Genomic DNA, 144179 nt, shown 5'->3' with positions numbered 1-144179 from the left:
TACTGGGGGCCCACAAAGTTATGGGTTTTCCCACCTCAAAAAAGTGCCATGGTTGTTACCAACATTACAGGTCTGTGCACGGACACTGTCCGCCTAGTGAAGATATACAATTGACTCTCCATGTACTAATTTCGCTCCTAAAAATCGTATAATAACAGCGGATCAGCTCTCATCATACAACTTAAGTGTGCAAAACTTGTCTGACAAAGCCGTTCTCTACTGCTTTCAAACATAAATAGAATAGCGACCATCGAGCTATTGTATTTGGTTTGAAGCCTCGATAGCAATATAATGATTCACACCCACACGATCTTAAACGTTTCTCAATGAATACCATTAAATGGAAAAAATTCAGAGATTATCTTCTCACTATTTTCGCTGCAGATGTTGTAGATAGTTTAAACGCTATGACGGCAATGGGATACGCCGACAAGAAGAACTTCTGTTTTTTGGTGATCTTCGGACCTTCCGGGAAGCACTATGAAGAGACAAAATGGCTTGCGGAGATGTTTATAACATAGTTAAAGTAGATGGTCAAGACTGGATTCCATAATTAAAAACATATTCCCCAAAGATATAACGGATCTAGATTCATCTGAACAAATGCGTCATGATAATGAAAAGTATGAAGGACCTCAGACATTGAACCCTTTTCACTCCTGGATAAGAAATGCCCCGGTATTGACCTGATTGAGAACACAGTCATCGGTAATTTTTTTCCACACATTCTTTTAAGTTTGATGAATAAGTATTTACTAGAAGGAATATTTCCTCGTCAATGGAAAATAGCTCTACTAAAGATACTGCACAAACCTATTTCGCTTTTAGCAAACGCTATAAATCTTCTGACCAACTCACCCTGTTTGACACTTTATTGTGGGAAAGTGCTCTCAGGAGCTATTATTATTATTTGTTTTTTTTAGGAGCATTAGCAACTAAGGCCATATTGCTCGGGGGTTATGCGGTGGTCACGGGCTCGAACCCCGGTCTAATCAAAAAGCGTGTGCTACGCACTGCTGCTCCTGCCCACCCGGCTACGGAGGTGCCGCTCTCAGGAGCTTGAGATCCGCATATCTACAGTGGTGGCAAAACATCTTACGTACTAGGATCAGTGTTGGGACCTCTCCTATAGAACGCTGTGCGGGAACACAAGGAGAATATACAGCCTATCTTGGATGACTTTTAAGAACCATTTTAGTCACAACAGACCGCCCAGAATCCGACTAAATAATACTCAAATACCATATGTATCCGGGAATCACCTTAGATGATAAACTCAGTTTTCTGCCTCAAGGGAAGAGTGGGGATTATCAAAGAAAACCTTTACTCTATTTTTGCCTATTATATCATGCGCAGCAAGTGTTTGGTACCAAAAAGTGAAACAGAAGCTTATTTCCACACAAAGATCAGTTATTTTGACGATCAATAATATGCCAAGGACTGTTTCAAACAACGCATTCCAGATACTTGGTGGTACGATTCCTGTATTGCTTTTCTCCCAAAAAAAGGGCAGTATAAGACAATGCTTGGAATTACGACCGACCCAGCCAGCGACTTTACTGTTGTCTGGCGAAAAAGATGGGATGAGAGCGAATTTGGGCTTGTAACAAGAAAGTATATTGCACAAGTGGAATTCTCAACAACCTTTGGAGTTATTTCGTGGTTTAGACCTTCTATGACAACTTCTTATCTGCTAACAGGACATGGGTCCCTCCGGGCTAAGTTATTTGAGTGTGGCCTGATCCGTACTGCACATAGTACTCTCAACTTATTGGAGACCATAATAACTTTACTGCTCTGCAAACCTTCTCAAGATCAGTTTTCATATTGAGGACTCAACTAAGATCTTCTGGGAATTGACTTCACAAATGACCAAAAAACAGAAGATTCAAGCCAATTGTTATATATTGTTTTGAGCACATTTTAAAAAAAAAGTATTGTATATATCTGTTTAATATAATAATTAGTGTGTGTAAGTGAGGATAATTTGTATAAGTTCTCCACTAGTAATTCATTTGTTGACACCCACTGCATTCGCCACAAATACATAACGTAAACCTGGGCAACAGCTGTCTTATATTGGCGATGGTAAAATACCTCGCACATGTTTTTAGGCTAGATTTGTTGAGGTTCTACGCCAAAATAGATGAACTAGGTGGGCTTTTGCCTAGGAGCCACAAGTACGAAATGCACCAGGAGGTCTCATATATGTGTAACGAGAATGTATATATATAATAATTGTGTGTGTGTGTACAAAAAAATGGAATGCCCAGCATAAAAACAGCGTGGCCAGGGTTAAGACGCATTGTAGCACCTCTGAGGAGAGAGAGAAAGAAATTGGGTAAGTTAGGGCGATCTTATGAAATGCGGTTACCCCCAGAGGGTCATTGATAAATAGAATAGAGGCGTGGAGCCTAATCATGGAATACTCCGTTCCAGTCGCCACAGTTTATATTCCCTACTATCCGGGCTTGTCAGATCGAATTTCAAGAATGCTAAGTGACTTTCAGGCACGCTGTGTGCAGCTTCCGGGTCGGAGGTTGCACACAGTGGTGTCATAGGTCAAAGACCCCATTCCTGGGGACGTATATGAGATCAAATGCCCGGACTGTGGGGAATGTTATGTGGGGGAGCACATGCGAGCTATACAGACCGCAGAGTTCAATAAGTCCGCCATTGCTGAGAGAAACATCATCAGGTCTCCCCGGTGAATGCTGTCATCCTTGACCGGGCGCATAGGTTCTGGGACCGTAAGTGGCTGGAGAGTTTGTGGATAGGCTCGTCTGAGAACAATAGTATGAATAGGGACAGGGGTATTCGATTTCACCCCCTACTAGAAGCTGTGGTCCTGGATCGTATGGAAGAAATATTGAGCATGCTCCTGGTTAATTATGTGTTGCTGAGAAAGGAGGCGGAAGCTTCAGTCAATGTTTTATCGCTTTTATCTTTGTAAATTAGTCTTTTGCATATATCATTTGGTACATTTTAGTTTTCAGTATTAAACGGTTAGTGTATTTATTTTAAATTCTGAAAATCTTCACAGAAACATGGCTACACGATGGGATTCTGAAGTGGCCGATACTGTCCTCAGAAGAGACAGGGAATCTATTGCCGCGATTATGATCTCAAACCAATTTGCAATAACCTTTTGTCAGCTGAAGGTTCATAACAAAACTGTATTCATTGCAGTTATCTACCTTCCGCCCCAGTCGATCATCTTCTTTTGGAGACTTCAACACTCTCCACTATATGACATGTATGAACTGAGCCTCAAACAGAATAGCGATGCTGGATCTCATTTTTGCATCCAAGAAGATCCTTATTTTAGAAGCAATTTCATTTCTGCCTCAAATAAACATATCACAGCAGACTGGCAATTATTAGGGCGTGAACTTGATTGGTTCTCCTTCCCACGGATTAATGATCTTGACGCAGTCACCGATCACCTTATTAGCACAATCTCCTCTATCATTCAAGAGGTCATACCTCTCAGTAAAAATTAAATGAATTGGATCACGACAGACAAACTAAAGAACAGTGCAGAAAACACTTTAGGGCGACACATGATGAAGCATATATGTCACTGTTCAAGGAACATAAAGATGATCAGAAATCAGTACGCTCGTTATATTCAATCCATTCTGGAACACCAGGATTCTTGATTCCGATGGAAAGCCTATAACCTGTGACAAAACTAAAGATCTTCTTCTTTTCGGAGAAAACTGCCCTAGCTAAGATTCCACTTATCTTGTGGAAGAAATGCTTTCCACAACTTAAATATTGCATATAGTCAATATTTCCTTTAAGACTGGTATTTATCCCCCCCCCACTTCAAAACAGTTATTCCTATCCCAAAGAAAAGACCAATCCACTCACTATCTGCCAGCAGGTTCTAGACACCGTCCCGCACAATCAACTCTTGCTAAAAAACTAAGCCGCTTACGGAATACTTGACCCTTTACTATCCTGGTTGATGAGTTATATTTCATATCGAAAACATAGGATGATCAACGATCTACCGCAATTTGTTGAGAGAGAGGTGGTATTAAGATCCTAATGTTTGCCGATGATGTGAAACTATATTCACGTATCAGCAGTCAACTCTTTTGCTGAATGGGTTGGAGGTTAATCCTAGGAAATGCCGATTTCCAAAAGTTAAAGATCTGGGAGTTACTTTTACCGCTGCATGTGGGTTTGATAAACATGTTAGAAATATATTAAACCAAGCTAAAAAACAAATTGCCTTCATTAAACGGCAGACGTATAGATTTCAAGACAACTGTACTCTACTTCTCCTATATGGAACCCATACACGCATACTTGATACAGCAAATAGAATCGCTCCATGCCATATTGACCTTCACGGTCCAGTGGTGGCTACTAGACAGAAGACCGCATTAACATTAGAGATATCGAGGCACTCATGAACAAGAAACAGTTTCACAGAACTATTTGGAGTAGGTTGAATGATTGACTCGTGTGCGCGATGATGTCACCTGCTCTCTGCGAGTTTTCATGACGCTGGATTTTTTCCGTTTGAATGATCTTTCATAGTATATCTGTAGCCATTAAAGCCTATATCGACAAAACAATCAAGATCGGGAAGGCACCGTTTAAGGCAAGGCATGATGAATTTCCTCAACTTAATCCAATTGAATGGCTAGACTACATCACAAAAAGAGAGCTTATCCAGGCCATCAATGATATCCCACCAAGGTCTTGCACTGGATATGATGAGGTCCCACAATTCAGGCCAATAATGAAAGCCTCACGTCTCACCATACCTTGAAACGCAGGTCCACCAACACCATTCTGGGGGCTCTACAAGATAGGGCTGAGGTGGCAATTGTTTTTCTGGATATCGAGTCTGCATTCGACAGCATAGACATCCAGCCCCTCCTGAAACTTTGTGAGGATGGATACAAGATAAAAGGCAATATACTGGAATTCTTGAAGTCGCTACTTACGACCAGGGTCCTTCACGTGACTGTGAATAAAAAATATTTCACAAGGAAAGTTTGTGTAGGTGTCCCAGGGCTCCTCTTTACGGCTGCCATCCACCCATTCCTGTGTCAGCAAACAGAATTTATCAGTTATGCAGACGACTTGAAGCTCCTCTATCGGATCAACGGGACCGCCCGACCTGATTCTGAAACCATTATCAACAGCCTCAAGAATCTGATTATATATTTGGCACAGTTCTCTCTTAAGATAAATCCAAAAAAATCTGCACAAATGGTATTTTCCCTGAAATGGAACCCCCAGTCATCAAGCACAAAGATCTCGGCGTTATATTCGACCCTAAACTCAGTTTCAAAAACAATGTTCCAGAGCAACCGCTCCAATACCATATACCGGTTTCTGCAGCTAGCCATCACCTACGGGTTAGAAATCTGGGCGTCGGCAACGAAGACCACGCTAAAAAACCATTGCATTTGATGAGTACTGGCTTCTTCGGTGGATCCTCTTCAAGCATAAACTGCCACCACTCATACATACTTCAGATTTCACCCTCTGCTTGCTTGTGTCAATTAAAATGATAGCGGGTGAAGTCAATGCGCCAAATTTTTGGCAGATGTGCAATTGGAGGATCCCCTCCCCCCCTGTCTGTGGCGTGGACTACAAAAAGTTCACAGAGGATGCATCATCAGGGACCAGCTTTCGTCTTCAACCTAGTGACTGTCATCGCTTTTCACATGTAATTTTTCTTTTATTAGTTATTTTATGTTAAACCCCTAGTATTGTCGCTGTGGTGGGTATTATTGCATCAGGCAATCACTGCCTGCAATAAAGATATTCAATTTAATAGTACAAAATGTATTATTCTACACTTTAACTGGACGCATGCCTGTTGTGCATATTATATGTTAAAAATAAATAAATACGGAGAAGAGCACCTTTCTGGTGTGTGTGCTCAGAACTAAATTTAAAGGAAATCGCCACTAACCTAGAAATATTCCCGTAATTCACCGAAGAAAAGCCTGGTAACATTAATCCGACCACTGCAGATTTCTCTAGGCCTTACCAAATGATTCTGCCATGACTTTTATCCAGAAAATCAATTCCTGCCTACTCAAAAACGTCGATCTTATATAGCAAATAGCTCTATCACATTTTTCCCAGGACCTATCTCTGTGGATAACAAAAACGAATTCTCACTTGAAGCAGAAACCTAGATCTCGTAGTGGACATGTTCTTTATTATGACGACCCATGCCACATGTTCGTGAGGAATTATTAATTCCACGCAACCCAATTATGGATCGGTCAAATAGGACTTTTAGTTGAGCCAATAGGATCAAAAGAAACTTAGATTCATTTCCAAATTGAAGCAGCTACTTTGTGTTTTAAGATTTCTTGCGACTGCACAAATCATTTTTACCTCTAGGGTTGTGCCAGCGTAAATGTTTTTGAAAATCTGAAAACTAGCTTCATAAAAATTTTACGAATTGAAGCGGACGGTAAGCATTTCGCTTTTCTGTTTATAAAATTCGAGTCTACAGGAAAGAATAAATTTTTGGGGTGAAGATCGTGTAAAGGGCCGCAGTTTTATCACTTGTTTCCTCGAGATTCGCCGATAGCTAGAATATAAAGTTGCGAGTTTTGTTTTTAGTCGCTTCCACTCTTAGCATAAAATAAGATATTAAGTGAAAAGGAATCTGCTTGCATCTTATGCGGCAAGAGCCTAAACTCCTTTTATTTCATTTGAATCGCTGTAAAGCGTATGCTTATCCGTGCAAGTGAAAGTGCAGCAGTCAAGAGAATTAACGTTTTACGTTTCTTGGAAGTGCGAAGTTTTGAGAAAAGTCGTTGTGCATTTTGATAGATTTGAGCAACGTGTATTTCCCAGCTCTATAAAATGGAAGTCGGCTATTGATCTCCATTCGCTTTACGATGATCTATTTATCTCTTCCCGGGTCATATCGATCCCTCCAGTAGAATTATCTATCAAAACTTGAGAGGTTGTTACTTAAGGCCGAAAATGCGCCTGAGCTCTGCCATTGAGAATGTGCAAGGATTTCGAATATTGATGCCTATCGTTTTCCCTTTTTATTTATTTATTTTTATTGACGTCTGAATTATTCATCCGGGGAATGCCTTTTTATGCATTCCGTCTCGGAGTGCTGTTCTGCTACAAAAAATGGCGGTTTACTTTCTAAGTGCTAACCTTTTGGCATCGTTCAGAGGTAAGGTGGAGGCACATATCTTTACATCTGCAGCCCAACCAAAATACTGTAGGAGAGCTCTCTTTCGATACTTTATTACCCAAGTTATTACTGACTTACGGATTTAACCGCTCATCCTACAATACATAAAAGCAGTTCTTTCGGATTACATCACACCTTCAAGTCCTGGGAAATCGCATCGAAAATTAATACTTCGGTGCTCCTGAAGGCTGCAACTAAAGGAACAGTCACTTACCTATTTCCGTACGCTGAACTGGGTCAGCATAGAGCAGTTGAATGAAAACGATGAGGTAAAGTAAGTTTTCGCTTTCTTCTTTACAGGGTGATTATTATTAGCGAATTCCACTGCCTGATCTCACTTTGCTGTCTTTGTATACTGTTTATAAAAAAATATTGGAACATCGCAAAGTTAAAGCAGCCTGCTATTAAATCTAAATGCGTGGAAATAAGTTTACCTATTAGCAGAACTGCAGTATGGAAAAACCAGCTGCAATCAGCTTGGTCAGCGTGATATATCGCAGCCTGCCTTTGAGGAGGTCTGGGTTTGATTCCACCCTGTGGGATTCTTTACTCCTCTTCATTCGGTAATGGAGGGAGCATGTTTTTTTCGATCGCGCAACTTCAAGCGTGGCTGGATTACTGTTTTATTTTTATTGACAAAAAAGGTTCATGAAAGTCCGATGTGGACAAACAAATCCCATTTCGCAATGTTCAGCGATGACGTATGTCTATGGAAGAAACCACATGGAACTTACCCTTTGCTGTGGATAGTGTTTTCAGGTTGCGTGGAGTAGGAAAAGTCGTTCATTGTTTACATGTGCTAAGATGGTAGAATTCGAACTGAGCAAACACCATATGAAAAGTATATCAGTTTCGAATCTTTTTAATAAAGCTTATTTTTGCGGAACTAAAATAATTCCAAAATTTGCTAAATAGTTTTTGAGCGTGCGTCATAGGTCACCTTACGAATGAAATAAATAAAAAAAGAGAATGCAAGCAACCTCGAAAAAGTATGACTTCTAGAGGGACATGCAAACTTATCACGGGTAGTAATATCCAACAATAACGATTCCTTTAACAAAGATAAAAGGATTTCGATAGTCTTTCCTTCATTAATGGAAATATCTTCCTGACAACATCTCATTAATACTCCATTTTCCCAAATGCACTGAAGCTACTGCCCAAATGTTTGATTCCTGTCTTTATGGTAGGAGGCTTTTTTCACACCTTGCAGGGGCGATGTAAGCATGGTTCCACTTGATGAAACCCAGCTGCAATATTTCTATAGAACGCATGCAACTTAAAGTTATAATATACCGACTCCGATAGCTTGGCACTAAATCCAATGACAGCATTCACACGAAGCTCATGATGTTAGTCAATTAGGTTCAAACTTAAAAGACTTTACAATGTTGAGTGGCAAAAGTTCGTTCCTAAGCGGTAGCTGGAAGTCTCACATTTCATCAGTAAAAACCACCGCACTTTGGTCCTGCCAGTTTGCCTACCTCTCCGTTTTAAAAAGCACAACATTTGCGACATTAGTCATGCCAGCGCAGAAATCTGACTACAACGATTAGGTTGATTCTTCAGAATTATGCGCGGATTGTGGAAAGGACAGTATTTCATACTCAGTTCTTTATTTTGTGATTAAGAAAACTTAGCCGGCCACTGAAATAATAGCACACGCGCTCTTTCTTTCTATATGCAAGTACACGCCCGCATTTTAGTTTCACTTGGAGCTCGCTCTAATATTTCATTTCCTGGTGCCAACACACCGCAGAAGTGCTATACGTTTCCCGCCGTTTATTTGCATTTTCATTTACGTTTCTTTAACGAGCTGCACATAATCTACCCATACTGTTTGGATAGGAGCACTGAAAAAGACGAGCATATATTTATTTGAAGGACGGTGTACAAAAATTATCCCAACAATCTTGTCAACTCCGGAAGGCTTTCTGTGTGATTAGCTGTTTCAATAACACTCGTAAACTGCCTTTTTTTGTATTTGTGCAGTACGGAGATAGAATTTCTACTTCTTTTGACTGGGGCACTAATTATAGATGATGTTTTCTCGGAAAAGTCTATGGCAAATGGAGGTTAGCTTTATAGTGGAAAAGAAGGTCGTATGACAACTCAAGGCGTAGTTATGTGATTACATATTCTAGACTTACGATTTTTTTACTGGGCAGACTTCGGTATTCAGTCAAAACAACAGTGTTCTTTTTTTGTGTGCACCCTATATACAAATGGATTTATAGCTAAACGAATCTTTGGAGCGATTAAGAGGTCAGCAGTAATCTCTGAAATGAAACAATGTAATGCAGAATGCACAGGAGTTCTTGTCTATTTCAGTTCGGCTGCAATAAAACTGCCGAAGCCCCCCACATATATAAGTAATTGGGTTCATATTTTGCAGCACTACCTCACCGGTAGTTTTTATTTATTTATAAAACCAGGCGGTCCCAGCCAATTCCGCTACCCAAGCACGACTCACAGAACTTGTCCGTTTAGATGTAAGGTCCTGAGAAGATACGAAGTCAAATATTTAGGCCACATTCTCTTGGACAGCCAAGACTGTAATACAACCAGTCACTAATCACCAATTCAGTTTAAAGCTACGTGATCCTTAAATGATTAGTTGCAAACTGTTCAAGTCGGAGTATAAACACATATTTTACTCGTCCGGGGAGGGATTTATGAGTTTTTCTCATATTGCGGCAGAATTAGTCTGTATCAGGCAAGGGTTGCTTGGTTCTTTCGCCAAACAAAACAAACTTGCTCAATAAAGTTCACATCGTCTTGCATTCTCAAGAAAACATAATTCTGTTATCTTATTTGAATCCTGCAGCAGCTGCGGAACAAACACTTAGTTTGCTTTCTGCCTGGATATGTGACACCGAGTCTTTTATTTCATTGAGAAATGTCTTACAGAAGCAACATCAGGAAAAGGCATGAATAATTCAGCAGGTGCACTGAGAGGTTCTTCTTCTGTAGCTGGAATTGGTTTTCATAAGCGTTCACATATCAACCATCACCTTTTATCGCATTCGAATGTTTCTAAACCGCTCAGTGGCACGGCACACACACTGACGCGCTTTTATGTGATATCGGAGCACGGAAATTATTTTGTTTTGAGATGCAATCGTCCTACTCAGATGTAGAGATGACTTATGGCAGCACATCTGTTGAGATCCTGCAACGATTTGCATATTAACTCCACTCTTTAACATCGATAAAACCAAGAGGTCGGAGAAAGAGATGTTTCTCAAGTCTTTTTAAACGTCACTTACAACCAAATGATGCTTTTAATATTTGCGGAAAGCGTCTAAACAACATCGTATCCGCATAAATTTTTAGAACTTATTCACCGAAAAACTACATTTTATCCCTTGTTTCCCGGCTCTTATAATTGCGCTCGAGAAAGAATGTTTAAGAATTCTTTACTGTATATTGGGAATGTTCATAGCACACGTGACAACCACGTTTGTTTATAATCAATTGGCATGAAATATATTAACGTATCTCCACCCAAGCTACATAATCAAATTGTGGGAAATTTTCGAGTCCCATATGAAATCCTCATCAGGCCCAAACAGGATGTGTGTTGTCAGTTTGTTAAATTTTCTAACTCAAAGGGAAAAAAAATGATTATATAGTTAAGAGCTTATATTAGCTGTATCGGTAAACCAATTATTAATTTATTTAACGCAACGCTAAACTATATGTGAGTATTTTCATCACCAACTGATTCATTACATTAAAAGGATATTTAACTTCTATACTTAGTTATCTTTCAATGTTACTTGACATCAATCATGCTGTCTCTGATTTCAAACTGCAACAGCTGAATTATTCGGGAATAAGAAGACAGTAAAAAAATTTGTCAATCCTAAAAGTTAATTTTCTTTGCCTTCATCGCTAGAATCTGTTTGTTATGTACACATTCAGCTGCTCGCCCACTGTACAAAGCAAGCGCATTTTCGTCAAGTAAATCTTTATATACGTTTTGGTTAAAGTTGTTATGCGAAATGTTATCTTTACTTTCCCCGTTTTTTTTTAATTCATTTGAGTGTTTTAAACATAATTATTAAGTGATCTTTAACATACCAAGCGAGAAATACAACTGGAAATTTAAGTAAACTTATGTTGCACCAGCCAAAAAAAAAAAAAAATTCTATCTTAGAATCACCAAGAAAGAGAATGATGATATCCAGCTCAGGGTGTGCCAAGCCCCTACTCACAAAGTATGCATTTCTATAGAATGAAACCAAACGTGCTAAATTGGTTAAGCGTTACCGTTGCTTAATCAACGAAGGTAGGACTATATCCCAACATTTTGTTTTGCATTCTTTCACAAAAAGAGTGAAAATCGTAAAGTTTAATGTACATACACACGAAGCACGGCAACTTGGGACTTGAGTGGATTTCGGGTGGTCATATAGAAATAACTTTATAATAATCATGGTACAGTGCAGTGCTTGATAGCATGAACCAGAGCTATAATGCTCAATACTATACATCCTACACTGAGAGAAAATAACATACTAGTTAAACCGTGTCATTTTTGTCAGTCTGTAAACGATTTCAAAACTTGATTCTACTGTTGACTAACTAAGCTAAGCAAATTTCTTAGTAATATCTGAGGTTGTTTGTTTTCTTTTAAGGACAGATGTTGGGGGGTAAAACAAATGAAGATCCACTGGCCAACCCAGAGAACTAAATTTTTTTTCGCTTCTTCAGTCAGGTATCCAGACCATTGCCTTATACGATCTGCTCTGGCAGCCTGTCTGCACAATTACCGCCATGTGTTTTTCATTCTTCTCTGGGGTTACTGCTACCCGTATACAGTACTTTGCACGAAACCCCAACCCTACTCAAAATCTCTCTAGACAACATGTCCAGTTGCCGCTTGCAGTATACAAAAGACACGTAAGCTCTCTTTATTGAATTTTGGATGGAATATTCCCATCAATCCTTTGTATCATTCAGCTGGATGAGAGCGACGCGTGGAAGATAGTCGTGGCTATATTATAGGAAATTATTTTCACATCACTCTTAAACTTTGCATAAGTAATAGTGTGCCGACTGAAAGAAAATTTCTGATAAAAAAAAGATTATAGTATCGTCTTAAGAAAATAACTAAACATATTAAACTACCTTGCGTCGACAGAAGCTGCCAATGGTGGAGACCAACGAAGTTATCCGGTGATAAATCGAGTATATTGCGCTTGCTCTAGGAAAGCGAGCAGTGAATCACTCAACTAATCCGGAATGCGAAAGTTAAATCGCGCTATTTATAAGCAAGAGGGATAATCAATCGCGTTCGTGTTTCAGAAAAGTGTCATTAATTTTATAAAACGCCTAAAGTTCATCAAGTGGCCAGCAAGGCTCATTCCAAAATAGTTTTCGGACCGCGGGTGCGCGAGAGTTTACGCCTTAGCTATCTAGCATTTCATTACTACTAAACAACATTCTCCTCGAGTTTCGTGTGGAGGGGAAAGATGGCCGGATTTTGGAAGCCGATTTAAATACACACTCTTTCGCAAATAACATTCCCATGTTGAGTTGAGCTATGTATAGATTTTTACGTTTTTTTTATTTCTAGTGCAGACAGTCCACTCGTTTGGTTATTAGACCTTCTCGGAACCACAAGCAAAGAAAGGAATCCAGGTGTAATGTGATCCGCCGCACTGCAGTCAAGCACTTAACGAATACGATATAATGACGAGGAAGAGTAATTCTATTACACTGCTTCTATTTTAGACAGAGAAACTCTACCGGATTTCGATAACTGACATTATTTCATTAAAACTACGCAGTAACATTACTTGTTTTATGAAATATTAACAGCTGCGACGCTTAAGTAAGTTCCTGAAGCCTTTAATTATGCTGGACAACCAGAGAAGTGATTGATAAAAACTCGTGACAGACGTCTGCAGAATATCACATCAACCTTGACCATCTGTGTGATTCTTTAGTGACACGCGCTGTCGGCAGGGATGTGAGAAATTCCAGGCGTTCTAGCACTATCAGAAATACCATTTATTACTTCTTTATTATAATGGCTTAATAGCGAAACAGTCCATCAGAAGGCTTGTTAATTGTGTTTTTTTCTCTGTCTTTATCAGTGGCTAGAATGAGCTGTCGAATACTTTGGTCATAGAGCGGGGATGGGGAACCGATGACGGGCGAGCAGCCACCGAGTGAATAGTTTAATTTTTTTTAAGAACAGCAGGATAGTTACATGCTATTAAACTGCTGGTTGCTCTTTTGGAAGCCATATGCAACTTCTATAAATTTCTTTATGATTTAAGGATGTGGCTATTTAATAACAATACGGGATTGGAGGACAGCATATTACGTACGATAAAAACTCAGTCCACAACTATGTTTAATCAAATTTACGTGCACGTGGAGCAATCCACCCTGCAGCCATCAGGAGGATCTATTAGTGATTTTAAACATATGCGGAGTGGACATAACTATAGGCCTCCGATCCCATTCCTAGAGGTAAAATGAAGCGGTACCCAAAATTCCGCTTATTATTGCCCTCCCCCCATTGAATTTGAAGTGAAATAGGATGAATGTTCTCTACACTACCAATAATGTGACAGTTGGCAGTTTTTTAAATCTCGTATATATAATATACACTGCACTGCCACGTTATTAGGTACAACCCGTAGCAAGAATGGGGGAAAAGGAGTGGTCTAACGGACTGGACAAAGCATCTCTGAAACGGCAGTTCTCCTGAACTTTTCATGCGTGTATCGAGAAGACATTGGACAGTAAATGGATGTTGACTGGTGGCTGCACGAGATTGGAAATTATAGAAGCCAATTCGGAAGAACAGTGAGTGGAGAGACTCTGTTAGAGATGAATCATTAATTAACCTAACTGCCCTCTTCTGAATGGAATCAAGAAACCTGAGAGAGGTTTTGGGGGCACCACCCCAGATGTGGGAAGAAAAGTAACGCCCAGAGCGAAAGAGAAAACCAAGTTTTTTAGATGCAGAGGAAGCAATATTTGTAATGTGCCAAGACAGATTAGAAGTCAGGGTAATCCCCAAAAGAGAGATATCATTTTGCCTAGAAATCGGAGTGTCACTAAAGATAAACATAGGAGCAGAAAAATCCTTTTTGCGAGATATAAGACGGGTTGAAATCAACTAAGTTGTCTTTGCCTCACTGGAGATCGGTATTTAAGGAATTGGTAGCAGATTGAGCAGGACAAGGTTTCTCAAAATGGAATTTTCAGACAATGAAGAAAGTCATGAATATACATGGGGGAAACCGGCATTAGTGGAGACGTTAGAAGATAGAGAGCCATCTACCATAACCCTCAGTGAGCGATCAGAGAGAAAACTGGATAACCAATTACTAAAAACAGTTGGCAAACCATAAGATGGAAGCTTGTTTTGAAGACCTTTAAGCCAAACACAATCGAAAGCCTTTCAGATGTCAAGAGCAACTACTCGTGTTTCACCGAACCTTTCTATTGAATTAGTCCATAAATGGGTAACATAAGCCAGCATATCACCAGTGGATCGACACTGACGGAATCCGTAGTGGCGATCGTTGATCAGACGGAAGGTTTCTAGGTAGTTTAAGAGTAGAAGTAATTGGCCACCCTTTTTAGGAACAGGCTGGATATGAGCAAATTTCCAAGCAGAAGGAAAAACACCATCGGGATCTGGAGCTTTCTTAGCATCAAGATTCGTGACATCCTTTTGACGGAAGACCACAGGAAGCATTGAATGGAGCGTGTTGGGAAGTGTTTTACCAAGATCATTAATACATGATTTGGAAGAAAAATGGGATGCTAGCAGGTCAGCTTTATCCTTTGCTGAAGTGACAACAGAACCATCTCATTTGGACAGAGATGGGCAAAAGTTGCGAGCTTTGGTGTAGGCAGAAAATGAAACGGAACAGCCTTAGCACATTTATTGGAAAACCAAGGTTTAGATAAAAGGACGAGATTTTAAAGTGTAGTGTGGGATAAAGGATTCCATTCCTCCAACACGATCTGAGCAAACGTTGACATCAGAAGTTTTGAAACAGTAATCCGACCAAAGAAAAGAAGTCTCGCAGGTCATCCCATTTTGCATTCTTGTAATGCCAAACAACACGAGGTTGGGAATAGCCAATCACCAAGTTGTGATCTGAAGTGCCTAAATGACCTCTCACGTCGACCGTGTAGTTAGAAGGGTTGTTTGTGAGAAAAAGATCAAGCGTATTGGCTGTATGATTAGGATTGTCCACTATTCTTGTAGGTAAATGAACAATCTGTGCTAGGTCATTAGTAATTGCAAAAGCCTCAGCATCTCGACCTGCTGGGTCGGTGTGACTATTAAAATCACCAAGGAAAATTACCGGACTGGAGAAAGTCAAGGAGCTCCAAGTGATTAGTGGAGTTGGGAGAACGGTAGAGAGATTTTAAGCCAGAGAAGATCCCAAATTGCCAAGTCTCTGATAGGAATGTCAGAACGGACATATGCACAAGTACCACCTTCGAGGAGAAAGGAATCATATAGCGAATAATTTGGGCATCCGAGATGAGCAGTAGTTGAATCAACCGATAACTGAGATTCTGTCAGAAAAAGTACATGGGGTTTGGCAGACTGCAAGTGGAAATGGACATCGTTGAGATTAGAATTGAGACCACGTATATTTGTGAAATGAATTAGGAAGTGCTTGTGAGGTTTAGATCTTTTCGCAGATAAGCTTGCTCTATTAGTTTGACAATTCATGGTGTATTCAACAGTAAGAAAAAGTGGGTGGGACATGCTGTATGAAGTAATGAAATTTTTGGATATGGCGTACACATGCTAAGAATATACCCAGATCCTTGACATAACGTGGCTTCGACAATGCTCCCCGCATACACACTATTCGGACTCCCTCCAGTTACTATCTGATCCGGAAACCTCCTAGAGAGTTACCAATAGGTTCGGTCCAGTGTATTAACTAGCAGCTGGCCTGCGAACACCGTTTTAGAGCTGTACCCTCGAAATGTAAGGAATATTGGATCTCACCACGATGTTCATCAACCACCTAGTACTGCCTGGTAATATAGAGGAGCGGCGTTCCTCCATGGTGTGTGGGCGCCACACCTCGATCACGTCCAAGCAGAGGATTTGGCTGTCACAGACCGACCGAACTTCGCCCCACTTGACTTGAGTGTCACCCGAATATCACTTCCATCAACATTTAGGACTCTCAGATAGCAAGCCCAGCTTGGCATACCTAAGAGAATATCTGTGGGTGCCTCTAGAGGCTAAATAATTGAAAGAAATATTGTGTGTAATTAATATATTCGGGATCTACGTCAGTTAGCAGTGGAGTTGAATGTAATTAACGGTAAAACAGATTCCTTAAAGTAATGTTTTGTCTCCCCACCTATAAAATTAGAACATACTGTATTTCCAAATATGGATACCAGTTTTCACTTCGTGCTAGCAATATAGAAAAGTGCTACCCAAACTTGATTTATCTATTGGGCCCTGCAGGAGATCGTTGCACTGAATGATCGGCGTCATATATATTAATACAGAAACGAAGAATTAATTTTACTTACCTCTCTGTTAGTGAGTAGCAGAGCGAAAAACATTGAAATACCTTTAATAGAAACTGCAATATTTCTCTGCTGAATAGCGGAATGTTTAGAATTAAGAAGGCAACACGGAGCTGCACCTGCTGTTACAGCCTTATTGTCTTGGGATTAACTCGGGCAGAATGCTCATTGACGCATCTGGTTCGATGAGGTGTACTAAGTGGAGTGACATTTCGTGTTTAGCCAAATCGGATCTCTCGACATCATCCATCGCAACGATAAGAGATCTTTCTCTTAAAATAATGACCAAATTAAGAAATTAGCACCATCAAAAGGAAAATTTAGATTTTCTCTAAGGTAGCTAAGACCATTTAGTTATTGAATCTTGACGATAAACTGACGCTATGAGGCATAAATTTGGAATTGATGAAACCGAGAAACATTTCCATTATTTCATTTTGGTGTTCTGAGAATATTTGCTTAGTTTTGTAAGCTCGCGTACACGAATTGAAAATAATTTAATTATAAATTAAGGGAGAGAAAGCTCTTAATCCTTTTAAGGCTGATGCTAGCAAATGGAAGGAAACATCCTTTTTTGGAGCGCGTTGAGCCACCATTCATAATTAATCAGCTAAACGTAAGTTTATTTTCACCCATTCTGATGATCGTGTTTATGCACATTCTGTTACACAAAGGAAAGAATGCAACAGCTTCTCATTTAATGAAATCCCCATGCGCTTAGTTTATTTAGAATAACCTTTCATGAATGCCGAGGGACATATTTGCTGGTAAACTTTGAACGCCATCAACATGATTTTAATTAATTTTCCAGTTACCTTGTTGTTGATATCAAAATCAAGCCGGTTGAAAGAATGGAGTGAACAACATTAAGAGTATTTATGTAAATGAGGGATGGACTTAAACGATACCGAGAAAAGTGTGGCAAATCTAAGATTGCCAAGCCTTTTACGTACTGGGGAATCACTTTGCCTAAGGAACAGACAATTATTTCATTTGATTAGCGTTTTTGGTAAAAAAACAGATAAATCGGCAATGATTCTGAGTGCCAGTAAAGAAAGATCCATTTAAAGATTAAAGAGTCCAAGCGGAAAGCAAATCTGATATAATAAAGGGCAGACACGATCACAATAATCCTTTATGCTCCAGCAGGTATATAAGAGAACTCGGAATATTACGTATTACCAGTTTTAAATTTTTCTTTCAGATGATGAACCTAATTGATTATTTTTTTACACACTGTCCTCGAAAAGGCTATCACAAATTAAATTCTCTACTTCCGGGGGGAAAATTTAATGTGGCGTACTTAATGGAATAAATTTTACTAATTATTCCTACATCAGAAGTAGTCTTTCTTTAATATTTGCTTTACTTAATGAAAAAGATAATTGCTCCATTCTTTGTGATGGTTTATTTTGTATTTCACAACAGAACGAATCCCGAGATATTTAGGCAGTTGGCAAGCGTCTATCTGCACATACCGTATGAATGAGGGAACGTAGGCTTTCTTGATATTGTAAAAGTGCTCATTTTCACGCATACTTAAGATAAACTGTCCACAAATGCTCTGCATCCTGTTGATAAGAGAGCGATAAATACAATCTGAAGTTGCGTCTGCCTCCACAAACTGGCTATCTGTTCGTGTAGTAACTGAATGGTTCAGTTGGTCACGGTACTCAAGACTAGGAAGCATCTGTATTCGACAGACAGACAACAAGCGTTTGCGAATTTATCGTTGGTAGATAAAATCAATGTTTCATTCTCACTCATTTCCCAAAATGGAACAATAATGAGAGACATCTCGCAACTTAACTGTAAACGTCTTCTTTAAGCCAATAAGATTTTATACTCAAAATGATGGTATGCAATGAATGAAATAGTCTGAGACGAAAAATTTGTAATTGTTTAAGTAATACGACAACAGATACTTTTAATTTACCTAACCTATTTTTTGTTGTTGTCATTTTTATACATTAACATGTAATCAGTAGATACTTTAAGATTTCTGTTACCTGTAAATAATACAGCAATCCGAAAAAAACTTGTCCACTGTGTGTATATATTCGTACAGTTGCAGTGTTTAAAGCGGAACTTTCGGTTGAATTCAAAATCTGCGTGGTCGCCAGTTAGCCAACTCTGTTGATGGAATATCCTGAAATCGGTATTGTGGCCAAAGAAGAGCAATCTACAATCCGTCCTATTTATTCTATATTTAAAACAAATTCCTTTTATACAGCCATAATGTATCAGGGCATTCCAACCGTACAGAGGGCTGCATGAATTGAAGAATAATGGGAAGAGATAAAGCACTTTTCCGAACCCAAATGATGCGCACGAGGTGTGAATGACCTTACTTCCTTCCACTCGGTTATCAGAGCAGCTAAATTTGCCGAAGTGCCGTAAGACATAGGTACGCTGCACAGCGAGGAGATTGATAAACAACCTTTTTAGTCGGTATTGAATATATCGGCAGAAGCATATCTTTCACTGCTGGAGGGCCTGCACAAGCTGCAGCCGTAAAACGCATTTTCTAGATCTACGAGTGCATATTCAATTTTATAACATGCTGGAAACGCTCCAGTTTTACAAAATATGCGTTATTATTTTGAAATCACCTCGGATTATCGAGACTCGAAGAATAGTTCGTTTATAAATTTGTGATTCTCATTAATTAACACAGCTTTACGTAGACTTCCGTTGAGGCATGCAGCGGCTCCTTTTTATAGTAAGATAGTACTCGAACATGCACCTTTTACAATTTGAGAAGAGTCCTGAATTAAACTATTTTAAGATCATTTCTTGTGAGTCACGTGAATCAATCGTAGCTGTCGTCTATACCGACCAGAGGAACACAGTTAATCCTGATAGCATTCGATTTATTAGATAAATTTAACAATATGAATCACGAGCAGAGGGCACGAATTGAACTCGTCATGAAGGCTATCTCCAACGATATTCGTTGACGTTCTGCCAAGCATATTTATGGCGGCTAGACGACAGTTACGTCGTCTGGCTTGGTGTAACAAAATATCTCTCTATAGGAATATTTTTTCACACTCCTGACGTGCACCCATTGGACAAGTCATGTTATTCGGGAGAGGCTGATAAGGTAATCTTGCTATTTGAAATCAATACATAATTAAAAAAACTGCCTAAGTGATTATTTTGAAAATAGTTTGATGTTTGTATTTAACTCATACCCATCTGAAAATATGGCATTGTGCACTGCACGTGACTAATAAAGAAATATTCACGAAACAAAAGTCTAGCACAACCTTTTACAAAACGAGAGTATCCAGATAAAAAGAACCTGTTTTCGGTAAATTTCGCTTTTATTTTTCCCACTGTTCATTTCATAATAGTCGTCACTGTGAAAATGGCACAGACACCTTTATGGATGAATCACAACAGGAAAGATTAAGGAACATCAAAGTTAAACCGAAGGAGCCCACAGTGTGTTTACAACTCTGTGGAATCACTTCGAAAACACACGTCCAGGGCAATCCGTATCAAGTGCATACAAGATGAACATTATCTATCCAGAAATACTGTCTGTGGGGGGTACTGAGGACCAATTGTTTATGTTCCCTTATTTATCAACAGTGGGAATTAAATATCGGTCTGTTTCGTCTTAAATTGATGCTGGCAGTAGTCGATTTGACCCAGGAGCAGCGCTGTTTACTAATGAGTCAAGATCCAGTCTTCAATCGGATTCCACCGCAAAAAGCAACACAATTGGAGGTGGTGTGTGGGCCGGAATCATTATCAATGGTCGCACAGCTCTCAGTATGTTCGAGCTAGGAACGCTCACATAATAAGGCATGTTTCCATGGATTGTTGAAGCGCCATTTTGGCCGCTTATCTGCATAAAGTAGTAACTTCAGAATGAATTTTTTGCTGTCTTTATGCATTATTAAGACATTAAACTTTTGAGCACTAGTGTCGAACCAATATCTTTCTATTTCAGAAGACTTAGGAGAAGTCCGGTTGGCCTGCCTCCCTAAAATCCATTCCTTCTCGATGGTAAGCCCAAACAAATGGTCCTCAGTCCCCCTCTTATGGCAGAGGGTGCTAAGAATCTCTGGGTACGACCAGGCTGCCACAACGTAAGATCACTTATAAGTTTACCAAGTGGAGTTGGTTTTCTGGTCCATAAAGATATAAAAAACAACATTTTGGAATTCAAGACTACTAAGAGGTTTATAAGCTAAAGGTTGGAAAGAGACAAAACAGCGCAGAAAGGAGAACTAGGAGATTTTGGAATTGGTGAAACATCAGTAATGAACACTTTTTTCAAAAAAAAAAAGCCCAAATGGATTAACAACTAATGAAATAGACTTCATCCTCACTAACAGAAGATATATCGTGAATGATGTTACCGATCACAGAATGGTAAGATGCACGAAAAAACTGACTCGAGTAAATAATACAAAGGTCTTTGAGATAACAGAAGAGTAGAAAAAGCAGTATGCACTGGAACTTAAGAGCAAGTTTGAGCTTCTGCTGATGGCTCAGGAATAAGATATTGATGACGAATATTACAACTTTCTGAAAGTGATAAATCGGAGAGGACACAAGGATTTAAATCAGCAGCCATGAGTAATTATACTGAAAATGTAGAATAGCGATGGTGTACTTATAAATAGCAGAAGACTACTATAAAGAGTTATACAATGAGCGAGGGAATGATGGATCGCAAATTAGTAACACATACAACATACCTGACGAAGTTAGTGTAGAGTTGGGAGGAAGAGACATATCCGAAAAGGCGTGACGCCTAAGGAGTGGAATAATGCAATCATAGTTTTGCTGCATAAGAAAAGAGATAAATCAGACATTATAGACTAATTAGCTTGCCATCTACAAGTTGTTCACAAGGGTCATTATGAATGACATTTGACTCCATACAGCAATGTTTCTGGCACTGGAAAGACAAAGACAGTAGCAAATTTAAAATTGAGAATACTTAAACGATTTATAGATGACATTATGGTCATAAGCCACGATCCCAAATGATTAGAGGAAAATCTTAATCAGTTATGCAGAGTTAGTGAGGATTTTTGGACTAAAAATGACTAAAACAAAAGTAATAAAGTCATATTCTTATCTGGGACAATGATAAATGGTTGGATAGCATTCAAGAAATATAGTCACATACTGAGGAGCAATATCCCAATGTATACTCTCCACCATGACTTATGGAAGAGAAGCTGAGAACTACACAGCGAAGAATGGAACGAATTATATTGGGAATAAGACTGTTAGATAAGAAGAGAAACACATGTATTAGGCAGCAAACTCAAGTAAAGGACATTCTTATCAAAACTAAAATGCTCTTGGGCAGGATACATAGCTCGAAGAAAACCTGGAAGACAACAACGGAGAGGCCTTCATCCTGCAGTGGATTGAAAATGGCATTCAATGTCCATGTTTCAAAACCTGGCTTTTTTCCTCCTTCCAAATTACACCTCACCCGGATGCAGCCGTTCCTGAAGAAAACTACGATAAATTATTAGCGGGTCCCGACTAACTCAGCTAAGTTGTGAAAAAAGGTCCATAAAAATTCCTCCCGTCATCAACGCGACTCGAACGCAGGGCAAGCCAGGGAGGATACAATGAGCAAAAACTTTTCGTTTTCTTGAACATTATATTAAGCTTACCATCTCAATTTTATGTTATATTTCTAGTCCAAGTTAAATATACCTTTCGACTATGATTTTATTAAATGCAATATTGTCACTTACCCAAAGTATGGGCACATCAGTCGCTATGAAGTTCCAACAACATTCCGAATTCATTTAATCACGGATCTTAAAATATTAATTAGAGAAAAATCTAGAAATGCCATTGGTCACAAAAAAGGTTCTCAGAGGAGTCGCAGATCTCAACTAATGGCATCAATGAGAGATATTAAAGTTCAGGTACCTGCCCTCCTACGACTGCTTGAATACCACTACTCTATAGGCGGGGATGCATTGCACTTCCTCTCATTACTCAAGCAAATATCTACAGGGGGAGTCCTCTCTGGTCTCCCCTTTCATAAGCCAAAGACCAGATGTAATTGTATTACGGGGATGATTTAAAAATATTGACCACAATCCAAGACCCCTCTAGGATCACAGTGCCCTCCCTTAACATTAACCCAGCGAAGTCTAAGTACATGCTCTTCTCCCTGAAGAAAGAAACAACAATTATCTCGCCCAACATCAGTGGAGTTTCCATCCCGATTTGGGTGTTGTCTTTGACACAAACTCAGATTCAACAAAATATGTCAGGACCATTATATACTCCCCAAATGGATAATCTACAAGCACAGGTTACCACCCCATATTCATACAATTGAAATAGCCCAGGCCCTGGGAATCCCCGAGGATTAGTAGTAGTAGTGGCATGTGATGCAAGAAAGCAAATGTATGAGCTTATGCAGCATCAGCCAAAAAAAAAAAAAATCACACCATTCCCTCCAAATGCCTGTCCAGTTCCTCCTTAAATTTATTCACCCTATCAACTTCCACAACGACAGATGGAAGTTTGTTCCAGCAATTAACCACCCGCTGGCTAAAGGCAAATTTCCGCACATCTAATCTACATCTGTCTGGGATTCCACATCCCAGGCATCGATGCCGTCAACCGACGATATAGACGTGAGATACTCGGCCCAACGCACTCCATAGGGCGCGACCTGTCAGCGCCACCATCTTTTGACAAAGCATTGCAACTGCCCCGGTTGGAGACACCTGTGAATATAACGGGAAACGAGCCTGACAGTGCTCTTGCTGCAATACTTAAAACCAGTTACAATCAAGATTCTCTCTCTAAATCATATTTTCATGTACTCGAGCCGCCTTTGACATACCTAAACTTCTACGTTTCAAAAGCCAAGCAAAAATTAGAATTCGTTCAGAGGTAACAGTCCAGAAACCGAACGTTAAATGGAGTTTGTCTATTTTCACTGTCTGGGATGATAAAAAAAGGGCAATACAGGGCCATCTAAATGAAGTTTTTAATAGCGAGAATCGTGTTTATTTGTAATTATCCTCGGCTATATCACTTGCAGAATCTGGTAATTTTGCCAATGCTTTGATACACACTAGCTAGCTTTTTTTTTTAACTGGACTTCCATGAACGGAAGAAAAGTATCCTTCCCGTCGTTCACTCTTAAAATCAGTGATCTCAGAATGAATATTATGTGTTGAACAGTGAAACTGCTCCCTTACATAATGTAACATACGCGAACTACTCCAACCGCCACTCTCTCGACAGGTGGCCTAGGTGTTAGACGTCTGTGATTCAGCTCCTGCTTTATAGTGATTTTAAGTAATTTTTAAAGGGCATCTTTATAAAATCTGTGTATTGACATGTTCATTAGGTGAATTTTATGAAGTCTTCATCAAGATAAGTACTATTTATTTAAGCTTAAATTTTTAGTGTGCAACGTTATTGACTTTTGGCCTGAAGTTCTTATCGTGACCTTGGCAGTGTTCCTGCAGCTCTCTAGCAATTTTTCAGTTAGTCACTCCCACGTTCGACCTGCTTATTTGTTACATTCTGTTTGCTGATATTTAAAGTCATTCTCAACTCTTCAACATGCCACCTAAGGAAGCGGTTTCATGCAATGTATGTCAAAAAACAGTACGGAATTGGGTTATCTGCAAGGGAATTTGAGTACGGTTTTTTGTGATGCGTGTTCATTAATAAAGAACTTTTCTAAATACAGTAACTTAAAAAACAATTTCAGATGCCCTTCATGCAAAAGTGCTAACAAGGGAAGTGCAAACTTACAGTCTCCTAGTCAGCATAAGCTGAATTCCCAGGATACCCCAACAGATGCTGATCTCCTTAGCAACGCTAACCATCCCTCGTCTCCCCCCCCGTCAATATAGTACAATCTCCTAAGCCCATACAAGGAAGTCAACTAAAGTGCCTCCGCCCAAACGGATGACGCTTCCTCTCTGTCCCCCTGCCTTCAACAGCGCCAAACAATGATCGCTCATCTGCTTCCCTGGAACAAATGCTGAGAAAATGAAGGTATTAAACAGCATCTTTTTCGAATAGAAGATCAGCAATGTAAATTCTACCACTTGCTTCTCGAACTAAAGCCATCAGGTGCCTCACCCTTCTGCTGAAGGATTTGTTCCAGAAAAAAAATAGATGCGCGATCCCAAAAATCAAGCTCTTTCTGTCCGAGAACACAATCGTGCTGACACAGGCAGACAACCGATGGCGCAGTAGTGCGTAGCACACGCTTCTTGATTAGACCGGGGTTCGAGCCCGTCACCACCAAATACGGAGAATGCGTTAAGGTCAGGGAATGAACACCGCATATCCCGGAGCAATATGGCCTTAGTTGCTAATACTCCTAAAAAAAAAAAAAAAAAAAAAAAAAAACCAAATAACAACAACAGACAACCGATATCCACCACTATTAGTAATCAATAAAAACCGAGCAATTTGTATGTGCACTGTCAAAATGATCGCTGTGAGCATTATCCTGAAGTGCCTTCCCTACAAACTCCCCGCAGAAACAACAGATATGCAGTCTTGCATTAAAATTAGAAACAGAAATAGTTCGACGCTTAGAAGTAGTAACATTTTTGTTAGCAGGCTAGACCCGCTACTATTAGAGCGTTCAAAATAAGAACGAAACATCCCACATATTCATCATTTAGAATTGAGACCTACAACAATATCCAAATGGTCTACTCGTCATGCCATTTTATGGAGTTATTGGAGGATCGGTCAACAACTCTAGTGAAAAGTGACCAACTAATTTTCTGCATAGCTAGAGAATAATATTCATAATCGATCTAACACAAATGTAAGAAGCATAAAAAATAAAAATGACTGCGCTTATTTTATTAACGGTTGAAGAATCGCATGATATCATATGTTTAGTTGAAACGTGGATGCAGGAATCTTTACAAGATGTTTTCCTACTGCCGAAGAATCTCAGCTACACGGCATTCATGACATCAAGAATTAATCGTAGAGGTGGTGGGACAGCAATAATTTTACAATCCAATATTAAAGTTTTGAACACATTCAACTTTGAAGGAATTTCCCTGCTTCAAAATTTATAATATTTATATTCCGCCTGGACCTACTGATGACATCATTAATGAAGTAATAACCTGGATCACTACTGTTCTTAAGCCTCAAACTAACATCATTATAATGGGCTACTTTAACCTTCCCCTGCCCAAATATAATTTTCAAATGAAGCTGTTGTTTGACTCATTTTTAGTTCTAGGAGCTAAAAAAAAAAAATCGACGTCCCTGTTACAAGAGATAATCAAGCGCTTGATCTTGTATACTCTAACTTAGCAGCGGGAATTCTCGCCCCCTCTGGAAATCATTAAAAGAATATCATCAATTAAATTCCTTCAGAAAGAAAAGTTTTTGCAGCTCTTAAAATACTACCCATACTCTTAAAAATATTCAGGACACCACCTTTCTTATAAAATGGCTACATCAACTGAAAGCAGAGTCGACATCCAAACTTGTTACAATATCTTCTCACCTGAGACCATACCACAGACAGTGGAAGAAATACGGTACTTCATCGGCACACATAAAATATAAAAAGTGCAGAGCTTTGTTTTGACTCAAAAAAATTATGTTAGGTCCACGCTAAAGCACAAAAACAACAGCTTTCTGATAGCATGAACTAGTTTTTGAATGGATAAGACGCAATATGGAAACAGGCAGATCTGACATTTTTCACTGAAGGTATACAAAACAGATTTATAGCATTTAATTCTTATGGACAAGCAGACAAAGTGCAACATGATGTGTCTCCGGATCAAGCCCTGCTAATTAACTAACTTGTGAACAAGAATATTCAGCGTGCAGTTAACCAAATACGTCCTGACGGCATCCCTGGTTTAATTATTAGATTGTTCAGCGTATACATTATTGATTCGTTAGTGCATATCATTTCCAGGGGCATCTCCCAGCATCACGCCGATTCCAAAAAAACCTTGCAGAAATAACCCTCCCGGCCATCGACCAATTGCTGTTTCGTCAATAATTACTAAAATCATGCTCCCATATCTTCAAAATGCATTTTGGTGCTAGAGGGCGCTCCACAACAACAAGCATAGATGACACCATTGTACGCATCCAAACAAGGCACAATGCAATGTACTTTATTTTGACATCAAAGGTGCTTTCAACAACATTGATCTCAAAAACTAAAAAATCATTTTCTCGTTGACACAATGATTATCTTCAACAGCCTACTCCTCTTTTCCACTAGTACTGACAATATTCTAGTCAACCTCAACCGGCGGCATTCCCCAAGGAATGCCGCCGGTTGATCTCAATCTGACTATAAATGCAAGCAAATATGCTCAAATTACTTATTCCCTTCAGAAACAACCCAACCACATAGAAATAAAAATTGCAGATGTCCCAATCCCAAATGTTTATGCTCACAAAGACCTTGGAGTTGTTTTTGATAAAAATCTCTTCTTTAATGCCCACTATTTATATGTTTCTCAAAAAATTCAATCAAACAAGAAACAGCAGCGATTGAAGACAGAAAAACAGTCATTAAGCATATTCAAAGATGCATCTTTCTCATTCTGTCCTGGTGCTCCTCAAGTAACCGTCAAGAAATTCCTTGCCCTAGAATATTGGGTTCTTAGATGGCTCAGTAGTAAGCTTCGTTTTCCCCATACAATATCCAGGCAAAAGCTTTATGAAAACCTAAAAATAAAGCAGCCTCTGCAGCAGATGATTAACGAGTCTGGAGTCATGCTTCTTGCAAAGTTGATCACCTCTGCATGTGATTCACCAAACTTAGCCAATATAATAGTTGCCCCCAACAGGGAAAATTCAAGAAACCAGCGATTCAAATCCAACCCAGTAATTGCAACTGAAAGCCAAATGTCCTGTTCTGCAATTTTTTTTTTTAAATTCACGACTAAAATTCCTAGTCATTGTTTAAAATCTGCTTTGTACATATACTCGATTATTTTATGTAATTTCCTTTGTATTTTTACCTGCCCCTAGCCATGTGCTGTGATGGGCTTGCTGTATTTGCAATAAATGAATATTTATATATTTAACGGGATTTATGTTTTTATAATTTTTAGTTCTTCAGAAATGTAGATTAGTACAAGATTAATAGAATAGAATCGAGTGCAGCACGCCACACTTAAATTGCGAGTTAAGATGGCTGATCCCCATGCTGTGTAATCGCTATTTTGTAATCCACTTTAATTCAGATTTTAAATAATAAATCTGGATACAGTTCTGTCTATATTAGGTATGACCGCGTAGTTAAGAAGAGTTTATTTACAGCCAGCCATTTAATTATTACGTGGATTCGAACCGTGGTCAACTCAAATGTACGCACAACAGTACAGCTAATGAAACAGAATTTGAATTTTTCGTAATTTATTTTAATTAAAGAAAGTCTAAAGAGCACATCAGTCACTGCAGATATTCAATATCATTCATCTGAGATTGGCGGTTGAAATCTAAGTGGTACACTTGCAGCGTGAAAACAAAATTTAATGGGACGAGAAACACATGATTCTTTCATATGAACTGCATATTGACAGAGAGCTTATGAGAAGTGGAATCTGGATATAGTGTCTACTAATGGAATCCTGAACAGGTAATATGTCTAATCTTGATTTTAAGCATTCATACTTCGCGTAATAGTTGAAAGGAACGGTTGGTTTATAGCGATTCAGTGCAGCGGAACATAGCAATATTCTGCTTAAGACAATACGGCACTTAAGCTCTGAACAAGGTCAAGCGGTGACAAAGTTAGGGATTAAAACCTCCCCCATTTCCACCTGCATATTTCATAGGCTAGTCATCGAACGATAGAAGTGCCCATTCTTGTTGTACTAAAGACTACCTTCCTCGAAATTACTGAAATTCCAGCCCCCATTTGCATTTCAGAATGACAGATTTCAGCGCATCAGCCGTGCCGCTTACTTGCTGTATATGTCTGACCAATGATGACTTCATAATTAAATGCGTTACTTGTCACAAAAACTATTGCAATAAGCCTGATTGTACTTCTGTAGATATTAAGAAATTAAACAAAACTAGAAAACGCAAGTTTGAATGTAACGCCTGTAGGCAACAAACAGGGAAAAATAATGAAGAATTACCCAATGAAGTCATTTGTGAAGATTCTTGCACAGAACAGATTAATGACCTTGAACAAGCAACAAGAGAAATCCTCTCGCAGACTGACCTTGGAAATGGCATCTTGGGCCATCCTGAAGGATCAATTTTTGAAACCTTGGGATGCGATATTTGCCTGGAAGACTGCGAGCACTCTGAAGGGGGTTTCGCTAGAAAGAGGAGCAATCATAGCCCGGATGAAAGGCAGGAAGAGAACCGTAAAGAATATGTCTCGCGTACGGAATTAAAGGATATCCTTGCAGACTGCATCAGCCCCTTTTCGATGCAGGCTGTGGAATACGCTGAAAACCTCGCGAGCAATTTCATCCCTGTACATAAAATGCTACAGGAACTGCAGGAAGAGAATTTTCTTCTCAAAGAACAAAACAGTAAAATATTGCACACCCTTAAACGACTGGAGGAAAAGCTAGGATGCTTTGAATCCGTCCTCGTTGCACAAGGTGGCTCAACGGCTCCCGTAACCGACGAAACTTGCTATGCGAGGCAGAGCTACCCAAAGAAAAGTAGAAGTGATATGCATGGATTGTACAGGAGGACAGAAAGCATTGAAAATCACAAACAGAAGACAAGAAAAGAATTGAATTCGGAGGAAAACATATCAGAAAGAATTGCAAAACTACAAGACAGCCAAATAATATGTGAATCTCAAGCCCAGCCGCGAACTGTCTGTTTGCAGCAGGACCTCGCAAGCAATAGCACCAAACCCAGTGAAACTTTAGGGGCAGCACAAGGAAATGGCTCCACACATTCCACTAGGAAAAGTCGAAACCAAAATAAAGAAGCCTCAGAAATATTAGGACAACAGGAATCAACTGAAATGATTGGAGCAGGCATGTATTCCAAGAGTACGAACTCCAGAGTTACATCTTCCCCCTCAAATCATGTTCCTGCAAACCCACTCACTTATGCGCACATCACTATGCTACCTAAAAAGCATAACACTTTTGAGGGTAGAAAAACCCGCCCATCCCAAAATTTCATGCCTACTCTCGCCGAGGACAGCCGACGACGTAATCCAGTTCACAGAGAAAGTATTAACGTGTCTTCCTGTAACACACCTGAAACAAACAAACGGTTTTCTGAAATGTACAACATTACTTCCGTTGCAACCAGAGAGCAAATTTTTGTATCAAGGCTGGGACCCACAACACAGCCCAGAAACATTAAAGCCATGTGTGAGGGCGAACATGGGATAACTGTGGAAGTAAAGCAGGTGAAAACACGACACCCAGCTTACTCCTCCTTTATAATCTCTTGTCCACCAGATAAAGCAACTCGCCTACAAGACGTAAGCGCCTGGCCAGTAGGTACCTTAGTCAAGCCCTACAGAGACAGATGGGCCAGACCACTGGTTAAAAATGATGCAAGGAATCGGGCTCAATAGCAATCAAGAAAACTACCCCCAGCTGGGAATGCAGAACATCACATCCACCTGTTTGTACAAAACGTGAGGAGCATCTCAAATAAGCTCCACACCCTACAAACGATGATGATGTACGAGGACCTGGATTTCATTTGGGAAATGGAAAACAGTTAGATCGGCTAACTGCGGCAGCAAACTGCAAATGTGTGGGAACCGGAAGAACAGATAGGCGAGGAGGGGGAGTTATAATTTGCTATCAAAATAAATACCAGCCTATAAGAGAACGAAAAACCAATTCAAATAATTTTGAAGGGATTTGCGTTACCTTTTCAAAAGAGCACGGGAAAATACAGTTATGCATCATATACCTCCCACCTGAGCACTCAAAGGAGACAAGAAACGAACTCTATGCTTGGCTTGCTGCAAATCTAAAGCCATCAGTCGACACAATAATAGCGGGAGATTTTAATTTGCCTTTTCCGAAACACAGGGAGGCCAAGAAAGAGCTGGATGCTACATTGGGTGCATTGCACTTAACGCAGCTTCCGACACCAGTGACAAGGGGAATGCAGCAACTTGACCTGTTGTATCATAGTTCCTTAGACATAAGGCTAGCGCAAAACTGCATAAAATTTAAGTCGGACCACAATCCCATTGAAATAGAAGCAGCACTGAAGATACACAAATACATGCTGGGTAACCACACGAACTGGGAAAAGCAAAGTAAGTATCTTTTCTCCGTGAAGTATATTAAATCAGAGGTCATTCTCAGTCACCTGACTAGTTACAACTGGAATGACCTGCAAGAAAAGCCAGTAGACGAAGCTTTAGAAATGATCACTAAAAAGCTATACCAAACAGCATTGGAAGGAGCAGCAAAAGAAATCAAAATATCTGAGAGAACAAAAGAATGGTTTAACCCACAACTGAAAGCAAGTTTCCTCAGGAAGCAAAAACTGTATAGAAAATGGCAAAGAACGGGTCATCCTGCCGATCACATTCGTTATAAGAAAGAAAGAGCACATTTCATCAAAGCAAAAAGACAGGCACACTGCAGTGTTGTTCATAATAAACTAAAAATAGCAAAAAGAATTACTAGCAATAGAAAATGACTGAATGCATTTTCAAGGAATGGGCTAATAACACTTTTAGTAACCTGCATGGACTGAATCAAATTGAGAACACTGATAATGGTAACAAAATTTTTGAATTCCTGAAAGATTTAAACAAGCGAAACCATTCGGCAATAGAGGAACCAACAAGACCTCCTTTGAGTGAAATACAAATCACCAAAGAGAGCGTAATGAAAGCAATCAACGATCTGCCCAATAAGGCCACTGTTGGACCAGACAAATTTCCAATGTTCATCCTTAAGATAAGTAGCCCATTTATAATAGATCTATTACTGCACATCTATCAGGAAATCATCAGGTCAGGAGCTTTCCCGCAAGCCTGGAAAAATTACATTGTAACCCCAATACCAAAGATTAAACACCCAAAATTGGCTAAGGATTACAGACCAATTTCTGTCAGCTGCACCCTACAGAAGGTATTCGAAAAAGCACTGCTTCCCACCATCAATCAACACTGCTTCAGTCATAGACCACCGCATTTGCACTCAGTTATTTCGGGTAGATCAACAATAACAAACTTACTGGAAACCCTTTTTCGCGTGCAGAGAGCACTAAATGAGAAGGAGCAAATTGATATTATTTTTTTGGATATCTCCGCAGCCTACGACAACGTCTCAATTCCAGCGCTCATTGCGATTTTAAAGAATTATTTTAATGTAAGAGGAAATTTGTTAACTATAATAACCAGCCTGCTAGAACATAGAAAACTTATTGTTAAGCACCAAAAGCTATAATCTTGCTTTACCATCTCGCGAGGAGTGCCACAAGGGGGAGTTCTTTCGGCTACTCTCTTCGCGGCCGCCCTGGAGCCGTTTCTTGCACGGTACTACAATTTTATAACATATGCTGACGATGTAAAATTCTTCATCACTTCCAAAGACCATGAATCAGCAGAAGGTATTTGTCAGATGGCAAATAGCACAATCAGAGAATTTGAGAGCTACCTGGATTGCATCGGGCTCCGTATTAATGCGCAGAAGTCTGCCCAAATGACCATAACTTGCAAGCAGAATAAAAATGACATTTCGATCTCTGTGAACGGGTCTAATGTGGTAAAAGTGCACTCTCACCTGGACCTGGGTCTTAAGTGGGATGACAGACTCACCTTTGCTCAACACTTCGCCCATATGAAGACAAAAATATTCGCCGCTTTATGGGCTACTAGACAGGAACTGGTAGGAATTAGGGATCCTCAGCTAGCGACCAAGTACATTTTAATGTGTGTCCTGCCAATTGCAATGTATGCCTCGCAAATCTGGTCTTCAGCTCCAGATTCACATTACAAGTCCGTCCTTGGGATCGAGTACTGGTTCTTGCGATGGCTTAACAGAATTGCTGGTCACCCTTTTACTATCTCAAGGGCCATTCTCTACTCAAACCTTAACATCACACCCTGGATGCAGCGGACAATTAACAGGAACATACACACTCTCGCACAAATGCTCACAGGCAGAGTGGATGCTCCAGTCCTGGATAATATTCTAGTCAAACCGCGTGCCACTGCTAGACGTTGCGGGGAAGTAAATAATCCACTGCGTCCAGTCCTGAACAATCTTAGTAGCCTGCAAAGATTCTTCCCATCAAATGCAGCGAAAATATTTAACTCACTACACATAGATGCCGAAAAACTGTGTGAGGATGCAACATACCGGAAAGAGATCTTCCAGGATTCGTATAGACTTACCAAAATATGAATCGGCTGCAAAGTACCAAAGAATTTAGAGTAAAAGAGAAACTTTCTGCTTTCAGAGCAATAATAATTTGTTGACTGTAAAAATATACCTTCTGTAACAGTTATGTAAATATGTAATTTATAGATGGAATTATTAGTGAATTGTAAATATATCAGTTGTATAATGTATGTACAGAATCATCAATGTGTAAATACTATATATATTAAACATAAAATGTGTATATAATATTTCGGGACGAGACTACGTGTTCAGTATATGTAACCCACTGCACGTAGTATCTCGTACCCTGATATGTACTTAGCACCCTCCTGGCACTTTGCCGTCCCGGGGTGGTTTCCTTATGGAAATAAACGGATAATAATAATAATAATAATAATAATATCATTCGCATTGAGTAGGTTCCTTTTTTTTTCGCTGTTATTATTAAGCAATGAAATAGTAAACACATTTTTTTACTAGATTTGATTTTCCATATTCAATATCCTGCCATAACTAACGCTGTGACTAGATTCAGTGCACATGCATTGAAGTGAATTCCACAAACTTAAATATTTGGGAGAAGGCAGAAATACAGATTTCTGTAAATATACCATTTGCCTGCCTGGATAGAGTATTGACAATACGCTTTGATTTAGTCCATATAGACTGTAAGATGTAGGTCTTATACAAATTAAAATATTTGTTTTGCTAAAATAAATCAAGAATTAGCATTAATGCCGTATATTTAGTTTTATTGTAAATAAGGTTAAAGTTTGAAGAAACACCGGATGGAAAAGTTATAGTCGTACATGTAAATGGAAACAAGTAATATAGAGAGCAAACAGAGACAGCGGTCAGCACTAGGGAAGGGATGATATTTTGGCAAGTTGGCTATATTTAGCAGTGAAGGTGACCGGCAAACATGAAAGGGCCATAGTGCCGTGTGAAAAAAAAGGGGGGATTGGTTAGAGTCCTTGGGGGAGTAATAGAACAAGTTGTTGTTGTTTGGTTTTTAGGAGCATTAGCAATTAAGGCCATATTGTTCCGGGATATGTGGTGATCATTCCCTGACCTTTCCGCATCCTCCGTATTTGGTGGTGACGGGCTCGAACCTCGGTCTAAGAGGGGAAAGTCGTGATTTTGCGGGTTGAAGTGGAAGAAGTAGATATTTTTGGTGGTCGGCGTCCTTAGCAATGAAATCGCAAGATGTTCCTCCGAAGTTTTATCGTGTAAGAGACTACACTTGTGTCTGGCCAGTTGGGCAGATATGCAAGCCAAGAAGAGCAAGAAAATTGGAAGTAGCGGCCAATTCGGAACGTAAGTCTGTTCCTGTTTTTTTTTTTTTTTTAACTCCGAACTCTGTAATAAATTGATTGATAGTTCTTTCTAACGATGAGCTAATTTGTTATGAAATAATGTAAGGGTGGTACTGTACGGATATGTTAACCTATAGCATTAATTTAGGCCAGGTGCCAACACAACATAACATATCAGGTGAGGTGTAAACAGAAGGAAATTTTATTAAGAGGGACGACTAAGGGATTTACAGTGAACATTACTGAGGTAACAGGATACCTGTTGTAATACATTTCATGTAAAGGTTAGAAACGAAACTTGGTAATGTAAGAGAATGATTGGGTAATCATCGAGGATTCATATTAAGTAAAATACAACTGATGTTAATAATTTGTAAATTGAGAGGTAGTGAATTGTACTGTAGTATGGTGGGATAGTGACTTCAGTAGGGAAGTCGAAACAACAACAAGTAATAACCCCCCCCCCCAAAGACGATGTTGTTGTTTTCATTAATAATGCAGTACACTACTGACTTTGGACATATAAAGAACTCTTCCAGAGTGCACACGATATTATTAAAATGATACATCATTCGGCATACGTTTCCTGTTCCCTAATGCGGTCGCCTATCTTTTAATTACCTCTTAGATTTGAGCTGAGAAATCGAAATAGATTTCTCAAGAGGAAACGTGTTTCATTTATGACGTAGTAGAGTAACACATCCTGTAAACATAGCAGTTTCATCTCGTGAGTTCAGTAGATTTTTTTAATCCTACGCGTTTTCATTCCCCAACTCATTCATTTTAATGAATTTGAAACTGCATGCGACATCCCGCAGGGATCATAATAATTGTAAAACCTCTCATATACGAAACCGAGAGCTGTAATATTGAAACCACCCGCACCAGCGAAGAATCTTATAGACCGGCGTTTTGATGAAACAAACAACAAAAAAATTATCATCAAACAGAACATCGTGGCAGTAGAGCTGGATTTACATTGGTTCAGTAATTTCACTTATGCGGTAGTTTTGAATAACTAAAGTGCATGAGCACGCTTCAATACCCAATAAACTAGCAATTTTAGCTCAACTTGCGTACAGCTAAGGTTATTTTTCTTCTAAGTATTTAAGGAATCGTATTAGTAAACATTTCCATAGTTAAAACTTAAACTTGCCATTTATGGATGGAAAATATATGGATTAGCGAAAATAATAATAAAATTCTTTAATAAATTAACTGGTATACATTTTTGATTCCCTACACAGATAACCAGAGGAATCTTACAAATGCAAAATTCAGCTACAAATTAACCATTAAAGACAAAATGTTTGAACAAGGAATTAATCTTAATATAAAATGACATCGGCATACTAGGACCGACACTATATTAGTGTTCGTGTCTAACAGCACCAGGGTTTTCCCCCATCTCCGCGTGGTATACAGAACTCTGTAAAAGTCAGAGAATTAAAAGTGTAGTGTATCTTGTTCTTCTGGCCATTTAGCCGCTAGACCCCTGCTGAGGCCCAACGTTGTCCACACTATGCCTTGTGGAGGCAGACCAGGTACACCAGTATTTTTAGATAAGTACTCTGGCAGGTCTTGCCACCTAATTTTTCTGAGATTTCAGTGGCAAGGACCTTAAAAATATATATATAATAATAATTTAATAGTATTTGGAAGCAGTCGCTGAAAGGTTAGGCCGAACAGGATTTTCGTACGCAGTTTGAACTTTGACATTGTATGGGGGTTCGCTGGTGTTTAGGCAGAGTAGGGGCGAAAGTCAGAAATATGGAGCCAATAGGGAAGGCGACCCCAAGTCAAAGTTTTAAATTTAGACTGTGTTGGGTTACGCTGTGAAAATGAACAGAGTAGGGGAAGGAAACAGGAAGTCCATGTTATAGCGCTCAGGTGTGGGAGCGGGATTTTTGTGCATGAGGAACTTAAAATAGAAGACCAGTACCAAGTGACTATGGGCGGCCATTAGGGTCTCTTCGCCACCAGGGAGCGGCTGTGCAGGTGCCCCTCCCTGGCGGCGAAGAGACCTGCCATACAGGTCTGTTTTGCAGAGGTTCTGCACAAAGTCAGTTTATCAGGTGGAGATAGACGGAAGTCCACGTTATAGGTCCAAGTCGAGACTGTCTATTGAAACTCTGGTGCCTTGAGCACAAAGAGGGGTTACTGCGAAGGTGTCTTCCTGGCAAACGCCAATCAACCTTTCATGTGATCATGCTTAGATGAAGGAACGCTTTTATTTTGCGGGCATGCAGTGTAGATCTGGTGCGACCACCCTACCGAAGTACGTTTCGAGGTATTTCCTGAGAGTTCGGCATACTGGGCTTGAATTTGTTGTTTAAAAGTGAGGTACCCGCGATGACTCACTGGTTATATTTCTATCTGTACATATTGAGTGGAAGGGGATTAAGTTCAAATTGTCATCAGGTTTTCCACACTGGTTAAAAACTAAAACGTCCCTCTCGCAAACCATTAAACCTATGTGGTGTGGTGTGGTGGAACCAATATTTCAAGGTACTGTCTAAAGCATGATGGTCCAATGTTATGACCGTTCATTGCTAGAGCACATGCTACACAAATATCTAGATATTGTCTTCGTGATACGAGCCACCAAAAAAAGGGGTGCGCCAGATATGAAGTAGATTCCCTAAAACCAACAAATGCACGATACCATTTGTAATGGTGTGATATTGATACGCTTATCTAGCATGCAGAGGGCCTGACATCAATATTACAAACAACTGTTCTGTCTCCAATTGATCGCATTTGGAACTTGCCTTTGTTGCTCAGATTTAGGGTTGACAAGAAAAGAGACACATCCTGCAGGATGGCATGTAATGTTGTTCGTATTCTGAGAGTGAATGAGTTTATTTTGACTTGCAAAATTTAATAGGATCCTTTTTTAAATTTTTGTTCTGTTTCAATATTTGCCATCCATAATAGGTCTATTTAGTGTGCTGAATTATGACCACTCCATCGGTAAATTGACTATGCTATGCTACAGCAGTGGTAATTTGCATCTGGTCGTGCAAGTCAAAGTGATAAAGTAGCAGTTATGAGATGTAGTAAAGATATCACGGAGTTTCAAAAGGGCATGACTGTGGGAGATGATGCGACGGGTGTGTCCACATTGGAAATAACGTCTTATCGGTTCTCACGGCGTACAAAGAATGGTGTCGAACGGGTTAAACTACCTCCCGCTGACAGAACTGAAGAGGATTACGCAACGTGTATGTTCGTATAAGGGAATAGTGTAGTACGTTATATGGTCTCAATGGTAGATCACTACTGCTATGTTGAAAACTGAGTATCAATTAATCAAAAGAAAATATGACGTAGCCCAGTGGTCAGGAGTGAGAGTGCATAGCACGCGTTCCTTGAGTGGGCCGGGGTTCAAGCCCGACTACTAAATATTTGCATTGACAATTTATTGTAAACTCTACTGACTTGGTTGTCGTGCCGGAGTATAAACAGAAAATTTATTTATTTGTTATATACCCGTTTAATAGCTAAAAGGAATTTGATGCATAGAAAAACAGTGCAAACAGCTGGTAATGAGAATATATGGGGTATTGTTTATAAGTTGTGTTTACACAAATTAAGGTCATCCGGGAATGTGATAAGTTCTATGCATTGTGGGGACTCTGAAACTGTACATTGGCTCGGCCTATTATGTTATACTTGATCACCTTGTCAATGGATCTCATCGAAGGGAAGTTATTAAACGTTTCTTCAAACTGTTTCCAATAAATGCCTGCTTGAAGGAATTTTTCCTTCGCCGTGGAAGGATGCTCTACCTAAGATCATTTTGAAGTCAGCTGAAAAACCTAAAACTGAGCCCTCTTCTTATCTTCCAGGTTTGGATAAAGTCTATGAACGCATGCTTTAAAATCTTTGGTTAGAGATTCAAATGCAATATGTTCTTGGCATTTTCGTCGATATCTCTTGGGGGAGTGTGTTATTATTGATCATTCGCCTCGCAAAATGCTCTCATCGGGCGTCATAGTGAATTATTTTCAGAGAGATCTTTTACAGTTAAGTCTAGTTGGAATTCGAGGATGCCCCACTAATGTGGAAATTGGTATTAGACGAAATGTAATGAAGTCATATTGATATGATTGCATATGCAGATGACCTGGTAAGAAAATTAAATATCTTGGTGTCTTCATTGACACCCATATCAATTTTCTATCTGAAAAGGTTACAAAATTTGTTAACATGATAGCAAGAATTACTAGGAACGACACTATTTCTTCTTTATGACTGCGTTTTTCTTCCTATATCTCAGCTTGGATAGACTGTGTTAATTTAAAAAAAAAACTGTATTCCATTCAGAGGATGATGCTCTTGAAGATGACTCTAGTTTGTAGAGCTGTCTCCACTGCTGCACTACAGATTGTCACAAGGAAAAGGCTGATTTACAGAATAATGACTTTCAACTCTTTATTATTCGTAATCTTGAGAATGAAGCGAAGCGAATCTTAATGACTCTTTGGAATAATAAATGGGCTAACTCAAATAACTCGTAGGTTCTTTCCCTCTGTTGTTGATGTTCCATCAGGAAAATGGTTTGCGCATAATCTACAAACTATGTTTTTATTAACCGGTCGTGGCTCATTTTTAGGAAAGCTAAATCAGCCAGCTGGGTGTTTCGGAAAAGTCGCAGTGGCACTGCACAGCTCTGGAGACATACTATATATTATTGCCATGAGTACTTGGATCTCAGAAATGAATCTTTATTTGCTAGTCAAAATCTTGCTCACCTGACTGAGAAAGATTTTCATGATAGACTTCATAAGATCAGTGGCTCCTTGCGCCTCAATTTATATTTCTGAATATCATATGAAGGTGTACAATACATATATGTATATAGCGGAGTTTCCAGTTTCTTGCTAGGGGACGCTTTCAAATAAAAATAAAAGCGACAGTTGACATCATCTCAAATGACAATCCGCTGATCATCGTCGATGTCAATAAGCCTATACAGTTTAGGTGACGGTGGTTTAATATGGGGCACGTTTTTCTGACAAAAACTAGAACCCCTGGTGCATAGACCAATGTTTCACTGGTGAGATCTATTGGCAGCTCTTACGAGACTATGTGCACGTGTGGTTCGAGAAACAGCGAACATATCATCCATCTTGATTGGCTTCCAAATTCGCTTAGCTTCAATTCAATTGAACACTTGTCTGTGGGAAGCCTTACAGGCAGCATGGAAAGTGATCCCCGTGCAGATGCTCACGGCTTCAGACATCTAGTGAAGTCAACGCCTAGGCGAATAGCGGTGGTCCAACACGGTATTAGGTAGGTAGTCATAATTCAGTGATCACTCAGTGTATATTGGGTAGCTTCTCACTAGAAGACAGTCCGTCTTCTTTGAACTTTCTCCTGAAAAAGTTGTAGAACCCTCAAAACTTTGCGCAAAATATGCTGCCACATTCTCTCTTTACGCTGTTATTAACACCCGAGAGAGAGATTTTAGTATTCTGCCTTGCAGTTTCTATTTCTTTTCCTCTCTTATCCTAAATTGCACCGTTTGAGAAAGGTTGTAACAATCCTCAAAATCTGCACATCCGTGATTGCTGTATCTAGGCGTGTATGAAGTTAAACTGATGCACTTCCCACTAATGCTGCTTAGTTACATACAACCATCGTGAGAATTGTTCTGAGCCGAATATCCCCGCACAACCGTAAACGAAGCTGACTGCTCTCGAAGACTCCATTAGTTTGACACAACCGTGTCTGCATGGAATAACTTCCACAAATGTACAGGCTTTAAATGTCACTTAATGAGACAAGATGGACACCACGAATGCCAAGAATGCAGCGAGGTGAACTGGACCCGACTAGTTACACAGATCGTATCGTTTTGCTACACTTGAAGGGATCATTTACCGGAATTAAATTACACGTGAGGTGATTATTTCTGCATTAGCCAATTAGAACATGGCATTTTCCAAGCTCAAAAGAATGAAGCTTCGTGCAAATGCTAACAAGCAATTTAATTTACTTCACGATCAGTGTCTGCTTTAGTACTTATTTTCAGACGGGCATTGATTGTACGTGCATGCAGATTTCACCCAGAGAGAGAGAGAGGGAAAAAACTGCTTCTCAAAAATTCGTCGATTTCCAGATTACCACAATATCTTCTCTATACTTCTGTCGTGCCATCACGTAGTAGGGCGCTAACCTGGATACCCTTTATTCGCCCTTCTTGGGCGAATAAAGGGTATCAGAAATTTAAGTACATGTTAGCTAGTGAAGAAAGCATTTTTAATGCCTACTATTTTGTATTAAAATTGTTATGTACCAAACACTTTTTTAACATTTTACACGACAACTTACAACAGTCACCGAGTAATAAAGGATTAGTCAAGCGCACTTTTTGGAAAAACTACTGTCACTGCCATTCTAAAATGAACCCAGTTACTGTACATTCATTCGCAGAAAGGTGAAAAATCGAGCAATAAACGGCATAATTATTAAGTGAGTAATTCACAGATGTCTGGGTCACACACTGATTAAATTTTATTGAACTGTTTTCTGAAAGTAAAATAAATAATTGTGCGGTGTACCCTTTAAACCCTTTCGCGTGCGACGTTTGGGAACTACTAGAGCAGGATTTCAGAAATGAGGAAAATTTGATTTATTCTCTGAGTGCCTTGTGGAATCCTGTAAAACTCTGAAATCACTGCTCGGTACGAGGCGGATGTTATTGTTGCCGATCTTAATTTCCTTTCTTTTTCCATCTCTTCAGTAAATGCAATTCAACTAAATAGCTAGGGAATATGACTTGTATCTAGGATACTTAGGTGTTTATTAAGCTCCAAAGCAATTAACGCTATGAGGTATCAGTATAGGTGACTTTAATTGCGTGTAACCCCCGCCTGAGGCTGACTACTCAGCTACGTTTAGGGAAAAGTTCATAAAGAGAGTGGACAGTAAAGCCCAGTTTAATGGGTACTCGAAATGGCATCTTGGTGCATTAGGCTAAAACAAAATCACAATGTTCTAACACCAAAACGTGTTGATGACCACACTAATTGCTTCGATAAACAAGAATACTCTTCCTAATTTGTAGTTCATGAAGAGCCAAATAAAGGAGTGATTTGAAAATTATGCGCTTTCAGTCTCCATCTTTGAGGACGTTTGTATTACGCCATTACTAACTCTAGGTTTATGATTCATAGTTGGTGGGAACTCAGTGTAGTTTATCAGTAGTAAAAAAAAAAAAAAAAACCACTAATTATGGTAATAGGCTCCAGGACTACTCTGCAATGGAGTTACCATCTCGAAATTACTGTATGTAGAGCCAATACATTTCGTACTGCAGCATTCTTGTCATGCACAGAGTATTTGTAATTATAGAAGTAGAACCTGTTTTGGCATACGAAGAGAAAGTAGAGCAATGTTGTTAAAATAAATGAATATTTCTGTTTATACTCTGGGAGGACCACACGAGAAACAACACTGTATTTAGCAGTCATAGAAATGCACCTTGGCTCCTGCTGGCTAATTGGATATGATATGGAAGTACGACAAACGTGTTGTTGCTTTTATAATTTTATTTACTGTGGTGAGATTTTCTAGCTTTTCTGAAGCCTCTGTTATGCTATTAATGAAATTCAAGTAAAATTGTCCACTACGGATAGTATTTATATAGCTGCATTAAACGGATTTTTTAAATCCGTGTGGTTGATTAAAAGCTTACGAAATGATCGGTATATGTAGATTTTTTATGGATACGGTACTTCACTCTAATATATGGCCCTAGTCACGTATATATAAATAGGGCTATATATTAAGACACACAAATTAAGTAGTTTATTACTATACCAACAAGAAGAGAAGGGTGAATTGAAAATAAACGTGTTGTCGAGAGAATACGTTGCTAAAACAATTTAGAAGTTCAATATATAAACATTAACGGCATCCACGGATAAATGTAAAACCTGCTTCAATTATTATGAACAATAAATAAAACAGACCGGACAATGCTTGTCGTGAATCAATCCATCAACGTAACTGAGAAATTAAAATATAATTGCTGAAAGGCGCTCAACAAATGCCAAACCGCTATTAGACAAAGTTAAGTATTATGCCAGAATCAGCATTGATAATAACGGTTGTAATGCCTCGCAGCCACTGATACTTTTCTTCATTTATTGCCAAAAGTGATAAAATCACAAATACAGTATATGCATGAAATTAATGTGAGCCAAATCCTTTCCATACACATCAGCGCGCTAACTACATTGATTCAGAAAAGCTCATGCATTATTTCAGACAACACAACCTCCCCATTTCCTGCTGAGTTTTTTCGTGTCATTATCGCAGTTATAATTATTATGCTAATCACACAGTTTATAAAAAGCATATTGCTTTAGTAGCTCTGCCGGAAAAATGGGTTGACATCGTAATCTCTTCTGAGGAAGCTGAGAATGATTTGTGCGATGCATATTGAAATAAAAACTGCAGGCTGATTACGAAGTACGTGAAAAATCAAACATTAGACAATCACCGACTTTTTGTGTATAGCGTGTGAGTTGCATCGAATCAAACATAACTGCTTATCGCTCAGTGGCACGTGATCTCTTTATTAATTGTCAATTATTTCGGGTAACTGGTGGCTGTAAAATTTTATTACGCATCTGTGATTCTGCTACATTTTAAAGTCGAAAACATTGAATTTATAATTTATAAGGATAGAATTTTTTGACGCGTCAGCATAGGTGCTTATTCTCTTCTCCATGGCTGTCAGTCCGCTCATATGCATGTAATAACTATATTCTCACTGAATGAATTGTCAAGAAATTTTACATTTGGCCTTTTTAGAACGATTTTCGAGCTTTTCCAATTTTAAAAATTGGACCAGTTGAAATCCAGCAATTATTATTATTTTTTCCCCATATATCATGGGTTTTCCATACACCGTATATTGTAGCAGAATCACTAGATGGCCGTTTACCGAGCCAACTGAAACCAAGCACTTTAGACCCATCTCTTTTTCCTCTTGTTTGTTTAAAAAACAGTACTGAAAACACTTACCATGCACATTCTCCCTCACAGGCCTCATTAAATTCATTATGCTTTGCACAACAGATCAACAGTTAGTAACCTGATTATGGCTACCAATGCCATCCTTGGATCGTTTGAGGAGAAAGAAGGTGTCTACAGTTAAATTCCCTACCAGCCAAATGATATGGGGGGTGCATTTCGTATCACCTGCAGTTTATAAAACGTTCTGTAAATGCCAATAGATACCTGGCTATACTGGAAGGCAAACTGCTGCAAACCATTAGAGACCATTTCAATCTGCCAAGTAACTGCATCTTTCAGGACGACTCTACTCCTTGTCATCGGGCGAAAAGTATAAGTAGGCAGTTCTGTAATTACTTTAGCTTCATTTCTGAATTAAAGGTTCGACAGTAATGTGTTTACATTTGTTACAGTTGAAAAAATGGTTGGAAGAACGGTCCATTATAGCTGTTAGCTGGCAGGACAAGCCCGGACCTGCATCCTATAGAGAATTGCTGGTATCGTGTGGAATCTGCAGTTGCCAGAAAGAAACCAAAGATCCTTCGTGAACTTCTTAATTGGTGTTTGAACCCATGAACTCTCAGTTGATTATTCTCAGAAATTGATCTTGTCAATGCCTCGACGGTGTTACCAACAGCAAACTCAAAATGGGAAGCATTCAAGGAACTAATCTTGGAGGCTACCAGGCTTTACATACCAACTAAGAAATATTGTTCAAGGTTTAGGCCTAAATAGTTGTCAGATGAACTAATGAGACATGTGGCAGAGAAGAAAAATGCATGGGATACATACAAATTAATGGGTGACATGGAAGCCTATGATAGATATAAGTTGGTCTGTAACCAAGTCACAAAGGAGATTAGGCAGGCAAAGGCAGACTATGAAAAATCCTTGGCAAAGGATGCAAAGAAAAACAGAAAAGAGTTCTTTACATACTTGAACTCGAAAAGGAAAGGGATGAATCAGATTGGTCCACTGGATATTGATGGTTCAACAGTTGAGGATCCTGCTCAGGTGGCTAACAATCTAAACGAGTATTTTGCATCTACATTCACGCATGAGGAGTTATTCAGGAAGGAGAATGATGTAGGTAAAGTAAACATTGGCAGTGAGCTGGATGATTTTGTAATAACTGAGAGGAAAGTGGAGGAGAGATTGTTGGGGATAAACATAAAAAAGGCACCTGGGGTGGATGGGATCTATCCAGTTATATTAAAGGAGGCAGCAAAGGAAGTAAGCAAACCCTTAGCCATAATTATGAGAGCTTCCTTGGACTCAGGGGAGGTACCTATGGACTGGAGATGTGCAAATGTGACCCCAATTCACAAAGGAGGTTCAAAGGCTGACACAAGTAATTATAGACCTGTTAGTTTAACTTCTGTTCCAGGTAAATTAATGGAGGCACTGGTTAAAGAAGCACTGCAGGATCATCTAGACAAGAATTCAGTTATAGCTCAGACGCAGCATGGTTTTGTTAAGGGCAGGTCTTGCCTGACCAATTTGATTGGATACTATGATGTAGTCACAAAAGAACTGGATGCAGGGAATAACTTTGATATTATATATTTGGATCTTAGAAAGGCTTTTGATACTGTTGCACATGGAAGACTGCTGCACAAATTGGAGCAGTGTGGCATTGGAGGCAAATTGCTGCTATGGATAAGGGGATGGTTGAGTGGCAGAAGACAGAGAGTGGTAATCAATGGACACTGCTCAACGTGGACTAATGTTATTAGTGGAGTTCCTCAAGGTTCAGTGTTGGGTCCGTTGTTGTTTTCGGTGTTTATGAATGATATTGATGATGGGATATCAAGTTTAATGTCCAAGTTTGCAGATGATACAAAGGTTGGCAGGGTCGTTAAGGGCAATACTGACGCTATGCTGCTGCAACAGGATCTGGACAGGTTGAACAGATGGGCTGAGAGGTGGCAAATGAGGTTTAACATCAACAAATGTAAAGTGCTGCATATGGGAAACAGTAACCCCAGAGCAACGTATCAACTCTGCGGTACTACACTGACAGTGGTGGAGAATGAAAAGGACCTGGGGGTAATTGTGCAGGCAGATATGAAGTTCTCTGAGCAGTGCAGACGAGCTGCAAGAGTAGCTCATGGTGTCTTGTCAATGATATACAGGAATTTTTCTAGCAGGGATAAGGAGGTGATTATTCCCTTGTATAAGGCAATGGTAAGGCCACATCTTGAGTACTGTATACAGGTCTGGAGGCCTCATTTCAAGAAGGATGTAGAGCTGCTGGAACGGGTACAGAGAAGGGCAACAAGATTAGTAAATGGAACAAAGGGTTGCTCTTACGAAGAAAGGCTTAAGTTTTGCAAATTACAGAGTCTGGAGACTAGGCACCGGCGAGGTGATCTGATAGAGGTGTATAAGGCTTTGAATGGTTTGAGCATGCTCAATGCCAATGGGATTCTTCATCTTTCTCAGAATAATCACCTCAGAGGGCATAAATTCAAATTGAGGAAGGACGGATGTCGGATAGATGTGCGGAAATTTGCCTTTGGCCAGCGGGTGGTTGGTTGGTGGAACCGACTTCCATCACTGGTTGTTGAAGTTGATAGCCTAAACAAATTTAAAGCTCAACTGGACAGGTATTTCGAACGAACGGAGGGGTGAAATGGGAGTGGGTTTTTTTTTTTTTTTGTTTTTTTTTGGCTGATGATGAATAAGCTTGCTTTCTTGCATCATATGCCTCTGCTAATGCTAATGCTAATAACTATTAAGAAATATCTTTTGTTTATATTTCTATTTGTGATGCTAGTCATTAATGTAACATACCATCGTGAAAAAGGGTTAGATATGTGAAATTCCTAGGTGATGCACTTTCTTTGAACACTAGTGTATATTTGTTGCTGTGCGTTGAATGAGAAATATGGCGGATGCGCGTGAAACTCATTGGTTTATTATTACTTTTAACGCACTGCGTACATTTAATTAACTTGTTCGTTTTTTCTCCTCTCTAATAGCATGTCTTTTGTTTTAGTTTCACTTCAGTTCTTTTTCCATTGCAATATTGGATGCGACTTTGTAAATATATGAAGCTAATATTAAAGCAATAATTATCGAGAGGCAAAATCAGATGATATCCATTGAAGTTCTAATAATATCGCTATCAATATTCAAACTAATGCTACAGTCAGTTGCCCACTATATTATTATTGGCTTTAGACCTAACAAAATTAATGGCCAGAATATACGGAAAAATGTTGCAGGTTCTGCCGCCATTCAATATACTTTATTTCTTAGTTTCTCTACTTATAATAAATAATATTAAAAAAACAATTTAATTATAATATAAAAGCAATGCCAATCACTTAATTGAGTTTACTGTATTTTCTTTTCCAGATTTCGACTCTGGCCATGACGTGTCTCGAGCAAAATTTATACGAGGACCACCAAGATCACAAAGCACACTACTCGCTGATAATGGGCCGGTGCTCCGACCAAGAGGTCACAGAGCATTCCTATTCAAACAGATGAGGTGCTAGCCACTGAGAAGCAGCGTCCCTCTCATCGACCATGAACAACAGCAGCAGTGTTCTGGTGGTGGAAGGCGGCGAGATGGTTTCGTGTCCTGACTGGATTAACGCCGAAAAGCTGCGTGACGTGAAGGTTGTCGCTACCATCGTTACTTTGGGCGTGATTAATGCCGTTGTCGTAGCTGGGAACCTGTTGGTCATATTAGCCGTGTTTGCTTCGGCTAAGCTTCGCACGGTAACAAATTTCTTGATAGTGTCGCTCGCCGTCAGTGACCTTCTAGTCGGGATCACCGTGCTGCCGTATTCAATTTCTCTGGAGGTTCTGGAGGTGTGGATCTTTGGAGAGATTTGGTGCCAGATGTGGTTAGCAGTGGATGTGTGTCTCTGTACTGCGTCAATCTTAAACTTGTGTGCAATCAGCATCGATCGCTATTTAGCTATCACGCGCCCAGTCCATTACCGCAGCGTGATGTCCCCTCTCCGGGTGAAACTACTAATAGCTTCGGTCTGGGTCCTGTCGTTCGTCATTTGTTTTCCGCCATTAGTAGGCTGGAATGATCAGATGTTGGACAGTGATGTTGCTGCTTATGATAACGACAGTTTGTATGACTACGATAACGAGTCTGCGCTTTTAAACGAGAGCAACTTCAACACTTCTCACGCTGGTGTGGAGACTGTGGCTCGTTTTGTGAACAGAACTAAACACAACGCAACGTTTCCCTCCCGCTGCTCAATAGCTCAGTGTACCTTAATCAACAACCGAGGTTATGTTGTGTACTCGGCCCTAGGGTCTTTCTACATCCCGATGCTAATCATGTTATTCTTTTACTGGAGGATCTACGTAGCAGCTATTAGAACTAGCCGCGCCATCAAACGCGGGTTCAGAACCACGAAGTCTAGACGGGTAAAAACGGACACTGAGAATCTGACACTAAGAATACATCGTGGCAACCCCTCACCCGACCCAAACTGTCATCAGCACTCATCAGCAGAGTATCGTAGACCCGGTGATATTATTATTCCAAGAAGAACGCTCAGTGTGGCCAGCGGAAAAAGCCAAGACGAAGTACACACCAGCATCGCTCGCAAATCCAACGGGAAACAGTATTACGTCAAAATGCATTATCGAAAGACCGAGAACGGAGAAACATCGGAAAGTTTATGTGCGGCAAGACAATCATCCGATAATCTGCCTTCTGGTGGAAGCGATAAAGAGCACCGATCAGGGAGAAATATTTTTAATCGTCTGAGCAAACGTAACGCTAGGTGGCACGCAAAGCGTTTCCGTACAGAAGCGAAAGCCACAAAAACTGTTGGAATCATTGTGGGAGGATTCATCTTGTGTTGGCTACCATTCTTCACTGTTTATTTAATTCGAGCTTTCTGCGAAGAATGCTTCTCTTCTATTTTGTTCTCCGTCTTCTTCTGGCTGGGATACTGCAATTCAGCTATCAACCCTCTTATATATGGTCTGGTTAGCAAAGACTTTCGGTTCGCTTTTAAGAAAATCTTGTGTCGCTGTAAACTGAAAGACGACGGTATTTCTTCTTTGATCAGACAAATCCACCTGCCCACGTTTTTCGAAGAAATGCCAGATGATAACTTGGACTCTCAGTAAGCTTGCTGTTGTGATGTAACGATGTATGTTGTGCCCAGTACTCTGTATATTGTAATCATGGGTGTCTGATGAAATGCGCCTATTCATTTTGCCTCACGTAGACATCTTATAGTTGTCTTTGCATTATTTAATTCATTCTTTCTCATCGCTGTACAAATGTACTTAAGAAGGAATACAGGTTAGTTTGGGAATGTAAGATAGCTGGCGATATAGACGAGTATTTATAAAGATCAGGATATATTTTGATATAGTAAATGAGCATACCTCGTGACAACCCTGCATCCTACTCCAAATGCATTTACCCTGCACGAGAAAAGCTAGAAAATGGTGTAAATAAAGGAGTTCGTCCTTATTCATATATGTATGTTTCGTTGTTGTTAGCTGAAATGAAATATTAATGTTTGCCATGTAGTTTGTATGCAGTCTGCAATCTGTGCCTTTGTGGTCTTTGTTGGAGTTGTTTATACAGTATGAGATAATGAGCATGAAAATATATGAACGTTATTTTGGTGTCTATAGAATAGAAGTGTAAATTTTAATTCTGTCAGTATCTCGTGAAATCGATGTTTTGAGCATTTATTTTGGCTACCAATTACAGCTAAATATTTAGAACTTAATAGTTACGATGGACTCGCAGTATTTTGGTATAATCTTTGAAAGCCATTAAAATCGCTCAATACATCAATCATTGTCTCCCGTTATCCAATCATGAGCTGACTTGGTGCTTTTAAATACTATTCGAATAAAAATAGAACATATTTTATATAATCAGATAAAAAAAAAAAAAGTTCAGAACTTGCAGTAAGTGGTGATTATAAATTGACCCATGTCATTTAATAAAATATGCATTACGAGATTACAATGGGGAAATCAAAGTGCCAAATTGCTTATCGTATTGCAAGGATAAATAAATAACATCGAAATGTGTAATACTGATAATAGAAAGGAACACATTAAAATCTTGTAAGAATTCTAATAATGTTTTGAAAGACACGAGCTTTAAACGTTTAGAACCAGACTGAAAAAGAATAAAATACACACACACACACACCCACTAATGGCATGAATAGAAATTCATTTGGTTTCTCAAAGGATTAGTGGAACCATCTGCGTCTTTAGGCATTCAGTTATAGATCATACAAGTACGTTAAGGAACTAATGTTCCAGCTCTAAATTATTAGATATCTTTCTCATTTATGAATATATTTCGAATGTGGTAAATTAAGAGCGATCTGTTTTTATCTCTTCACAATAATCTATAATAGTCCAGTAATATTTAGCGATTTTATAATTTGTTGATAAAAAACAGCGTCTAGCATCTTTTACGAATTACTTCGGATGGATTCACAAACAAATGTTGTTCTAATCTACAGAATTCAAGCCACATTTCGGTCACCCGAATTCGATTTCTACATTGAGTGGACTTGAGCAAGCCCTCTCAATTTATAAACCATTGTACCACGAAGAAAACGGTATAGAATACAGAACAAACAGGGGCGTTCTAGTTTCGGTAATTCACTAATGCGAAATTTTTTTTATATGTAGTCCAAGGGCTGTGCTGTTAGAGATGAAACAACAATAAAATACTAATAACTTTAATTATACGAAGGTTATCCTAAACGTAATACACAGCACAGAGCTCTCGTTTTTTTAATGAGCTTATAATAACATTTGCAGGCATGCTGCGCATTCGAATCCACAAGCTTCCAGGAAAAATGCATGTCTAGGTGTTAATTTTAGCATGGTTGAATTGTATGGGTTAACAATGAAGGTGTAAACTTCTTTTGACAGTAGATGGCTGTCCTACAGGATTAAAAAACAAAACAAAGAAGTTATATTTATTAGGGATCCCAGAATTCTAGTTTATTAGTGGGCTGGAGAGCAAGCCGAAACGATGTGCTAGTAAAGTCAGAAGGTGAAGTTGCTTTCTCCTCATCTCCCTCAAAATCTGTTCTTTTTCTTTCAGTATTTTTTTTCTACAGCGGATACTGTAAACAGAATAATTATTGCCAGTCGAAGTTTATACAGCACAGCAATCTGCTTGGCTACACCACTGAGGCCTTGAGAAGTTGGTTTAAATGGTTGCAACAGAACACCGAAGTACTTAATTCAATACGTAAGTATCTGGAATAGTTTTCAGTGCGTAGTGGAGAAGATAAAGGTCCAGTACAACGAGTAAGTAAACTACCATGAGGATGTGAGCATTCTTTCTGAGATTGTATTCCTGTAATTGATGATTTTGTGAGGAGACAGAATTTCATTTTGCAATAACGAAATCACCCACATGTTAGTGTAAGGTGAATTCACATAGAATAGATGCTAATCATTTAAAAGTTACGAAGGTCATTACTTTCGAAGGATGGCTGTGGCCGCCAACCTTTTCTGATCTCTGGCAGTATATGGTTTGTACAAAATGTGATGAATGAATATCAATGTGTACTTACGTTACACCTCGATTTCCAAAACATAATCCACTCTAGACATTACATTGCTTCAAAATGGCTTCCTTGTTTCTGACTGATTGGCTTTAATCGATGTATTCGACTGTCATTTCTTGGCTTTCAGGTGCGAGTTTTCTAGGGTCAGTCATTTTTTTGACAGAGTTCATGTAAGACAGTCTTTGCTGGAATGAGTAGCTCTGACCAGATAATTTTTTTAATGCGAAAATAACTTCCAACAAGAACTGGCTTTAAATTACCTTAAGTTCATCGAAGAGATCCTGACGCAATTTCGCCAATGCATTTATACAAACTTGAATAATTCCATTTCCAGATTTTAGAAATATTAATGTTCGCATTTCATTTGAATTAAACAATGAGAGCGAACTTTTGACTCTCGTGGGCCACGATATATCACCTTAGAGATAAGAACTAATCATATTGCATTGCATGAACTTCATTCTGGGCACTTATTATTAATATCAGTTTATTTCAAAGACATGTCCCTTTACAGCTAGAGGCCACGTGTTACATGGTAATATTGAATAAATATTGCCATACTATTTACGAGCAGCTTCCAGTATAAATTTCTTTTTAAGTTAGCTGCCTGCAGGATATGGACATACAACAGGTACTTTCTTGATAACTTATAGAGCATAAACGCACTTTTCTGATGTACACAGCAGTTCAGAAGCTGCATGCAGACTAATGTCTCAATTAGACGAACTACGCTACCAAACGCGCCAGTTGTTCATCTTCCTTCACCTCCATAATCTTTGCTCATCACAATGGTTCACGAACAAGCTTTAATAACAACGAACAGTTCCTCGCGGATTTATTATCGTTCGCTAATTCTTGTTGCTCATCTGCTGGCTGAAACCAACTGAGAACACGCCCACAGTACATATAGTGGCGATGTACGCAATTCCACCATAAAAGCGATCAGCATCCGAAGCAATAATGAACTTATTCTGGGATCGATAGGGAATACTCTTCATTAACTAATCATCACGAACCGAATCCAATATATAGAGTCATGACTGAAACACGTTGATTGTTCTGTTGCACTGATTTGCCTTGCCTTGTGAGAATTTTAAACTAATGGTTTGGTGCTGCGAAATAACAGTTTGTGATCCATTTTTAAAGTTAAAATGCAACAGAAAGGATGCATTTATTGCCATTGTTAAATGTTCTTAAAATAGTCAATCGTATGTTGATAAATATTGCGAACTGCGCACATAGATGAGGTTGTTAAATCTATCTGACCACTTATCGTAAATTAATTTTTACACCATCGAATGTAGCTAATTTTTTTAAATGTTAAAAATTTAATCATTCCACAGGGTTAGTAGTTTACCTTGTTAATGCCCTTCCTCGGCATATTCGCAGAATTATACAGGGCGATCCAAAAATACTAGTCAATATTTCACAATGTTTGTAGGAAATTTTCGAATATAGGACAGAGTTATACGACCTGGAACTTTCGTGACGTCATATCCGTTATCGGAAGCGTTTCTACAAATCGCCGCATTACTCACATTATAGATAATGTCAAAAACATCCCATCATTACAGAAAATATCTTCGCTCATGTAAATATGCTCTTTGTTTAGGTGAACGCCAATGAAATGCTACAGCCCACCCCACAAAATATTTCCAACTGTTACTATACTTTTGATAATTCAACCCAAACTCCGGGAATAGGGTTTCCATAGGGAGAATCACATGATGAACCCCGTTCGATATGGCATTCGGAATCAACCGTACTGACTGTTGTGAACGCTGACCCTTCCATTAATACTCGTTAGATGGCATGCACTCAAGTATTTTAAAGATGAGTCAGGCAGACCTTGTAGCTTTAGTCGGTGGTTCCTGCACTTGTGTTGATATGTAGACGTTTTCTGCAATGTGCGGCGGACAAAGTCAACTTTCATTCGCCAATGCTTAACGGGCATAACTGCAACTCTTGGCTATTAGTGAATCAACTCAATGTTAAAAAAAAAACCTGCGTTTCATCGTTGACATTTCGACTACTTATCATACGATACGAATAGCCTGAGCAGTCGCTCGAGATCTTGGCTGCAAAGTTAACCGATCTAAATCCGGACGATGTTTTTCTATGGTGGCATACTTCACGACTTCCTGTGCAGCGCTCAATACACACTAAGTCGTGAATGTAAAATAGCATTCATGAGCATCTTTTGCAGTGCGCTAAGCATGTGTCTAGGTCAGGGGCCACCAATTTTTTATTTTGGCATAAAATTCATAAAAGGTCAAGTAAATGTTGTGATACATTTTTATTTCTTCTCATTACAGAGAATTCAATATAACCTTATGATCTCTTTTTCATATAATATTATACACGCAGTTAAGGAACTTATAAAATTGCAAAACTAAAATCATTACTTTAAGTACAAAGTATGTTATATTTGCCAATTCATGACGCGAAATGGCATAGGCTGATTGCAGCCACTTTAATTCTATGAATGGCATTGCACTCCAAACAAGATGACGTAGATATGTCCACACATCATCGTAGTCGATTTTCTCGACTGCTTATCTTCACGTTACATTGACCATTACGTACCTGGGCGGAAATGATGTCACGGAAGTTCGAGATTGTATAGCTTGTTAACGGTGCATTAAATCTGAAATGGTTCTGGACTGTTGTTTGTATTGTCGCGCAGAAAATCTTCATGAAATACTGACCTCCATTTTCAAATCGCTCTGTAGAGCTACTTTCATTTAATTGTTAAGTGTTGATAGCAAGACGAATCGGTTTGAAAGAACGACTGTTTTTAACTTGCTAGTTTCACTGTTTATTATATACAACTTTGTTTGTTAGAATTGGCCCATCGCACTGTCTTAGAATGTAAATTTAATGTTGTCTTAGACAGTGAGTTATTCAAATATTTTTATATCTAAAATGTGTTCCAATGAATGGATATGTATACAAAGAAAGGATGTTGCACAATCATTCAACAGGGTGTTGTTAGCTCTCAATCTACAAGAACTGTATTCCTTCATCATTCGACTCAGTCATCGGTGGTTTTGTTTTTGACGTTCTCATAATGACGTTGGAAATTTATTTATAATGACAAATAAATAAAATGTTACAAACCTGTGTTTTTTTTAAAGGAATTCCTTTACTGTTTATTACTGTTGTTTTTACTTCGATTTACCTCGAGATGAATCGAAATATAAGACCCTGCTGTGGTGATTTGCAAATTAGTAGTCTCTTTAGGAATAAGATCGAATATGAACTGCTCATTCGAACTTACATCTCGAACCCCTGTCTCTTTCCAGAAAGAACTTCAAAAGGGTATGTATGCAGCTATGCGATTTAATCTTGGGTTCCTAAAACCAAATAATTCTTTGCAATTTGTACTCCTGTGTGAAAGTTATGACATAATATTTTCTCGAGTGAAGTATAGAGTCTATACTGCTATTTGAAACGATTCTGCATTCGGAATTATTTCAAATTTTGTCCTGATAGGCATTGGGAACTTCGCTTGTCTATTAGAACTAACCCAACATCCCAGAATATTTAACATTTTGATTAATGTAAAAAAATTGACTTAAATTATTTCATTTATATGCTCCCTTAAATGAAAGATTTTTTTTCCAAGTCAAAATTTTAGTTAATATTATGCTATACTTAAGGTTATCGACCATCACTGCCAGACTCCACCATCATTAAAGTAATCTAATTTAAATCCTTTCAAACTGGGCCCTGCCCCTTTCAGCATCATCTGTGAACATATTTCTGCACACAATTAAAACACTTTTTATTCAAAAGACAAAATTTAGCATTCAAGAAAATGCAAAGAGCGGATATTTTTGACAGGAAGGCGATTCGATACTAAATATCACAAAAGCAGGTAATAGCAGGGGAGACTGTAAGAAGAAGATTACTTGCTTTATGTAGTCTCGTATAATTTTTTTATAATCAATATATTTTAATTACATGTACGAGACTCTCCTCCCTTCGGAATGTTTATTATTTTATATTTGATGACTGTCAAACTTGGCATATTAGATTAGCTTGCTAGTTTTAATAAGAAAATTGATTTATTGCTGGCCAACGCTATTCTCAAGTTTTTTTAGTGTGCGCAAATTTGTCCTTCCATGACCTATATTCACAATAAATTCCTTCATCTACACCTGTATATCGTTTCACTAAAGGTGTTCAATTATGTCCCCCCCACAGATTCTAAGTATCATCAATTTGGCCTCAGTAGCCCTTGTGTCGTTAAGCCCAATACCAACAATCTAAGTATCTTCCATTGTATCACAGCAAACCATCGTTCTTAGAATTCGATTCTCACACGATCAATAGCGTCTGCTCTCAAAGTATTCCTATAAGAGATGTGACAGTAAAGTAAGAGATTTATTTTAAGAAAAAAATTATTCGAAGTCCTTTTAGTAATTCAAGCAATGGAAGTACTGAAAGGTTCAGGTTTTTAGTCTTCAACTGAGTCAAAATGGTATCTATTCAAAGGTCTCATCGAATTAATTTTAGATGTGTGGAAGTATGAAAGAGTCAGATGGGAAAAATTAGGAGAATACGGTGGTGTTCCAACGATATTATTTCATTTGCTAAAAATTTCCTTACCAAAAGAGCTGTGGAAAGATGCAGCATCATGATATAAAATTCGCTCGTCCAATCAAACATTCTTCATGATTTTTTTTTTTTTCTTCCTGTTCCACAAAAACCGAATCCAAACGACTCATATTACATATTTTGGCTGACTGCTGAAGTTAAATCTCACCTGGTTACTTTATCGTGGTATCTCGTATATTCGTATCAAGAGGGAGAGTTTCGTCGTGGATTATACAGTTCATTCCAGACACATGAGCATACAATATTTTTGATCAACGTCAATATATTAATTTCAACGACTTCACAGGCTTTCTGATAGAAGTGTGCGGGCAATTGTGTTGAAACTTTAAGCAGTTCAAACAAACAAAAATCAGAAAATACAAGATTGGAGCTGTACAACAGATGGGATATAAAATTTGAACTCCAGGATACATTCCGATGGTTTATTTCGGATTTCATCCAACCCGCTGCATTGGTCCGTTTGAATAAGTTCATCCGCTACACTTGAGCAGTCATTTTTGAATGGCTCATGCCAGATTATATATCTTTTCAATGATAAACCGTGCAATTTGAAAAAAAAGGGTCATTTTGCATTTTCAAAAATGGCTGTCAAGCATTAGCAATTTATAAATAATCATCTTAGCGATAAGAAAGGCGAACATGGTCTGCGAAGCCTCTTGGAGATACGGGTACTTTATGTCTGGTTGAAAGTGTGGATTACCTTTTGTTTTTGGTTTCTAGGTGTTTCTTTTTGCAACTGGATATTGTCCTTCATTGGCTACACTTCCCTCCCCCTCTATTTGTACCGAAGTAGTTACAGCAGTATAACCTGATTTATGACTGTGAAGAGTCTGCTCATTTGGCGGTCTTGCGTGACTGTTCCTAAAATAAGGTGGCTTCGTGAATAGCTTGGCTAGTTTTTGCGGCAAGGTAACCAAGTTCATGAGGTGAAAGAACGTTTGGTGAATCAAAATAAGTATTTCGGAGTGATGTTAGACTCCAAATTAATTATTTAATTAATAAAATTAAGAATTTCAGTGCTTCCACATTTAGAATATCAAGAGCTGAATGGGGATTAAGAAGGAATACTTTAAGGCAATATTTTTGCCAATTGTTACTGCTGCTGCCTCTATCTGGGTGACTTGTGTCACCCAGATAGAGGCAGCAGAAGTAACCAAATCATCATATTCTCTACAAAGAACTATGTTATTAGCAGTAGAAAGTGTGTGTAGAACAACTTCACCCCATGCTCTTCAGGTTTTAGCTGGACATATGCCATTAGATCTGTACGTACATTACAGAGTTTTTTGTTATTTTATAAGAAAAGGTATTCATTTTACTTTTTTCGATTTAACCATAGATGTCAACGTTGATATTAAAAAAGAAAAGAAACGCATATTGGAAAAGTTATTGGATGTTTGGCAAGCTAAATGGAATCAAAGTACAACAGGTATCGTTACTAAACTATATATACCTGATGCCAGGTTTCTGTTTAATAATAAGAAGAATAAATGGCTTTCTTTGAATACGCAATTGTCTTATTTGCTTACAGGGCATGGTGAATTGAATTACATTATTTTTGGTTAAAAGCAGATTCCTATTGCACGTGTAAAGCAGAGGAAACCTGGCATCATGTTTTATATGGCTGCCCACTATATGATGGGTGTAGACAGCAGTCGATGTCTGTGCTAACAGATTTACGTAATGGCAGTGAAGTTATTTATTTGTCTAATTATTTGGCTCTGGAAGAATTTGCTAAAGCTGTTTTTGTCAAGAAGAGAAGGCCATCTCTTTGGTTGGTAGTTGATTGATGATCTGAAATTACTTGTACTTTTTTTATTGTTTTGTTCAACTTGCATGAGTGCAGAAAAGAAAAGGGGGGAAAAGGTTTTTTATTTATTTATTGCGGGCAGTGGATAAGATAGCCGGTGCGGGATTTGTTTGGCACTCCTGCAAGACGGATGATAGTTTTTTTTTTTTTTTTTTTACTCAGGCGTGGGGAGGGTTACCTCCCTTGTCTGGATGCGGGATTATAGTGCATGATTGCACTGATAGAACTAATGGACCCAGGCTTGGCTTTACGTATTAGGGATGGGCACCGGGTAGCATTTGCCCATCGGGTGGCTGCTCCCTGGTGGCAGAGTCGCTTGACATAACAACACACTACACCTACATATTGCGATTTCTTCTTTCCCCGCAGAGTAAACAAGCGGAGATAGACGAAAGTCTGGGAGCCACCCAACGACACGACACGAATATACATACGAGTCCATGAGGTGTCTTTGTATTGTGTTTGTGAAATGAAAAGAACTCAACCTTCGCCCGAGGCTGATCACTATGCGGGAGAAAAAAAAAAGAAGAGTCCATCAGAAGGTGGCTTCAAACATGAGAAAAGGCAACCATTTTTCAATATGTATTGTTCGTGTGACTGCTTAATCGTACTTATGCTGTTAGCGATAGTCCGAAAATAAAGCAGATTAATCGAGATTTCATGACCTCTCGATGCCCTGTCTAATAATTATCCTCAAATTGTTTGTTGTATTAGTAAAAAGGAAAAGAATGGATAATAACTCTTTATTGCATTTCGAATTATCAGAAACTTTGGTAAGCATTAAAAAGAAGTAGTTTTTCATCCAGAAAAAAACAAACTGTCCTTCAAGAACACTGATGCTTCATGGGAAATTGCCTCATCACTAGCATTTACTGTGTACATATATGAACGTATTTGAACACATCAATTGTGTTCAAACTTTAGCTGTGCATGTGGCAAATGCGCTTATTTTTCTTGTTAGTACGTCTCAATCCAACCTATTTCCATAATTCTCTGGCTGCTCGTTCGTGCCGTGTTATCAATAAACTCCTCTTTTCAGACTGCTGCAGTAAATTGTTATCATATTTCCTCAGAGAAGCCGCTTTCATAGATCAGACGCTGACATTATCACAGCTGGAAATGCAGATATTTCCATCTTCCGGTCCCTGTGGTGTTGCCTGCACGAGATTCTGGTCAAATTATGGACAAAAATGCATTTAATCAATCTTCATGAAAGTCTTTTTTTTGGTGGAACATCTCGCAATTATCATCCCCAACAAATATTCTTAAGGTGTGGCTGGTCCTGTCAATTTTCCTAGTTGTCGCGTTTAATTTCTCTTAAGTTAATGAAATATTTTGCTTGCAAAAACAAAAATGACAAAAACCAGCTATTCTGCTAATATACACGACTCACAGAATGGCAGGGTTAACAGGAAACATGCCGCTCTGACTGAGGCAATTATGAAATCATTATCACTGAAGGGAGGGTACGGTTTAGCAAATTGCAAATTTTGGAGCCTCTCCAGTGAGTCACCACACGCTTTTTACTTATTTCAAGCAAGATTATTAAACAACTTTGTCAAAATAAGCTAGCCGATGTAGGAACCAAAGACGATTCAAAGGGATGGATGGTAGCGCAATAAGTAACGTTTTTAACTCCATAAAATCAGGTAACTAAATTACAAAAACTACGTTAATGATTGTCGATATATCTCTTATATATATATATATATATATATATATATATATGTTACTTTTATGAATACATGAACTTTAAAAGCTCTAAAAACTAAGGTATTGAAAAACCGAGAAAGGTTTAACAAAATATTTATAAAAGCAATTTTGGTGGCCCTTGAAATAACATTTACATACATATTTGTAAGTATTTAAGTTCAAACAAAATAGTATCAACAGCTAACCGGAAAGGAAACAAAAATCACGAAGAAATTCGCAGAAAACGAAATATACTTATTTGCGCAATAATGTGATAAAGTGCGACCGGGAAAGATGATTAATTCTGACACATCAGTTTGATAATACTGAAGGGGGTGAGGAGAAGTAGGTCATTTATTCTAACATGTTTCTAATCAACTGAGTCACCGCATCCGTGGATAACACAGACAAACAATTGCCTCTATAATATGGCCCACATCCAACAAATCTCTGTTCCGCGAACTTCTTGCTCAACACAGACTAACAAAGTCTTCTTTTCACACTTCCAACCACTTGGATCCTTTAAACAAAGTTGACGTAAGGACCCTCCGTTTATTTATTTCTCGTCTCACGAGGACACCCGAGGCCACTTCTAAAATAAACACAACTCCATTCTTTGATACTTGGGAGCAGACAGATTTAGAAACGTGTGATGTAAAAGCAATTCCCAGAAATAATGTTGTCATTTTATCGCACGTGACAGTATACACGTGACGAGCTGCATTTGTCATATATGCGCATGTACACAAAAGTACAGATTCTCCTGGTAGTATATTTCGTTTGCGCATGCATTAAGCGGTGCGTATATCGTGTGCAATTATTCACTCAAACCAGCCATGGGTCACACAATGGAGCAGAGAAAATTACACTGTTGCGAAAAATAAACGTCAGCAGCCTCTTTCTAAAGTTCACCAAAGACTGACGCATTCGAAAGTAAAGGGATCACGCTCATGACCTCTTTGTCAGTGAAGAAAGGGGAGTGCTACTAAAAGTCTACTAACCTTAACCAAATCCGCATCCATTTTACGGATTTTCATTCATTGAGACGTTCAATTGTCAAGATTAGAGAAAATGCTCTCCAAACAAAGACGGACTCACTGCTAAACCCCTTTCAGCCTGATGAGATTAATTCAGCTGGCAAACCGGGTTATGGTTACAGTTGTGATTCTGCCTTTTCCTTGTAAAGTTTCTTATAGACATTGTTAAGGTAATGGTGTAGCTATTCTCCATAAAGCTTTGATTACTAAAGGTACTCTAGGATCAATGAAGAAACGTAGAATAATAATGCAGTAGGAGAAATATACATTTATTGTTACCAGAGTAATTTGTCTGGGTGTTCAGTGTATTTCACCAAAATATTGTCTTTAAAAATACCTGCGCAGAAAACGACTGGCATCTTTTAAAATAGTAATAATGTGAAAATAGTTTAGAGGAGAAATTATTCTAAATCTGCATTTTGAAATGAAGATCATACACCGATGAATCCACCACACTTTAACTCGGAGTTTCTATAAAAGCATACACTTCACTTATATTCAAACATAAGTTTCTTAATGAAAAGTTATCTCTTTCAGGTTTCATATTTAGGATTCTGCAGCAGTAAAGAATGGTTTTGGATGTCACTGAAATCAAAACTGATATCCTGCTTCTTTTGGGATGAGGCTCTTACGCGACAGCGATCTGATTACAATGGAAAAGAACTGCCTATAGATCTTTTTCCCTATGTGGAGCAAAGACTCCACACTATTTGGTTATGTTTTCCCAGTTAGCCGAATGATCAGGCACTGGGATACAGACGTAACGCGCTTGAATAATGGTTAAGTCCACATGACTACTAAATACGGCGACGCTCTTGTATTCTATCTATCTCGTGAATTCCTTTGACCTTATGTAGTCGTTCCAGAGTATAAACAGAAAAATTATTTATTCAGTATTATTATTTTACGTATCCGGGACTAGCACATTAGGTCAGAGGACTTCACAAGATTGCGAGGATGCAGTATTACACGTGTTCGTTTGAACGCGCGTACTACTGCTGCGTTTGAGCGTTAGACAACGGTGGCCATTCGAATGAGACAAAATATTAGGAATCGATGCAAATTATCAACAAGAAAACGAAGTGGTTTATGGGAGAACTTCTTACAAAGTTCATACAACAAATTTCATGGTGTGTTCAAAATTTTACTAGCAAAATTTCGGGACGTTGTCCGGACAACTTAGGTCGCATTAATTCCTTTGGAGTTTAAATAAAATAAGAGATAGAGAAACACACAAAGGGGCACGCGGGAACGGGAAACAGCTTAACCTATGGATACGAAATTTACTTGATAGATCCCTAAGAATATTCAGAATAATTCTAGAAATTGTGGACTGGATCAGAAGGCTGTTCCAAATTTCTAGGTTTCTATAGGTGAACGGAAAGGGGAAACCAAGATAAAAAGAAAAACTTATCAAGACCTACAACAGCAGATAAAGTTTCAGAGTTAACTGTTAGTTCTTCAATAATGCGTGAACACACTTCCTTTCACAGTAGGCGATTAACATTTAGCTGATCGTGATGTTCTGTAGCTGAGAGGCAGGCCTGAGGAAATCTTTGTTCACGCACTTTTCGCTCTGAGTTGCCTTTGCTGGCTCGCGATAAAACATCAATGATCACTAAATATGTTGGTAGCCCGGCGGTAGATAGGGTACGTTGATGAACGCTTTGAATAAATTCCCTTTACAGAAAAAAAAAAAAAAAAAAAACTTAACACCATTAAACGGGCAAAATAATTAAATTTTTTTTTTTTTGCATTTAACATGTTTAAAGGCATCACTTTCCGTATTGATCCAGTAATAGGATTATCAAATAAAACAATTCAGCAAAAGCGTGTTTACGCAAACATCATCATTACGTGATGAGTAGCCGAGATTATTTGTGATGGCGGGAGGGGGGGGGTCCTAGGAGGTGGATTACCGTCTTTCTGAAGTTACCTCCTAAGAGTTTTCAAAAAGCATTTTCTCATGAGTAAATCAGAGTTTTTTCAGTCCTAAAATGATTTTAAAAGTGGTCTGATTTTGAAAGGATCTAGAAAAAGTGTCATCTTTCGATGAGACACTTGTTCATCAAAAAATATATATATATTTATATACACCATGGCAATGGTCTGTCTTTTCGGTGAAGCATCGTGACGAATGGTCGCACATCTTTGAAGGAAGCACCCTAATTTATAAATCGAATAGGAAGAGAAGATCCTACCGAAGTTCCACAGGGGGCGAATTTATTTAAATTGACAATTTGCACCTCCACATTGGGTTCAGTTGGTTCTCTATTCTCCAGACAAAGGTGGCAAGCCAGTTTTGTGGCCTGGATCCAATTGATCATGTCTACGATCATACAGAAAGGCTAACTGGGCACGCCGATCTCCTCCACGTTCTCTTATAGTGTGATTTAGTTAATCAAAAACCTTTTTATTTGGTATTATTAATTTATTATCACAAAGTTCTTATCGTCAATTTTGAAAACGGTACGAGAGTTGATTGTTGTGAAAGTGGTTTGCCGATTAAGAGTTATCATACGGTATGGAAAGTCAAATTATAACAGCCCATTCGTTTTGATTGGGGAGGATGAGCGAGTTTTCTCAGTGTTCGACATTGCTTTTTTTTTTTTTTTTTTTTTTTAACGCAATAAGTTCATAAGTTAAACCGCCATAATGAAATTTGATCAAAATAAAAATAAAGTTTCTACATTTTTCCAATAAAATGCTTTGAACGAGACAAGGTTGTTAATAAATGGAACCAAACTACTATTCAACATAAAAGTACAATATATTTAAACACTTTTCACGGCGCATAATCATATTTAAGTTGCATCCTAAGCCGTGTTCAGTTCCTGTTAAATGTCTTCGGCGGATTGAAACCCTGACCTTGAAAATGTTTCTTTGATTTCCAGAACCGATCGTAGTGGAGGGAGGGAGGAATCCAAACTATAGGATATGTGGTCAATATTTAGATTCTCATGAAAATCCAGGTTTTCCGGTGGTCCTGGGTTTCATGGGACCATCAATGGAGCAGTAAGACACTAATTGAAAGTAGACTTACTTGTTTCTGACGAATTTCTTCGGTTTAACAAATGAGTTAGTTAACAAAGCGAAAGTTACTATCGGCAGTGGTACAAGAAATTTAATTGTACACTGTGAAAAGTGCCTAAATAAATTGGACGATTAAGAGGGAAAGTAATAGATGGATCTATCCATCCGGCAGTTTTCGTTGGGGTTATCTTCGTACTGGAGGGGATTCACGCGAGCATCAAAACCAGTTTCGATGCTAGCGTGCCCATTGAAGGCGCTGTCGCCGGTTAACCGTGGTTAGCATGGGCACTCGGAGCGGCCTGCGGCTACGCAGACCCAGTTTCAGCAGGGTTAAACACATTATTTCCATCACCAGCATTCCAATTACCGGCGAGTTGCACCACAGTCGCCCTTCTGTTGCCACGCACCATCCGAGCATCGATTCGTGGGTTTCCCCTCCTCGAACCACTTTCAGTAGGTACTAACCACGGCTGACTGTGAGCATCCCACCAGCCGTCTGGTCATTAGAATTTGGCCTTTGTCAAACTCGCTTAAGTCCCATCTAAAGAACAAGAGTAACATTGATTAACGGAGCTCAGTATCAGGTGTTTTAATACCGTGTCCCGACCCGCTGAGCATAATGTTTTGGCTCATCGGTATATATAAGATCAGGTAAATACATTTATAATTTGACACGCACGAAGTATCAAGTTGATTGTCCGCATTAATATTTCTTGATAGCAAAGATACAATTGTTAGCATGCACAGGGTTAAACAAACTATCATAATTTTACATGGGGATATCATCGGGACGTGTCCTCATCAATTTCTCGAAGTGGATATCGAATTAGTAGGAGAGGATAGTCAAGTTTCTGACCGTTACCTTCTAATAAAAATAAGTGTATATTTACCCAAATTTTGGAAATGCAGTGAAGTGTCTTGCAAGAGCAGGCAATGAACACGATGGTGTTCACTCTCTGCTTTAATGCCAAGAGTTATATTCGATAGAACTGGAATGCTACCTTTTTTAATGACTGCATCAATTCATTATATTTAATTATAGAAATGGACAATAGTATGTGTGTTTACTTCGAGTTAATCAGCAAAGTAACGCCTTAAAACCGTTCGACTTCTGTACCTGATTTCTTTAAGAGTGATCGCAGAAAAAAAAATTCTCGTTCTTCAAATCTTTTTTTTTTTTTTTTTTTGCGATGCTCCAAAACTTTCAGCAGAACAAAAAAATAATAATAATCTTTATTCATTCGGTAATTACAAATTTGTTGAAATTTTTTTATCAAAAAAAAAAAAATTTGTCAGTTGAATGAGCTTTTTCTAACATTTCAATTTGTTTGTTTAACAATAATACCAAAAAAATTAAATGCAAATTTTGCTGTCTTTGAAACGAAAGAATTCAAGTGTACATACCGAAGATGACGTCCTACCATGGGGAGATGTTTATTAAATTTCGAATTAATTACCTCGCTATTTTCATTTTATTTCAAATAAAACCAAAAAGCCATTTTAAAATGGGTAGATATCGATAAAAGAGTTTATTTTAGGTTGACACCTTTTTTATTTTCCAAACTGTTTTGGAAACAGCTGCCTACTTATGATCCACTCATCACGTGGAAACAGCACCTAGTGCTTGCTCCGTTGCTCATTCCCTTTCAGTTCATCCATGTTCTCCTCCTTCCGCATTGGAGATTACTGACAGTTGCTTGCGTTCTTTCATTCTTCTGCCCTGTTAATGCCACAGTCTCAGATATCATCAGTAATCGAAGACTGGTCCATCTTTATCTCTGATTTCTTATTATCTCTCATCCGAGTCCATTAATGTTTTCTTTTATTAAATGACGTAACGATGACTTCGACTTATTCCCCTTCCCCATTTAGATCAATGAATTTACTAGGGCATTAATAACAGCAGCTTAGCATACCCTTTTGGAAAAGATTGTTTATTTATTTGCTGATGATTTCCTTTTGCAACTAACCTAGAATAGCAAAAGGACGCAAATGTTTTTTCTCTATGACCACATATATCAGTTTGGAAATTTTGTGCCTTAACCAGAATTAAATAAATAATTTTTAATCAAATTGTACAGGTCTGGCTATTGGCATATGCCTCAAATAAAAGCAATGTACTTCTCCACTGCAGCAGTGCTTTCCATTCACAGTAATCCAATGCCAAGAAAAGAAACCCAATTTGCCTCATATGTACAGAACGAGGCTATGCCCGGACTAGAAAATGTCTTTAATTATCAAATTAGGTAATTGAATGAGGTGCGTCGTCAATTCAATAAGTTCATTAATGTCAACCGAATAAAATGGCTGTAGGAAGACCTGCGACCATTGTTCATCCCAGTTAAACATTCTAAGGTCGCTGCTCAACCAGTTGTTTTCAGTGGAGGTTGCAAAATTTTCTAAAGGGGAAGCTAAAGCGATGTTTCTGGAAATCATTGTGCATGATCATCAGGTAGCACTACATAAAAATTCGCATGTTTTTATCAGGGTGGGGCTATAGCCCCGTTTACTCTTATCTGGGACCGTCACTGCCTCCTCTGATTCATCCCAAAAACAGCGAAGCCATTTACCGATTTTCGAACCATGAGCTTAGAGTGGAACACAAAGTTCACGGCTTTGAAAAAGAAAAAAAATTGCCACCCTACACTTTCTTGCAAAAATTTTTAGCTGCTATATAGACAGTTCTTTCTGAGTCAGTGAAAATTCAACTCAACCGCTGAGAGGAACCGGTTGTTCATCTCACGAAGTTTTGCAGGTGATAACGAAACTGAATTGGAAGGTCCGATGAGCTTTACTTTGCCAAAGGAGGGATTTAAATTTTCATCCCAGCACAATTGGTACGTGCTCTAAAAATTTAAAATCTTTAAAATTTATTAAATGAAATTCTTCAGAAGGGAATGGAAGTTAACCTTCTCTCTCCTATAACCTCTCTACTGTGCACGCTAATTAAGTAACAGCATCACAAAACAACAACGTAACCGTGGGCGGTGGAGGGGGCAAATTGAGATCACGGAAACTTCTGATTAGCACTTATCAATAGGTGAGATATTTTTCGAAACATCTCTTGCCGTTGTAATAATGTGTCATTAAATTAAAATGTGCTCTTTTCTGAAGAAGCGCGTCTTTTATGTCTCCCTGAGAGACAGTTCAGTTATCGCAAGACTCAACTAATAATTACATCAGCGGATACTAAGACTACTATTAAGAGAATACTTTTCCTTTCAGCGAGTTAGGATTAATCGGGTTATTTGTTCAAATTCTTCACCCCGTTCTTTCTAAGAAAACGGTTCTTAGAAATTACTTATTCAAACGTAGTACTTAAGAAACTATCCTTTGATTTCTATAGTTTGACAGAGTGCTGCGAAGAAAACTTTCTGATTATGCACATTTTGGGCACCGTTATAGACTGTCTGAAGTAGTGTGTTTCAAGGGCTGTTTGAGACAAGAAATTCTCAGTAAAAAGCAATTCATGCAAGTGTCACTAATGATTTTATATGATTAATTAATATTGAATGATAATGAGAGGGAGATTTCAATTGAAATGGCGGCGCTGAACGGTGTGGCTGCTGAGGTATTTTCGTACGCGGTCCTTGCTGACGACGTACGTTACAGACAAAGCTTCTCGTCTTTCTGGAGCATCAGCTTTTTCTTCTTTAACATCTTCCTAGAAGAGTACTGTTAAACTTGCCATAGTCTGCAACAGATGTTTCTGACACCGAAATTATAAATTTCTCCATCGTGCCAACACCATCAAGGAAAACATTTTATTAAAGATTTTCTTCCTACTTAGCTGTGCGGTTTGTCAAACTTGCTCCATATCACACACTTCTAAAATTAATGATCTTCGTATTTCTGTAAGTAACAGCTGCTGGTTTATTGCAAAATGGAGAAAAAAAAATCTAACCACAAAATATCATTTGATAACACATTGTCACCTGCTCTTGACTGCATCATTACACTCTCCCAGGAAAATATCGATCTTGTTTGAATTTTTATCGAATACACCTTTCATTATATTGGGGTCCTTAACGATCTTCATTACAATCTCAGAAGACAAAAAGGTAAATTCGAACATCGATAACGATCTAAACCAAAATTATTAAATAAGTTCAGCTTAGAAAGTCTACCGCTGAAGGAGCTTCAGCGACCACAAAATTGGGGGATACAACAGCGAAAGCACAGTGAGAAAAAAAAAAAAAAATCAATGCTCGTTAAGAAGTAAAAAAGGATTAATGTAATGAAACGATTGTTTGTATCTAGAAATAAACACGGGGGGGGGTTGGACTAATGAGTTTGAATATGGCTGGAATCGGCAAAAAATATTCAATTAGATTCTCTCGGAAATTAGCTACCACACGAAGAAAAATTCATTTATTTCAGGCTGGAATCTCGGTCTCTTATGCCGAACGCAAGCCTAGTTCCTGAACCCCCCTCCCCTTTCCATTTATTATATTAAAAGTACTATTATATTCTTGAACAAAATGATTTTTTTGTTCGACGTAGCGATAGTTATCATAAAATGTGAAATAACAAAGCAAACATAAAATTTTCATTTTTTAAATGTGTATGAAAAATGTAGCACACAGAAGAAACAAGTTAAAGTATTCGATGGGCTGCGAGGGCTTCATTTTCTGTAATGCCCGTAGCCTTCTTAATATGCTAAGCCTGACAAACGGAGAGATAGACTGAACCTAACAAATCATCGGTGCCGAATGAAGTCCCACCCCTCTCTCATAAAGGAAACTGATTCTATCAAGCCATTTTTCTTCTATTGATGGACTACAAATCAAAAATTAGCGTTATTAGGGGATGTGGGGATGTGGTCACAAATGCAAATTGTCATTTTAGCAGCACCGAAGGTTGTCGCTCATATCCGAATTATTATTGTGTTGGGTCTGGACAAATCTCTCCCAGGAGAAAAACCCCATCAGTTAAAACACGATAAAAGCACCCATTTTTTCTCTTTTAAGACTTTTAATTTAAATTAGATGTGTATTGTGTCTACTGTACATAACTATACATATTTCGGTGTATAGTACTTCATGCGTAATTAATCTTAAATTGTCACTAACCACTTGAAGTCTGTTTTGCCATTGGTCGACTTGACTCTTTGAAACGTAATGTTCGACGTCTACAGAAAGGATTATTGCCAAAGGACCTAACATCCCTCGAGAATTGGACAGTATCAGTGGCGAATGGAAAACTACAAAGGCTCTAGAATTTCCTCATTTATGACAATCGATCTGAGTCGACAGAGAGAATTATGTTTGCACTTGAACCAAGCACTTGAACATTTAGCCGGCAGTAACACATGGTTTATGGATGGGACTTTTGCCTTTGGGACAGCTCCAAGACTGTTCCAGCAATTATACATCATCCGAGCTCCTCTTGGACTATCTGCTGTAACGTGTGTATGCCTTCCTGTCTGCAAAGTCTCAATCAAGCCTGTGAAGGACTTCTCCGAAAAATCTTGGATAAATGTGATCATCTGGGATTCAATCCAGATCCCACCATTGTGATGACCGGTTTTGAACGTCAAATGATCAATGATATTTCTGCAGTCCTGGGACCACATGTGTCATCCCGTGGCTGTTTCTACCACTGAACTACATGAAGAAAGGTGCAAAGTTTTGGAATGAATGCTGCATACAGGAGTGATAATCGAGTGAAACATTTTTGTGGAATGTTGTATGGACTGGCTTTTCTATCTATAGACGAAGTGGCCAATGGGATGGATTGTCTGATGGAGAATATACCTGCTGTTGAAGGACAGGAAGGCTTGATAGACCATTTCAGTAGCACCTATGTGTTCAGCACCTGTCGTCGCATCCAGCCAATCGGAACACTTCCTCTCGTACGCATGAGAATGATTCCTCCCCTGTTTCCACCACGTTATGGGATGTTCATCAGACAACCATCGATGAGGAGTATCGCACCAACAACCTACGCGAGATTTGGAATCTTGTTTTCCATGGCTTGTGGGGCATGACCACCTGGAAGGCCATTGAAAGTATTAGAGAGAATCAGGCTCTTGTATCAACAGCCCTGATTAAGGATTCTCGTGGTGAGCCTCGAAGAAAACGAGTCAAACGTGTCACAAAGGAATATCAACAGCGTTTGAAGAACCTATGTCTGGACTATGTGGATGAGAGGAATTTCTGAATGCCTTGGTCACAGCATCAGGTGGAAGTAAAATTAACTTTACCTTATTATAATATGAAACCTATTAATTAACCTAAATGGACCTTAACGCTTAATGAGATTTTCAATATTGTGCTTTGTTTGATTTTTCATGGATACGGTTTGATATTCCTTTTAGTACGTTCATTTTTATGATTGTGTAAATAATTTTGTCCTCCTGTAAAATGCAAAACAGTGATAAGGTAATTCTCCTTTGTTAATTCCGAACGTCGTTGATTCTCACGGTTTTTACGACTCTAATCTATCGCAAATGGAAAAATAGATGGGCATTAGTTTTCTCTTCCAAAAATGTAAATTTTCACCAGGGATGTTTTCGATTGTGGGTGGCACCGCTTTCTTTTCTCTTCATCGGATAAGCAGGTAAACTGTTTTAACATTTGTTAAAAGATGTTCGTTAGGAAGTCACTGCCATCCGTTTTTTAAAGATGTGCGTGATCACGAGGATCGAAGTGAGAGTAACAGACTATCAGCAATAAAGTGTATTTTTGCCGATGACGCACAATTTACTGAATTATGCAAAGGAAGGAAATTTGTGCAAATGCAACACGCAATTGGATTCATTAGTCAGCGAGATTTCGAAGCAAAATCTGTCCCTCAGGATTGGGAAGCGAGCCGACATTTTTATGTCCACAGTGCAGGTATGGACAATGCACACAGAAGACTCAGAATTCTAAATAAGACAACGCCACAAGTTAATGTCAATTGGTGAAGTTGAAAAGTTTTAGCCCTTCTGAACGTTAATGTTTCTCTTTAATGATGTTCACGCTGCGCATCTCTGACGTGATTCAGTCTCATCGATGTAATACACCTCTGCGCACTTCGCCAGTTGCAGGTCATTAATTTCTATTTTTAACATTGTTAATCGTCTTTATTTTTCTGAAATCCATTTTCACTCCTTCCCACCATACATCCTCCCGTACCCTTTCTTTTAGATGTTTTGCCTCATCGTCATATTCGACGTCAATATTATCTTTGAATTTTCTTTCCTCCCCGGTTGAATTCTGTGCCTCCCGCACTCTGTTCAGTTCGATAGGCGGCTGTTATTTTAGACAATGGCGGAGTGAAGTAATAACCTTTGACTTTTGTAATGTTATTCTATTCCTCATCATTTCACAGAATGGCCACATCGAAACAAAAGAAGGCGTAATGTCTGCTATCGGTGGGGATTAGCGCAGAAAAAGGAAATAAAAACGACTGCGAGGCGAAGTCTACGGTAATGTGGTGGAAAGTGAGAAGCTTTTGAATCATCTAAGAAATACAGATAAAGAATTATCTAAATTAATAAATTGATTTTCTTTTTCTCCCCATGGTGCGTTGGTTTGTCGCACTCACTTAAACCTTTGTTCCCTACCACGATTAACAATTGAAGTATATCTGATCTTTTTTATAGAAACTTGGTGTTTCATTTGGTGTTTCTGACCACGGTCTTGGGAGCATGTACTGCCCCTGGGTTTATCGGACAGAAAGCATGAAAAGCAGTACTGGCCAACATGCAACAGAACAGAACAGTGGTAGTGTTCTTAGCAAAACGATCTGCAACAATTGGGTCTACGGTGGATCCAATCGTATTTTCATCATACAAGAAGAAAATACAACAATTTGTCTTTTGGCTACAACGATGAAAACAATTGAGTCGATTTTTATTGTCCAGTACTGTACGCATTTTCTTAGATGACTTGTAAGCACATGATTTACAAAATGAAATCTCTTTTCATCTGAATGGCTACATTAAAAAGCAGAATATGATCCTCAAGAAATATTGTAATGGAGAATCGCACACAGGTGGCCCATAGTACCATTTTTGACGATACGGCAACTACTGATCGTTATATGCATCTCGCTGAACGACTGCGAGGCTGAATTTATCCCATTCCTTGAAGGGGTACGATGTCAATTTCGTGGAAGAAGTTTTTTTACCAGAAATGGGTCTCGGACGCACAAGAAAATGTAGTGCTGGATGTCCTCAGCGAGCGATTTCAAGACAGTTTTGTCTAACCGAGTTATTGCATGTTTTCAAGTATGTATAAAGAACACCGTACCGCAGAGATCTGGTCCCACATGACTGCTACTACATAGGGACGGGAGGAGAGAGTACGCGCTGTTGTACTCTCCCGAGACATCTGAGATCAGAGATAGCAAGAACATTGGTGTTTCCGATCTCAGAACGAATTTCGCTAAAATGTTAGTATTATTATGAAATCAATTTATTTCTTCCAAAATTTACTCCCTGTAGGGTAGAAGATGGAATTGGCTACACGATACATCTGACCAGTTTACAGTAACATAATTTAACATGAAAAAGTAAGACTACTATTTTGGCTAATTAATATTAATTACAGAAAGTTGTACCCTTACTTTTCTTCAGTAGAAAAGGAAGCTTCACAGTTGCTAGAACGATATCGCAGTTCTTTGGTTTCCTCTGATGGTTTTCAGTGATGAATTCATGACCAGTGAAGATACAATTTTCTCTGATTTTTTGTTTATATGGTTTATCTTCATTTAGTTTCTCAGAGTCATTTCGACGCTCATTAAAGCAGCATTTTATGGTGTTTCCTGGGAACATTCCATATTGGGTGACATATCGAATTGAATAGATAATAGCGAGGAAAGGAACACGCTTTACATATGGTAGATAAGGATTAGAATCACACATCCTGAAGAGAGACACACAAGAGAGGGTACAGATTATCTTATTGAATTCGTTGGTACTGGAAAGACTGGACAAGTTCCCTTTCACTTGAAATGGGCTAAACGACAAGAAAAACATCAGTCATCATCACACGTTAATGACTGATGATTTTTTCCCCTTCAACGAACACAAACCTACACGCTACTAACTTCATCTACGTTATACCCTGTTGAAGTGTTTGCATAAATAGAGGACTGATGGGCTGTTTACTATATGAACTGCGAAGGTCGTTCACTGGCTGGAAATGCTTTCAACAAATAACTCGTAATGTGGATTCATTTTGTTGCTCTCGCGAGACTTACAGGTTAGAGAGAGAGAGACTGCCGCCTCTTAGCTGCTCTCAGAAACTATATCGGCGTGATATTTCTTAGGGCAATTAAAAATCTTAACATAATCTAAGACTGCATTGTCAATTATAAACTAGACCTGGCATTGCAATTAGTTGGTTAATTAGATTAAGTAAAATTAGGTTATAAAATGATAGTCAGTTGAAAGAAGTTTTATTTTTATTAGTGTTTTTGAATAAATATAAAGCGTCCTTATTTAGCTATTGCATCGGTAAACAGCCAAGGCAAGTTGATTTTCAGCCTTTTAATGTTAAGGTACCAATTAAAAAAAAAGAAAAGAAAAAAGGAAGTTATTGTAACAACACACTAATAAATCATATCAGTGTTTTTATGTCTTTTATAACTACTTTTAATTTTTTTTTTTTTTCTTATGGGTTTGCGTACTATCCGGCACAATTAGGTCTACCACAAGTTGAGTACATGTGCATAGACAAAGTGTTTGATTAAAAACATGCTCGATTAATGAACAACTTGAATTACACATTAAACAAGGTGTCGTGGCTCTACTTATGCCGAAGTGCTTTGAATATCTTACTTCCCTGCGAGCGGCTTATTTCGATGCTGACCAGTCGGAATGTACGCATATACGAGGCAAAAGTTGTAGGGAACGGCATTCGCACTGAGAAGATGTCCACTTACCATCAATTGAATCCCTAGCCTCCAAACTGTCTAGCAAATCTCTGACCTTACCTTTCAGGAGAACTGTTTTTTAAAAGTGGCGACAGTTGCTTGGATCTGAATTTTGAAGTTAAGTGACAAGTTGAGAGGAGTTTGCATGTAAAAGACGTGTTGCGAATTGGATTGGTTGTTTGGAGGCATTTTGGGATCTCTCACAGTCGTTAGGATACTGTAGCGAACCTGGATCCTGTTCTATTGCATCATGGTTTTGGCTTTAGCTTTAGAAACTTGCTTAGACTAACTAAATGAAGTATCATACAACTTGGGAAAGTAAACAGTTGGTCTGAACAAATCTGAAGCAGCTTCTAAATGACAAATAATCTCATCTCTGAGATTGTGTTACATTAGTCTCTCATCCTAAACGATGGTTCATTTTGTTGTTTAAGTGACCTTAACGACTGATTGTGGCCCATTGTGCTACCTACTGACTTATTCCAGATGGTGGTCCATTGTTAATGGATCAATCACCAAAACTTGGTGATTGATCACAGGTTAATTCGATAGTTGAATCCAGATGATGGCTCATTGTGCTGCCTCAATGACTGATCATGGACGGTAGCTTACTGTTACCTTGGTGGCTGGCTCACTGTGCTGCCTCGATGACTTACCTAGGTGGAGGCTTTGTGTTGCTTTGGTAAGTGACCTATACGATAATGGCGAGGAAACCATTATCGTACAGGATAGCACCACCTAACCACAATAAATGTAATATAATTATCGTGCGATGTATTTTCATCCAAGGCGAAATAATGATTATTTTATAATACATTTCTGGACAAAATTAACAGAACAAAATGTTTATCGTGATTATTTTATTGTTAACAGTTTCGCCGAAGGAGAATATTTGAAATAACAGGCATTCTGGAATGTGAATTCCGAGTATCCAATACAAATCGATCTAGCACCTTATAGAGACGCAAATTATTTATGTATATAAAACCACGGGTTGTGACCACATCACTCTATTCCCGTTTTTTGGCCTGCTAAGTGGGACAACCACATCTCTAGTACTGAGGATGGCAAGTCATCATCGTTTAGATGATTCTTTGAGATGAGGGGGGGGGTCGTTGGACGACTCGAAGCCGGGCAGTCGCAGGAAAGAGGTGGCACGTTGGCTTAATGTGGCACGCAGTGTCGTCTCGGCACTGTGATAGCAGCTTCAGGAGAAAGGAACCATTACAAGAAGAGCTACACGATCCACACACTTTAAATCTCTGGCTTGACAGGGTACTGTCACTCGATACAGAGAACACCGCGAAGATGGGAGAAATCCCAGGAGCCGCTAGACCCTCAACATACCCAATACAAAAAAATCCCATCAACCCCAAATCACAGCAGAGCTAGTTAAAACTGGTGCCATGAACGTGTGACTTGGAGCCCTAACATATGGGGTGAGTTCTGTTCTCTGATGAGTCCCGTTTTGCCAACAAACAGACCAAGTTCACCTGGAGACAATGAAGAATGCAGTACCATCCCTGCAACATCAGAGGTACCGAGAACATATTCTCGAACCCTATGTGCGCCATTTTAGGGATGTGATTAACCCAGATTTTATTTTCTTAGGACAGCGCCACTGCACATAGAGCTCCAGTGAAGATATCCAACGACTACGGTGGCCAGCACGATTACCAGACTTAAATCTAATCTAAAATGTGTCGGAGAACGCCGGCAGCGAACCTCTCGGTCACTTGGTAAGCTAAGGTTTACGCTTGTGGAGGAATGGAATTTGTTGCCACAGAATCTTATAGACACCCTTATATCGAGCATGTTGACGACTTTCAGGCCTGTTTAACCATTGGAGGGGAATCATACGCTGTACAGATGTCATGTGACCATATATTACAGCATTTTGTATCCACTTCTGTACGGCAGAATAAAGATGAAATGATATTTTCTACGTATTTGGTTTATATATAAATAAAAACCAAATCTGTCAGAAATTTTCTCCAAAAATAACGATGTTTTAAATGCTATATAGATTAATTTACTATTATTAGCTTGAAATTCTTCCGCTTTCACAGCAATAACGCCTTTCAGTTACAAACTGAGCAAGGTACAAATCCATCAGCCTATATCATTTGTGTCACAACTCGCGCAGCTCCAGAGGTCAAAGCAGACACGAAATTCTTCTTAGAATTTCTTAAATGACTTTTATTGGCGCACTGATAAACACTTTGCGTCATGTTGGCGTCTCCTTCATTCTGTATTTACATAAGGAAAATGCTTTCGAATTATGGGTAATTGCACACCGGATATCTGCGAAGTGCAGATATTTAATCTGCCATGAGAGTGGCTGTATAAATATTTATCCGCAATCAGTTTCCACGAAGGAATGCTAACGGTCAATGATAATAAAAGAAAAGCACACATGCTGAAAACTGCCTGCCGTTTCTACTATTTGACTTCCAAACCGTGAATTAAAGCATCTAATCATATCACCTGCTTATATTCACCTTAAATTAATCCAATACCTAGCAATGAGAGCAATCTAGAAATTAAACAACATTAGATAGACGATTTGTTCAAATGTTATGATTGCTGGACTGTTTCGGGTGAGTAAATATGTTTGTAATTTGCATGTATTCTGTGGTCACTTTGCCTGTTTTACTGGATGAAAATACGAGTTTTAGAAATGAAAAGCTTCATCTCCTTCCGATGAACTCATCGACGCTTTTCAAGCGTCGGTGAGTTCATCGGAAGGAGATGAAGCTTTTCGTTCATTCCTGTTTTTGGAAACCAGGAATTTCTAAAGGATTAAATCATCCTAATCTAACAAATAGAATCATATCCAGACCTTCCCCATCTGGAAGAAACTGGTGTAACCACTACATTGATAAGAATTGTTATGCCAGCGAAAATACTTAAGAGAAAAATCAGACCATAACTGTTAATGGTCTTAATGGACATGGACGCTCGAAAAATGCACAAAATATGAATCTGAAGTTAAATTTGCCGCCAAGATAATTATTTATATAAATGGGGAAAAATGTTTTCATACGTGTCCATCTTATTTCAAACAACATGCATTTTAAGGGTCCTTCTCTACTTAATAATATATTTTCCGTTTAAAGCAATACAAAAATCAAAAATTAGTTTATTTCGAGCTGTTTATAAAAGCAAGTCGTTCGCTCAACCGAAAAAAAAAAAAAAAATGATTCTTATTATAAAGAGAAACAGGTGCTAAAACCCACCATTAGTTTATGTGAATTAAAGACTGGAAATCTGCCCTAAAAGGAAATGCGCAGAAACAGACTAAACACCCATAATTGTGAGCGTTAATACCATTTCCATATCCATGATTACAATTAGATGTGGAAATAGTCACCGCTATATACTATTCACTAAATTCTATTGCGTTCATCACGTGTTATTTTTGACCACGATTCTTCAAGAAGGTTTCAGTTCATATTCTTCAACACATCAAACAAACTATTTCGGCAGATCATTTTCATGCAGGGAGGAGAATTTCTCCTCAATTGGCACTGCTATTTTGATACATGTTTTCCACATAAATAACCCGGACTTCTGGTTGAGGTGGTTATTATCTGGCACAATTTATTATGGAGACATTGAAATTCTGTCCGTCTTCAAGGATAGAGGTCCACAAGAGCACTGTTAGCTGTTTTAAGAGGAAATTCTAAAGCGCAGAAATGTTCTATCAATTGTCAAATCATTTCTGTGCTTTTTTTTTCATGGTCTGAATATTGTCCATTTCCTGTGCGATGTGTAATAATCCCAGATAATACTCTTAAATTACAAGTCAAGGAACGAATACAGACATCCTGTAAAACAAAGAAAAACAAATTTTAGGGTGCTACCTCTTCAAGGAGGCATCGGCCCTGTAAAAATTCCCAAACTATTCTCATTTCTGTCATACCTTTGGATGCCCCCCACATGAGCGAACAAGGCACAGATTTATTTACTCCGATGACAATAAGCAATTCAAATTTAATTTAATTTTTTCAGTTGATAGATCAAAGTAAAACACAGCATAATTATTTATAACCGAAAGTTTTAAATTAAATAGCTGAACACGGATTCAATAGAGAGAGAGAGATAATAAAATAATTAACCAGTTATATTAGGAAAGGGGTAACCACATCGAAAAAAGTAAGGAGCAGTATTTATTGTCTTGCTTTGAAATTTTAGTAAGTAAAGGTTATGCTGCTTATTTGCATTTTGGCCTGTCGATTGGCTTCTGTCAAAATGAAAGTCATGTTAAGTATTTTCCGTTTGTTTGAGTTGCTTACTAGTCATCGGGTTAACCACATTTAGAAGCAAAGCAAACAAAACAAAAAAAATGGGTGAATGGCTGGCTGCCTTCCTAATTCACACATTGAGGAGTTTATCTGGTATTGCACTATGAAGATGCAGCAGTTCTCGATCTATAGGATTGTGCAATAATTTTAAAAAGGATAAGACAGCAGTTGTTTCGAAAAATACTTTTAGCTTCATATCGCAGTGCATAATGGTAAAACGGCGTTGCCACGTAAACAGCAAAGGGCTGTACTGTTTCGGTGTTTAAACTTAGTAATTTGCAGTAGTTATGTTTGTAATTAGCAATTACCATCTTAATATTTTGGAAACTTTGTTTGGGAATTTAAAATTTAAACGCTCTGAGCTTAGTTTAAAGACGCAAACTTATCAACTGGAATGGCGTTCTCGTCTGGTTTGGAAAACTGCAAACAATTTTCCTTCACCAAACATTATTATGTAGAAATGCGGATTTCCTGCAATTATTTAAATGTGGTTGTTACAAAAGCTCCCAGAGCATTTGAGCAGTTACACGTAAAAATTTTTGCACAAACTACAAATACACACGTGTGAAATGTACACTCCCTGATCTTAAAGACCGCTTATGAATTTATTTCTGCTTCTGTTAAGGTCGCAGCTAAAAGTTTCCCATCTGTGTAAGGTAGAGTGTTTGAAAGGCGAGATTATTAATTGTAGTTTTCAAATAAGTAAAGTTTCAAACGTAATGTCTTACTTGATTACAATCCCGTCCCCTCAGTATCTTCTACTTTGCCTCGTCTTGGAATAGGTTCAGAGACTTTAAGGATCTACTGGTACTTTGACTCTGAAAAATAAATAAGTCATATTATAATACGCTTTGAAATTTAATTTCCAATCAGCATAAATTCAAACAAAAAAAAAAAAAAGTGATGCCTGAAATAAAGAAATTTTGTACCACTTATGAATTGCTGCTTGCAACCAAAATTATCAAACAACAGTTGCAATCCACCAAGGAAAGGGAAAGTACAGAACCATGGGAACCTGTCACATTAGGAGCAAATGGTGCTCGAAATAACCATAGGAAACCGTACCCTGAGCCATCCATAAGTGAACACTGACACCTGCTAAGAGAAAAATATTATCATACGTGGTACGGGCCGATTTGCATGTTGTTCAGGCTGAAAAACCCGGAATTACTCACAAGAAACTCTACTCTTTCCGCCTGAGATCGGCTAACTTACCTTATATCAAGCGCGAGAGTGCAGAAACATATGCGTTTGAGTGACTTGTGGTTTACGCTTGCTGACTGCTAAATATGATTTTTTTCATCGCAGAAATGATTATTTATAAACTCCTCTGACCTGGTGGTCGTGACAGAGTATAAGCAGAACTTTTTTTTAATGCTTACGGATGTCCTAATACTTATTAGCCGTTCTGAAGCCTCCACCACTCCTCTCGCCTTTTAAAAACAAGCCCTAAGACCTCTAACGATACTGTGAAGTCTCGTAATTTCGCCACTGGTATTAAGATTTCATATGAGGAAGAAGACAGCGATTTACGAAGGATTCGAAAATTTAAATCGCAATATTTCACTGTATTAGACAGTATTTTTAAAACATTTTAATAGAGATTCTACTACTTCCCCATCACTCATATTGAGTGACCAACCCCTAATACGGGACATGTGTCCTTTGGCTGTGTGTTCACCAGCCGATTTTCATTTCGGGAGGGTGAATAAACCCAGAAAAACACCCTCCACCTGATATCTGCGAACTACAGACCTCTCAAAACGGATGGAGGTGGCGATGGGACTTCGCTCCACTTTTAAATGGTATACTGAGATCCAAAAGCAGAAATCCTTAACACTTTTACATGTCAATAGGCAAGTTCAATATACTAAATAATATTTCACTACTCTCGCCATTTTGGATCCAACTTAAGCAATGTACAGATTGTGTCACATTTTAATATTCGTGGATTATATAATTTTCAAAAGGTATTAATGAACACATCTAAAATAAATGTTATTTATTTTTTGCGCACCGCATTTTATTTTATGGACGATTTTAAGAATAAAACTTCACTCCAAGTATGTGTTGAGCAAAATTATGACATCGGTTTAAACTGTTTACAAAGGCGCGAGAAATAACCAGAGCTACAAGTCCGAGTATCGCGCAAGATACCATAACTGAAAAACGGACCAGTTACTCGTTTCACGTGATATCAAATATTCCCATGGATTGCGTCAAATAATGTCCACGTATGCCTTTCACTAATTACATCTGGCCGAAATTGAACTTAAGGGAAAAATCTTTAATGGCACTTGACATTAAAATAGAAAACGAAAATACGTACTGATTGCTGAAAACCTACTACTAACTGGTGGCTATTCCAGCTAAGCTGAAACGACTCTGCTCGAATTAGATTACTTTAAAGCACAACACAAGCCGAATTATTTGATAACGATTTTAAAAGGTGCTGTAAATGTACGAAAAAAAAAATCTTTTTTTAATTAACTTCGTATTTAACGCCATTTTCTTTGTGCCTAAGTACGCGAGCCACTAACGCCACCTATATACTTAGGTGATGTACAGATATAACGTGACTATCGCACAACTTTCGCGTAGACCACGGTAGCTCGTGCGCTGCGCACTTGCTCACGGACTGGAAGGATCTGGGTTCGAATCCCGCAAGAAGCATTTAGGAAGTTTTTTCCTGCTCTCCTCCAGCCGTGTTGAGTTAGTCGGTCTCAGGCCGTGGGCGTGAGGGGCTTCCCACTCACAGACAGACAAATCGACCTAAGAACACACATGGTTACAGACACCTACACATCTTGAAAATTCAATACACCCTTTTAAGGGTGTATCGTCTTTTCAAGAGGGGAGCTATCCCACTGGAGAGGGTAGTTCCTTACTCCTCACAGAGAAAATATTGAATTAATTTTAGGGTACCAAAAATTTTAAGTAGTACAATTTAAAAGAAACAGGTTTATATTTCAAGCGAACTGAAAAGAAACTAAAAAAAACAGCATACTATTTCAATGAAATAGAATTTAACTATTTCAGAATTTAATTGAAATGAAATTTCAATTAAATTTTGAAATAGTATGCTGTTTCTTTTCAGTTCGCTTGTATTTGTAACAATAAGAAATTCAAAACTAAAACCAAATTTTACTGGCTCAGTAACACATTTTGTTATTTTGCTTAAGTACTAGTGTGTTGTGGGATTCGCTGTTCTTCTTTTATCTATGCTTCAATATTATGAACTATAATTGTATTTATGCTTTAGAACATGTTATTATGACCCTATTCCATGCGAGATTTATCTACCGTATAAAGTGTACATATTTGTATGTCCTTCAGCACGTACTATGCGACTATTTGCGTTTTATTACATTTAATTTAAATTTCTCTTATTAATATAGTCTTGGCTTTTTTATTTTATAAATTATTGTTACCAACTAAGAGCAGTAGCATTATCTTCAGTAATTTTCATTGTATTCAAAGTAATTTAATAAGTGAAATACTCCGGTGCAGCCATAAGGGCTAGAAGGGTATAGAGATTATAGTACATTGTATTCCGTACATACCTACTTAAGGAAAAACAGGTTTTTAATAAATACATAATCTATACATTATTTTATGCAAACAATAAGGAACCGTGGGGAGCTATGTTAGCAAAGAATGTTTATTAATTTTTGCGTATAATGCAAGCGGGAGTTTAATTACTTTCACCAATTCAAAAATACCGATGCTAAATGAGCGATCAATGGCAAAGGACAGAGAGAATCATGAGAATTTCAACTTGAAAAGAAGTTTCTGGTTTCCACGCCAACACAATGATTGCGAAGTTCGATATAATGTGCAGAATTGCGGTATCGATGCTCGAGTAAATTATCAAGCGACTATTTGGCGTAGGGCTTGCCATAAAAACCTACAGCAGCAACAGACTAAATGAAAACTCTGAAATCATAGGAATTTCTGCACTGCAGAGCGGAAAGAAAATTTAATGCTATTGGTCAAGGAGTTAGCGGAGATAAGTCATCAAATACCCTGTGATCGTTAGAAGGAAGCCTCTCTGCAGTTAGGTTGGGAAGAAAGGACAAAATGAAACCAGTAATAGCCCATTGGAATAAAGTGCTGCGTAGGTATGGGAAAACTATAATAGAAAAGCAGTTAACCAAAAGCTAAATGTGTACAGTAAAGGAATGAATGGAATACTTTAAAAATATGAATTTAATGAATTGGCCATTCGTGTCATTATCAACGTTCAGACGTTGCCCATTTCAATGCCAAAAAAAGAATTTATTACGAGCAATAATGCACGTAACCATGCAATAATGTAATTACGAAAATTATTACGACCTAAAATAACTGTAAAAGGATGATTAATTATATTAATTATCAAAATTCATCGCGGATGAACATCGAATGCCATGTGGCGGCTAACAAAAACAGGACAACAAACCAAAGAGAGAAACGTACGAGTACTTAATATTGTTCAATTAATTCAGGCAAGCTTGTTCAAGACGGAAAATAAATCTATTTTCTCACATTTCTCCTATTTTGAAACTCAACTTCCAGATGAAGAAACAAAGTGAGAGTAGCTGAGGGAATGCGATTCCCACTGTGCAGAAGAGAATTATGCAGAGAGAAAAAAGGTTCCCATTAGTTTTGAAAGCGATTTTAATTACAAGTTATGGATTTTGCTATTGAATACAATCCATGAAGAAATATGTTTGGGATAACTTTACGGAGAAATTGCTTTCAAATCTAGAAAGCGAATTTATTCCAATCTGCCAACAGAAGAAAACAAAAATAATTCTGGTATTATTGTCATCGTCAAAAGGTGCTAATCCATTTGCTCTTTGATTTCCGATAAACTGTCGCTTCGCTCACCCTTGCAAGCAACTTATTTGAACATTCACAACACGACACCGTCAGTAACATCGCCCTAAGATTTATTTTATATTTCATCAGTAAGAATATTCCTAATTCATTTATTTATTTTACTAATAGCCCTTCCGGCCTTATGCACTTCAGTTAAATCCCTTCCCCAAAAAGTGTCCAGTTATCAACTTCTGAAAGCCACAAGCCATTCCTCAGAGGAATAATTCTTTGGGCTCTTCTTTGTACCTTTTATAGAAGTTATATATTTTTATTTAGATGCAACCTCCAGACCTGCATACAGTATTCTAAGTGTAGCTCAATCCCCACTTCACAGAGAGGGATGATGCTTTTTCCACTTGAAAAACTCTTATAAATCACAGACAGACCACGAACCCTTGTTTCTGCCATTTATACTGCATGTTGAAGTTCAAACCTTTCTGTATCGTAATCCTCAATTCTTTCTCTTTCTTAACTTAATTTAAAAAGAATTGAGGAGAGAAAATAATTAATAAATACATTTTCTGTTTATACTCCAGAATGAACTCATAAGGTCAGGGTAATCATAAGAATTTCTGTTCTCCAAATGCAATACCGTACATTTTATAGACTTTTAGTTGCCATTTTTCTGATTGAAGTTGTAATCTGTTGAAACCTTTTGAAGCAGCACTGCCTGCTTCCGATCGTTAACCCTCTTCCAATCTTTAAGTCGTCAGCAAACTTGGACAGCTTCCTTTGCATTCCTAAACCAATATCATTCAGAATAGCGTTTCTCAAGTTGTGCTCCAAGGACTCCTGGTGATATCCATAGAGATGCTTCAGAGTTCAGGGAATGTCTTATCAGTATTTAAAAATGAAAAAAAAATTAGAGCAGTGAAAGAATTTTTTTTTTTAAGCGTGAGGGTCCGGGAAAAGTTTTTAAAGCTAAAAGGGGATCCATATGTCTCTAATTTTTGGGAACTGCTGATTTAGGAAGGTAACAAACAAGGGAATTCTCTTGTTTCTCATGAGGAACTGTATCAAAAGCCTTACTAAAATACAGATATCAAATGTCAAAGTTATTTTTCGCACCAAACTGCTTTTTAATCTCGTCACAGTAATATACCAGATTAGTAAGCTAAGACTCTCATTTACAGAATCATTGAAACTAATTCAGGATGCCGGAACGCCAGTAAGACGATATGTTCCTTGATGGGGGGTGGGGGGTTGAGAGGCATTACAGACTCGGGAGACATTAGTATTTCTCCAGTCCAAGGGAATAATCCCTGAATCTAATGATCTCATTAACATCATTAATGATTAGATGCACTCACTTGCCACCTTTATTAATAATATTGACGTACATAATCCGCCCTTGGGAAAAAAAGCTGCGTTAATTGCCACTATCTACTTTTCAATTTAATTATTTCTGTTCATTTAAAAGTTCGAATGTAACATTTTATTAAACTGCAGAATAAATTGTGAAGAAAGCGGAAACGTGTACAGAATTTTCACTTATGTAGAAAGTCGTGAAACTAAAACCTACAGGCATAGGTGGGAACATGACATTGCTCTTAGCGATTTCTTGTGTGCACGAAGGCTTTCATTATGTAACCGAGCCATTTCTTGTTCAATACTGCATTGCAGTTTGGTTTCTATGTGAACTGTGCCACAATACGGAAACGCGTTTGTTTTTAGAAACAAAGTCCGGAAAAGTAAATCAGAAACAACTCCGACGAATTACACGAACTGTTTTCGTCTCGGAAGAAAAACAACTTCTTGGGTTTTGTTCTAAGAATATTTATTAGTGTAAGACTATTCTAATAACTCGCAAACTGTGGTTTCAATAGTAAATATTGTTGAAAAATCCTGTCCAACTCAGTCATCATTTCAACTGGATTATCCGTAATCACCTCTTTGATATGACATATCGATACTCTCCGGTTTTTTATATTATGAGTAGAATATGTTTTTTAGGCTCTCTTCTCTCTCACCTCTAAGTGGTTTTATTACAAATCTCTTTACAGTTATCGTATAAAGAAATATCACGCTGTATGACTATCGGTAAACGTCTCCTTGAGAAAGTTCGTGATGGATATGTTGTGTGGCACCACCATAAATAATAAAAGGGCTCACCAATACTGACATTATTTCAGTAGGACTGAGTCTAAAATACGGTTGTCTGGACAGAAAATGAAAACCATATCGCAGAAGTAGTTTTCACCGGTATAGACTATATGACCAAATGTATTGGGAAACCCTTTCACGACTACTGTATGGTACAAGTCCCAAGCATGCGTATCTACTACATCATTAACCTTTCTGTATAGAAAAACTTGCCACTCCCCCCCCTCCCCGAACCTCTGAGCATTCACTGTCGCTGATGTAGTTCACACATGGATAGGTGATAGCTCAATGATAATAATGTCTGGGTGATCTTTCATGAGAGATTTTCTTGGGATGAAAAGAGTCTGATCAACCATAAATAGGGTAATTCGTGCCAAAAGGAGCAGATGACACGCATCATGGGGCAGATGACTCAAGACCCATCAGCACATCAACCATCCGTAGAGAGCTGCATCGCCTTGCGTTACATTCCTTTGTGGTGGGATTGTTTTTTTTTTTTTTTTTTAATGTATGGATTCTATGCTTATGTTTTAAGCGACTAAGGTGATGAGAGATCAGTATATTGTGTCTATAAATTGCTTGAGCGATTTGCCTGTTTGGTGGACAAAAAAAAAACCTCGAGTTTCAGCGAGAAAAACTACGCAACCTTCGCGTGGGACCGATTAATTCAGCCACATTTCAGAAAAAACCGACAAATTTTCACTCGGTTTTGAGAGAGCGGCGATTTCAACTCTGCCACCTCGAGGGCTAGAACAGTGGCAACACGCATTATGGGACGATGAATCTCACTACACAATGTTTTGTTCCGATGGATGTGTTTGGGTGTAGTGGTTATTATTATTATTATTATTGGGATTAACGACACAAGGGCTACTGAGGCCAAATTTGTCTGTTCACAGTTCATTTACATGCAACATCGTAGAGATGTTAAATTATATGCTCCTGTACAGGCCAATATGTTTTAAATACATGAAAAGTTGTTGTATATCGGCTTAATTTCCTAATATATGAGATAAATTACATGACATGTTCAACGTTAAGAGTGACCGGAAAGTGTTTGACCGAATGGCTGAATATCTAGAAAACGAAGAACCGTAAGTTGCGTCTGACAGGATGAGCACTGAGGTGGGTTTTCTCATAGCAGCAGAAAGAGATGGGTACGGTGAGTGTGTCCAATTCTGAGCCTTGCCAGTACCACTTCTTCTCGTCTGTAGCTAGAGAGCCACAGCTTTGGATCTTCTTTTATCTGGTAAACTTTATTGTTGATGTTACCTTTCCAGATCAGTGACCATTCATCGTAGCACGCTTTACGAATGACAGACTTATAGTCAGTGTAAGGAACCTGAGGATATTGTGAGAGAGCGCTTTGAGGATGTTTAGCGGCAAAGTCAGCACTCTCATATCCAGGAATGCCAGAATGGCCAGGGATTCAGCAGAAACTGATCGACTGATTAGACACACTGCAGCAGAATAGCTAGCTGGGAATGAATCTGTTTCAAGATAGGATGAGAATATGAGAACTTCTTTATTGCAGAGACAGCACTGAGAGAGTCGGTGCAAATTATGGCAGGTGAGATGGAAAGCTCAATAATCTTACTAAGCGCTAACTTAATGGCATATAATTCAGCTGTGAAGACGCTGAAAGCTAGCGGTAGTGTGGCTGAAATCGTACATTAAGGAAAAACTGCAGCAGCACCTACCATTTTGTCAGTTTCGGAACCATCTGTATAAAATTTATAGGCATGGTTGTTCACAGTAGCATGAACTGAGTGTAACTGTCTGATATTGCAGGGTAGTATAATATTTTCCCCCACTGGAGAAAGTGCACATCGTGAGAGACAGACAAGTCCAAGGTGGAACAGGTGCAGTTGTGTCCTGAAAAGTTTCATTTAAATTGACATTCCAACTCTGAACAAGCTCTTTAATCCTGAGTGAAGCAGGTCTATTTTCATTTGGCTTGCTCTCAGAGAACGATTCCCACCGAGTATTATAGAGATACTCCCAACTGGGATGCGATGGTAGACTCTGGATCTTATCAGCACAGTGGAGCAGTAGTGTTTTTCTACGCAGGTGTAATGGGGGATCATGCGCTTCAATATAAAGACTTTGGATCGGAGAAGTCCTGAAAGCTCTTAGGACTGTCCTCAGAGCACCGTGCTGTATGACGTTTAGCCGTTCTAATATGCTTACCCTAGCAGAGTCATATACTGAAGAACCGTAATCCAAGCATGAACGGATTAGAGACTTGTAGTGAGGTATAACGATCAGCTCCCCATGACATGGACGAGACTGATCGAAGTATATTCATATGCTTTAGACAAATTCTTAAATGAGTGACGTGAGCTTGGACGTTTAGCTTGCTGTCCAATATGTTCAGAGAATGAACATCAGAATCAATTGATAGTGTAAATTACGATGTCATTTTTCTATGTATGTATAATGTTTTGTAATTTTTCTATGAATGTATGATTTCTGTGTATACGTAATTTTTCCTCTATATTTATTTATCCTATTTATTTGCTGATATTTTATTCTATGTTACACTCTAATAAGTTTAGTTGGATGTATGTATGAGCCACCCGCCTAGATAATTCTGTACAGGGATGTTTGTTGAATAAACTGATGATAATGATAATAATCAGTCCAAGAAATCTAACGGTATTAACAAGTGGGATTGGAGTTTTGTTTATTTTTAGTTCAGGGTCAAGATGGAGAGCTCCTAACTTGCAGAAGTGAGTGTCGGTGCATTTATTTTCTGACAGTCGATAACCATTCCGTGAAGTCCAGGATTCCATTTTGGTTATGGCTAGTTGGAGCTGCCGTTCAATATGTCAGTCCAAAATTATGGTGTTCATACTTTTGGACTGACAGGAAATGGTAAGATCGTCTGCATACATTTAAGTTTCAACGGTTTTTGGGATGTTCCGTGTCATATTACTAACTCGAAATTGCGAAAAGTGTTGGACTAAGTATCGAACACTGTAATACGCCTTCCTCTTGAATGTGAGTGTGGAGAGTGCGTTTTTATATCGGACCTGAAAATACCGAAGTCGCAAGAAATTATGAATTATTTCAGGCAACTGTCCCCGTAGATCTAGTGGTAAAGATCCATTATAATACCGTGACGCCAAGTAGTGTCGAATGCCTTTTTAAGATCTAAGTTGACTATGACTAGATGTCTCATGACAAAGGCATTGCGAATATAAGATGCAGCTTTAATAAGCACGTATAGTGTTGATCTGTTCTTCCGAAATCCATACTGGTGGTCTGGAAGGAGATTCCGTGACTCCAGGATGTGAGTCTTATATGAATCACCCTTTCCAAAAATTTCCCTATGCAGCTGGTAAGAGATATTGGCCTATAATTTTGAACCAGGGTAGGATCTTTGTCTGGTTTTGGTATGGCGATAATGAAGAAATGGCGCCAGGACGAAGGATAGACATTTTCAGAGAAGATCCGATTGTAGAAAATCAACAGGGTACTCAAGTCCTCTTCATGTAAATGCTTTAGCATAATGTAATGAACACCATCTGGCCCTGAAGCACTGTTGTGAGATCTATTTAACGATTCTTTCAGTTCTATTAATGTAGTTGTACGGAAAGGAGCGGCGCGTTGAGAAGTTAATTTTATACCGTTCTGCACGATCTTTAATGCTCTGAAAGGAGGATGCATAGGAAGCAGAAGCAGAGATGGTGGCAAAAGATTCTGCTAACGCATTGGCAACTTCTTCTGGCGTAGACATGTCTTTTCCTTTCCAGTGAAGTATGGGAGAGGGCAGCCGAACAAATTTGCCATTTAGTGCCTATATCCTTCTCCAGATGATTCGTGTGTCAGTGTCTTTTGTGATGGTTGATGCAAAAGCAATCCATGAATCGCGTTTTGCTTTCCTTCTAATTTGCCCTGCTTTTGCTTTAAGTCTTTTATAAGCAATTAAGTTAGTGGTAGTAGGACACTTCCGAAAATCATTCCATGCACGGTTTTTATCTTGTTTCACAATAGAGCACTCTGCATTCCACCAGTGATTTCGGTGAGCACGAAATGTCTTGGATTTTGGAACGAAAGCATTTGCCTCAGTCAGAATCTGATTGGTGATGTAAGTAGTTACATCAATGTTTCTGTTGGACATAAATTCTGTCTAAAAGCATTTTGGCAGAATAGCCATCCCAGTTCGCCTTACTAAACTTTCAATTGGATCGTTGGTTGGTTACCGTTGTTTGTATTGAGCAAATAATTGAAAAGTGGTCACTGTTAAAGGGATCGGTTAATACCGACCATGTCAGGATTGGAAAGATGGATGGAGAGCAAATTGACAAGTCAACTGCAGAAGTAGATTCTGTAGGTAGGTAGATGTAAGTAGGAGATCCAGTGTTTAGTGAATTAAGATCGCTATTATTCATAAATTCTTCAATTAATTCAGCTCTTCTGTCCATTGTAGCGGACCCCCACAATAAAGTCACCGAAAAGACAAATTGGAGTTGGGAGATGTGTAATGAGATTGTCAAGTTCTGAATGGGGAAGAGATAGAGATGGTGGAATATAAACGGTAACAAGAGTAACTGAGGTACCAACTGCAATACGAGTAGCCACAGCTTCTAGATTTGTTATTAACTGGATCGGCTTGGATGGCACGTTAGAATTAACCAGAATGGCATGGCTAATCCTCCACGTGCAGGAGACTGAGTTTCTATCTCGTCTATACATCATATAATTGGAGAATTTTGGCGAAATTTGGGGTGACAAGAATGTTTCCCGTAGGCATACAGCTATGGGATTGAATTGAGCTATTAAATCTTTTAAGTCATCAGAATGGCTGCTTAGTCCTCTGCAATTCCACTGTATGATGTTATGCAATATTTAGATTTATTTGAGAATGATTCATCAGGCTGTTTTTTGGATGCGGGACATTTTTTTCAGGTCTTTTTTTTAGATCAATATCCATAGTGTCATTGGCATGCAATTCTAGGATGGGTTCCTTATAATCCGGGTGTACATCCACTTCCATACTATTTGTTTGAGGTTCGGCTTTCTTACAATCTTTAGCAGTTTATTCTTTCAGTGTTCTGCGAGACTGTTGAAGTATCAGTTGGGATACTAAATGGGGTGTTTGTGGCTTCAGTGGTTTTAGGTTTAGGAGTATCTTTTCTGGAGGCTGATAAGGTTTCTTTAACCCAATTTGCCAAAGAGGTGTTCAGTGGTATTGACACGTCTGTTTGAGTTGCAGTTGAAATATAGCTTCGGGTGCGAGACGCATAAGATTGACTGGGCATGGTGGACATAATGTCTGCATGCTTTAAGAAATATTACTTTATATTCTATTTCGTATCTCTGAATTTTCTTTCCAGTTTTCCACATATCGCATGATTTAGAAAACGCAGGATGACTTCCTTTGCAGTTGGGACACATAGGGGTTGAGGCTGAGCAATCTGCTTGTGTATGGTCTTTAGAGCCACATATAGGACAGATGACATCGCCTCTGCATGCCTGCTGAGAATGGCCATATTTCTGGCATTTAAAACAGCGAAGAGGATTCGGGATGTACGGCCGGACCGGCAGTTTAAATAGCCAGCTTTTACAGTGGATGGCAAATCAAGAGTGCTGAAGGTTAAAATGATGGATCGAGATGGCACGAGATTTCCATCTTTTTTAATCATTGTGCGCTTCGCACTGATTACCTTCTGATTACTAAGTTCGTGGACTAACTCCTCCTCAGACATTGAAAGCAGGTCCCACTCTGTGAAGACGACTTTCGATGAATTTAAGTATTGTGGGGAGTAACAGATACTGGCAACCCACCAAATGTTTGTCTTTAATAGCCACTCAGAATGTTTGGCGGTGGCTGTTTCAATCAGGAGGTCCCCTGATTGTAGTCTCTTCACAATTTTTGGTGATCCTCAATTGATTCTAAATATTTTTGGATAATAAATGGCGATAGCTCGCCCACAGGCTGAGTAGACAGAGAGTGTATCACCAGAAAGTTAGGGAGGTTATGACACTACTTCTATTCGAAATTTTTTAGGTTGGTTTGAGTCATTTTCATTGGACATTTCTGACCTTGATGGCTCTAAAGGAGGAAAATTATTTAAGTCCATCTTTGCTCCTTTTAGCCCCGGGAGAGTAACTTTCTTCTCCCAGGTTACCGGCCCCGCCAGGTGGAGGCAGGAGCTGTGCCACCAGTGACCAAGCGGTTGAGGAAGTTAGTTGGGTTAGTACGGATTAAATAAATATGTATAAGGAAAGAAAGGTGAATTTCATTTCTGGATTCTTACTTGAAAGCTTTTAAGTAAAGAATCACTTGAGTAAAACAGGACTAAAATAAATAACTTATTCGCCGAGTAAGAACACTCTATATATATGGCACAAAAAATCGCTAGGACACTATCGCTTTGCACTCGGGGCCGTTTGGGTGTAGAGATGTTCTAGGGGGTGCTTACAGCCGGAGTCTGTTTTTGACCATGAAGTTTGGGAGGCAGTCTGGTAGTACGAGCCTATTTCAGACTTATTCCGTAGGGCCGGAAACTATGAACTCCAAGACCTACCTGGACGTTGTCGATAATTATATGCTACTTGCATCTACACTGTGGCCGTACCACGGAAACAACCTCAGTTAGTTAGTTGCGTTATATCATACGGAACTGGTTTTGGACAATTACATACAAAGTCAGACTGGACGATTAAGAGCTCAGATTAGACTGTTTGTTGGATTGCAAACTCGAAAATCCGAAAATGCGAGGGACAAAATGGAGTGCCGTATTAGGCTACTGCCTAAACGCTCTGAATGGAGATCTATCGGGAGCTGATAGAAAGTATGGCCAGACGGGTTTTTATGCGGAAATGCAAGCCAAAGTTGGTCCTTATTAACGATGTGGCTATCGGCAATGCCAGGAGGGCTATTCTTGTGGAAAATACAAATTAAACCTAAAAAAAATATTCTTTATGATTATAACAATTCTCTTTACAAAATTAATATCAAATATTTTTTTACCGACGAGTAGATTATTCAGTTTGTGGATTATATACATAATTTTTCAGTTTGAAGACTTACGAAACAGCGCGTTTTCTGTAAACTAACTATGCTTTTATTTTGATCTGACACTCTTTCAGTTGTGTTTCCAACAATCTATTTTTAAGTTTCGTGGCTCATTTCTAGTACAGTAATGGAAAGTAACAGTGCACAGATTGCCCGTTTATTTATTTTTGATTCAACTCAGGCCTGCTATTAGCCCCTGCTGGTTGGTTTGTTTGTTTTAAATGCCAGGTTCGATTTCTTGTTAAAGTCCGTTACTGCCTACTATTACGAGGGGGTATCAAAAAGTTCGTACCCTTATCTAGAAATAATAGCCCTAGAAAGATGAAACTTCACAGGAACTTTAATCCTTTTCTATGTACTCTCCACGTATAGTAATACATTTATCCTATCTATGGATCAGTTGTTCAATGCCGTGATCATAGAAGTCCGCACTTTTTGCCAGAAACCGCGATTCCACTTCATTGATGACTTCCTGAGACGAATCAAAGCGGCCTCCACGCATGTCTTTGGTATGTCTTTAGTCTCCGGATCATACTGGTACATCCAGCATTTATTTGTCACCAACCGATTAAAAAATTCTCAACATCCGCATTACACAAATCCAACAGTCGGCGAGAACATTGCATTCGACATTGCTTCTGCAAAGGCGTCAACAGTCTTGGAACCCATCGTGCGGAGACTTTAGACATGTGCAGATGGTAATATAAAATGCTGTGGGCAGACCCATAATTCCTACTGCATTTCTGATGAAATGAATTGCCACACGTCTGTCACTCAGCACCAGCTGCTCAATCTTTGCAATTGTGTCACTGTCGGTGTTGATGGCCTTCCTTCTCTTGGCTCGTCAAAGACACGTACGACTGCACTGGAACTCCTGTTTCCACTTTTTTTCAGTGTCATAGGATGGACAATTCTGCCCATACACAGCTTTAATTTCTTTATCAATTTCCTGAGCATTTTTGCCCTGCATATGCACTGCTCGATACTCCACTTTGTCAACCATAACGTCCTTCCTCAGATTCCGGGCTCCACCTCTGGTGTACGATCACATACGGGAATGAAATTTCACACGCTAGTTATTGAATATGTAAACAACTTATCTAGGTGAGGGTACGAACTTTTTGATACCCCCTCGCATTAGATTTATAATTAAAACCCGTTTTCGCAACTGTGTGTGTGGGACGAATATTTTTGGTCATATAGTGTAGAGATCACAATGTTAATATTAGCATAGGTTTATATTTACATTCTGTTAGATTTGAATTAATAACGGTTTTCTTTTTCTTTAAAGCAGATTAGACAGGTTTTATATAATGCATTTTCATTGGTATCTAGAAGGCCATTCAAGGTAAAATTGTTTCGCATTTTTTTTTTTTTTTTTATGTAAGAGCATTCAGAATAGTGGCTATAAACTTTGCTGTCATAAAAGCGCCTGAATACTCAAGATTCTCAACAAAACTTCCTGATAATCCGAAATAAAGTTAACAATTAGCACAAAAATCGCGAGGAGACTATACCGCTCACATAATAAATAATTTAATGAAAAACGATGATTCTCTAATTCTTTGTCCGACTGCTTAACTTTATGGCTATTACTATACACATTTGTTTCGTTTCAAAACTGTCACTTAGAAATAACATTAATTATTTCTAAGATTGTCAAGGTTTAGAAACTTTAATCAGAACAAAAATTAATAGTAATTCTGAGTGTGGAAGACTAAAACAGCAAAAAAAAAAAAAAAAAAGTCTATTCGTGTGACCAAACTAAATCTATTAGTTTCGTAGGAGAAATCGCGCTTCCATTTCTTTAATGATGACTCCAACTATACCCAGTTCGGTGGTTCACAATCCTGTCGCTCCTAGTTAACGAGCATGTTGGAGTTGGGCAGTCAATTAAAAGAAAGCACACCTTGACGGAAAGATCTAATCCCGTAGCTGTTTTGTAAATACATCGCTCTTCTTTTGATAACAAAGCCCAACTTCCTGGTAGTTACATCAGGTAATTCACTTTTCGTATGAAGTGTGCTGAATGGTTCTTTACAGTGCACGCCATCTGGTGGCACGCTTCGACTGAGCAGTTCCATGCAAATTAGGTCCCCCCCAAGTTTGTTTCTTTGATGAATGCAGTGGCTAATAAACATTTCGAAGTAATTTATCTTCACGAAGATTGTCAATTCATAGATTCTTTCTAAGTATGTTAATAGTATTTGATTTGGCACCATTCGAATTCATTATACCAACGAAAACACTGTACCAATGAGAACAAAAGCACCTTAAAATGAAAAATAATAATTCACTTTATGAATGAGAATCCACTGTGGAACAAATATTAGGAAAAACCAAGTGTGTCAATATTTTTCTTCGAATATAGAATTATAGTAGTTCGATTACTTTCCATTTTTCACCAAAGCTTCGGAAATATGATTCTGGACGATTAAAGCTGAATTTATTTCATATTTAGTACCACAACAAAACCCTTAAATACTAATCTGGCTTTTAAAAGATGTCTGCTATTCTTTTGAATAGCATTTCAAGACATTGAAACGTCAGGTCCCCCCTTCCCCATTATACTTGTAATTCCATCAGTTAAGGCTATTCAGTGCACTGTATCTATGTAAATTGCATGCGAATATGAATGGTGAAGCCTACATTTCAAGAGGAGGGATGATCTTGAAATTGTCGCTTGAGACTAACTCTGTAGCAATGTGGAAAAAACCTTTAAAAATCCTCCCATCTTAACTATTTCGAACCTTTTGTTTTTACACGATGTGGAAAGACAGCGATCGTAAGCATTGTACTACTGCGAGGTTCTTAATTTATTATGCCCTGTAAGCAGAAAATCAAAAATACCGCGCAAGCGTGAAAGTTAAATATTACCTTGCCCTATCGTTGGAATTTTTTGTTATTATTATTAACATTAATGATCTTCAAGCAGCACTTCTATTTCGGTATGCTCAGTAAGCATTTCTCTTGCTCGCTGACTTAACTGTTTTTTTTTGTTTTTTTTGTCTGGCTGAGCTATCCAGCCAGACAAAATTATTACAAATAGTGAAAGAATTCGTACAATTTCGTCATATTAATACGTAAACTTATGCTTTTTTTCCCTCTATTTAATAAACTCATTTTGAAACAGTGAGTCTGCATTTTCTTAAATCACAAATAGGGGAACGCTGTTCAAGAGAAGTTTGTGCAGTCTGAACTAGTTCTTCAACTCATCTTTAAAGCAGTCATGAAAACTTTAAGAACAAATATCTCCTCTTAAAGTTTTGCGTAGAAATTCCCTTCGGTTACAAACGCTTTGATCTTATTATCGCTTGTTTCCATCCTGTATGAACTCTTTATTAACGGTTCCGTTTATTTTCGAGCCTCTCGTATTTCCTAATGCCTTTTACTTCAGCTTCATCAACTGTCTTTTACCTCCAGTGGGAGCTGCTGCTGATTCCTTTACGAAAAATGGAAGTTTCCTTTCAAATTCTAATTTTTTTTCTTTTTCAAAGATTCCTCCCGTCAAGAGTGAAGAAGAGGCGAGGATTTTTGAACTACGAATTTAATTTTTGCTGCCTCCATTCGCATTTAATTTAGTCTACTGAGAGCGGACGTCTAGAGTTTAGTGGTAAAAAAAGGAAAGTTGTCTTAGCTGTCAAATGTTGTTAAATTTGATGTCACTGCTCGAATGACTTTGTTTCGTCAAGCGCTAGTTCAATTTTCTTCATATTAATATGAGCTTTATGCAGAGAGAGAGACCACGTGCTGGTATGCGATTGGTGCAACAGATGGCACCAATGAATCTTAAACTGAAACTGCAGGAATTTATTTAATCGACTGTTAGTATCTGACCCGTGTGCCCCACTTAATTTCACCAATGTGAAATGGGAACTGAATAATACGGACTTAACCGCATTAGAGACGTTGATGCCACGTTGACGTGAACCAAAATAAATCACATTAATGTGCCGCATGCCACTAACATTCACCCATGATACGTGGATAATAGGGGTTTGCATGAAAAGCAAACTCAAACCTTATATTACTCTCACACGAACCTTTCTCACTAAAACATCACATTTAATAAAATCAATCGAGCTTATGCTAATTTCGAAAATGACATTAAACATTAAAAACGCGTATTCATTTGGGTTTTTAAAATATTTCGGTTTTTTTTTTTAATTTGGCTTTTTGATGTTGTGTAATCAGACTTGCAAATCCGTTCTGCCGCTTTTGATTTATTAGAGCTTTAAAGAATATTAAAGAGACACTCGTACATAAACAAATTATGAAAAAGTTTTAAACAGAAATAACTAGAGATAATGTGAATTAAATTGGTTACATACGAGAACACCTGATTGCAAAAAAAATTAAGAACCGTTGCGTTATTTAAATATCACGTAACAAAATTATACTTCATAAGCCATGGTAGGTAAAAAAAATGAGATAATTATCAATGTTTCATTGAAAAACAAATTGCTATGTAATCTAGAAATAAATAATTCATAAATTCCCTAATTAACAACAATCTGGACCTATTGCCAGTACTATAAAGTAGTGATAACATAAGCAGGAGTTGAAGGCGACCTCTGATATTCAGCAGAAGGTGAACTAGAAGTTTCTAGCCCTGCTACTCAGAGCAGAACCACTATGGTGGCCAAGTCCAGAGACACATCAGTGCAGGAATGCCACAAGAAGTATTATTAGATCCTGTTTATGTTTACGGGAATTATTGCCACCCCAGTACCAAATAATAAAATATCATACGCGGACGTTCTAAAACAGGCTGAAAACTATAAGACCATCTGACATTGTTCAGGAAATCTTTGACGCAATTAACGACAGTTCTTACAGAAATGGGGAATGGAATATCTCAAATAATCAGGACTTAAGATTAATCCTGACAATTACACCCTCCCAATGTCATTCGACTTGTGTACAATTGAAAAATTTATCCAGCCAACTGTCTATACAAATAGCACCTTTTGTAACTTAAAAGGTACAAAAATATCCTTTAAAGATAAAGGAGCTGTCTATCCAGGACACGCTGACTGGACAAAAAGCATATATCTTAAAGGCTCGGTCACTACTAAAAGATACAATGAGACCACAGTCTAACAAGGCATCCTTCACGGAACAGAAAGTTGAGGAAAATACGCGAAAACGGTTACACGAAAACGGATTTCTGTTATTGATGCGAGCCACATGGAGGCTCCAAATACTCCTCAGATATGCAAAGACGCTGTGCCAGTGATGTTAAAAGAGAGAAAATTGACTTTCACTAAGAAAATACTCGCCGTAAAGACCTTCATCACCAACATTTAGGATATGGTCAGCTGGAGAATCCCACAACCCAATGAGAGGGTACAGCCACTGCTCTGCTCGAGAAATGGGAGGGCGCACATGTCTGAGAGGTTACTGCCTATCAAAATGCTGACTATGACATAATTAATGGGTGCAGACTTGAGCTAGATCGCTCTGGTAGGTAGTATAAGAAGCAAAGTGCGTAATTCCGCCCTCTTCAGTAATTTGCTGGTACTTGAATTAAATTAATGTCAAACTAAGTAACTTATGTTACGTTGTCGTGAACTGTCTTTAAGCTGCAATTGTAAATATTCCACTTATTTACTTGTGATATATGAATAATTAATATACCAAATGACGTTCCTTGCTTGTCATGAAAACACATGTTTCGCATGTGTTTCCATGTCAGTTTTTTTGAAAATTGTAAATTTACTGACCTATACATTTTGTTTCTTCGTGAATCAAACCAGCACTTACGAAATTTGATGGATTAATTCATAAAGGTTTTTGACTGCTGCTCTTTTTTAATATATCTGTTCAAATGATTAGATTTTTATGCTATTTGCTTGTTTTTGTTTTTTTATTTGTAAAAAGTTGTTGTAAATGTTGCCAGGAGTTTTGTTGTAAACTCCTGGCAACTCGTAGTGGTGCATCGTATTTTACGTACAATAAATGATTTATTTATCTATCTTGCAGTGCAGTTCGAAAATTTGTAGTAAGCAAAGAACAATTTGTTATTTATGCAATAAGATTGTTTCTTCTCTTTATTTAATAATGTTTTTTTACACAAGAATATGTTTCAGATCGCACGTAACGAATCAGTTAGTCAATTACTAAAAGACAGAAAGTTAATCTTTAGAGAACATCGATGTAGAACAACGTACCTTGGTCAGAGCTTTATGTGATCGACGAGTGGGAAACATTATGGAATTAGATACACACACTTATGGACATCACGTGGGATGTATAATATCCAACGTGATGTCAATATCGAAGTCATTCGAGGATTCACTGTAAGCACGGTTTAACAAATTTCTGTTTTGAAACAGGAAGGGGAAATTTTTCAATGCACTGAGATCCAATGTCTGTAAACGAATGTTAATCTTTATAACGAGACTTCTGATAAGCATTTTCATGTCCGGAAAAGAAAGAAATTTCATCTATTCGCTCAATAATCACCAAAAGAAGTTCCAGAAGGCGTAAATGCTGTATTTTTACTCGAAAGGCACTAGCATTCTTCCTCTATTGTTCTTAAGAGTTCTTCATTTCTTGATGTCTTTTTAAGATTTTTATTTCAAGCATTGTACATAAAGATATTGCCAATTCTTATTTTTAAATATCTACTTTGCTTTTATTGATTACTAATTGTTACTTGTATCTTTAATTTGACAATAAAATATTTTTGATTTTACTTTTTACTTTATTGAAAGGTATTCGAGGATGTGTGGTGAATGTTACGAGCTTGTACTACAGTTATAAGTTCATTGTTTTTTTTTTTTTTTCGTGGTGTCAAAAGTTGTTTAAACATCATCAAAAACATTTCGAAGGAAAACCTGTTTGTATTCTGTGTAGCGAAAGGTAGCATAAGTGATAAGTTAACGGTGAAACAAAGTTCGCTGACAAAAACTGAATTCGGAGAAGACCAAACATTTATCTTAAAACTTTTTTGTTGGCCTTTATCCCAGTTACGTGATTATATTCACTAAAAGTTTGTGGAATATCTGAAAAACGCACACTATAAAATACTGAATATTTCTAGTGGTAGCCTCAACGACAACACATCGACAAGCTTTTTTGGTAAGAACTATTCTCTGATGCCAACACTAAAAAAACTTTCTGTGCTATATAGTCAACCACAGCAGCCGTTAATTTTAGAACACTTTTGAGATATTGAAAAATAATACTAGGACTAATAACCAGCTTCACGAGTTTTCCTAAAATTTATTTGAAGGTAAACTCGTTGCTGCCTTATTAAAATGGCGCTTTTAGAATCTGAACAAGTTCATTTAAAAAGCAAAAGCAACGTTATAACGTAATGGAAAGCCTTGTCCACAGGTAACATTTAAATTATATACCTCCAGGTACAAAATTTACTGCTTTAGCCATATTTTGTGGATTGTAAATTACGATGGAATCATAACATCGATTTGCATAACGAAAGTGACAATCAAAACTTCAACAAATCAAATCACACGCGTCAACGTGATGGACTGATTAGCCAACCTGTCAAATGAGTGCAAAGCGAGAAAAGCTGCCAACACATTTCCCTAAGGGTACAGCGAAATTTTTGCAGAAACTAATATCCTAAGTTGATTATAGTTTCAGATTTTTAATCAACAGCACACAAGGTGGTATTCCCTGTGGTATTCCCCCATTTGCTGGTGGCTTTAAATCGACATACTGACTGTAATCACTACCCTAAGAAACTGCTAAGTTACAGTTTCTTGCGCTAACTTAAATGCCAGTTATATAAAATCCTAAAAGTGAATGAAACTCTGGACACGACGGATATCACATAAGAAATGTAGCGAAAATTCGATGAGAGCCTTAAAATATTAAACACAATGATGACACAACTACAACCAATGAAATCTGGAATGATCAAAAAGGAGTACTGCAGTATTAAAGCACAAGTTACTCCAGTTTTCTTTAATTCGCAATAGCGTTGTGGTGGAATGGGGGAGAGAAGACTGCACAGTAATTGTATGGTGCAAAATTACTTATGGGAAAAGAGCGTGCAGGAATTAACCAGTGTTCTAGACACTTTACTTACCACTCTATAGTTTTTCGCATCTTCTCAAGGAAAGTGACACGTCCAAATGTGGTGTCACTGTTTGAATCCAAGGCTAACCATTTTTGCTTAAAAGAGTGGCACACTGCTTTCTAACTGCCAGTACCGCGATCATAGTTACGATTTTAGATAAATACTTGTTTTTTTTTTTGCATTATAGCAGCATTAATTTAAACAAAAAAACCATTTTTGACTTGTGCCGTGATAATATGGCTGACTCGCCTTCCTTACTCTGTCTGTTGCTAAATTCTGCAATTAGCTCGTGAAAGTCAACAGACAACAACATGGTCTCTCTCCTGAGTTAAATACACCCCATGTACTATGCCTCCACTAGTTTTAATCAGAGAAGCTTCGTTCCACTCACTGATATAGTTTAAAACAATAAGAATAAACTGAATATGAAATCTGCGCGTAACTCCATTGGTCCACACTTTTGAAGATGGATTTGAATTGGAATAGTACTGTCGGGCTCAAGCATGTCTTCCCCACTGTCACGAACTTCATAATGACAACGTAACCTCTTCTAGGTGGTGAAACTACCACATTGCTAATTAGCCACTCCAGGGAAGACAAAGATTCAGAGGGGCTGACGCTTAAATACGGTATTTTTGGTTTAGATAACGTGTGCGTCATTCGTAATCCTAGGCGGGGTGGGAGTCCCAGAATTTATAGTTCGGCATTGCCACTTTATAGTAATTAAAGGGCATTCTTTTAGGCTAGTGCTTTTTGTTCTCCTCGAATGACCCATTAATTCCTTTAGAACATTTTTTACTTTACATGTTCTCTCATTTTTTACCTTTCTGTTTGCTTTTATGCATACCTTTCCGTTCTTTATATTGTAGTTTTCTTTCTTTAAATACTTTTTTTCTTTCTTTTTGCATTTTTGAGCAGATTCCCTCATTTATTTCAAATCGCTTTCAGTTTACGCTTCCTGTCTTGGCGCCTGTCTCCAGTACCCCTTAAGTTTGCAATTTATCAAAGTTTGTCTTTTACAAAATTCGAGTTCATGCTCAAATAAGACGTTTCTACTCTTAAAGGCTGTCTCTGGGTATTTTTATTATTATCTGCGGGCTCCAGGGTTTCCCCTATCCGCCATGTCTCTGGGTATATCAGAATTTGCTAATTACGGTATTTATTTATTGAACAACATAATTATGAACTTACGTTACATGAACATTACAATCAATAATTCGCTGACAGGTTTATCTTTACTGAAAAAGGAGTAATACAATAAAATAAAAAGGCCAAATATATTAAAATAAAGTCACGAATAAAAACATAGCGTTGACAATATCATTCTTGTACATTAATAGTTACAAGTCGATCGTACCAACTACAGCAGGAAAAAAAAAAAAAAAAAAAAAAAAAAACAACGGGCAGCAGAAGAACACACTAAATCTTCTCTTCCATAGCGGTAATAAAGAGTGAGGCCAAGTAAGCGACCTTGAACCGCCTGGTTTTTTCCCTGCTATAAAAATGAAATATCCATTGCCTCAGACGACACGAGTTCAACTTTTAAGAAGGATTGTTAGTTTTAGCGGATGAAAGTGCAAAAACGTATGAGGGCGTAGTATAAGCAAAAGGCTGAGCAATATGTTGGGAGAATCAAATTCCCCTTGAATATAAACAAAATACTGGAACAGGTGGCATCTATACGGGGGTCACTTCAGAAGTTTCTTGTATATGATCAGTACACGCCAAAAATATACAAACTCTCAATGAAAGTAACACATGCTACAACCTGAATCTCTTTCGCTTAGTTAACTATAAATAGTAAACGAACTTTTTCCACCGATAATCCAGGCTATCAATCGCAGGACTTTAAACGGTAGGGCTTGGGAAAAGGGACGATGATCTCACGTCTGTGTTGATGGCGTCTGCATTTTGAATTGGTGTTCTTTAAAGTGGGGCTTCTTCACAACGAGCAAAAGATAACCACTGAGAATAAAAAAGGGATTTCCAGCACTTTCCAATTCCAGGTCTGCAACAACCGTTTTAACCCGCTGATGAAGTTGAGTGAATTTAGGATTGAGTGAACAGCGCACTGTTCGATACCAAGTTACAAAAGTTCAGATTGCTTCCGACAGAACACAACCGCAACCTGTCACGTACTCGAAATACGCACAATTAAAGATGACTTTATCAATGTGGTCAAGTGCAATCAGTGAGGTGAAGAACGTGATGTGCATCACTCCATCTTCTTATATCTAATTAACAGCATCCACCCACCATCAAACAGTTTCATATGGCGGAGAGGAGTCCCTAAGCTTTACCTTTAACAGGTTATGAGCCACTTCTATATAGTTTTTCCTAATAGCATATCCGTTTTCTTCGGACCTGATGTAGAATAAATCTGAGAAGATATTTTCTACAAATAACCCATCTTTACTGTGAGGATCGAAAACCAGTTGGTTGTTTGAAAAAGAATCTTATGATGGTGTGGCTGAGGGATGCACTGTACATTCTACTATTACTCATATTGCAAAATTGAACGGAATACATAATCGTTGTGACGCGAAATGAAAAAAAAAAAAAAAAAAAGAAAAAGAAAAAATGTCTGTTCTAGAGCAGAATCATTTATCTTCAAAAGTTTGGACCAAAGAATGAAGGGAGGAAACAGTTTCGTAAGAAGTGACCAAACAATGCAGTATTGAAAGTGAAGTGCAGCCATTATCAACCCACTGCAGGGTGGAAGCCTCCTCAACAATTCATGCTGAGGGAAATGGACCATAATCTGCCACGCTGGTCCAGTGTGAGTTGGCAGATCGACCGTATTCAGTAGTCAGGGGCTTGAACCCCGGTCTACTCAAAGAGCGTGTGCTACTGCACTCCCGCTCCTGCCCACTCGGCTACGCTACGGAGGCCTATGCAGTATTACATATACCTAATTACAAACTCCTGGGGGAGGGGGTTAATATTATTTCATATACTATCTGAAAACCATGAAAAGTTTAGAGAGAAATTTAACTGCACCCAGTGACGTTGAAAGGAAACCAGTCGTATAACTCGTGTGTCTAGCATATTGTTGTTGTCTATATTTAAGGCCTATATGTAAGGGTGCGAGTTAATTAATTAATAGTATAATTAATTTATTAAATACTGGCCCTGTGCATGTTATGCGGAATATAAAAGGTGAAAAACTCACGGGGAAGAAGATCCTACCCACTTTACCTGAGATCAGCTAACTACAACACCAGCTGAAGATGCCTGAAGAAATCCTCCGGTCTCCGAAGAGATTCGCACTGAAACCTCTTCAAGAGGACGAACCCATGTATGCTCAATACTTTTTGTGCTCTGCAGGCCAACGTTTTTCAGAGTCTTCTTCATCAGACGTTACAAGGAAATCGATGGTAAAATTCCTAACTTTTGCTAATACGGGTGAACCGTATAAACAAAAACTAAGTGTGATTTCCAAGTTATAAAAGAAAATATTAATTTCTTAATAATAAAAAATGAGCTTCCAAAAAAATCAAATCTCTTCAGCCCATCCCCAACGTAACGCTTATAAATGTAGTCATTTTAATACCCATTTTCTGAACTGTTGCTTAAATATGTACGATCAATTATTCATTTTTTATATAGCGACAGTAACAATATAATGGAGCAGAGTAAAACCTCACTGCCTTTTTTTATGGTTGCATTTGTTTATTCAGAACAGCGATGCTCTTGTCATCTCTCCCCCTACTCGCTTAAATATTTGCAGTTTGAATACTGGATGCTGACTCTATACAAACTCGGACTCTCGCTCAACTGGTTGCAGGGCGAATGGATGCTCCTGAAATCTGAACCATAATCGCCAGTACTAAGACAACAAGAGAGCTAGAGGTAACCTGCATCTCTCCATTGCGCAAAAACCTAAATAGCTTCACTAGCTTTGGAAACATGTTACCGAAGAATTTACCCTTCACCCGTTCAAGACACTGAGCATTGATGCAAATAAACACTACGAAAGCAGGACGTACATATTGAGGTTACTGATGGAAATATTTCCCCTGATACAATTTTAACGCCTTTATTATCTAAGATCAATGAGAGGATGAGCAACCACTAAGTGCAGAAAATGGCAGTCATAAAAGTTAGTGGACGGTTGCATTAATTGAGCTACAAGCCTCCTCTAATTCTTCAGAAATAAATTCAAATTTCAATTTGTGTCTATATTGAAAACTGAAATTATTTTTAGCTCCAAAATAATTCAGTTACAGCAAATTGCCGCTGATCGGGATTCGGTTATATGGGATGTTACTTCGTATATTCGAAAAGACGGTGACTGAAAATAGTGATTAGCCTTATGAAGACAAGAAGAATAAACTCGAAATTAACGCAGAAATAAGAAACTTCAATTGAAACATTGCTGAAGCGAGGCTGAAGAAAAACATATTGAGAAACTGCTCAGAAGAACCAAGATTTGTAGCGGAGAGGAAGCAATTCAAAAGACTCTCATCACGAACAAAAGCCTAAGAAACGTATGACGCCAGGGATGGGGAAAAAATGACAACTTCACACAATGACAAGGCACGGCAGTCGTGAACAGGAGAGACAAATCCTCCGGAGAGCGCTAATGATAAAGCAGGTAAAGAAGATTGTTGAAGGACAATGGAACAAAAGAAAGTAATTCTCTCAGTAATGGTTAGATAAGAACATTGTTACTGTAACAAAGAAAGAGAAAATATTCAACCTATTAGGAAAGGATGATATTTCGGGGTTAAAACGCAGAGGTGCACTGGATGTTCTTTAAATAGCAGCATCGCAGACGGACGGAATTATTCCATCATCAATACATCTGCAGTACGCGGCAGACCCGTCTGTAAAGTTTGTTCTCGGAATATTCTTTGAAAGGCGCCACCGGTGGTTTCCCACATCTGCCCCACAATACTTTGTGAAGAAGTACAGAATCTCTACACAACAACAAAATTTCTGTAAAATCCAGAAAAAAAGTCTTCTTTGTGTAAGTACAGTTATGTTCTGTTGCTGTGTCTCTGGCTACTTGGCCGTAGGGCCCCCTAGTAGAACACTGCGTTGCCAGCCACAAACACTGGGAGGTGAGCCAGGCTACCCATCATACTCTGGCTAGCCTTCACCAGGATCGCATGAGCTTCCTAAAGGAGACCAGGTTAAAAAAAAGTAATAAATCGGTCAACTACCGAGTGCCGGGCACTCAGGATGAAGGGTTCGTAGTCATGAATGGTCGTTAGTGTAGTATCTCAAATAGAGAGCTTTATGGTAACTGAAAAAAAAAAAGTTTCTAGTACCCTGACTTCGCCTAAAACTGAGGAACTAACGAAAACGTTGTCTATTTGAGTCTTTCCAGTTGTGAATGACAAGGGCGAGCGAAGCGATTAAAGTCTTGGGGAAGAAGCGACTGAAGGTGGGGTGGTGCAAGACTCCTCCTCACCACCGCCGCCGCCTGAACACTGACTCTCTGAGTACCTTCTTGCCGGGACAACTCCAGCTTTGAAAATGTTAAAAAATACTTCTCGTCGCAAAATTTATAAATGATCTTTATAGAATTATTGACTAACCATTTAGCAACCTTTTTGTCACCAAAACGAGAGATACTTAGTACAAATAAGCGTACTATCGAAGTGCAATAAAAATTTGTTTTTTTATATAATTTTAATACAAAATAAACGACATATTTCAATCGGAATAGTTTTCTCTTGATAAGCATTGAATAATGCGTAGCTAATGTGATTATTAAATTTTAGCTCCATTAGCGACGTAAATAGAGGGCGGACACGAAAATTACTCACATTTTCCTGACTGGCGCTGCCATTTTTAATTTTAAAATTATATTTTAAACATACTCGTTGAGCTCTTTCCAACGGTCTATAATAAGCTATGGGTTGTCGACAACATTTCTACCCCATTTATCAGACATTTTTGTCAACAACGATAAATATGGCGTTATGTTGGCCCAAATGATGTAAAAACCCTTGCAAAATTTCAAGTTAATAGGTTGAGTGGTTCCAGAGATACAATGCTGTGACAGACGGACAGGCAGACAACCGAGTGACATTATAAGGGTCCTTCGTTAGATTACGGACCCTAAAAAGCAGCGTGTATACCCTGTACGCACTAAAGATGTTTTATTTTATGTGAAAGCATCCTTGGCTTGGACGAGGTTAAAGGGATTTAATATGAAAAGAATCCGAACACGTTTAACACTCTAAAGAATTTATTTTTTGAGCATTTATTTACCCAATTGTTTGATCACCGCAAACAGATCTCTATTTTGTTGTGTCCAGTAACAAGATGATTTAGGAATCGATTTCAAAAACGCTGAATTGTTTTCAATGCATTTATTGGCGTATTTTAGAGATTGGATATGTTTTTTGCGAGCTTAGTGTCTTTTCCGATGCATTTAAAAGCAACTGTTACTCGAGTTCTTAGTCTTATTATTTCCTTGGCCAAATAAAGATAAGGCGTCACTCCACATCATCACGCAAATGGCATACGCACTGAGACAACAACATTAGTGCCAGAACCTGCGGGATCGACGAAACCAATGACAACACAATGTTAGTGGGACATGCCCATGCCCCACTGACATCTGCCTGGTCGTCTTCTCTATTGACTCCAGTTCTTCCTACATTTCTCCCTCCCAGTTTCCCCCCTTCTAACTGCACGCCAGCGCACGACCTACATCAAAATTTTAACTTGTATAATTTTTTTCCGGCCACTCAATCTCCAACGCACCCCCCATATAACTGGGATACGTATATGTTAAACATACCAACGGGCGCGACACACACACACACACATATATATATATATATATATATATATATATATATATATACTATTATTATTTTTAAAGCCCTAGCCACTGAAATCTCAGGAAACTAGGTGGCAGGACCTGCCAGAGTACATATTTAAAAATGCTGGTGTACCTGGTCTGCCTCCATGGAGCGAAAGTGGGACAACGTCGGGCCTGAGTAGAGGTCTGGCGGCTAAATACCAGAAGAACAATAGTACACGGCACCCCACACCTCAAGATCCATTCACTTTTAAAACTCTGGCCTTTACAGTGAACTTTATAACCACACGAAGTAAACTACGCGGAGATGGGGGGGGGAACCCCTGGTGCCGTCTAACCCTAAATACACTTTACACTGACCAAGGTAAACGCTAGAATGGGACAATTCTTTGGTATATTCGTCAAAAAGTAAACTTTGCGGAACATTTCGTTCACCAGGAGCTATTCGTAAATATTTGTCATCGCTCCATAAAAGAGTTTGTTGTTGAGCGACTAAACTTTCTTCAATAGGTATAGTTTCACTCATGTGTGTAGGAGCATCGTGTTCCATATCTTCATCGAAGAATGCTTCGTAAATCTCGATATCATACAGCGGTTACAAAGGCGTCGTAAGTAGATACTTTAAACAAACTCTTACATCTCGTTTACGAACCAAGCCCATTAAGTACTCGATTTGAGAATTTTCTTATGTTACCGCAATAATCGCCATCTATACTCCGAGGCAAATGATTGACCATAGAATTAGCATTTATAATTTGGCCCAAAATTCCGTATTGGCTGAAAGTCTTCTAATTTGCATGAATGGTATACGAGGAGAAATGAGCCGCTCGGTCATTAAATCCAATCGAAGCAGATGAGGTGGAATAGCAGAATAAATGAAACCGTTGCTCTTCAAAAATGTTGGAATGGAATAATTTTTGAGAGATGCTCGACAAGTATTACAATCCTCCATAGTCGTTACGTCTGCTTATGCAGCATCAGCAAAAAAAAAAAAAAAAAAACCACCATTCCCTCCAAATGCCTGTCCAGTTCAGCCTTAAGTTTATTTAGGCTATTAACTTCCACAACGACAGATGGAAGTTCGTTCTAGCAATTAACCACCCGCTGGCTAAAGGCAAATTTCTGCGCATCTATTCTACATCTGTCTTTTCTTAATTTGAATTTATGGCCCCTTAGGTTCGTAATCTGAACAAAGTGGAAGGATCCCATCGGAATTCAGCGTGCTCAACCCATTCAAGGCCTTATACACCTCAATTAGATCACCACGCTGGTGCCTAGTCTCCAGCCACTGCAATTTGCAGAACTTAAGCCTCTCTTGGTAAGAGGATCCCTTCATTCCCCTCACCAATCTTGTTGCCCTTCTCTGTACACGCTCAAGCAAATCGACATCCTTCCTAAAATGAGGAAGGATGTCGATTACGCAGTACTCAGGCCAGCCTTGAGTACTGAGTACAGACCTGTACGCAGTACTCAAGGCGTGGCCTGACCATTGCCTTATACAGAAGGACAATCATCTCCTTTTCCCTGCTAGCAAAATTCTTATATATCATTGACAAAACCCATGACCTGTCCTGGCAGCCTGTCTGCATAACTTCCTGGAGTGAATAATTTTACATCATTTTCACACCACAATCGATCACAGATATCACAAAACAGCTCCAAATGTATTTTTCGCAAATTGTCGTTCAAATTCTTTATAGGAGTTACGGTCATGTTCGATGTTCTTGTGAATGATTTCATGCTCGACTACTGTTGAAGCCTGTGGAGGGTCTACAACAGGCGATTAAGCTGAAATATGTTTTTGTTTCTTTTTAGATAACGCAATCGAAGCTGGTTGTTGCAGTATATTTTGTCTACCTGGATCAGGAATCAATTGAAAATCCTCGGGTCATTTGAAGTCAAATCTTCTGGATCGAAAACTTCAGGAAGTTCATATAATTTCATGTTGAGGTTCAGCTTCTTGACGAGAAGTCGATGTAGAAGATTGATGTTGATCAAAACCTTGAAAAGCAGATTTTATTAAACTGCATTTTTTGCAAAATTCTCTCGATTTCACTCAGCTGGAGATTTAGCTATCTTCGAAATACACTTATAGGTTAACTGAAATTAGATTTGGTATTTTTACAATTTAATAGTTAGCGAAATCCATTTGTAGAATATTATGACATCATAACCAAAAACTACTGCAAGGAAGTGATTGTCTTATTGTTGCGTTCATGAATCAAAACTGTTTACATTTTTAAAAGTTTTAATCTAAAAGCCACCGAAGTTATGAACGATGTAAGGTTTTATGCTTCTAAGTAGCTTACGCTACTTAGGTGGACGTTGATCAAAATTTTGAGCAGATTTTATTGAACTCTGCATTTGTTTTCGTTCTCTATGTTTTTGAACTTGTTCTTTTATCGACACGAGAGGCTTCTTCGGTGGCTTTGAAACTATTATTGCATAATATTACAACACGCTTCTTACGTTAGTGAATGAGTTAGCGTCATTTCCGTCTCTCAGTATGAAGATGCAACGTTTTATTCTCATGCCCACTACTTACTATACCGAATCAACGTTAGTGACTGAGTTAGCATCGTTAGCGCCATTTAGGAAATGACGTCATTTGCATTCTAATAGTTGGGTCAAGATCCTGTCAAAGAATTTGATTCGTGTTTACACTTTGGATATTTCTCAGGCGCGTAGTTTGTCTCCTTTGAAAAACGGATTGAGTGTACTCTGTAAGGGCTGGGTAGTAGGTTCTTCTGTGAGGAACAGGTGCTCAGAGTTTCGTAGGTCAGTACAATGACGGCAAAACCAGTTTAAGAGTATTTTGCAGAAGGTCTTTATCCGTTTAAGAAGTTTGATAATTTTTGATTCCGAAAAACATTCTCTAAGCTTAATGTATTTTTCATCTTTAGAGCGATGTCTTTAAAATCCGGGTTACATTAATTTCTCTGCAAAAAAGTTTATTTTAGTAGTTATTTAACTGAAATTTTAGCCGCAATTTTATCGGTGATGTTTTTACCGATCAGCACATGGTGATATATCATTAAGTGTTTTATGGTGAAGCAGCAGAAGGCTCTGCAGTAGTTTTATGAAAGTATTTATGAAACTGCTTCCCGAGTTTCCAGAAATATCATCACTTTTGCTATGAAAGGCTTTGTGGAGCCCTCGCTCAGCCACTGTTTCTGTTGTAATATGAGTGAAAGTTGAACATATGCCCTATTCCTATTTCAAGATTGCAACTTGGGTGCTGTATTATAAAAAAAAAAAAAATCTCTATCTGCGATAGCATATCTCTTGCGTACGAAGAACCAACGAGTTTCCTCGTCATTACCTACTTTAAATAACACCTGAAGATTGTAACGCAATTCGTGGGTAGAGTTCTCCATGCCACTCTCAGAAAAAGCTTTATACAAACGTTGCCTTGTATTACTTCAGCCGGAATTCAAAACAGGTAAGGGGGCATATGTTAAAGCAATCATTCTTATACAGGGTGTTTCAGTTAAACATTTCAGAACTCTAAGAGGGGTAGGGTACATCCTGACAACTCGAAATCATATAGCAATGTGGGGTCGGATATGCTTTCCTGAAGCGGTGTTGTACACAGAAGCACCATAAAGAAAAGAGACCGTAAGTGAGAAATCGTTTTAATAATACATGAAAAGAAGCAAAAGGTACATGGATTAAAGTAAGTGTTCGAAGTTTCTTCCACGGGCTACAATTCACGCCTCACATCTCCAACGCATGGACATCCGAACATTCTGGAATACTCCAGGCGAATTTCGAATTTCTTCGGCAGCTACTGCGATTCTTGCAACCAGCTCCTCAGCATTGTCAACAGGGGTGTCATAAACTAGCGATTTCATATGACCCCAGAAATAAAAATCAAGACATGATAGGTCGGGTGACCGAGCAGGCCAACGCACGGGACCACCACGTCCGATCCACTGTTGACCAAATGTAACATCCAGGTAGTTACGAACATCTCCGCTATAATGGGCAGGGGCTCCATCGTGTTGGAACCACATTGTCTGTTGCGTCGATGCAGAAATCTGTTCATCTCTCAAAAGTTGTGGCAATACTTGCTGCAGAAAGATCAAGTAGATAGGTCCGGTTAGAGGACACGGTAACAGGTAAGGTCCGATGAGGTGATCTCCCATAATACCGGCCCATACATTGACCGAAAATCGAATCTGTGCTGCACGATGTCGTATTGCATGCGGGTTCTCGACCGCCCAGATATGGTCGTTATGCGTGTTGAAAATTCCTTCCCTTGTGAAGGATGCCTCATCGGAAAACAACACTTCAGCAGGAAAAAGGGGATTTGTAGCACATTTTCCAAGGTACCACTGTGCGAAAGCAATACGAGGTGCATAATCCTCCGGTTGCTGTGTCTGGACACGCTGCACGTGAAACGGATGCATCTCTTGTTCTCGGAGAATCCTCCAGACGCTGCAATGGGAAACCCCGACTGCGTTTGCTAGACTTCGTGTACTGGTTCTTGGATTCCCCTGTACATGCTGCAGTACATTCTGTTCGACGGCTGGAGTCCGTGCTGTTCTTACCCTGTCAGCTCTTTCAAATTAACCTCTCTCAGCTAACCTCTGGTGCAGTCTTGCAAAGAAATTATGACTGGGAATACGCCTCGTCGGATATCGTTCCGCGTCGGATACTGTGCGGCTGGCCCACTACAATTTGCAGCCCCGTACGCCAAATGCATATCGGCTAACTCTGCGTTCGTGTAATCATCCATCCTACTAACTTGGAGTTCTTGTGCGAAATTAAGATTCCCTGCACTAAAGCTCGGAATTTTCGATTCTGCCCATTGGTATATGATTTCGAGTTGTCAGGATGTACCCTACCCTCTTAGAAGTTCTGAAACGTTTAACTGAAACACCCTGTATTTACTAAAGATGCAAAAAACCGTTTTTTGGGTCAAATTTTTACTAACAAAGGCATGTTTTTAAGGTTTAATTCTCTGCTAAATCTACTTCTTAAACATAGTAAGTCGAGGAGGTGGTCTACAATAAAAAGGAAACAGATGATAACTGTAATGATAATTTTTTTCTAGGGCTCAAAGGGGTGGCTCAGTTCGTCAATTATTACGTTGATTAATTATTCAAAAACTGCTCATTTTCTCCTGCATTGTACAGGTGGTCATATTTCCAGCTAAGTGAAGAATACGGTACAGGCGAAGCGCTTTTGCTGGTTTTGTTTAAGAAGAAACTTTGTAAGAACCCATTACAACTCCTAATAATAATATTTTTGTAATATTTTGGAAATTATAATATTTTAAACAGACGGCATTAGACAATTTGCTTGGGCTTCTCTGTTAGCAACAGGGGGGTGTTCGAACTGAAATTGAGCAATAGGAGTGCTAGTTTGATGCAGTTTTGTTTACGGTAAGTATATGAACGATGCGGAAAAAAGGGACAAAGGAACGCCCCCCCACCAAGAAAGGGTTCGGACTCCAAAGAGGAAAGACCCGAGATCATAGAGTAAGCCGAGATCGGGGGTCATAGCGCTGTATAAACAGGCCGACACCGAAGTGCGCTCTTATAAATTTCAATGGCGGTCACTTAAAAAGGGGTGTGACGAAAGGGATAAGTGGACAAGGATGGTCAGAAGAACGTTCTAGAAATTTCTTAGCGTCCGGATGTCCCCACTACGAAAAAGGGAGCGCGACCTACTCGAAGTGGGCCGAGACAACAGTAAAGGAAATGTGCGAATAAGAATAAAGATGAAGAAAGAGAAATAGAAGATGACTGGTCAAGAAAAGGGAGAGAGAGATGAACAAAAGGGTGATTGGGGGAGTGAAAGAGAGGAGTCCGAGACAGAGGAGCAGAAGAAGAGGTCAGAGAGAATCGCTGGAGAGCGAGGGAGAAATTTTTTGGGAGTGAGAATGGTGTTGGAATTGTTAAACGGTGGGTTTTAGAAATGGCACAGTTCAGTGGGTATTGGTTATAGAAAAGGGGGGAAACGATTGAGAATAAAATCGGCTCGAGCTTCAAACGGATGGCCAAGGCAGCAACCCTGGAGAAAAGTCCTTGTGCATCGAGAGAACCGACAGAGAGCGGTATAAAGATGTGCGCCTAGTGGATCAGCAAAGGCCAAGCCCAGAGAGAGACGACCGCTGGAAAAGACCTGAAACGGGAGACACCCATCCAGGTAGAGAGAGAAGAAAGTGCAAGTAAATTTGGAAAATTTTGCTAACGAAAAAACTGTATTATAAAGAAAATATAAACGAGGGAGAAATGATTAGACAGTTAGAGGAGATTTATGATGAACTGAATACTTTATTGTAAAAGATAGAAAAGGGGGAACAATAGAATATAGATAAAGACAGTGAGGGTGTTACCTATCTGTGTTAGAAGTATGTGTAAAATAAAGGAATGTGTTAGATGTGCTACTGTTGTTAACGAAATAGCCTGTACTTTGGAGAAATATCCTCTAGTTGTGTATAGCCCACCGAAGGCTCAGAAGGATTTACTCGATTAGATGTTCATGTGCATAGAGGGAGAGAGGAAGAATAATGTAATTACCTCATGCATATGTTAGTTAGTACTTTGTATTGTTTAAGTTGTAGATGGTTATGAATTCATTGAAAGAAAGGAAAGGTGAGAACATTATATTATGTATAGTAAAAAAGAGAGTTGTGAGAAAATTTGATATCTTGAATTATTTAGTGTGTATTTTGATTATGTACTAGAACGGCGAAATAAACTTTATGTTGGTAACATATGTTTTATCTTTGGGGAGAAACACCACAGCTCTATAGCAAGTATCCAGAATTATCCAGGCAGGGGAAATATATATAAAAAAAATAAAAATCCTCATTACATGGGATCTTCTGACGTAAAAAAGGGGCTAAATGGAATTAATTTATTGAACAGCAGATAGCTTGTGAACTTTGGAAGGGAAGTGAGGACCCCTGTTCCAGAATTTAAATTTAAAGCAACAGCCTATTGAGGTTCCAAGGTAGACAGAAGTTAAAATTGTATACAAAGTTCCCACAACTCCACAAGCCTAAATCCGGACTAGTGATTTAAGTAATTTCACATCAGTATGAATTTCCCTATTATTTCAGAGCCGAAACCAAGATGAAAAATGTTTTTCTACTCCACTTCGTGTCGAATTAAAATACCCTTGATCCGCCAGGTGGCCTAGGTGTTAGACGTGTGTGTGATTCAGCTCCTGCTTTATAGTGATTTTAAGTAGTTTTTAAAGGGCATCTTTATAAAGTCTGTGTACTGACATGTTCCTTAGATGACTATCAAGCAACTTAGATGGTTTTTATGAAGTCTTCATCAAGATAAGTACTATTTATTTAAGCTTAAACTTTTAGTGTGCAACGTTACTCTCTGAGCCTTTGTTTAGCTTTATTTAGCATAGCTACAAACAGCAACGTTATTGACTTTTGACCTGAAGTTCTTACCTTGACACAAAGCTGTTCGTGATCTTGGCAGTGTTCCTGCTTAAAAGTCCTGCAGCCCTCTAGCAATTTTGCAGCCAGCCACTCCCACGTCCGAACTGTCTTGTTATTTCTTCAGGCATAATACGCTTCTCTTCGATTCCCTGATGTGTCAATAACGGCTCACGTGCTTATTTGTTACATTCTGTTTGCTGATATTTAAAGCCATTCTCAACTCTTCAACATGCCACTTAAAGGAGCGGTTTCATGCAATGTTTGTCAAAAAACAGTATGGAATTGGGTTATCTGCAAGGGAATTTGCAGTATGGTTTTTTGTGATGCGTGTTCATTAATAAAGAACTTTTATAAATCCAGTAATTTAAAAAACCAATTTCAGAAGCTCTTCATGCAAAAGTGCTAACAAGGGAACTGCAAACTTACAGTCTCCTAGTCAGCATAAGCTGAATTCCCAGGATACCCCAACAGATGCTGATCTCCTTAGCAACGTTGACCATCCTTCGTTTCCCCCCGTCAATATAGTACAATCTCCTAAGCCCTCAGACCATACAAGGAAGTCAACTAAAGATGCCTCCGCCCAAACGGACGACGCTTCCTCTCTGTCCCCCTGCCTTGAACAGCCCCAAACAATGATCGCTCAGCTGCTTCTCTTGAACAAATGCTGAGGAAACAATTTAGAGAAAAATGAAGATATTAAACAGCATCTTTTTCGAATAGAAGATCAGCAATGTAAATTCTACCACTTGCTTCTCGAATCAAAGGCTATGGTCGAAAGCCAATCCGGTGCCTTACCCTTCTTTTCATCAGGCTTCTGCAGTTCCAGTCCTCAGTCCAGATGCTGAAGAATTCGTGCAGAACAAAACAGCTGCGCGATACCAAAAATCAAGCTCTAGCTCTCTTTCTGTCTGAGAACACAATCGTGCTTCCTCGCAACGTGTTGACACAGGCAGACAACCTATATCCACCACTATTAATAATCAACAAAAACCAAGCAATTTGTACGTGCATTGTCAAAATGATCGCACTGAGCATTATCCTGAAGTGCCTTCCCATAATGGTTTGCCTAAAAACTCCAAGTTTTAAGTTTCCTCGCAGAAACAACAGATATGCAAGCATAATAGGAACAAGAAATATGCAGTCTTGTATTAAAATTAGAAACAGATATAGTTCGACACTTAGAAGTAGTAACATTTTTGTTAGCAGGCTAGACCCGAATACTACTTCCCAGCAGATGGACCAACTACTATTAGAGCTAGAAATTCCAGGTAGAGCGTTCAAAATAAGAACGAAATATCCTACATATTCATCATTTAGAACTGAGCTAAACAATTGTGACCTACAACAATATCTAAATCCTGATATCTGGCCAAATGGTCTACTCGTCATGCCATTTTATGGAGCTATTGGAGGATCGGTCAACAACTCTAGTGAAAAGTTACCAACTAATTCTCAATCTGCTGAATTCTCTGCATAGCTAGAGAATAATATTCTTAATTCTCATCCTAATCCATCATTTAACTTGCCATCTAATAGATCTGTTTGCAAACATCCTTCTAATACAAATGTCCATCTCAGAAGTTTTCTTCAAAATGTAAGAAGCATAAAAAATAAACTATCTACGCTTATTTCATTAATGATTGAAGAATCGCATGATATCATATGTTTAGTTGAAACGTGGATGCAGGAATCTTTACAAGATGTTTTCCTACTGCCGAAGAATCTCAGCTACACGCCATTCATGACATCAAGAATTAATCGTAAAGTTGGTGGGACAGCAATAATTTTAAAATCCAATTTTAAAGTTTTGAACACATACAACTCTAATGCTTTCAACGTTGAAGGAATTTCCCTACTAATCCAAGTTAAGGATTCTCTTCTTCAAATTTATAATATTTATATTCCGCCTGGACCTACTGATGAAGTAATAATGAAGTAATGAAGTAATTAATGAAGTAATAACCTGGATCACTACTGTTCTTAAGCCTAAAACTAACATCATTATAATGGGCGACTTTAACCTTCCCCTGCCCAAATATAATCTACAAATGAAGCTGCTGTCCGACTCATTTTTAGTTCTAGGAGCTAAACAAATCAACGTCCCTGTTACAAGAGGTAATCAAGCGCTTGATCTTGTATACTCTTTAACTTTACACTGCATGAAAAACTTAGTACGAACATTACATTTAAATCTGACCACAAAAGTATAGAACTGGAAACAATTTGCTGCGGGAATCACACAAAATATAAAAAGAGCAGAGCTTTGTTTCAACTCAAAAAAATCCAGTCATACAAAAATTATGTTATGTCCACGCTAAACCACAATAAAAGAACACTTTCTACAAAAACAACAGCTACCTTACAGCATGAACTAGTTTCTGAATGGATAAGATGCAACATGGAAACAAGCAGATCTGACATTTTCACTGAAGGTATACAAAACAGATTTATAGCATTTAATTCCTGTGAACAAGCAGACAAAGTGCAAACATGATGTGTCTCCGGATCAAGCCCTGCTAATTAACCAACTTGTGAACAAGAATACAGTTCAGCGTGCAGTTAACCAAATACGCCCTGATAGTAGTGAAGGTCCTGACGGCATCCCTGGTTTTATTATTAGAGTGTCCAGCGTATACATTATTGATTCGTTAGTGCATATCATTTCCAGGTGCATCTGCCAGCCATTCCTTCCAAGACAGTGGAAAACTTTCAGGATTACACTGATTCCTAAAAAGCTTGCAGAAATAATCATCCCGGCCATCGACCAATTGCCGTTTCGTCAATAATCACTAAAATTATTGAAAAAATCATGCTCCCATTTCTTCAACATGCAATCTTCGCTAATGCACCTGTCAATATGCATTTTGGTCCCAGAGGACGCTCCACAACAACAAGCCTAGCTGACACCATTGTACGCATCCAAACTGCGTTTCAAGATAAGGCACAATGCGATGTATTTTATTTTGACATCAAAGGTGCTTTCGACAACATAGATCTCAAAAAAGCTTTTCAAATACTAAAAAATCATTTTCTCGTTGACAGAATGAGTATTTCATATCTTCAATACAGCCTAAATCGCAGACTTCTCCTCTTCCCCACTAGTACTGACGATATTCTCGTCACAACCTCAACAGGCATTCCCCAAGGAGCCGTTCTCTCCAGTACTATATTTTCAGCATCTCTTCAACCACTTCTACAAGAAAATCCAAATCTACTGGCATATGCCGATGATTTAAAGTTATTTATAATCTCCAAAGCCAGTGATAATATTCGCAAAGTTATCAATGATGCGAATTCACAGATTTGTGAAATCAAGTACTTGAAAGATCTCAATCTGAATATAAATGCAAGCAAATCTACTCAAATTACTTATTCCCTTCAGAAACAACCGAACCACATAGAAATAAAAATTGCAGATGTCCCAATCCCAAATGTTTACGCTCACAAAGACCTTGGAGTTGTTTTTGATAAAAATCTCTCCTTTAATGCCCACTATTTATGTTTCTCAAAAAATTCAAAAAGCAAAATGGTTAATCGAACAAGAAACAGCAACGATTCAAGACAGAAAAACAGTCATTAAGCATGTTCAAAGATGCATCTTTCCCATTGTGTCCTATGCTTCCGAAATCTGGTCTGATGTTCCTCAAGTAACCGTCAAGAAATTCCTTGCCCTAGAATACTGGGTTCTTAGATGGCTCAATAGTAAGCTTCGTTTTCCCCATACAATATCCAGGCAACAGCTTTATAAAAACCTAAAAATAAAGCCTCTGCAACAGATGATCAACGAGTCTGGAGTCATGCTTCTTGCAAAGTTAATCACCTCTGCATGCGATTCACCAAACTTAGCCCATATAATAGCTGCCCCCAACAGGGAAAATGCAAGAAACCAGCGATTCAAATCTAACCTCTCCAGGCTCAAACAAATGGACAGAATGTTCCCCAATGCATCCCTTCACCTCATAAATCATCACAACATTGATTGCAAGAGGTTAATCAACTCTGAGATCTACAGGAGTCAGATCTCCAATGAAATGAAGAAAATAATCAAACCCAGTAATTGCAACTGAAAGCCAAATGTCCTGTTCTGCAATTTTTTTTTTAAATTCATAACTAAAATTCCTAGCCATTGTAAATATCTATATAAAATTTGCTATGTACATATACTCGATTATTTTATGTCATTTTCTTTGTATTCTTATCTGCCCCTAGCCATGTGCTGTGATGGGCTTGCTGTATTTGCAATAAATGAATATTTATTTATTTATTACTTTCTGTTTGTGAATATGAGTTGAACATTTGTATTTATTTCTCCTTTTCGAAACTTTGGCCAAGGACGCATTTTTATATTTATGATTAACAATACAAATATAACTGCACCTCTGTGGATGGGAAGGAATCTTGATCGTTATATCATGAAATCAACGTTCTGGATGTGTTATTATCTGTTGAATGTCTCTCACTTACAAGGCTGTTTTATAAAAGAGAAGTTTGAAAGCTTCGAGACCTGTTGCAGCCTTTCCTATGCATTATCACTAGAGTGCTTCTGTCGATTTGCAATTCTTCCAGTATTATACACACTGATCTTGTGGCATAATACTCACCTCCTAATGAAGTTGAATAATTCTGTCTGATAATAGCAAGTAGAGCCTAGTAATGTTAATGTCCTTCCACCTTTCTTTGAAACAAGCAGGTTTGACAGACGCCTTCCTGTTTTGCATATGGTGTGCAAGATCGCATGTTCCTGGGTGATCAGAATTTTCCTCCATCATTGAATTAGCGCCACCTGACACCTAAGAAACAACGTAAACATGTTCTGGCTTTAGCAGAAAGAACCTGATTAGCGTTATAACAGGCGTCGGTTGGCACATTTCCAACGTACTTGTCATTAGAAAGACCGCCGTTCTACGACACCCCTTCCTCCCTACCATAAGAAATAAATGAGCGAAATAAAACCAGAACTTATCGCTCAATACGTAAGGAGCAATAAAAACTTTTTTGACAAAGAAATGCATAGTCGTCGTGATGCAGGAATTTACTAGATTTTTCATAAACAGGCTAAGAATCAATACAGGCTCCAGCAGGAAAACAGAAGCTATTTCTGCTAAGTATGATCTACAAGGGAACAAGTTTCTCTTCAGATAAACATTCCACCCTCGGTGGAATGTTTGTCTGAAAGCAGCACGATGAATATATATAAGCAGATAGATAATCCATAAGTATCCATTTATATAAAAGCGAGAGTAATAATAATTTTCTAATTTCAGTTATGACCCATTCAAAAGACTTCACGCCACTTGGTATACAACATCATCATCATCAATGCTACGGCTCCTATTGAGCTGTACCATTAGAGTGACATTCGCTTTATTATATAGAATAATAGCTTTCTGTAGAAACTCTTTTGGGGATATTTCATCTAGAGATGCAATTATCTTCCGATAACTGCAGCAGAATATCGTTTGTACTGGAAAATACACGTGTTGTTAAGAAGCATGCTACTAATAAACGCGCTGGAGGACAGTGCAGTGAGGGAAACTGTAGGAAATTTTTGAATTGGTGAAAGAATGAGACTTGTGGAATTGCAAAATCAAGAGGAATGTCAGTAATGAACACTAATCCCTCTCTTCGCAGTCCAGTATCCAATATTCTGCGCATGTAAGGGGTGGTTATAAATTCTGGAACGGTTTTAAAGATTCATTGTTTACAAACCGTTTAAGAGGAAGAACCGGAATGATAAGGACGCATCAGCACTCGCTGAAGGCCTGTCTGATGCGCTCACTGGAACTTTCGTTTGGGGTACATCTCGAACTAAATTTAGTGGGTTATCATACCAAAGTGCGTAATGTGCGAAACTGGTCTTGAAAGGCTGTCTGCTACATGCTGCGTAATAAAATACAGGATTCCGACAGAATTGCAGACTACGTTTTCATCAAATTTCACGTGATGCCCATTAATATTCTTACTGTTAGCACTTGTGGATGAACGGACTCCATTTGACAGTTAGGACAATAAAATTTCTCATATTCGCATTGTTTAATCTTAATCATAATAGACAGACAACTGCTTAAACCTGCGATCGGTAATCTCAATTAATGAGATTAATTAATCAAAAGAAAAAAATAACCTCAAAAATATTTAACAAAAGATACAAAAAATGTACGCAGAAAGCTATTCTTAATTAAAGCTCACGCCATAAATTTCACTTAAGAAATCAATGAAAACTTCCTAAGGTTCAATATTTTCAGTGTCTAAGATTTGAAAACTAATCGAATTTAGAAATTTGTGCCGAGTTCATAGAGAAATAATAAATTGAAACATTTGCTTCAGGGTTTCTAGGGAAGTTGATACATGATAATAATAAAATTCTTTATTCACAAGTAATGTACCTGACCCAATTCCCGTTAGAGACAACCAGAGGAATCATGTTGGAGACGCTCGAAGAAAGATTTATGCTTACTGACTCTGTAGGTAGGAGTCTCTGGACCACAAGTCAAAGTCAATATCAGATTTATTCAGTGCATTGATGATACTGTTGGGAAAGTGCCTCTTGAAAGATGAGAGCGTCTGCAGATTCGAGAAGAGCACCGGATGACTTCTGAGAGCTCTGCCTGCGATCTTCCGTCCCAAGATCTCCCAGATGTTGAAAAAGTCGAGAACCTCGGAGCAGAGATCAAGTTCCATTGTGATTTTCCAATCATATGCTAAGTGCTGGACTAAGTAGTGTAGAGGAGGTTGATGCAGAGCTGTAATTTGGAGGCAAAATTAAGGCAAGTTATCCCAATTGTTGGCCCACTTCAGGACCCAGAATTCTGGACTCAAACTCTTCAGGCTAGACTTGGGAGCGAAAGACCAGATTTTCATGGCATACCCCAGGATAGAGCTAAATATAGGATTTCTGATGGTTTCGTTATTGTGAGTTTATAGAGGTCAAGTTTCATCCGCAACGCTTTTGAGCGTAGTTGCTGGATCTATTCTTTGTAGGTCAGATTTTCGTCCATTACAACAGTTAAGAATTTGATTGAATCTCAATATTACTTCTTGCTGGACGTCATTTCTAATAAAATTTTCTCCGATTAGCAAAACTAACATTTAATCAACTAAAAATTTCCTTCATGACATGTTATCAAATATATATATTTTTTGAATGAAATTTGTATGCTTTCTCTCACGAAACTAGCATATAACACTGAACAACAATGAAAAATCTGTTTAGTAGAAACATGGTGGACAGCGTACTTTTAATGAGTATTTCTAATGTGCACTCAGTTTTAAAGTATCACCCTCAGTTAGAAAGATATTTCGTATTTTAATTTTCACATACTTTGGTCTCTTGACTTCGAGGGAGCTTTCGATTCCCTCTGGTGGGAGAGCGCTCTCAATCGTCTTACCAAAGCCAAGTGCTCTCAGCAACTATTCCAAGTTATTAGAAGCTACTTCCAAAATAGACTCATCCAAGTAATCTCAAAACAGCAATCTCTCTCAAGGACCATCTCAAGAGGATGCCCCCAGGGATCAGTTCTGGGGCCCCTCTTCTGGAACATAGTTCTGGGGCCCCTCTTCTGGAACATAGTTCTGGACAGCTGGCTCACGCAAAAACCTGACAATATCTCTGCCTTCGCCTACGCCGATGATTTGGTTCTTCTAATTCCAGGTCGATCACGTCTGCAACTAGAACAATCAGCCAATATAACTCTTTCTCAGCTAATCAAGTGGTCAAGTATACATAAACTGATACTTTGGTCTCTCTGTTCATATTAATTGGACTGCTGATTGAGAAGTTCGAAGAGTTGGGATTTTTCGAGATCTTACTACAGTTGTCAGTTTCTGGATCACTGGTTTTCAATCTTTTGTCATTCAAGTCACACTTGAGGTTAAAAGACGCATATTCACGACACATCTAAATGGTGATTGCTGTTGAACTCAATAGGGTTTTTTCTAATCTCGTGGCCCACCAATATGCCGGAACTACAGGTTGGGAAATTACTGTTCTACTCCTATCTGCTCCCCACATTGTCAGACAGATATATAAAGTGGATCTCAACGTTGGGTTAACCTTATTATATATTAGTAAACTATGCTCTTTTATAGTTTTTGGTGTCAGTTGCAGTTGAACGTGCTTTTAATTAATGCATTGGTGTGACAAGAAATGTCATGAGTACATTAATTCGCCAGATAGCGTTTACTTCGAGTGCGATAATTACACAATTATCAAATAATCTGTGAGAGTTAATCTCTTTCTTTAATAGGGACGTTTATAACGTTGCTATTAAAGAAAAAAAACTGAGTACTCGAACATTTCTTCAGCCACTACAGGCCAGCTAGTCACAATGAAGAACTATTTGTTTCTCCAGAAGCCTGGTCACAAGATACGAATCAAACAAAGCCCCACCTTATAACTTAAAGTGAACTGAACGATTTTGTGAGTGATTTAAATTTTTCTAACGCACAGGCAGCGATTTTGGAATCGATGCTAAAAGAATGGATTTTAAAAAGATGCAATTATATTGTGCATTTCTTAAATGATAAAAACAGCTGTCTTCATATTTTAATATGGAAAACTCGTTTTACTACTGGTAATGATAGCGATGGGTGCTTGATGCCCTTGGAAGAGAACATAAACCAGGAGAATGGAGGCCTTTCATCGAATCTTTGACATTAAATCTGAAAGCTGTCACTCCGAAATGGAAACATACATTCACCTATACCAATCGGCTATGCTGCCCACGTGAGAGCAAGTCCTATGAGAATATAGAAATTGTCTTCAGACAAATACTGTATAATAAATATAAGTGTGATATTTGTGAAGATTTGAAAGTTAATTGGGATCCCTCTTTTGACCTACATTCTGACTGCACAAAATATCGTTGCTTTATGTGATTGTAGGACAGTGAAGCTAAACAAATATTCATTAAGAAGCTAAGCTTTGCACCCCTCCGGCATAAATCTTTTACCTGAAAAGAAAAATGTCATTGAATGTTTCACAAAGTTTCGATCCACCGTTTCAAGAAAAAATTAGGTCTAATAAAGAATTTCAGAAAAACAATAAACAAGAATAGAGAGCAGCGTTCAAAATTTAAAAACTAGTTTCCATGCATCATGACGACAGAATTGAAGATGGTGTATTCTCGATTCGAAGACTATCGAGTTAATGAATCATGAGCATTTTTAAAGAATATTAAATTCTTTGGAAATGGATGCTTGGAAATCCTTCAAGAAAGTGCGTGAATATTTTTTGGACGACAACAGAGCAGACAACTTTGAAATCTTGATTGAGAATGTATTACAAACCTACCGAAATCTCTGTTGCAATATGCCACTAAAGATATACTTCCATACTCTACCAGTTAGCCTTTATCCCACATAACCTTGGGCTCCTTAGTGATGAACATGGATAAAGGTTATCAAGGAAGGAGGAAGAAGAAAATATGGAATATACTTTTACGCCGTTTACAGGAATACTTCAAATTCTATTAAAATTTCAATAATCGCAATCTGCATTCCTGTCTAAATCTACGGATGCTTAGAAATATCTGACTTCAAATTTAAATTCATCTAATCAAAACCCATGAGATGTATCATATTTCAGGAGAAAAACTATCAAAAACTTAATTTTTGTTCGGTCTAATAGAAACCTTACGTGAATCTTTTCTATTCAATAACCACACATTTGACATTCAGTTGTTATCCAGTTTATTCATCCATTTTATCAACCGAAGTATCGATAAGTGACGATTGTAGCCAAAGTTAAAAGCTGTTGCTTCTAGCCAAATACCAAAATTTGAATTTTCGAAGCAGAGAATTGGAAAAAAAAAAAAATTGGTTTTGAAAGCTAGTCCTAAAATGTTTGGAATAGCTGTCTCAAAGCAGTGAATCCGTAACGAATTGCGCTTGCAGATGAAATATACAAACATGGGACATAATGCTTGGCGGCTGTATGAAAAACTCCAGCTGTTTAAACGCGAACCGATTAGCCTTCTGGCAATGTACGAAGGCCAGAAATATGGGAAGCTCTGAGGGTTTCATTGTCTATTGAACATTCTAAAGACTCGCTTTTTCTGGCTATATTCGTCTAACGCGGTTAGAAGCTCGCTCTAATTTCCTACACGCACACAATAGCCAGTATATTGCCTTCTCTTCACTGTCGTTTGTTCCCACGACTCTCTTAGATGCTGTCATCTTGCACGTCTGTTTCAAAGACTGACTTCTTTATCGTGGCTTTCTCTCATATTTCCCTCCTCCACCTTTGTTCTTTGTTTATTTGAAACTCTGCACTGAAACGTTTACAGAGAAAATTACAGCCTCTAAACTCAAGTTTTTAGCAATCGAAATGGAAAACGCGTTTTTCACCTTTCTTATTTACCTTAAGTAGATTGGAAATATTTAAATACGTAGGGTTATTGCGATTATCTAGCAATGGCGAAAGATCATAACAAGATCGAGATTCTATGATAACCTAAAAAACAAAATATTATGTATGGCTGACTAGTGTCTTCTAGAGAGAAAAATCGCCCCTTCAGTACGGTGTGATGTCTTATTCCTTTCCGCATACCAAATCATAATCTGCTCGTGCAAGTAACTGGAATTCTTGTTCTTTCCTTGAATGCAATTTTGCATGTAAGTTTAACGCGCATAAATTCTACCTTTTCTACGAATATGACATTTGCGCTAAATACTTTTTCATCCGAATATCTATCTCAAAGAAGTTAAAAAAAACATTTCTTCAAGTGCGCGTGCCTTATTTATTCTAAAGAATGTTTGCTATTCCGTTTAGAAATTCTGAAGGTACCCGGACAATATTTGACGATCACGATACTCTACTGTGAATAGACCGTACCGAGTACGTATCCCAGTAACAAAAGAAATTTAAAATTTCATAGCAAAATGCATTCCAAACATTTTTTTTCCTTAGGAAATCTCTCCTGCCTTTTTTGCCCCTCGGCTGCTGCATGAATGTAGAATGCTACTAATAAATAAAAACGCCTTTTTTTATAAAATGTGACGTGTTGGAAACAATCCTGTGATTACTTCGAAGTGGTATAAGGTGATTTATTATTCATAGGATCACTTCAGTTGCTTTTTATATATTTTTTTTTTATCCGCGCAGTTGTGGAATTATAATTTAGAAAGCAGTGAGGTAAATACGAAGAAACTGGGTTAGCTACATCGAAACTACGCCATTTAGTTTAATTACTGCGAAACCCTTTGTTACAGGTTTTCCTCTTTAATAAATTATACATTTTTGTAATGGGCTTCTGTAGGTGGCATCGCCATTTAGCATTTGGACAAGAAGTTTAAGAAGAAACCTTCTCGACCAAATCCCACAATTTCATTCGGTATTTTACAGTCTGACTTGTAAAGCATTTTTCACTTTTACTTTTGTTGTAGACTGGGGTTTCCATTAAAATTTTGATACTTATAAAGAATTCGATTGAAATGCTATTTGATTGTTTCGTTTTCGCTTGCAGATGAACATATCAAAGCGTCAGAAACAAAACTTATTATGTATGGATTCTGTGCCGAAATATTTTGAAACCTGTATGATAAAAAAAATACACCATTATATACTCCTACTCAGTTCAAAGGATTTTTTTTAAATGAATTAATTAACTTTGAAATATGTTGTACTCGTAAACGAATGAACTCAATGTCAATAGTGTTATCTCTGAGAATTGTGCTGTGCAGTAATTTGGGCCATCCTAAATTCTGAGGCCCTAAGCGGTCACACATTTCGCTTATGCCTAAATCTGCCACTATTCTGTAGTAGTTTGAACACAGCGAAATTTAGAAACAATGTGATGCAAGTTGTGGAATGAAATGTGGTGTAATTTTGTGCGCTCCAAATGAAGTTCATTAAACTTCAGATGTATTTCAGTATGAGTTGTGGGAAAATGATGCTAGCTGGAATTAAAATTTGGCATCCTTCACTCTGCTCCAATGTCGAACACAGTTTGGACACCGACTCGTGCAGTTTCGAAAATTAATACATGTTTAGTCTGATAATTCTCACAAATCTAACAGCTGAGAATAGGTTTTGAAGGGCACCTTGTGATTACATGCTTGTAATTAGTTCCCTTGTTGTTTTACTCAAATTCCCTTTTCGATTAACTCTGGCTGACGTACTCACAAAATGGACGTTCATATTCAATTTCCTGTTCATTTGGAATTTTAGGATTGAATATTCATGAATTGTATCCAGTTGACACATGCCATTCTAAAAGCTAAAGTTCCATGCATGACAAGGTTTCAATTTAAGACAGATTTTTACATTTGAAAGGTAATTTTCTATTTTATCTTTTTACAAACAAATTTAAAAGTGATTTGATAGTAAAATAACCTTTTCTATATTGGACATATTTCTCGTTAGATTAATTTTAGCTTGCTTTTAAATACTTTACCCAAATACAAGATTTGTGGTTGGCAGCGGTTTTTCATAAGCAGGTTTTCTAGATTTTACCTACAGTTCTATTCGTATTTATTTTCCTTTTATGAGTAACGAACATTACAATTTTATGCATCGAAAATTTGGTTTCTTGCTTGTTTATTTTTCATATTTTTCAAGAAATTGATTCTACTGGTTTACAGATCATTAACTCTTAATTAATATTTCTTTATTAGTTTTAGCTTACTTACTAATCAACTGAATGACAGATATATTGTCAAAGGAGAAGCAAGCAATTCAAATTGAGCAAAGCCTCAAGACAAGACTGCGCTAATATATCAGAAGAATAAAATTGAACAATTTTGAATTCTCGAACCGCAAAATTAGGAAATGAACTTAGAAGAAAATAAAAACAATTCCTAGAAAGGAATGCACTGGTCCTAGCGATAGATTATGTTCAATGAATAATATTACTTCATTCTAAAAATGCCAAAATTTTTGCACCGAGTATGAGACCAGACATACGCCCAGAAAGCAATTATGTCTGAAGCTCTTTAAACGACCATGCAATTAAATTGGAAACCAGCCTCTAAAACCGTGGAAGACTTATGTCTCATTTGTTATCTCAAATGCATCTATTGATGAACGGATTGGCGAGAAAAACACTCATCCTACGCATCGGTATAGTTCCCCGTCAGGCAATCGCCTGATGGTGCTTGAGTTCTCTACGTATTATGACAAACTCATGATACATAGGGAATCAGGAAGAAGCAAAAGTGTTTTTTATGTTAAATTTCTTAGTCAGCAGATACTCTTGTTCAGATTAGATGCAAACGGACTAGGACGAAATAGCCAATTATCCAAATGCCGAGGCGCCTGAAAGACTGACCAGTGAAGTTAAGGAATTTGCTTATGAAGGAACAGCTAAACCGGTTATCCAGATGAACCAAACAGATGGTGTTCAGTCAGAACACGAAGGAAGCATTCGTAATTAAACAGAAAGTATGTTGTAAATGGCTGAAGAACTGGCTTTTAAGTGATCATCAGAAATACGAAAGAGAAGCTTTCTTTAAGTGTAAAATAAATGCAGATAAAAAGAGCACGGAAGAAAACGAAGCAGTCAAAAAGAATACTTTCAAACAGTTGGAAACAGTTTATAATGGATGAGAATATTTTATAGAATGGATTAATACATCCTTCAACGAACCCACGCCACCTGATGAACTACCAGAAGTAGCATACCTAAATAATCAACCAAAGAATTCTTAACCCCCCATCTCAAGAGCATCATTAGAAATTAAAAAGAGTATAGATGAGTAAGACATTACTCATGTGTTTGTAAACTAAGTACACTCAGTTTAAAATAAATTTCAATACGAGCGGGATATGGAATTCACTATCCGCCATATTGAATAAAGTAGAAAGCTGGCTCAATCAGTTCTATTTAGAAATTACTCAAGTATGAATCAACTGGAAATTACGATGAGATGCCGAAATGGGCGAAATCGATCGGGAAGAAACGGATACAACTATTTTCAACACAGAGCCCCACAATTACATCCGGTTATTCCACGTAGGTCAACAATTTTGGTCCTTGAGGATGTCACAGACATTCTCTCAGATATGCCAGACAAGCTGTACTGCCTACCCGAGAGTCTAAAATGCTGATGGAACTGATATTCGCGTGACATTCGAGAAAAAATTGACCCAATTTCTGTGAAGTCCGGACGGTCTGTAACAGCAATATCTTCTGCTTGCACCTTCACGGTGGTGGGACTGTTAGTAATCCTGGGTATAACCTCCATGCACAAGCACACTGTGGGTGACCACCCAGGTATGAACCAACGGAAGCACGGATCGAGGTGTGGCGCCCACACCACATGGAGGAATGCCGCCCCTCTGTATTACCAGGCAATACTAGGTGATAGATGACTCATCAACTGGTGCAATACCACCACTTTGCTTATTGGAGGCTTGAAGTGGTGGAACCCATGTTTAGTCTCCAGAGCTAAGTTCCGGTCAACTCTTCCATCATGCAGTATGATTGATGACTTTTGAGGTTATGATGAACATCATGGCAAGATCCAATCTTCCTTACATTTCGAGGGTACAGCTCTAAAACGGTGTTCGCAGGCCCAGCTAGTTAGTACACCGGACCGAACCTATGGGTAACTCTTTAGGAGGCTTCCGGATCAGCTAGTATATAATCTTGATACCTCTACTCTGCCAGATAGTGACTGGAGGGAGTCCGAGTAGTGTGTATGCGGGGGGAATTCTCGAGGCCACGTACTGTCAAGGATCTGGATATATTCTTATCATGTGTACGCCATATCCAAAAATTTCATTACTTCATACAGCATATATCGCACCCACCTTTTCTTACTGTTGAATACACCATGAATTGTCAAACTAATAGAGTAAGCTTATCTTCGAAAAGATCTAAACCACCCAAACACTTTCTAGTTCATTTCACAAATATACGTGGTCTCAATTCTAATCTCAATGACGTCCATTTCCACTTGCAGTCTGCCAAATTTCATGTACTTTTTCTGACAGAATCTCAGTTATGGGTTGATTCAAATACTGCTCATATCAGTTGCCCAAATTATTCGCTGTATGATTCCTTTCGCCTCAAAGGCGGAACTTGTGCATATATCCGTTCTGATATTTCCTCTCAGAGAATTAGTAATTTGGAATCTATTCTCTTCGATCTTCTCTGGCTTAAAATCTGTCTACCTCATTGTGTCAAATGTATCTGCTGTCTCTACCGTTCTCCCAATTCCACTAATCACTTTGAGCTCTGAATTCCTCTCTTTGCAACTTGACTTTCTCCAGTCAAACTGTCCTAACAGTGAGGTAATTTTCCTTAGTGATTTTAATGTTCACAACTTCAGCTGGCTTCCGTTTTCTAGTCACACCGACACAGCTGGTCCAGATACTGGGGCTTTTGCGATTTCTAATGACCTTGCACAGATTGTACATTTACATAGAAGAATACCGGACAATCCTAACTATACAGCCAACACGCTTGACCTTTTTCTCACAAACAACCCTTCCAAGTACATGGTCCTTTAGGTACCTCAGATAACAACTTAGTGATTTTCTCTTCTCCAATGGAGCCTTTATCTCATGGCTATTCCCAACCTCGTATTGCTTGGCATTATAAGAATGCAAAATGGGATGCCCAGCGAGATTTCTTTTCTTCTTTTCCTTGGTCGGATTACTGTTTCAAAACTTCTGATGTCAACGTTTGCTCAGATCGTGTCAGTGAAATTATTCTTTCAGGAATGGAATCCTTTATCCCACACTCCACTTTCAAATCTCGTCCTTTATCTAAACTTTGGTTTTCGAATAAATGTGCTAAGGCTGTTCAAGAGAAGAATTTGCATATCGTAATTGGCTTGTTTCTAACTCTCCAGTTTCATTTTCTGCTTACACCAAAGCTCGCAACAATTGTAAAGCAGTCATTAATCAGTCCAAACTAGATTTTGAACAGGCTAAGAGTAGAAAGCTTGGTTCTTGCCCTAATGGTAGCCGAGCATTCTGGTCTCTTGCCAAAGCTATTAGCCACAAAATTTGCCCATCTCAGCACCCACCTCTGCCAAAACCAGGTGGTTGTTTTGCCACTTCAGCCATGGATAAAGCTGACCTTCTAGCATCCCATTTTTTTCCAACTCATGTATTAATGATCTTGGTAAAACACCTCCCACCATTCAACGCCTCCTGTGGTCTTCCATCAAAAGGATGTCAGAACGATTTTGACGAATCTCGATGCTAAGAAAGCTCCAGGTCCTGATGGTATTTCTCCACTTGGTCTCAAAACCTGTGCTCCTGAACTTACTCATGTTCTTTGCCGCCTTTTTTCACGTTCTTATTTCAAAGATGTTTGTCCTTCTGCTTGGAAATTTGCTCATATCCAGCCAGTTCCTAAAAAGGGTGACATGTCCCTCCACTCCAATTACTTCTCCTCTTTCTAAAGAAATGGAGAAATCAACTAACCTCCAACTCCTAAACTACCTAGAAACCTTCCGTCTAATCAACGATCGCAATATGGATTCCGTCAGTGTCGATCCACTGGTGATATTCTGGCTTATGTTACCCATTTAAGGACAAATTCAATGGAAAAGTTCGGTGAAACACAAGCAGTTGCTCTTGACATCTCAAAGGCTTTCGATCATGTTTGGCATAAAGGTCTTTTAAACAAGCTTCCATCTTATGGTTTTCCAACTGCTTTTGTAATTGGTTATCCAGATTTCTCTCTGATCGCTCACTGAGGGTGATGGTATATGGCTTCGTCTTCTAACTTCTCCACTTATGCTGGTGTCCCCCAAGGTTCAGTTCTTGGCCCCACTCTTTTCCTCTTTTATATTAATGACCTTCCTATTCATAGTTTTGCTGATGATATCACATTGCATTCCACTTTCCATTTTGAAAAACCTTGCCCTGCTCAATCAGCTTCAACTTCTCGAATATCCGCTACCAATTCCTTAAATGCCGATCTCCAGGTAATTCCCCAGTGGGGCAAAGACAACTTAATTGATTTCAATCCTTCTAAAACTCAGTCTTGTCATATCTGGCAAAAAGAAATCTTCTGCTCCTATGGTTATCTTTTGTGATACTCCGATTTCTAGGCAAAATGATATATCTCTTTTGGGGATTACCCTGACTTCTAATCTCTCTTGGCACAAGCACATTACAAATATTGCTTCCTCTGCATCTAAAAAACTTGGTTTTCTCTTTCGTTCTGGGCGTTACTTTTCTTTCAAACAGCTGTTCACTCTGTACAAATCGCAAATCCGCCCTACCATGGAATATTGTTCCCACATCTGGGGTGGTGCCCCCAAAACCTCTCTCAGGCTTTTAGTTTCCATTCAGAAGAGGGTAGTTAGGTTAATTATTGACTCCTCTCTCATAGAGTCTCTCCACTCGTCTCACAGACGTAGTTTCTGCTGCATGCCTCTTCTACAGATACTTCCATGGGCACTGTTCTTCTGAATGGGCTTCTATAATTCTCGCTTTCTCTTCCAAAACAGTCCAAAGACGTGCCGCCAACATCCATTTACTGTCCAACTTCAAACTCACAGAACTAACTTCGTCTTCCTCGTTTATTCATTCCACTGCTGTTTTCTGGAATAACCTTCCATCATACGTATTTCCTCAAAATTACAGTCTACAGAACTTCAAGTCAGCAAATATCTTCTTTCATCTTTTCAACCTCCAACCCAAGCACGGTACTAAGTACTATAGGTTCTAATACCTCTCGTGTTTGGGGTTTTCATAAAAAAAAAAAAAAGTGCAATCTCCTGGATACCTAGTTTAGAATACATAGCATATTGAGGATTACAGCTCTGATTCATACTATCTAATAGCATTAACCATAAAATCAGAACTTGATTTTCTTCAATATGAAAGGGTTCAAAGACATTGTTAATAGTGCCGGGATATAATATCTTTATTTCAATAGTTACATGGATGCCTGATGCAATAATAGCCATAACAGCGACAATGCTAGGTGTTTAACATAAAATTAACTAATACAGGAAAAATTACATAAAACATATTAAAACATAAAATAACAAATAAAAATATATATTAAATCGGAAATGAAAGAACGTGTTTTTCCTTCATGCTACACACTGCGCGATGAAAAAATGATGGCAGTCTCTCGGTTGAAGACGAAAGCTGTTCCCTGATGATGCGTCTTCTGTACGATTTGTTCTATATGAACTTTGTGTAGTCCACATTCAACTCCTGGACGCTGTGGAGCATCTCCATGGGCAGGAATCTGTCGCCTACCCTCAGCCTCCACGCCACGCCACAGACTGCAGAGAGGAGAGGGTTCTTAAGGGTTTCAGGGGGGGGGGGGTTGTTGTTGTTTTGGTTTTTTAGGAGCATTAGCAACTAAGGCCATATTGCTCCGGGATATGCGGTGGTCATTCCCTGACCTTTCCGCATCCTCCGTATTTGGTGGTGACGGGCTCGAACCCCGGTCTAATCAAGAAGCGTGTGCTACGCACTGCTGCTCCTTCCCACCTGGCTACTTCAGGGGGGGGGGGGATCCTCCAAAAACTTGGCGTATTGATTTCACCCGATATCATTTTAATAGACACGAGCAAGCGGAGGGTGAATATCCGTTCGGTGACTTTTCTGTATTTTATAAGTTGGGCAATATCTGAAGTATGTGTGAGGGGTGGCAGTTTATGCTTGAAGAGGACCTACCGAAGGAGCCAGTACTCATCAGATGCAATGGTTTTTAGCGAGGTTTTCGTTGCCGACGCCCAGATTTCTGAACCGTAGGTGACGACCGGCTGCAGAAACCGGTATATGTATTAGAGCGTGTACTCGGGCTCTGTGACATGAAGGTGCTGTTTGGCAAGCCATCTGGATCTGCAGACCTTGTTGTGAACGTCTGCAACATGGTGTTTAAAACTGAGTTTAAGGTGGAATATAACGCCGAGATCTCTGTGCTTGGTTACTGGGGTTCCATGGATTTCCAGATTTAGTTGCGTTTGGTTTGATTTGAGTGAGGATGATCAATGCACCAATGAAAATTCGCTTTCAACTCACCCTTAGAGTTTTCTACCAAAATGTCCGGAGCCTCCGAAATAAGCTTGAAACTCTCGAACAACTCTTGTTGCCCAATAGCATGGATGTAATTTGTCTATCAGAAACATGGCTTGAACCTGACCAGGAGTCAATAGCCTATGCTGCGGCCGCTGGTTTTTCATCGTTCTTCACATCAAGATCTCAATCTAGAGGCGGCGGTGTTGCCATCTTCGTCAAGGATTCCAACCTGAAATTGGTGCACGTCACATCTAGCAACTCCTTATTTTATGAAGCAATACTGGTGACTGTGAAGTTTAAATGCCTGTTTAATTGATTTAGTGGCAATCTACATTCCCCCAGCTCCAGATACTGCAACAATTGACGATGCTACTAGCTGGATAATGAGTAAGTTACACCCTCCTGCTACGCACATTCTCTGCGGCGACTTTAATCTTCCACCTCACCTGAGCCCTCTCCTTCAACGATTAATGAACAATCTCTCTCCATCAAAGTTCACGATTATCAATGAGCCAACGAGAGGCGCCAATCGCCTTGACTTGATTCTATGTTCTGGAATTTGCAGAGTCGACATTCCACCAGAAACGTCCTTCAATTCAGATCACGACCCAAGTGCATTACTTCTTGTTCTGCCTATGCCCAGCTTCAATTGCCGTAATACTGTTGAAAAGAAAATCATATTTTCTCCGAATTTTCTGGATCCAAAAAAGTGCCTCGAGGCAGCGCAGTCTATTCCATGGCATGTGCTTGATGGATGTGACCCAATCCTCGCAGTTGACCTAATCACAAGATGGATAAATACAGTCACCCTCTATGCATCAGCCAAAACCGTAAACATTTCTCCAAGAACTAGAGCTTGGTGGACCAAAGATCTAGCGCGCAGTTTCCACAACAAGCAGTACCTTCACAGGCAGTGGAAAATCTCTGGCACAACCCAAGATCGAATTCTATACTCCAGAGCAAGAGCTATGTTCAACAGACTCAAGGCATCAGCAATAAAGAGATACACCGATACTACCTTGTCTAAAGGAAAAGCGCCATACTCATCAAGACACAGTTGCATTAATTCAAATCTTGATCTAGATAACTGGATGAACTACATTTCAAGATTCAAAACCAAGTCCGCTTCTGCCGAAATCCCTCTCCAAAACTCTCAATTTGCTGCTACTGATGACTTCTCCATAATTTCCATCACAAGACAGCAACTGATATATGCAATTAACTCCCTGCGTCCATCTAGTACCGCAGGCTGTGATAAGATACCTCATTTCATAATTAAATGCCTTAGCCCCTATATCCTAGATGCATTACTCTCAATCTACAACTCAGTTCTTTCCACACGAGTTTTCCCTGCTCAGTGGAATGAATACTCTGTGAGGCCACTACCTAAGGTTAAAGCACCAACAAGCCTAAAAGATTTCAGACCAATCTCAACTTCTTCCACCCTCCTGAAACTTCTAGAAAAGGCACTCCTTCCAGCATTAAACAAACAGCTGATGCCACAGAAGCTGAAACAGTTCCATTTCGCAGTCGAAAATAGATCCACCATAACAAACCTCATGGCCGCACAGATATCAATTCTTCAAGCCTTCGAAAATAAATCTGAATTAGCTATAGTGTACGCCGATATTGAAGCTGCTTTTGACAGTCTAGACGTCACAGCCCTTCTCAGTCTTCTACAATTCTTCTTCAGGTTTAATGGAGACCTTCTAGCTTTCCTCACCGCCTTATTGAAGAATAGAAGTGTCCACCTCACTTTGAAGAAGACCCACTTTACAAGAAAAATCAATGCAGGAGTCCCACAAGGTGGTGTCCTGTCTGGCCTTCTCTTCTCAGCCATTCTGATTCCTTTTATGCGTCTTCGTGATGATGCTATAATATATGCCGACGATATAAAGTTTCTGACCTTAACCCACCGTCTGCAGACCCAATGGCAATTACGTCTTCCATCACAGAGAATTTGACCGACCTTTCAACTTACTTGAAGATGTTTGGATTAAACCTTAACCCTTCAAAATCTGCAATAATGATATACTCATTGAAACACCAACCAACAATAATTCAACCTTCGGTTTTAGGTACTCTCATCCCAGTAGTTACCTGCCATAAGGATCTCGGTGTCTATTTTGATCCGAAGCTGAAATTTAATGTTCACACGGAATACCTCCGGAACCGATTTAACACCCTACGCTGGAGAGCGAAACAACACCTACTTCATTCCAATGATGCCGCAACCACTACCAGATATCTTCAAGCCACTGTTTATCCAGCTATTTTATACGCAGCTGAGATCTGGGCATCTGCGTCGCCCTCTCTTCAAAAACCGGTGTTCTCGTGTGAATACTGGACCCTGAAATGGGCCACAAATAAGCATCGCCGACCCCCTCAATTGAGAACAACTGACATGGCTGAGCAGCTAAATGTACCCAGGCTTCCGAGGTTAATTGACAGCAGGCGTTTAATGACCTCAGTAAAAATGTACACAGGAGTGATAAACGCCCCAAACATCTGGGATTTCTGTCAGTGGCACAATCCTCCGCCAACCTTGAGGTCAGAGCCCACACTAACCCTCAAATACAACCGGCTGAAACTGTGTAGTCGGTTCTTACCTGCCCAGGCACTCCCCAAAATTCAGGCACTGCTCCGTCTTGGAGTCGACCTACAAAAAATGGCTACCGACTACAAATACCGTCACATGCTCCTCGAGTGGATTACATCGGTGGAACTGGGATAACTTCCTCCATATGACGTTCAGTCCTCATATTTTCATTCTTATAATTTCATTTTTACATGTTTAATTTGTGTAACTAATAATTTCCATGTAATGGTAAAAAAAAAAAAAAAAAAAGTTTTGCCAATTAATCTCAATATTATAATGTAAAACTCCTGGCCATGTCGCCGTGATGAGTATTATTGTCTCTAGTACATGTCCTGTACTTATCAGCAATAAAGAATTTATTTATTTATTTATTTATATATTTATTTAAATGCGCTATACTGCATTGGAAGATGTACTTTGGCTTTACTAGTGTAATAATTAAAGCTCTTTAGAGAGCTTTAATTTAAGAACACTCAATGTACAACGAAACTAATCGTAATATATTTAGTGCTCCTTTTCTGCTAAAACACATTTTTACGTTTTTATTTGTAGCAAAGTCTCAAAATTACATCCTTCCAACGCAGATAGTATTTAATTTACCTGCATGTTTACATGAAGTTTAATGAAATCTGATTACTTCATTGTCTGTCCAACATGTCTAGTAAAGTTTCGAGACAACAGGATTCCCATTATTTTTTTATACAATGTCAATGTATTTCCTCATCATGACTCCGTCAGTTGTCTGACCTAACTTACGCATTGGAAAGCTACTTCATAATTACGGATAACTTCCTCCATTTAAATATTTATTTCAATCAAGGTTATTAATTGAACTCATGAGAATTTTCAGGAGACCAGAATTCTTAAGAGAATGTCTTTCTCAGGTCTTCACAATTTGCAGCTCTCCTGGCGCCATTTCTGGCAACACATAACGATTTCGCGGACCATCTTAGAATATGTATTAACTCGGATGATGAGAAAATACCCCATAGTTAAATATATCTGTGAATACAACGATTCTGAATCCAATAACATACTTTCAACAAATATACATTGGATTAGATTAGAAGTCTGCGCAAATGAGGTTCAAAAAGAAGGAAAAACTGATTTTTCTTCACTCATAAAAAAAAAAAAAGATGCATCATTATATGTAATTCAGCAGGGACTTATAGGTGTCATTGATAATAAAAAAAAACATTATATCAAAATATATCTATCAACTCCCCTCTACGTCCTTCCATCAACAGATTTTCTATAAAATACTGGTTTCTGAGCTAGATCAATAAAATTTCAGCGATTTCATCATCTCCAGGAAAATCCTATATACTGATCTTAAAGTAAAGCCCTGGAGGCGCAGAACAGCAAACAATATTTTAACACTATTAAAACTGACAAAAAAAAAAACACTATTAAACTGATAAAGCAAACTGGCACGCCTAGAATTAACTGCGATTTTGACTACTCCAAGAACAATAAGAGACAAGGATGATCTTTATTTCAGTCTGCATCTCTTGGTGTATTCTTTTTAATTTTAACGTGTTCTCAAATGAAAGGCATTTGGGAGGAGGGGGAAACCATCCCCCCTTGAAATCGGACTTTTTTGATTAATTTGAATCATCCTCAACGTTGCTGTGAATAATAAAATTCATTTATTCAGTTTCCTTCAGATAGAACCAACTAAATTTTCTCTAGTAAAACAGAGAAGTGGATTACAGTGGTATAAATAGAATAATCGTTATTTCCACTGCAACGAGGAACTTCGACAATAGCAATGCCTGATAGGCGCACTATAGCCATAGCAGCTAATGCGCCAATAAACAACCATACCACACACACACAATGCATGATTTAGATCTCCGACATCCTGCCCCCAACTTAATCACTTAAGAGCTAATTAATACATTCACTGAAATAATTTTATTCATCCTTTGATGTCAAACTATTATTCTACTTACTTATAAGTTTATTTTTCATTAAACTAAGCTATTATCAATGCTGTAACCAATCGGTATTTGATGAACAGATATCACTTAGATTGTAGTCTACAGGTTGTGCTATTTTGGGATGAAGGAGCTTTTGCTTCATCATTTGCACAAACAGAAATGACGACGATAATTAATACTTTTCAAAAAAAGGTTATGTGGGATTCTTTCGCAGTACATGTGAAACAAGTTACTTCACTTTGGCAGAGGTGTTTTCATTTCGATTCGCCATTTTGAGTCAAATTACTCCACTGAATAATGGAGTCCATTACTCAATTTATAAGCGTCATCAGTTTAGCTCCTCGTGTTTACAGTCAGATACAAACAAAGTTTACAATAAAACGTGGGAGGGCTTCTGATGGAGCAATTTTAATTTCAATTTTCTATATTCAAACAAGATTGAAATGGAGTACACAATCCATATACTGAAAGAAGCAGAAACAAAACTCCATTAGTCATACTTGGAATTGACTGAACCATGCGTTAAATGGAAATTATGATGAGATGCTGAAACGAGCGAAAGACAGCCTTTTCTTTTAAGGTAATTTCTTCAGAATTGCTGGTGGACTCTCATTAAAATTACAAGAATGTAATTTGAAACAATAGCATACATCAAAATATCCCGAGGCAAAAATCGATTACTTTAACGATACACCTACAGCACAGCTTTTGCTGAAATTCAAATAGTTTAAAATATCACAACCACCACAGCTTAATCCTGAAATAAATGTCACAAAGTGACGTCGTTCGGTAACCGTTATGAGGTTTACATTAGAATTTTACGGCATTCCTTCCTGAAGAAAACTTATTTTTGCACAGATGGAAGACTTTCAACCATGACAGAATTTCTTTCGTCGTTGTTTTTTTTTTATTTGCTGAATCATCAAATAAAAGCGCAGGAGAAAACTAAGTCGGTGAAGACTGATGTTGGAAACACCAGCAGTTTGGATGAATTTAATTAGCAGTCTGGAACAAATAACTTTGAAAAAAAATCGAGACAAGAGTCTCGGCAGGAAATTCACCAAGAAAATAAATTTAGAAAAACAAAAATCACAGTAATGGCTGAAATCCAACCTATTCACATACAAGCGACGTTATTTTATACCCAAGTAAATTCAGAGCAAACATTTTAGAAACACGACAGCCACAATACATTAATTGTGCGTGAGAATTAGAAACTACTTCACTGAGTTCCAAAAATTTGAATTTTAAATTAAGAATAACTTACATTAAGAGTGCAATAGAAAGCACACTCTTCGGTTGATTCTCACCCTTGTTTAGTTGCTGCCAAAAATAAACAATAGAACAAAATTTACATATTTACAAGATAACTAAAAGCCTTACATCTCGCTGCTGTACAGCTAAAACTTGAATATTCTAAAATTCGAACGAAATCATTCTGTTTGTCAACGTTTGAACAGTCAGACTGTATTTGTTCAAAGTGTCTCCTTCTAATTTAGGTCAAAACGTCCGTTGATCATTATTCCTTTCACCAATTGTCAGTAATTTAAGTGGAATTTAACGTCTCAGCGTGCGTAGCCAAAAAGGCTACGTGCACAGATTTTTCCCAGCTCATGCAGTGGGTGCAATTAAACTACGTCATTTTAAAAGCCAAAAAAAAAGGATAATTCAGAGGATAATCCAACCTTTTTCGCTTAGACCAAAACATATAAAAGGCAGTATGGGTTCTCGCGGGTACAGGCTTCAAGATCAGTTTTGTACCACTAATTATGCAATTTTCGAAACAGAATCGCAAATTACATGACATAATAACAATAATCTTATTATATTATATAATAATGTGTTAAATACTGAGGAATATACAATAATACGCCACAAGAAAGAAATAACAAAAATTTAATATTAGTAAAAACGGATATTTCCAAAGTCAATATGACTTTGGAAATATCCGTTTGTTAATTTGTGACACGCTAGTGTCTAAGCCCGAAGACGCATAACCAAACACAGGGCTACCAACATGGCCGCGGGCAGAATAATGTAAAGAAATGGGTCGCCTGCAGTTGAATCCCCCTGGACTAATTTGAGAGAGATGAAATTTATAACTGACAACAGTAAAATAATTAGGAAAAGAATCGCACTGTATGGAATAATTTTTTTAGTAGCATCAGCGACTAAGACCATATTGCTCCATGTTTACTGACTGTAACTTGCGTGCGTTCTGTGGTCGATTTTTCTCTGTTTGCTGGACGTAACGCCCGAGTTTCAGGGAGGGAAAAAAAAACAAAAATAAAACGATGCTACCCTTGCCTGAGACCGACTAACTTATCCTTATTGAGAATAAGGCCTATAAAAATTCTTCACGTCACCGACGAGACTCGAACTCAGGTCTTTTCCATCCGGTTTGAGATGGACGGAGATTCTGACCGCGTTACCCACGAGGGCTGAAGTAATTGTGTAAATTATACTATAATTATGTGTCTCCGTGGTAGTGTTTTGAGAATGTGTGCTAATACACAAATTCACAACCAAACTTCAACTGAAGAACCCTGCTTGGTGGTCTCTTGGTAATCTCTTTCACCAAAACAATTCCTTTGCTGCTGCTGTGCACGAAGGCTGCCCAGTGTAAAAGATTGAGATGTAGTTTATGTCAAAAAAAAAAAATGGGCTACGAAACTTAATATAAAAATTTGAGGAGAGATGGGTAGTTTGTCTGTAAAGGCGTCTGCTTCCTGAGGGCATTGGGATGAGATGGCATTTTTTTTTACGGCCTGGAAAATTGAGATTCTAATTTTTTTTTAGCCCATTATTCGCTTTCTTCCACTAGTGGCCGATCGACTGCCAAACAAATAACCTGTCCCAACTGTCCTCAAGGTCCTAAGAGACGTGCTACACTGGTACCTGTGTATACAAGTCGTACTGCTCATCTCACAGTAATTGACTTCAAGCGATCTTGAGAAACATTTGGATTTTGCTCTTCATTTCCTATCTAGGATGGGCAGTACAAGTGGTTGGCCTTGGAACGTCTTGTCGTCAGTAATATTCCACTGTATTCTCACTTGTTTCTGTGTAGTGGATTTCCACCTTCATTATAGGATCCTTTATGGAGTTGAGCTTCCTTTCATTTCTTTTCTTCAATCAATGCATGATACCATTCCTACGTGAGCAGTTGCTCACGTAGCGTATTATTCCTAACTTTCACACTAGAGAACAGTTGTACATGTGGACATGTATTATTGTAAGAGGCGGCTCCTAGAACGTCAGTTCAACTCCACCTCGTATCTCTGTGAAGAACAGCATCGCTGCACATTGACCGGACATGTGATTACTGTGGATTTGTCTGAAACCGGTTGTAGACAATGGAGGCTGGCCAAGTGATACGATACCTTCGTGGCACGTTTTCCGAAGACCACAGAATTTCCCATTCGTTTCAAATACATATGATTAACAAGACATTATATTTACTAGTATGACGATTGTTAACGACTGATATGGCAGTTGTTTAATCTGTTCATTCGCACATAATATGCAGCGCTATTTTATCTGCAGCACTTTATGGAAGTGTTTTTTTTTTTTATTTTCCGGATCATTCCTGCGCGTAATGTAGTGACCATTATAAATTTCAGCTCTGTGCGATTAGTCGTTAAAGCGAACGCACTTCAATATATATTACAATTATAACCACTCTGCGCTTTCTTTTAATACTTAAAGTTCAGAGGAACGGAGGTATTATTCAAAATCTAATGACCTCACCACCCGCAAAAGTGGTAAAATACATTGTAACTTACAATAAGGTGTCTTGGAAGTCAGTCCACACAATGCTTCAAATGTGTGCATTTACAGTTCATCCGCGATTTCCGTAGCCGAGTGGTCATTGGAAAGAATGCAGTAGCACATGATCTTTGAGTGGACCGTGGTTCAAGCTGCATGACTACAAAATACGATAACGATTGTATTCACGATTTATTTAAAACTCCTCCGATTTGGTGGTCGTGCCGGAGTATAAACAAGAACACTTATTTTCGATAACAAATTAAAGCAAATTATTTCTTTGCTGAAGTCAACCAAATCCCCAGTTTTGAAAGCATCTTTATTCCCATTCAGTAAATATTTTAAATGATACTTATTTATAATTATATCAAATTAGTATGATGTGATATGCATTATTATTGTAACAATTTAAATTTATATTAAATGGATTTAAGATCCAGATAGGATAAATAGAAACTGGTTTTGTAGATGTATGTAGGTAACTAAGATGAAGGACAAAAAAAACCATGTGCTGACATTCCATTTTTTTTTGTTTTGTTTTGTTTCCTCACAGGTCTGACCCAGTCTAAGGATCGATACACACCCGGTTGTCATGGGCACGAATGGATCAAAGCTGATCAGGCAGAGACCCTTCTATCCTTTACAGAAAAAGAAAATGTGTAATGTAATTCTGGCAATCACAACTTTAATGGTTCCCTTTTATCTGTAGCCTGAAGTAGAAAAATCTGTGTAGAAAATCAAATCATCAAATAAATAGGGAAAGTAGCTAACAACGTATCGATTGTGTAGATAACTGTCTTCATCAATATAAAACACAAGCTGATCATTTTTCAGGTGTGTCAGCGTGCGAACATCGTTGGAATAATGTTGCTATTCTTCATACCCAGTTTCATTTTGCTATAGCAGAAACTTAATTTAATATCCGAACAAAATTGTTGTGACATGTTGACTTATTTCATAAGTAAATAAATAAATGTTGTACGTCATATTGAATTTAATAACTTATATATAATACAAGTTAGGTATTTAATTTTAACATAAAACATCCATGAACTGTTTATTTACCTAAATAAAATGTAGTGCTTAAAACAATAAGTATTTATTAAGACATGTCCCAAGAGAGTGTGATAGAAAAATGCACAGAAAAATGGTGACCGCTGTTGAAAGAATCGATTGATTATCGTCTTGCTGAAATGTTTTTTTTTTTTTTTTTTTCCCACTTATCTTCTGAAGAGTTATAGAGAATGGACTATAAGAAGGGTATTTCAGTACCTTCAATCAAAGTTGGTTTTTTATTGATGGTGATCTTCAGGAGTTATAATGCAAATAAACAATATTATTGGCTTAATCTAAAAATACAGTAGGTAACGCTGCTGAAGGTACCAAGGACCGAGACTTCCATGCTGTTGACGTAAGATGTTTCCATTGCATGCTTGTGTTCTTGGTTATTAGCTAATCAGCACCAACAATACTGTTGAGAAAATGTTCATCACATCCAGCTGATACTGAGTGGGTTGCTGCAATTTCGGCCATTCAATGCATTATTCGATAAGGATTTTTCCACGAACTGGACAGAAAGAGGGTACATTACCTAGGCAAAAAATTTCAGCGGTAGATATCGCTATTCCTTCAACCGAAAAAGGAGCAAAAAACAGTCCAGGCTGTTCCGTGCTTTCACTCGGGGTTGTGTGTGTGGTTCACATTCCAATGTTAATACCTGCCTGTGTTCCGTATACAAGGGTGAGCACGTGTACTGCCGCCACAATGGAATTGTGGCTCCAATACACATTTAATAAATAAAGTACTCTAGAACGCTTCTCAACAGCTCAAACTACAAATAACAATATTCGTATTACTAAAACAGAATAAAAAGGTGTTGCCAGTGTTATAAGTGATGCAGTGAAAGCATTTCCCAAAAGACACTGTTAATATGACGAAAAGCTATCTCTGGAGTTGGTTTTATTCTAGATAAGCACAGAGACAAAGCCATGAGGGAGTAGCACATCGGTAAATTGTGAATGCTCTTCGTATATCTTTCGTTTTATCTACCTTGTTGGATGAAAAACTGAGTTACCGAAAGAAGAAATCCCACATCGTCCCTCAAACTGTCTAACTTGGCTACGGCTTGAAGAAAAAACCTGTTGAAGTTACTGTCATTACCCACAGGAATAAATAAATAACTCCAGAATCGAACCCTTCAAACGGAAAGAAAAGTGGCAGAATTCTATCTTGACACGAAAATTCTTCTGAGGATGAACGCAGGTATACCGTGCGGGTTCTTTAGTGGGGGTGGAGGAGCTTTTCTGTTCACGTTCTCCTTCAATTTCCTTCTTTAGGCATACAGATAATCCCTGCATGCCTAAAGATTCTTGGAAAAACTCAATCGTATGAGATGAAGATTTTTAATTATCGAAGAGCTCTAATCGTATCAAACACTGCTTGGATATTAATATAAATAGAAGGCATCTAAAGCGTGGTGCATGAAAGCCCGCATGAAGGCTCAATTTAACAAAGTATTCCAGGGTAAATACCAATTGCTGAATTAACAATGAAATTGGAGTCAGTTGGGGAGGAGGGATACAGAGAATCACATTGAAAAAGGTGCTTCATATATTCGGCAAAATTTAATGATTTTGTTACTTTTTCATATCTTGAGATTCCTTTGTGAGAATCTTATAAGACCGAAACTACAAAAAATGGTAAATATGTTTTTGAAGTATTCGAGAAGCAGATCAAATTCTTACCAGAGCACTGCCACAAAATTAACTCAATAAACAAGATTTTATTGTCAGCATCAACTAACTTATGACATGCGGTGAGTAGCACAGAATCTGCAGGTAAATTTAGCACTTTGATTCCTCCAATACTTAGGGGCTACTACTTGACACATACAATATTAAAGTGGCTATACATAAATACAGCTCCCCAGACCGCCAATCGGTTTGTGATCAGTTGGAATAACAAAATAATCGTTCATGTTTGCAAGAGGAGACGCGCTGCCTCCTTGCCGCCAAAGTCAGGTTTCTGGAAGACAAATGAAAGCGAAAGTTCGTTGAAATAACAGTTGTTCCAGACAGTACAATTTGTTTCATATGCTTCTTGCACTTTAATAAATGATGCTGAATAATTTATCTGAACATCCCGACTAACTTATATAAACATCCAATATATCGACTCATTTTTAATATAATTAAATAATTGTTTTGAGTTCACATTTTTAAATCTCTTTCGTTTGGAGCCACACTCAGTATAGCGTGGCTGCAACGGCTAAATAAGAAATGCACCTTTGCTTTTCATTATTTTTAAAATTAAATAAAT

At 38.4% G+C, this 144179-nt stretch overlaps 1 protein-coding gene across 1 annotated transcript; it reads left to right on the top strand.

Moving 5' to 3' along the window:
* The first annotated feature begins 46979 nt into the window (after positions 1–46979).
* On the top strand, positions 46980–141442 carry LOC150083182 (putative G protein-coupled receptor No9). The gene is made up of 2 exons (XM_090378419.1): positions 46980–48553; positions 141415–141442. Exons 1-2 carry the CDS (start codon positions 46980–46982, stop codon positions 141428–141430), a joined length of 1590 nt encoding a protein of 529 aa, XP_090234545.1. The 3' UTR covers positions 141431–141442.
* Positions 141443–144179: the final 2737 nt, after the last annotated feature.

This window comes from Mastigoproctus giganteus, chromosome 7 (assembly GCF_048544385.1).
Source record: "Mastigoproctus giganteus isolate SK-2022 chromosome 7, ASM4854438v1, whole genome shotgun sequence".
NCBI lineage: Eukaryota > Metazoa > Arthropoda > Arachnida > Uropygi > Thelyphonidae > Mastigoproctus > Mastigoproctus giganteus.
Note: the sequence above shows the minus strand (reverse complement) of the source record. Positions and strands in the feature narration are given on the sequence as shown.

Bases quoted from the DNA above. Each gene is read 5' to 3' on its own strand.
- LOC150083182 (XM_090378419.1), top strand. From the start codon at position 46,980: ATGAACAACAGCAGCAGTGTTCTGGTGGTGGAAGGCGGCGAGATGGTT.